The 137,994-nt window shown below is 41.1% G+C and overlaps 15 protein-coding genes across 28 annotated transcripts in view; 9 read left to right on the forward strand and 6 right to left on the reverse strand.

The window, feature by feature from the left end:
• Window positions 1-2,107: 2,107 nt before the first annotated feature.
• On the reverse strand, window positions 2,108-9,880 carry mvk (mevalonate kinase). Its single transcript, XM_069523816.1, has 10 exons — window positions 9,487-9,880; window positions 9,013-9,160; window positions 8,139-8,283; window positions 6,404-6,559; window positions 5,661-5,764; window positions 5,540-5,585; window positions 5,269-5,359; window positions 4,709-4,828; window positions 4,006-4,159; window positions 2,108-3,086 (listed from the first exon to the last, which is right to left on the reverse strand). Exons 1-10 carry the CDS (start codon window positions 9,562-9,564, stop codon window positions 2,935-2,937), a joined length of 1,194 nt encoding a protein of 397 aa, XP_069379917.1. The 5' UTR covers window positions 9,565-9,880; the 3' UTR covers window positions 2,108-2,934.
• A 130-nt stretch (window positions 9,881-10,010) lies between these two features.
• On the forward strand, window positions 10,011-12,062 carry mmab (metabolism of cobalamin associated B). Its single transcript, XM_020101102.2, has 9 exons — window positions 10,011-10,186; window positions 10,689-10,747; window positions 10,852-10,945; window positions 11,041-11,098; window positions 11,187-11,259; window positions 11,364-11,461; window positions 11,553-11,617; window positions 11,726-11,785; window positions 11,871-12,062. Exons 1-9 carry the CDS (start codon window positions 10,083-10,085, stop codon window positions 11,953-11,955), a joined length of 696 nt encoding a protein of 231 aa, XP_019956661.1. The 5' UTR covers window positions 10,011-10,082; the 3' UTR covers window positions 11,956-12,062.
• On the reverse strand, window positions 12,058-16,620 carry aldh3b4 (aldehyde dehydrogenase 3 family, member B4). 2 transcript variants are annotated; one of them, XM_020101100.2, is made up of 10 exons: window positions 16,218-16,620; window positions 15,061-15,256; window positions 14,866-14,976; window positions 14,460-14,580; window positions 14,287-14,372; window positions 13,589-13,670; window positions 13,128-13,517; window positions 12,871-13,037; window positions 12,691-12,790; window positions 12,058-12,609 (listed from the first exon to the last, which is right to left on the reverse strand). In XM_020101100.2, exons 1-10 carry the CDS (start codon window positions 16,268-16,270, stop codon window positions 12,410-12,412), a joined length of 1,506 nt encoding a protein of 501 aa, XP_019956659.2. In that variant the 5' UTR covers window positions 16,271-16,620; the 3' UTR covers window positions 12,058-12,409. The 2 variants fall into 2 exon arrangements, with proteins under 2 accessions (XP_019956659.2, XP_069379916.1); XM_069523815.1 differs by lacking the exon at window positions 16,218-16,620 and adding an exon at window positions 15,335-15,479.
• A 402-nt stretch (window positions 16,621-17,022) lies between these two features.
• ube3b (ubiquitin protein ligase E3B) lies at window positions 17,023-25,986 on the reverse strand. 2 transcript variants are annotated; one of them, XM_020100938.2, is made up of 28 exons: window positions 25,840-25,986; window positions 25,339-25,659; window positions 25,022-25,190; window positions 24,750-24,867; window positions 24,523-24,582; window positions 24,329-24,433; window positions 24,148-24,244; window positions 23,958-24,043; window positions 23,782-23,864; window positions 23,542-23,647; window positions 23,342-23,462; window positions 23,072-23,249; window positions 22,652-22,818; window positions 22,369-22,536; window positions 22,090-22,261; window positions 21,890-22,008; window positions 21,699-21,813; window positions 21,476-21,575; window positions 21,276-21,395; window positions 21,002-21,178; window positions 20,805-20,915; window positions 20,559-20,696; window positions 20,395-20,460; window positions 20,249-20,307; window positions 19,941-20,123; window positions 19,692-19,803; window positions 19,511-19,603; window positions 17,023-19,428 (listed from the first exon to the last, which is right to left on the reverse strand). In XM_020100938.2, exons 3-28 carry the CDS (start codon window positions 25,180-25,182, stop codon window positions 19,237-19,239), a joined length of 3,207 nt encoding a protein of 1,068 aa, XP_019956497.1. In that variant the 5' UTR covers window positions 25,183-25,190; window positions 25,339-25,659; window positions 25,840-25,986; the 3' UTR covers window positions 17,023-19,236. The 2 variants fall into 2 exon arrangements, with proteins under 2 accessions (XP_019956497.1, XP_019956499.1); XM_020100940.2 differs by lacking the exon at window positions 25,840-25,986 and having other exon boundaries at window positions 25,339-25,765.
• A 139-nt stretch (window positions 25,987-26,125) lies between these two features.
• Window positions 26,126-29,848, forward strand: kctd10 (potassium channel tetramerization domain containing 10). Its single transcript, XM_020100941.2, has 7 exons — window positions 26,126-26,253; window positions 27,149-27,362; window positions 27,467-27,636; window positions 27,991-28,077; window positions 28,184-28,236; window positions 28,350-28,545; window positions 28,634-29,848. Exons 1-7 carry the CDS (start codon window positions 26,251-26,253, stop codon window positions 28,850-28,852), a joined length of 942 nt encoding a protein of 313 aa, XP_019956500.1. The 5' UTR covers window positions 26,126-26,250; the 3' UTR covers window positions 28,853-29,848.
• On the reverse strand, window positions 29,476-42,392 carry myo1ha (myosin IHa). The gene is made up of 32 exons (XM_020100942.2): window positions 42,100-42,392; window positions 38,435-38,569; window positions 38,250-38,365; window positions 37,960-38,158; window positions 37,773-37,853; window positions 37,146-37,325; window positions 36,956-37,054; window positions 36,771-36,884; window positions 36,616-36,687; window positions 36,378-36,497; window positions 36,232-36,299; window positions 36,010-36,115; window positions 35,839-35,919; window positions 35,643-35,734; window positions 35,292-35,386; window positions 35,125-35,171; window positions 34,877-34,957; window positions 33,248-33,353; window positions 33,042-33,159; window positions 32,840-32,953; window positions 32,679-32,755; window positions 32,531-32,599; window positions 32,365-32,449; window positions 32,121-32,283; window positions 31,948-32,031; window positions 31,767-31,860; window positions 31,284-31,339; window positions 31,063-31,198; window positions 30,908-30,978; window positions 30,571-30,668; window positions 30,387-30,486; window positions 29,476-30,281 (listed from the first exon to the last, which is right to left on the reverse strand). The coding sequence occupies exons 1-32, from the start codon at window positions 42,103-42,105 to the stop codon at window positions 30,255-30,257; spliced, it is 3,090 nt and encodes a 1,029-aa protein (XP_019956501.2). The 5' UTR covers window positions 42,106-42,392; the 3' UTR covers window positions 29,476-30,254.
• Window positions 42,393-49,733: 7,341 nt separating this feature from the next.
• On the forward strand, window positions 49,734-55,794 carry foxn4 (forkhead box N4). The gene is made up of 10 exons (XM_069523824.1): window positions 49,734-49,868; window positions 50,423-50,523; window positions 52,801-52,967; window positions 53,779-53,891; window positions 53,985-54,095; window positions 54,182-54,309; window positions 54,415-54,511; window positions 54,606-54,813; window positions 54,925-55,317; window positions 55,401-55,794. Exons 2-10 carry the CDS (start codon window positions 50,444-50,446, stop codon window positions 55,649-55,651), a joined length of 1,548 nt encoding a protein of 515 aa, XP_069379925.1. The 5' UTR covers window positions 49,734-49,868; window positions 50,423-50,443; the 3' UTR covers window positions 55,652-55,794.
• Window positions 55,795-56,375: 581 nt separating this feature from the next.
• On the reverse strand, window positions 56,376-79,912 carry acacb (acetyl-CoA carboxylase beta). 9 transcript variants are annotated; one of them, XM_020100894.2, is made up of 54 exons: window positions 79,715-79,912; window positions 77,319-77,877; window positions 73,862-73,994; window positions 73,124-73,262; window positions 72,885-72,994; window positions 72,703-72,784; window positions 72,500-72,598; window positions 72,243-72,352; window positions 72,044-72,154; window positions 71,744-71,953; window positions 71,482-71,652; window positions 71,195-71,356; window positions 70,930-71,093; window positions 70,500-70,650; window positions 70,318-70,421; window positions 70,145-70,226; window positions 69,372-69,517; window positions 69,122-69,272; window positions 68,895-69,029; window positions 68,416-68,562; window positions 68,141-68,329; window positions 67,940-68,040; window positions 67,766-67,854; window positions 67,443-67,567; window positions 67,233-67,346; window positions 66,711-66,824; window positions 66,537-66,626; window positions 66,327-66,445; window positions 65,174-65,197; window positions 64,510-64,650; window positions 63,982-64,081; window positions 63,781-63,888; window positions 63,631-63,687; window positions 63,285-63,326; window positions 62,975-63,190; window positions 62,699-62,854; window positions 62,271-62,474; window positions 62,007-62,162; window positions 61,801-61,923; window positions 61,440-61,709; window positions 61,251-61,348; window positions 61,041-61,161; window positions 60,846-60,956; window positions 60,042-60,185; window positions 59,842-59,962; window positions 59,656-59,752; window positions 59,448-59,544; window positions 59,206-59,341; window positions 58,948-59,125; window positions 58,735-58,847; window positions 58,487-58,641; window positions 58,212-58,382; window positions 57,655-57,794; window positions 56,376-57,423 (listed from the first exon to the last, which is right to left on the reverse strand). In XM_020100894.2, the coding sequence occupies exons 2-54, from the start codon at window positions 77,855-77,857 to the stop codon at window positions 57,297-57,299; spliced, it is 7,293 nt and encodes a 2,430-aa protein (XP_019956453.2). In that variant the 5' UTR covers window positions 77,858-77,877; window positions 79,715-79,912; the 3' UTR covers window positions 56,376-57,296. The 9 variants fall into 9 exon arrangements, with proteins under 9 accessions (XP_019956453.2, XP_019956455.2, XP_019956451.2 ...); XM_020100896.2 differs by having other exon boundaries at window positions 79,378-79,737; XM_020100892.2 differs by lacking the exon at window positions 79,715-79,912 and adding an exon at window positions 79,470-79,654.
• Window positions 79,913-80,555: 643 nt separating this feature from the next.
• Window positions 80,556-96,517, forward strand: pole (polymerase (DNA directed), epsilon). Its single transcript, XM_020100898.2, has 48 exons — window positions 80,556-80,804; window positions 80,914-81,043; window positions 81,158-81,238; window positions 81,361-81,405; window positions 81,488-81,580; window positions 81,706-81,860; window positions 82,043-82,187; window positions 82,276-82,356; window positions 82,459-82,566; window positions 82,657-82,767; window positions 82,904-82,989; window positions 83,082-83,201; window positions 83,517-83,649; window positions 83,733-83,846; window positions 83,948-84,160; window positions 84,242-84,349; window positions 84,453-84,581; window positions 84,664-84,766; window positions 85,376-85,522; window positions 85,651-85,796; window positions 86,219-86,367; window positions 86,499-86,591; window positions 86,870-87,172; window positions 87,336-87,531; window positions 87,706-87,920; window positions 88,351-88,453; window positions 88,554-88,634; window positions 88,718-88,840; window positions 89,301-89,510; window positions 89,700-89,912; window positions 90,025-90,168; window positions 90,251-90,391; window positions 90,539-90,692; window positions 91,067-91,173; window positions 91,277-91,453; window positions 91,559-91,782; window positions 91,901-92,121; window positions 92,229-92,433; window positions 92,575-92,748; window positions 93,215-93,340; window positions 93,963-94,095; window positions 94,197-94,395; window positions 94,480-94,611; window positions 94,780-94,973; window positions 95,143-95,343; window positions 95,645-95,770; window positions 96,007-96,096; window positions 96,187-96,517. The coding sequence occupies exons 1-48, from the start codon at window positions 80,737-80,739 to the stop codon at window positions 96,307-96,309; spliced, it is 6,873 nt and encodes a 2,290-aa protein (XP_019956457.2). The 5' UTR covers window positions 80,556-80,736; the 3' UTR covers window positions 96,310-96,517.
• A 1,626-nt stretch (window positions 96,518-98,143) lies between these two features.
• Window positions 98,144-103,269, reverse strand: p2rx2 (purinergic receptor P2X, ligand-gated ion channel, 2). The gene is made up of 12 exons (XM_020101072.2): window positions 103,007-103,269; window positions 102,278-102,413; window positions 102,074-102,145; window positions 101,906-101,981; window positions 101,718-101,814; window positions 100,471-100,551; window positions 100,213-100,366; window positions 99,941-100,071; window positions 99,733-99,823; window positions 99,598-99,663; window positions 99,429-99,506; window positions 98,144-98,705 (listed from the first exon to the last, which is right to left on the reverse strand). Exons 1-12 carry the CDS (start codon window positions 103,171-103,173, stop codon window positions 98,607-98,609), a joined length of 1,248 nt encoding a protein of 415 aa, XP_019956631.1. The 5' UTR covers window positions 103,174-103,269; the 3' UTR covers window positions 98,144-98,606.
• An 847-nt stretch (window positions 103,270-104,116) lies between these two features.
• Window positions 104,117-111,068, forward strand: pes (pescadillo). Its single transcript, XM_020101071.2, has 15 exons — window positions 104,117-104,293; window positions 104,525-104,604; window positions 104,993-105,146; window positions 105,272-105,381; window positions 105,586-105,757; window positions 105,853-105,942; window positions 106,131-106,247; window positions 106,590-106,667; window positions 106,885-106,974; window positions 108,727-108,857; window positions 108,976-109,101; window positions 109,465-109,649; window positions 109,974-110,140; window positions 110,233-110,400; window positions 110,662-111,068. Exons 1-15 carry the CDS (start codon window positions 104,270-104,272, stop codon window positions 110,731-110,733), a joined length of 1,764 nt encoding a protein of 587 aa, XP_019956630.2. The 5' UTR covers window positions 104,117-104,269; the 3' UTR covers window positions 110,734-111,068.
• Window positions 111,069-112,350: 1,282 nt separating this feature from the next.
• gal3st1a (galactose-3-O-sulfotransferase 1a) lies at window positions 112,351-117,423 on the forward strand. The gene is made up of 3 exons (XM_020101070.2): window positions 112,351-112,665; window positions 114,792-114,942; window positions 115,311-117,423. The coding sequence occupies exons 2-3, from the start codon at window positions 114,815-114,817 to the stop codon at window positions 116,458-116,460; spliced, it is 1,278 nt and encodes a 425-aa protein (XP_019956629.2). The 5' UTR covers window positions 112,351-112,665; window positions 114,792-114,814; the 3' UTR covers window positions 116,461-117,423.
• Window positions 117,424-118,182: 759 nt separating this feature from the next.
• Window positions 118,183-125,864, forward strand: lztr1 (leucine zipper like post translational regulator 1). 2 transcript variants are annotated; one of them, XM_020101103.2, is made up of 19 exons: window positions 118,183-118,819; window positions 118,938-119,000; window positions 119,085-119,141; window positions 119,235-119,314; window positions 119,408-119,516; window positions 119,682-119,765; window positions 119,860-119,917; window positions 120,031-120,170; window positions 120,262-120,463; window positions 120,919-121,029; window positions 121,203-121,295; window positions 121,415-121,510; window positions 122,172-122,361; window positions 122,478-122,647; window positions 122,790-123,073; window positions 123,322-123,471; window positions 124,385-124,490; window positions 124,591-124,671; window positions 125,074-125,864. In XM_020101103.2, the coding sequence occupies exons 1-19, from the start codon at window positions 118,668-118,670 to the stop codon at window positions 125,188-125,190; spliced, it is 2,343 nt and encodes a 780-aa protein (XP_019956662.1). In that variant the 5' UTR covers window positions 118,183-118,667; the 3' UTR covers window positions 125,191-125,864. The 2 variants fall into 2 exon arrangements, with proteins under 2 accessions (XP_019956662.1, XP_019956663.1); XM_020101104.2 differs by having other exon boundaries at window positions 118,197-118,819; window positions 122,175-122,361.
• Window positions 125,865-126,723: 859 nt separating this feature from the next.
• cldn26 (claudin 26) lies at window positions 126,724-127,935 on the forward strand. The gene has a single exon (XM_020100888.2). It carries the CDS (start codon window positions 127,123-127,125, stop codon window positions 127,777-127,779), a length of 657 nt encoding a protein of 218 aa, XP_019956447.1. The 5' UTR covers window positions 126,724-127,122; the 3' UTR covers window positions 127,780-127,935.
• Window positions 127,936-129,493: 1,558 nt separating this feature from the next.
• The window catches only part of LOC109638043 (apoptosis inducing factor mitochondria associated 3), a 15,902-nt gene continuing 7,401 nt past the window's right edge, over window positions 129,494-137,994 (forward strand). Inside the window, exons 1-7 of one of the 3 annotated variants that reach the window (XM_020100820.2) lie at window positions 129,494-129,990; window positions 133,222-133,430; window positions 136,510-136,723; window positions 137,414-137,523; window positions 137,603-137,712; window positions 137,819-137,863; window positions 137,954-137,994. The exon at window positions 137,954-137,994 is cut by the window's right edge and continues 56 nt beyond it. In XM_020100820.2, the coding sequence (XP_019956379.1) occupies window positions 133,400-133,430; window positions 136,510-136,723; window positions 137,414-137,523; window positions 137,603-137,712; window positions 137,819-137,863; window positions 137,954-137,994 (551 nt within the window). In that variant the 5' untranslated portion in view covers window positions 129,494-129,990; window positions 133,222-133,399. The remainder of the gene's footprint in view (window positions 129,991-133,221; window positions 133,431-136,509; window positions 136,724-137,413; window positions 137,524-137,602; window positions 137,713-137,818; window positions 137,864-137,953) is intronic. The other 2 variants (XM_069523825.1, XM_020100821.2) reach the window with 2 other exon arrangements.

Below are 137,994 nucleotides of genomic sequence, written 5' to 3' on the forward strand. Positions count from 1 at the left end.
TATTAGACATGTACTTTTAGATTTGTCAATGTACCATCCACTAACATGGAGGAGAAAGGATTTATGATCAATACTGCATCCAGCCACTGGGGATGGTAAAGACACTTTAACTTCACTTTTGGGGAGCTGCATGTCATCCAAACACTTCCGTGTTAGTAAAGGCTCATAAAACCAATAGCATTAGTATTCTTTGTTTAGAACATTTCACCTTGTCAGCTCACAAAAATAATTCCAATCAAACAAAGAAAAGAAAACATTTCTTTTTAACTGTCAGACGTGGGCAACCAGTGACTAGACCCTGTTTTGTTTTGAGGATTCACAAGCTATTGATTTAGCTCATTAAATCCGTGCAAAAAAAGGTTGAAATTCTACGTATAGTATATAACAAGACAATGTTACTTTTACTGAAAGGCATATGGCCACAAATCATTTACTAGCATCACAGGTTGCTAGTAAATGCTAAAATGTAGAATAGCTCAAGCAGAGAAAGGTTAGCATACATTGAACAAAAAGGCATTAAAAGGAGCCTAAGGAACAATACAACATTTCAGCCTGAAACTAAATCCTCTGAGTTCTTTGACAGGACCCTTGTACCCCGTCGGATGAATCGGACCCCTGCTACTAACACCAGCCCCACTTATCGAAAGGCCAAACACCCCCAGGAGGATCATCCAGCCCATCATGACAGAGAGGAGCTTGTGATGTTGATGTTGCCTCTGTCAGTGTGTCTATACGAATGCTGGGAGAGGACGGTCGCACAATTCCTCCCCGCTGAGACCAATTCCACATCCCCCTCTGACACAGATATCACGACATAAAACACAATAAACACATAAGTAATTTTCCATAATAACGACCATGCAGCACACTGTGATCCAGAGATCCCATCTATGTAAATGAAAACGCTCGCTGCAGGAAGTCGTACGTGCACTGAACCTGTTAGTAAAACCAGTGGCCATGAGCAACATGATATCTCGTCAGTCAGGTCTAATTCTGTATTCAAACTTAATGGATCCTGACAAGCATTTCAAAAGTTGAGTGACGGACCACAGGGAATGTGCCACAGTGGGCATGACCACTCAGCAAATTCACATTTAACATTTCCTTCCTCCTGCTTGGCCAAAATGAATTATACATCCCTGATTCTCTCGCATTGATCCATCCGGACAAAACTCCCTAAATGTTAAATGTTAAAGGATTTGTTCGTCTCCCTCTGGACTCCTGGGACGGTGCACTGTTTCCACTGTATCTCTCTAATTCTGACATTCTCCCTCTATCCTTGACCCCCTTTCCTCACTCCCTCTGTTATCTGAAATAATCTCAGGGCCTCCTTAGATTCTATTCATCAGAGCAGAAAGAAGCAGGCGCTGACACTGAAAAAAAAAAAATACCATCTGTGCCTTGCAGGGGTAAAAGGAGTGAGAGAGAATAAGACAGAAAAGAAAGAGAGGGGCTTCAAATAAAACAGGCTCTGTTGTCTCCCTCTTGTCCCCCCTCGTCAATGCCATTTCAATTGAAAAGCGTAGTGGTAATTAAATTCCAGCAGGGGTTAGGGGCAACTGTGTGGTGCGCTGACGGGGGGCTGCCCTGACATAAAGATGACACAATTCAAGGGGACAGAGGGGGCGCCAGGCGGACAAGGAGGGAGGGTGACGAATGTCATTTATTCCCGTACACTGCCAGATTTGTACTACTCAATCTTCATGACATTTAAAAAATATAAAATGAAATGGATATTCAGACTCGACTGAATGCCACAATGACCTTTTCCCCAAATCAGGGATATTCTAAACAGATCTTTCTCCTGTATCTGCGGCATTTGCAGAATATTTTGTAATGCTTAGGAGGATGAGTGATTAGGTGGAGGAGAATTAGGGAAAGCTTGTGTGTGTGTGTGTGTGTGTGTGTGTGTCAGCACAAACGTGTGACTCAGAGAAGGATGCTGGATGTTGTTGATTCACATTATGGTGGTGCTAATCCAGAGGCCCCAGAGAGGCCACACACTCCTGCTGTCCCCCTCTCCTCATCCTCTATTAGCACAACAACACAGCCACTTACTCTTCAACTGCAGAAGCGAACAGCACAAAAAACCAAAGAATGTTGCAGGTACTAGATACTCGCATCATTTTAATATTTCAACATTTATGTTAAATGTAGAGCATAAATTAAGAGCAACGGATGATTATACAGCAGTATGTAAAAGTCATGTTTGAAGTAGTGTTATTAATGATCATTCATTACATGTATATGAATAATACACGAAATCTACTGGTGGCTTTACCATTTCTTCTGTAGAACTGTGAAGATTTAAGTACTAAACAGTTGTCACTGGTTTTGTTCAAATAAAAAAAATATGCATCAAACTTTTCTCCAGTTTTATTTTTTGTCAAATAAATCCAAAATAATTATAAATGATTACTTTAATTGATAATGGCTGTTACCCGGCAACACTGTGTTATAATGTCAGAAGTAAGTAATTAATGGATGACGGTCATCAAATCCATTAAAATAAGTTGGCCCTGCTGCATTAACATTTGGATGAAAATACAAATGAATCCTGCCAGAGCTTCACTTCACATATTAATTAAATTCATCACAACCTCTTACCAGAATCATTTCATCAAAAGCATTTGTGCAACTCTGATGCCATCTAGTGGCCAAAGAGCTCAGTACACAAACGTGTACCCCTGAGCACATTTGACAAGCGAACGCTCCATTAAGATGCTTCACCCCAAAACACCACACACAGTTCATTTGTGGTTAGTTTAAAAACTTAAGGTAACATTAAAAAAAATCTATATTCGAATGTAATTAACAGCCTTGTCCAGCTCTGCTCAGAGTGAAATGTCTCTCGAATGATTAGTTCTCCTCCAGGTCCTGAGGTAAAGACAACAGACATGTTTCCTCTTGTTCATCCACGACCACAGCTGGGTGTCAGTATTGGTTTAACAACTCCAGAACTTCATCCTTAACAGACAAAGGAGAGTGCTGCTGGACACCGGGCCCGCCAATACTTGTTTCCCAGCAGTCAAAGCCGCAGTCTCTTAAGTCCTGCACTGTGCCCTGGACCACAGCAGAGTCCGTCTCTACAAAGCAAACAGGAATCATGAAAATGGGCTCCAGTTACACATCAAAACATCTTTGACATAGGGGAGGGAGCTGCGGAATGTTAAAGACTAAAGGACACAAGGATGTGAGGAGTCAACCTGTAACCTCTCCATCAATGATCTATTTTATCATAAAGTCCATTAATGTTAAATAATGAGGGTTCTAGAGCTCAACAGGGAGGATACAGCTGCACAGCAACACTAATGCTAACCACATGTGCGACTGAAAATTTAGAAATTCAGATGCCAGAGCAGAGTTTAACGCAACAATAAAATAAAATAACTTAGTGTTTTCTTCTTTAACTCAAAGAGTCTTATTATAGAGACTGAAAACATCACAAAAGACAGATACTAGATGATCTATTTGAAAATAGCAGCAATTCACATGCAGGGAAAACACCTGCTAAGAAAACAAATAAAGAGCTTTTGGAAATCTATTTGAAGGATTTCAAACGTGTTAAAATTCAGTATTTTACGCGCTGCAGGCATAAACAAAGGTTCATCTCGCAATTTCTTGGGTTGTTTGTTTTGTCAAAGGGGGATGATACAAAGTTTTCTCATAACTGCACAGTAGTTTCCACACAGCCAAAGACCTGTCTCATCATTTCCTGCCACTCAAATAGTTTGTGTCAGAAAGAAAGAGTGAGGGAGCATTTGATGAAAACAGATCATCTGTTGCCAACAGGAATCTGAATCAAACTTCCCTCAGAACATTTAAATCACTTGAGGCCAAATGCAAAGTAGTAGGGCCTTGACTAAATAAGGGATAGATTTCAATTGTGTGTATCATTTGAACAGATAATTGACAAAGATAAAAGACAGACACCAACCACTGACTTTATTCTTCTACATTTTAAAAAGCTGTGTTGTGACACACACAGCAGTTGTGCCACAGTACCTGGTCTCAGCAGTGTGATGCCGCAGCCTCCTCCCCCTGCACCGGTCAACTTGCTGTGGAGCCCTCTGGTCAGCGTGACCCGACACAGTGTGTCCAGGGCAGGATGTCCCACCCCCATCACATTCAGATGGTGCTGGTTAATGTCGATTAATTCCTATAAATGATATAAATTATTATTATTATTATCTCCGTTATCTTGTGTTTTCACCCCTCTTTGTTCGTGGGTCAGCAAAGATTACACAAAAACAACTCAGTGGATAGAGCATTTCTCATTTCATTTCAATGTGGTGTAGCTTGGCTGAATTTAAGGGGACTGTTGGGCCTTAGCGGAGGTGTGTGCTCAACTGAGTGTCATAGTTCTTATTATTATGTTTCGATATAAGAATGGGACGTGGGCCAAGAATGAACCCATTCAATTTAGTCAGATCCAGAATTTTGAATGTCTTTAATCAGGTAAAATATTTTTAACAATTTACCAGAAAATAATTCATGGATCTTGATGAAAAAAGAAATTTCAGGCATAATTGGGTTACTGTTATTTAAGGGTGTGTGTTATTTGGATCCAGATGTGAATTTACACAGGAGGATATTATCGTACAGATATGAATATGTGCTCTATAGACAACAATTACATTTCACCATCTCCATATATTTAAAATGGAATGTGCTTTACATAATGTACTGAAAACATAATATTGTGTACCTCTAGAATATTGTAGTGCTCGCCTGTGATTGGCTCAGACGTCATCTCTGAGAGGACTTTCTCACAAGTGCAGGAAATGGCATCAACCGAGTCGAGCACAGGGGTGATGACAGAGGGAAACTACAGGAGGGAAACCAAAAAGAGAAGGAATCAATATCTTCAACACCACAGCAGGTTTCCTTGAAGCCATTACTGCAGGTCACAAGCAAAACAACCGCCTATTTGCGGTGGCTTATAAAACCTGAACAGTTTTGTGATAGACACTCTTTACAAACACAGATTGTTAAAAGTCAGGTTTGACTTTCAGTTGTGCTCTTGCCTGATCACAACACTGCCACAACACCATCCAGGCCCATCACTGACTGAGGCAGAGAACTGCACACCTGCTGGTGTCACCAAGGCAACAGCACACAGGGGTGCTGGCTAAGAGTTTAATTTCAATATTTTATGAAGGCACTCAACACCAGACTCTGGAGTATCTGCCATGCAAAAGCACCGCCTATTATATTAATTACAGCGCTGGCATGTAACACACGGGGGAGGAAGAAACCATTTAGTACCTTGTTAATTTTGTCCTTCACCCCGGCAACAAGTACCTTGGTGCTACGTGGTACTTTTGTGTTAGTGAGGAGGATTCTTAATAACGGCACCCTGGAAAATAAGCAGACAGATCACAGAGTTCACACATTATTCACCTGCACTTATTTTACCATGACTTTGTATTTGAATTTGTTTTCTGTGAGGGAAAAAAAAAACATTATAATTTTATGAATTCACTCATTACTCACTTTAAATGGAATACAATTTTAAAAAGTTAATAAATGTCAGTACCTGCTCAGTGGTATAATCTTTCCAGCCAAGAATCTCAGCATGCCTCCTACGTAAAAGGGAAATCAAAATCATTAAACAGATAAGGATCAGGTGCTAATAAAGCAAAGATTTCAGGCCTCACCCCATGTTCCTACAGCGTTGTCCACTCCTGAAGGATTACCATGGATGATCGTTTCCCCTTGGAAAGCCCAGCTGTTGATCAGCTCCAGATCCTCCTGGCACCACCTGTACACATTTTAAAGTGAATAGAAGAATGTTAAAGTCCAACAGACTCTCTGACCCAAACTCTAATATCACTTTATCTCCACACCAAACACTGGTATAAGAGCAGGACATACAGATGAATGTTCAGTTAATGGTTATACAGATGTTTTTGATGAAGCAGTTTGATTCTGCACAAGATCAGAGGATTTTCAGCATGACCGGCAAAACTTCTGAACCTTTATATATATTTATTTGATTTTAAAGAGAAGACAGTTTTCTTCCTAAAATGATGATGTTTTTATGCCATTAAATATTCGATATTTGACCCAAGATAAACATAGATGGTAACAATAACAAGAAATGATCTAAAATGTTACAAATTGCATGGTACAAATGCCATCAACATGTGTAATTTCATTTAAAAAGAAAATTACAGTACAAAAAGGTGGAATCTTTTAATAAAAATCTAATATTCGATTTACTGGTGTTCCTGTAAACTTCATTTCTCTTTGTTCCTTTAAGATTCTGTGTTGGTTTGTTATATAATTATGCTTTTTAAAAGAAAAAAAAAAACAACTGTTCCTGCTGACTGTATACACAGCTTCAAAGCTGGAGATCTTATTGCAATGTGGGGTTTTTTGTATTATTATTATTTTTTACCTGGCAGTGTGATCCAACTCTTTGAGTGGACTGGGAATGTCTCCACTTGCACAGAGCAGAGCTGCAGCTAAACACACTGTGAAGGCAGCACTCGATCCCAGGCCAGCTCCAGTCGGCAGCTCCGACCACACAGACACCGTCAGGCTGGGCAGCTCGCTGGGAAAATAAACATGAAAATTGAGCTTCTATGACTTAAATACTGCATATGACTAATAACCATTATTTACATTATTAAGAGATGATAACAGATGATTTTTACAGTGACAAAATAAAAACATTTACTGCACAGGCCATAGAAACTTTCCTTGGAAAAACAAAACACAATTGAGAATTTCTCTTTAGAATTTAAACTAGTTATTACTATCACTTATCATGCCTTTTTACACACAAAATATTAAGTTAAATAAATAAATAACTTGTCGTATCAACTTCTTAACAATCACAAACTATTACAATAACCCCTATATACCACCCTTACATAACTGTAAAGTAAAGCAATCCATACACTACATATATGCAACAGAAGCTTGCTTAAGACTGCTGTCGATGTCTGTCAGGCCAGCTGCTTTTGGGCAGACAGGAGAATACTCTAAACTAATTGTCTGGCTCTTCTCTCAAGGGAAAAACACATCCAGACTTGTTAAAGGCTGCAGTGTGGCCCAGTGCCAGACTCTCATTAGTGGTCATACTGTCAGAACCCATCACCTCTCTCAGACACGCCAGCATCGTGTCAGTTCCGATTAAACCTCCCAACAACCTGCAGCTCTAATGTTCCAGAGCCTCTCCCCTGTTTGCAGCTGCCGCAGCCGCTAGAACTAACATCCGGTCTTCCTGTCTGTCTCTCTTTACTAACTTCATTTCAAAGTAGAGGGATTTTTTTCACAGCTTCTTTCTTGAATATGTTTTCACCAAGAAGAAGCACATTACTGCAGATAGAGCATTTTAAACAGACTTGTAAAGAGCTAAGAGATGAAAACTACACTGGAACAGTGACTGCATGAGAGCAGTGAGGCAGAAACAGCACTGTAATAAAACTTCAAGACGTGACCTTATTTGTGTTGTGCTAATGTTGTTTACATTTTTTATTATGTTGTTTGCATCATTTAGCTGACACAAAAGCTAGATAATATACAGTTGTTTTATTTCACAGTGCAGAGCACAAAATGTTATAGGCAAATAAACCAGCTATGATACACTCAAGTTCACATCACAGTACACCATCTCTACACATAAGAAGTATAGCATAATTAGACTTGAACTGGCTTGCAGCACAAATGTAAACTCACAAATTCAGGTCCAGACTGCAGAGTTGTCCAAAAGGTAGAGTAACTGTTACTGTCACTTTTGGAAGACTTGTTATACCTGCACCACCAACAGCCAAACAAAGTATAACCTGCTGCAGTTTTAACAGTTCCAACAGCTTTAATATATATTATATATCGATGTGACAAAAATGTAATCATTGACACCTCAAATTCTCTGACACACAATGATTAAAAAGCATTGCTATTCCTTTCCGTTGCCTGTAAGTGGAGCACATTAACATGTCTCTATATCTGCTCTTTTGAAACTGCTGGCACCACATCTGCATTGAGATATTTGCTGGGTTTTGTCTCTGGTTCTCATTTTGTACCAAAAGTTTGTAATGTGTAATTGTGATTTTTGGAGCCATTGTATGAACAAGCTGTAAAACTAAACTAAACAAATGCTTAGAAGAACGGTACTACTGTCTCACCCTGATCCAAACACTGAGAGGTAGATGTAGAGGAAGGCTATGGTGGCCATGTTGCAAGTATCCAGTTTGCCATTAGTAACACCAACAAATTCACGTAGTCGCCTCACAAGCTCAGGATTCATACATTTCAGCTCCTCCCTCTTAGCTGTTATCAATGACAAGACACAGCAAACATCAGAGTTGTACAATATCACAGCACTACACACTTTGATATGTAGATTTGTTGAATATTTGTTAATGTTACAGTTGCATCTTTTTGAGCTCTCATCACTTTATTAATGTAAAAAAATCCACTAAACACTATAACCCAAGTAACTCACTAAATGTTTACTCTGCAGTTAGGGAAAGCTGTATCAGTCATACATATTACACAAGACACTCATTTCATTGTCTACCAACTGCATGTGTCTCATTCAGTTCAATAATATTTGTATAACACCAAATCATCATATACATTATCTCGAGCCACTTCACATAGAAGGTTCAAAATTATAGAGAAACCCAAGAGTTCCCACAATGAGCAGCAGTTAGGAGACTGCATCGACAGGTTGGGGTGAGCAGAGAGGAGAGATGGGTGGAAAAGAGGGGAGAGAAGAGAGAGAGAAGAGAGAGAGGAGAGAGAGAGGAGAGAGAGACTCTTCATGATTAAGCGCACGTCTGCAGTAAAGGTTAAGAAAGTCTAGTTTAATTAGCTCAGGATGGATAATAAATGGTTCATAAATCAACCTGGGCGCTCTCACACACAGCCCCTTCAACTGCACTGAGCAACTAGGTGATAGCACAGTTTTGTAGATAAGTGTTCAGATGAACAAATACAACATAGTATGTAGTTACGTTATGTGTTAGATTATGTGTGTGCAGCATCCCTTCTTACCGCAGGAATACGGTATAAGCTGCTTCAGCTCAGAGACGTCCCAGCAGAGGAATGTGTCAATATTTGGGAGGTTGATGCAAACTTTGCCAGTAGCGGTGGCCTTCAGCTGTAAATATGTTCTCAGGTTCAAACTAACAGCGAGAGCCACCTGTGGAGGAGCAAACACACAGATCAGAGGGTTCAGCGTTCACTTAAAGAATCACTCCATTAAAAACAACCCGTTTTCTCCAGGGCATATACCAGGATTTAGTGATTAGTGAAATGTAATGTTTTGTAAACAGTGTCAGATGCGGAACAAAATATAAGGCACATCAGTTTAGGGGTGATCAGATTTTCAGGACCGCTCAGTTCAACAATTCGAGTAGTATGATTGTTTCTGTTGACATAAAGACTGACATAGCTTCAGTCTCCACAAAAAAACCTCATGAACTCACAACCATCACAGTCAGCTCCACTCTCATCCTCACGTGTTACCTTTCCGTGCACCACTGCGTGCTCTCCGTGCAGGATCGCCTTCCCGGGAGCAGACACGAAGCAGTCCCTGACCTGCATCTCTGTGGCAAGACACGTGAAGAAGAAACAAGAAATCCCAAAACGTGCCCGGAGCTCAATGTCTCACTGGCACTGGTGTTATTATTAGCTAGCTTAGCCACCCTTAGCTACTGCTAATCCTCTAAAGCAGCGACAGGCAGCTGACAGCTCGGCCCCTCAGCTCTGAGCTTTACTTCAATGAATATAAAGAGTTCCGAGAAGCATTTCTACAACCTGACAACACGGAGAAGCTGTGGGAAGAGGCTGATCCAGGGCGACATGATAAAACCACGTTAAAACACATCTGACACACCAGGGGAAACATCGACTGAGGTTTGATCTGTAGCATCCAATCAGCAACCGCTACTACTCGAACCGATGAATTTCTACCCAATCAGCGTCCAGTGCTCTCCCACCACCCGGTAGGTTGACCAATCGTGCGATGAAAAGGAAACGCCCACAAGCTACGGGCTTCACGGAGGGACAAAAACCATCACCCAGGATCATTCACCTTTAGCTGTTAGCAGTTAGCTTGAACTATGGCTTCGTTCATCATCAAACCTGCTCACCTCCGCTGTGTTGTCCGGACAGGAAGGCTCCTGACTGAGCACCGGACAAGGATTACACTGTGTTCACACAGGAGGTAGTTTTACATCCCGACTCTTTGTCGAAATGCTCGTGCGAAGTGTTGAAGCCCCTGATGTAACTGTGTGATGTAGCAGAGTGCTGGCTAACTGCTGCACAAGGAGACGTATGTAAACATCAGATCCTCGTGTAGAAGTCTAAGTGGCGGACGACACTATTTCAATGTACTCATCATCATCATCAAATGATATAACCAGCAGATGATATAACCGACACAGTTTATATATATACTATTATTCAGATTATTTATATATACTACTATACAGATTGTTTAGAGTATATCATGAAGATTTGCACCATTCTAGCACAAATAGCATGATTCTATATAATGAGGTGGGGTACAGTGTGAAACTGAAACTAATAGACCCAATGAAACATAAATATACATTCTCATGATACTGTGCAGCTGTTAAATTGTTGGATATACATCAAATACATGTGAAATATTATTTTATCTTGGCCGCTCTATTTAATCTTCATACCTGCCTTTTCCCTCACAGTTATTCCACTGAAGGAGACAAGAAGATACCCAAAATATACACCAAAACTGGAGACAAAGGTTTGTTGTCAAATTTATTATGAAAAATAATGCAGATTATTGTTCTTTCATGGCAAATTCTTTTTTTAAAGAGTTGACCTGTTCTTGATTTATCCCCCTTAAAGGTTTCTCAAGCACATTTACAGGAGAGCGGAGGCCAAAGGAAGATCATATTTTTCAAGCTTTAGGAAATACAGATGAGCTGTCATCAGCTATAGGGTAAATATTCAACTTTTCAAATGTCACATGTTGTTTTAAAACCTGTTCTTTTATTTGCCTCACTTGAGTTGACTGAATTTAATTGTACATTACAGCCTGGCCAGAGAGTTCTGCCTCGACAAAGGTCACACCTTCACATATCAACTGGACAAGGTTTGATTTTCATGTTACATCTCTTCAGTGCTGAAATTTGACATTTTGAGAATTATATTTCTGACATTTTTTTCCCCTTTGATTGCAGATACAGTGCATTTTACAAGATTTGGGCTCCAATATTGCCACCCCACGATCATCTGCAAGAGAAAGTCACACGAGTATGCACTTGTAGACTAATCTAATCCAAGAGAAACTATAATTTTATTGGATCTTCTGTCCTTATAATTTGCAATTTCTTTTTTTTCTGTTGTGCTTTCGAAAGAGAAAACACAATTTACTGCTCAGCCAATTACAGACCTGGAAACGTGGATTGATAACTTTACAAAAGATCTCCCTCCACTGACCAACTTCATTTTACCTGTAAGACCATTCAAGTATCTTTTTATATTTTACAATTATTTTGAATCCAGATTTAACTGTTGTGCCAACACTCTTGCTTTCCATTTCACAGTCTGGAGGCAAGAGCAGCGCAGCTTTGCACTTGGCTCGGACGGTCTGTCGGAGAGCGGAGCGAAGGTCAGTTCCAGTTTTAATGTCATCGTGAATGACTTGAATTGTTGTTTTTTAAATTGTATCTTGTGTCACTGGCATTGTGGCCTCTAACAGCTCTGTGTATTGTTGTAGCGTTGCTCCAATCGTGCGCTCAGGAGAGGCAGATCCAGATGTAGCAAAGTTTTTGAACAGGTCAGTCAACTTGTGCTTTAAAATAGTTGAGGGACATGGTTCCTCCACCACTCTAATAATAAAATGTCCCAACTTTTTCACTCAGATTGAGCGACTACCTGTTCACTGTGGCCAGATATGCAGCCATGAAAGAAGGCAATGAGGAGACAATCTACAAAAGACCTGAATGACCAGTGTCGCATGAGTGTAAAGGGAAAGTTTGTTTTTGGTGTGGTTGATGCAAAAACTTTGTATTTACTTTTGTAAATATGTCAATAAATATGAACAAGGTCTCAAATTGTTTATCTTATTTTAATGCAAATTATTTTAACTTGACATAAGAATGTAGGTCATAATAAACTAAACAGTGGGAAAATATTAACCATTCAGCTAATACAAACATACTGGTTTTCTGTTATTTAATTTCCCAGTTAATAGTCCTCAAATATGTGCTTGTAGTTGATGTACAGTTATTGTTGTTCTCCAGAGAATAATTAAATAATTTAGCCAATTTTTCTTGTCAGTTCCAATTCCACACCGACATTAAACTACAATGCAGATTTTTCTCATTCATTTTAATACAATAACCTAGAGGGCACTAGCTTGTCTTTCAACATGGTTGTGTCACCGCCCTCCCACATAAAGTCACAGGATCTGGCACCAGCCCTGGCTCTTCTGGGACAAGGTGCTGGCCCATGTCATTAGAGACAGATTGCGGTCCTCATAGGGTGGATAACGCAGATAGGTGACACACTCAAACTGTATGCTTCGTAGCAGGCATGATTTCCTGTGGGAGAAGGTATCGAAGCTGTAGCGGCCATGGCAGGAGCCCGTTCCACTGGCACCTGTCAAAAAAGTGTTATTAGAGTGGATAGATAGCAGAGCAACGTTATCCAACAATTCAATGTGTGATACAACAGACTTACCTACTCCACCAAAAGGCAGAGCCACCATCAGACTCTGCAGGACACAGTCATTGGAGCAAAAGCTTCCACTGGAAGTCTCAGTCATTAGTCTCGAAATAACCTGCATTGCCAGGAAGGTGCGCACATGGTCAGAATGCATGTTGGCCATTCAGTGCAGTGCTTTAACTTTAATTGTTGTACCTTAGTGTTGGTGGAAAATGCATACACACAGAGGGGTTTCGCTTGCTTATTAATGAAGGTTATTGCCTCATCCACATCGTTTACAGTCAGAACAGGGAGAACTGGACCAAAAACATCCTGTTGCATGATGGAGTCTGATTCTGCCACCTCTGTCAAAATTGTCGGGGCTTCAGGTGGAACAAAAGAAATGGTGATCAGGAACAGGTTCAGACATTGCATGTATTTATTTTGAGGAATTAAAGTTAGGGGATTCCTACCAATATATTTCTCTGCTTCTATCACCTGCCCACCCACAGCCACCTTGCCAGATCTCCACAGCATGTCTCTTGTACGGTTAAAGATCTCCAGATTGACCATTCGGCCAAAGCTGCGGGACTCTTGGGGATCAGTACCGTAGAATTTCATCAGGCAGCACTTCAGGGCCTGCACCAGCCGCGCTTTGACATCTGCGTGGCACAGGATGTAGTCCGGAGCCACAAGGCTCTGTCCAGCATTGTGAAAACGTGCCCAAGCAACACGCTGTGCCGTGGTGGTGATGTCACAGTGTTGGTCCACATAACATGGATTCTTGCCTCCCAAAATCAGGGTGAAAGGGGTGAGAGTGCGAGCTGCAGCCTGAGCTATTCTGCTTCCCTCCTCTTTGCTTCCTATAGGGATTAAAAACCATTATTTACACTTTGAGAAGAATTCATACATTTGTAGGTCATTTCATCTTTACCTGTGAAGAAGACATGATCAAATTTAAGTTCCACAACTTCAGGCAAGTCGTTTGTGCCTGCAAGAATCACATGGAAGCATTCCTTGAGGAAACAAGAATTTTACATCAGATCATTCATCTTTAACTGGAGTATTGTAGCACATCTGCAAAATGATAATGTGTGAGTCAGCAGTTCAGTCAGTTATGGATAGAGGAGAATAATAAATAACAATAAAATCTATTTTATTAAAATAGGACTTGTCAAGCTCAAGCATAAAGTGAAAAATACTTTTTAAGTGAAAAAAATAAGAGTGGAACAAAACAGCACTGAGCCCATAAATAAATAAATAGATGTAGCCTATATAGAAATAAATACTTCACATCCAACTTCTATAAATCTTAATTGAATCATTCTTTCTAAATCACACAGTCAAATCTTGAGATTTATTTAAATGTGTCATAAATCCACATTGTTGTGGGCCACGGTGAGAGAGAAGGGTTTTATTTTGACTGCATCCACCAAAGTTAGTAATTCTCACATCTGACATCATTATCTGTGATGCGTGGAATAACAATACATGACAACATAATCCATCAGATTATACTTACTCAAGACTCAAAATTAGATTAAAAAACACAAAACATTGAGACATAAAACCTTTACTGTAACTTGAGAAAATTTGGCAACCCATCCTCACAGCTCACTTGAAATTACTCACATTGTCTAGGTAAAAAGGGACAAGACGATGGAGGAGCTCTGATGTGTGAGCGGTGCACTCATGTGGACTGATGACTGCACAGTTTCCTGCACAAATGAATGGAGATGATTAGTCTCTGTCAGACCTTCAGCTTGTGTGAAGAAAAACTGACTTAAAGAAGGTGTTTGCTGCACCTGCTGCGATGGCCCCGACCAGCGGCACCAGACACATCTGGACAGGACTGCACCAGGTTCCCAAGATGAACACCACGCCCAGCGGCTCACTGACCACCAGACACTCGTCCAGCGTGGTGGACTAAACCAATCACAAACTCAACATGAGGTGGAAACAGAAGCTGGCAGAGTATCAAGGCACGGAGAGGAAAAGTCGTCAGCCCACTTTATTCTTATAAAAAGGTCAAGGCAACTTAGTTTTTAATCTGCTTTGGCGAGCTCAGCACAGTACAGTTCTTTGTTGGCGGGAGACGGAATGTTCTCTCCAAAAAGGTTTTGCAAGTTGTGACTAATCCCAATAATATAATGAAAATGGTTTTGAAAAGAAAATGCTTTTTTTTTTTTTAACCAAACAGATAAGTCTCACCAGGTTTCTCTCCACATGCTGCGGCTGCATCCACTTCTTCAGGTTGTTGATGGCGTGAAGTGCCTCATTCTTGACGAGCATCAGTTCTGACACGACCGTCTCAAACCGTGGCTGGTTAAAAATGCCAACGTATTACTTTTGGATCATATCAACTTTCTTAACACTTAACAGGGGACTGCTTCCTCCCCCTCTCACCTTATGAAGGTCCCTTCCAAGAGCATCTACAAAGTCACACTCGTGCTCCTCCAGCATCTGCACCACTGCCTCCAGCTGTGCCAGTCTGAAGCTCTCCTTGAGGGTGCGTCCAGCTTGAAAAGCAACTCTGGCCCGTCTCAGCAGAGCCGCACACTCCAGAGGGTACGTCTTTAAACACGGCTCCCCGAGCCTGGTCCTGAAACAGCGGCCAAATCACTAGTTTTAATACTACAAAGCAATTAAACACTTTGGATAATCCATGTCATCACAGTACCTTCTGCATGTTAACCGTCCATTCCTCTGACAAGCATTACACGCCCTCGCTTTCCTACTCATGCTTATTCCTGTCAATATTTCTCTACTGCTGGTCTTTGTGAATGTGTTTACTGTGCGTTTAAGCCTCCCACTGGCAGGGAGGATAGTGGAAATCCTGACTTGAGCCAATCAGCTGATCCACATAACCTTGTATGACTGAACCCAAGAAAGTTGGAGTCTGATCTTAGCCCAACCACTTATTGAATAGGATAATAGAGTTGTGTAAGATGCAATGTGCAGAGGACATTATTAGAGCTTTGACTATGACTATGACTAATTCATGCCTAATCCTAATCTTCACATAACCACAATTTATATCTTAAACGTAACCTGCAGGGCTTTTGTCCCCCACAAAGGAACATTTTTTCTCCTCGTTTCATGAGAAACACACCTTCTTCTTACTTGAAGATGATTAATTCTCATATCTGTCAAGATAAATACAAGACAAATTGTCCACTAGGAGTTCTTCTCAGAGTTTTCTCTAAAGTTGAATTTGATCACTGAGACAAACTGCAGATATTGTGTGTATGGGCTTCATTTTTAAGGCAAGCAAGTTTTCTTTTGGATCTTAATTTGATCTCAAAATCTCATTATTGAAGACAGATAAATTAGTGGATGGAGACAGATATAGGACAATTTTAAAATCTTGAATAAGGATCAGACAAGAGGATGATTCTTTCATTTCAAAGATTAAAAATGGTCTAAACTCAAATTATTCTTATATTGAGCTCAGTTAAAAACGAACACACAGAAAGAGAGACACACACACACAAACCTGAAAAATTATAAATCGTGTTTGTTTTTGAAGTTGACACGATCCCATCACAAATGACTGGTCCTACCTGCGCAGCGCCTTGAACCACCTGGCAGGAGAAGGGCTTGGCGGGTTGTTCATGGTGCTTTATTCCGCAGGTCCAGGTTGACACAGCTCAGACTGTTGTTGTGAACACGTTGCTGTAGAAATCCTCACGATGCCGCTCACCTCGCGCGAGGACTCTCGAACGGTGCAAGGACTGAGCACAATGGAGAATAAGACTCAGGCGTGCGCATTTACGCATGATTCCCCATGCGTATTATCCAGTAGAACAAGAGGACGTGGTCGTTGTGAGACATTCTCAGCCTCCTGATGATGTTTTACATGACTTTGATTCTTATCAGAGCAACAAAACTTCAGTGTTCACGTGTAGCTCCACAGTAGACTTTAGACCATCCTCCCCAGTGGCTGGTCTGGGCTATGAAGGGGCCACATCTCCACAGAGGGGCCAATTATAGGTCCAACACCCATGAATAATCCCTGATTCAGAAAGGTGCATACTAAAATCCTCTCTTGTTCAATATCAGCTCTACAGCTTTGAAAAAAGCCACAGCATTTAATATATTCAGTATAAGTTATTCCTTGTTCAAGCACATGGTGTACTTCAAAAAGGTTAGACATTTTTATTTATTGTAAGTATTGTTGGTGAGTGACAGGACAGGGGCTCTTTAGAGGCCAATCAGATTTCAGCTGGGGCAAGTACCTCCTGTCTTCACCCCTGGATCCGCCCTTGACCCTCCCACACTCAGCAAGTTTTAATTGAGACTAATTTTTAAATTGCGATAAGGAATGTCAGAGTGTTCGGAGAAAGGAAAAAACACCCATTATCTGTAAATGATTAAAGAAATGATTTATATAATGCTGTTGTACATGATTTAACATTACAAGGAAAAAAAGTATTTTACACATGGAGATCTCTTACAGCAACACACTTCCTGTAGTGCAGCCAGATTCAAAGACACTGAAAAAGAGATAAAACTTTCACAGGCAGGGTGTGGACATTACCAGGATCATTTATTTTTTTGTACTAAAAATGTTGCATTAACAAAAATCTGCTTCAGCAGTCCACACTAGTACAATTTAAGTATACCCTACTCTTGACATCGTTTAAAACAGATGAGCCATCTCATCAGACAAGACACACAAGCTTGTGAGGTATCGTTCATCTGTTCTACAGCACATCACACTCAGCATGGTGTGCTGTGAATCCATTCAGTTTCCACTTTTTTTGCTTGAAGAGATTCGAATGAGGAGCTGAAGCAAGGTCCTCCTGACGCAAGTCAGATTTGAAAAATAGAGTAGACTGAAAGTAGACTGAAGGAAAATTTCAATACAACCAATTTTCATATATGTAATGGTTGTAATTATAATCTTTTTTATAATATTGTTTTGTTAGTGGCCTTAATCTTACTTGTTAGAAACATGGCAACAATGACAGAGTATGTTTTATAGCTTGTTACATATTGACAAAAAGTATTTATGCTCATTAATGACAGAAAACATTATTTGCATAATAAAGAACTTTTGATGTTTTCTTAATTTTTTTTTTAAGTTGCCGTAGTCTTTCTGGTTAAATGACTAAAAAGTCTCTTCCTTGACTTTGTGTTGGAACTGAACCCTGTGTTAAGTGATTTTTAGGCTTATAAGGTAACATTCACTCTCATGTCCCTTTTCCTCACGGCTACAAATAACAGACATGTGTGCAAGATTTCCATCTAAAGGGAGCATCACATCAAGCAGTCACATTTGGTTGATGAACAGTCCATGACATCATGTTGAGGTTTTTTTTTTTTTTTTTTTACACCTCAAATTCTTTCAGCATGGCTTAAAAAGTCCACAGAGATAGGAGAGCATTGTGTTGAACCCTCCTCGGTTGATGTTGTCGTGGTTGCAGTGGTAGTACAGTGGTTGGGTTTCTGCGTGTTAGTAGGAGCAGAGAAGAAGTCCAGGTACATAGCCCCCGTTTCTATGGCTTGTTTCCAATATACGTGGTTACTGGTTACAGCTGAAATACAGTCAGACTTGACAGCGAGAGACGGGGGGGGGGCAAAACATGAGGCACTCAGCATTTTTGAAAGGTGTAGTGATAAATCCTCCTCTTTACATTACGTACAAAGACTAGCATCATCGATTGACTTAACTCTTCTTTTTTTAGGTCAAGAACACAAGTGACATTTATGGGCTGCGTTCTGCTCAACTGAACAGAGACAAAAAGACAAAATATTTCCAGTTCCGGAGCATCTTATCTAAATCAAGCATCAGCTGATCAGATTTTTTTTTCTGAGAAGAGATCCTTTTTCTGCTTCACCACAACTGAGGCAGATGTTTGGTTTTCAAAGGTACTGAGGACAAACAAACCAGTGGGTCAACATTTCTCTCAGGTGACTACAGTGTCTTTTGGTGGGGGAGAAATGGAATGAAGGGATTTTCTTGGAAAAGGGACTTAATGTAATTGACACAGGATCACACACAGTGGCTGTGAGCCATTCCTCCTTCCTGGAGGTTGATTTGTCTTCCATTTATAAAAGATGCATTATGTTCAGCAAAACATTTTAAGACTCGTCCTAAATTAACTTAAAGTTGCTTGGATAATGGAGTCCAAACATGTAAGTATATTAACAATACATCGCTTGGTTTTACTCGAGGGAGTTGACCATGTGTCTAATGGCTTGCATTGCATCTGTATTGCTTTCCAGTTCACTTCAAACGGGAGTGTTAGTTCCGAGAAGGATTCTGTTAAGCCTGAGAAACAGAGATCTAGCCACTATATATCCTAATTTCATCAGGTTAAATACACAACATATTGAATTTCTGGAGTGGCAGGGGAGATGCTCAAAATTGGATTGTGCTGCAGAAACACCATCCCCTTAGGTGTGAGCTGTAGTAGAGCTGAGCTCCTCCAGTTTTAAAGAGACAAAAGGAGACTTTGTGGGTCCTTCATGAGTCCCCTTGACGTGACAGGCTCTAGTCCAGGTAAGCCGAGCCTCTTGCATGGTTCACACTGTTGAACCCAAGCCTCCTGTGCAGATTGTCCCGATGCAGCTGAGTTAGGACAGCTCAAAGCCTGTATTCATACTGATAGCATAGCGCAGCTTGTCCCGCAAGATGCTCTTCTTGCTGTAGTTAGGCAGCTTGAGCAGGTTGAAGCATGTTGACGAAGTGGGAAGTCGACCACCGGGTTCCTTCTTGCGGATAGTGAAAAAACCCCTCAGAACACTGCCAAGCGTGTCTCCAGTGTCCTGGTCACAGGAAATGTTCTGTTAGTACAAACGTAGCACACGGATGACAGCTTCAACACAAACAGTTTGTAAGCAGAGTCACCTGATCATCTGAAACTTCCACACAACGGATGGAAAAAGGTGGTTTGAGGTAGGCAAAACCTAGAAGAGGAGGCCTTGAACAGCTGGTAACAAACTGTAAGAACACAAAGAATAAGAGAAAACACTTAAACCAAGTTGAGTTAGAAATGAAATGCTTTTGAATGTGACAAAGGACGGCTCACTTTAAGGAACATAGCCCTCTCTTCAGCATTGAAGTCACTGGACAGGATGTCCCACAGCCAGATGATGACACGATGGCTGCTGTGGAATCCTCCATAATAGACTGTGTGTTTCCTGTGAGAAGAAAGAGAAGAAAACAACAGAGATGAGCTTTTCCAGCTGTTTCTACATACAGACATCACAGGCCTAACTCAATTAAATGGCCATGTTAGAGACATGATGAAAAAAGACAATGATGAAATGTTATATACTTGAGGTCATCAAGATCAATCTCTGCATTGTCTCCCGAGACAAGGCGCTGAACCTCAGGCGTGGAGAACATGTGCAGCCACTCAGGGTTAATGATGCTGCGGAAGCCCCGAATGAAAGCTGCAGTTTGCTCTTTAATCTGTGTGTGCATCCGGAAGTGAGCCATTAGGTGGATGTAGCTGATCCTGCAGGATATGGTAGAGTTGAGGTCAGAATTAGACGATGATTACACGGCGGCAAAAGGTCACTTTTAAACTTAGCATGGGTCAGTGTCCAACTAAATAATACAACTAAATCCGCATGTACATACTTGTTTTCATTGGTGACGAGCATCGTTTTCCCCCCAGGCATCAGCTCATGACAAACAAGCTGTAGGAGAAAACGAAAAGTAACTTTGCACACTTAAATTAATTTATTCATTTATTTATGTATATTTTCTCTGTTTTCCATCTTTACCTGCCCCATGACATCCTCATCATAGGATAACGTCAGGCCTAGATCCCCTACATCTCCATCATAGCGCTGACAAATCAGATACGAAATGTTCACTTGATATTAGCAAACAAAAATACGACAGCGTGAGGTTGACAAGAAAACTTCAAGTGTAATTTTTCTCTGACCTTGATGGAAGTGAGGTTCTTGTAAAACTCTGAGTCCAGAGAAGGAAGCTCATCAATGGAGCTATAGAAAGTGCTGTGGTGGTGACCCAAGACTTGACTGAGGAAGAAGGAGGCAAACGGGACGTCCACCACAATGCCCTGAATACACAGAGGTAATCAAGATACAATCGTTTAAAAATCACCTACAACACTACCTTCAGAGAGAGAACAAGAAAAGAGTTTGTTTTTTTAAGAAATTCAATGTACCTCATAGACAGCTTTCCCGAGCATCTTTCCCACAAACTCAAACAGTTGCAAATGGTTCTCGTGGATGTAAGATGTGGGAGAAGGATAAAGCCTTTCATTTCCACTGGTGGTCTATGGAAAAATAAATATCATATCATATGAAACAGTGTAATCAGAGTCAGCAGCAGATATGTGGCGGTTTGAAAACAGCCCATTACCTTGAACAGGTTGAGAGCAGGATTGAACACTTTCTTAATGATCTCCTCTAGAAATTCTTTGAAGACACCATCCTGGTCTATACCAGCCTCATCCACTCCCAAGTCATTCACAAACTTCACACGAATAACGCCTTTTATAGAATTCGCCGGTAACCGACGGAGCTGATCATATCCATCCTAAGAAGTAGGAAATAAGCATTGTTTTGGTAAGATATATATATTTAAACTCTTTCAAAGTTTGCTCTCAAAATCTATTTTCGATTTTGTTTGTTACCTCCAACATCCGCGAGCGACGGATGGTAATATGGGTGACGTGTGGAGAAGCAGAACTTGTTTCTACCAATCCTAAACTTTCCTTTTCCTTTGTTACGATGTTCCTGAACAGCAGCACCCTCTAAAATGCAGAAGAAAATAATTTACACAACTGAAAAAGAAAATGACACATCCTTAAATCAAAGAATCCTGTTCACTCACGTTTTTATGTGGAATAACGTGTGGGATGTACTGCAGTAACAGCTGGGCTCTTTTCTTTCCCTTTTCCAGCTCTTGGAACAACAGGCTGGGCTTTAGGTCCCTAAACAACAAAAGATGTAAAGCATGTTAGCAATTGATCCCAAAGCTGCCTGTCCTGAAACAGAAGGCTGGTGTGTTCAGTAAATCTGTCAACAGCGGTGTAGTGGTTAGATTTTGTATTTACTTGCGTAGCCAGTGGTCATCGGGGGTGAACTTTCGCCTGCAGTCTCGTTCATAGAGCACCATCAGCCAGCCATGAACACTGTGGAACAACTCCAGTTTCTCTCCCTTTGCATTTTCTATCATAAATAAAACAGCGTTTCAGTAAAACAAAAAATACTCCGCTACCAAGTTTTAGTGAGGTCTCACACTTACCTAAGATCCCATCCCATACCATCTTGAACACAAATGTGTTCAGAAATGAGGAGATCGTGATGAGTTCCTCGATCTTGAAAGATGTTTGCTCTTCATAGACTTCAATGTCATCCAGAATTCTGTAACATGTTGACACATATGTCACAGAATGACACAGCATAACAGGGCTTGTTATGCACAGTAGAAAACAGTGAAATTACGTGATGAGGTGCCGCGAACAGTCACAGAACAGCATGAGCATAGATAAGAGCTGCTTGGACTCTTCAGTGTCATTGTTCAGACATTCCATGAAGAGTTTGAGGCCTCCCTGAGGACCCAGCTCACAGATGAAGGCCCACAGTTTGGGCAAAAGGTCATCAAGATGTGTCAGACCTGCAGAAAAAAACAATCTGCCTTGAAATACTTCATCATGAACTTTCCAGGGACTTTCAAAATACTGTGTTTGCATATATAAAAGAAAGCAAGCTTCTGATACTGACCAGTGAGTATCTGGAGGCGTATTTGTGTCAGTGTAGACAGAGCAGTCTGGTAGAGCATACAGATGCTGCACACTTTCTGAACTTCAGCCGAGTCGACTCGCTTCCCTCCGACTGGTTTAAGGATGTTTCTCACAGAGGCAGACTTCTGAAACGCTCGCTTGAAGAGGTCTGTCAACACGGGAAACACACCAGGGATGAAGAACTTTTAAGAATCTTTAAACCTTTTTTATATTAACTTATACGATTGTACTTATTTTCCAATAGCTTTGGGTTTATAACTCACTTTTAACTGGTAGATTGTTTTGTGATGTACTAGGCTGCGGAGGCGGAGGGGTGGGCTCTTGACTCTCTAGCTTTTTAGAGAGGACGTCACTAAAGAGCGTTCGAATGACAGCAACACCCCACAGGTACTGAAGCTGTTTAGTAACTAGCGGCATTGACTCGTTCAGGCTATGGAGAAGACAGAAGAGATAGCGAGGAGACAACATCAGGTATACTTGACATTATTCTTTTAACAGAAAGAAGAAAAAAAAAATTCTTCCTTAGGAACCACCAGGTAGCTGTCTACTAAATCATATTTTCCATCAGGAATTTGAAGTTTTTTTATTTGTGCAATATCTGAGAAGTCAAAAGGGGTCCAGCTTATTATTTTCTGGTAAATTTACTTAATTTTCTAAGTCTGTTTAAATAAAATTTCACTGACCCGTAATCTACAGTTTGTGAGAACCAGCCCAGGACGGGGTGCCAGTGGGTGAGGTTGGACTTCTTTTGGGACACATATCTCTGGCAGTAGGACAACATGTCAGTCAGGTCCTTCACAAAATGACTGGCCTCCTCTTCAAGAACTTTTTCATTGAGGTAACCCAAGTGAATTAGGTTTCCTGCCAAACAGATACAGTCAGAAGGGTAAAATTAGAAGACCAGAGATGAGATCAATGAAAGAGCATGTCCATATTTATCCAAAACACTATACCAAGTAAGCAGAGCGTGTGGCTCCCCTCCAGACACACACAGATGTCTGAACACTGCTCTTCTCGGCTGAGAAACAAAATGAACTTCCGCAGGAGGTCATTCGTCTGGATGGATGCCATACACTGTAGAAAAAGAGCAGATTTTAAAACGCCCTGTCATACTTCATATTATTCTAAATGTTATATACAACAGGGCTTTTACCTCTGGAGTGAGCACGTTGAGGTGGGTCACGACAGCGGGAACTGACATGATGTGGATGAGGAATGATCTCAGCAGGTTATCTGAGAAGTGAGCCGCAACAACTGGCCTAAAAGTATTCAATGTATGTAAAAAAAAAAGCATGGATATAGTATATATTACATATCTGTTGCAATCTATGCATTAAGCCTGGAATAGACAGTTTTTGTAACAGTATTTACAGCCATGAAATCACCAGCTTACCTTAATGATAAAGTGAAGATAGCTGTTAGAGTGCCTTTGGACAGAGACGGTCTCGAGCGAGCTAAGCCATTGGTTAGCAAGATCTAAACAAGAAAGATGAAATATGGCATTCAATGTGTATAATTATAAAATGACAGCAGAAGAGGAAAATGTTTCTTTCTTGATCATACTGTTACCTGCAGTACTGAATAAAATCCCTTTTGATTCAGATGCCCCATGATATTTTCACAGATCTTCATCAAAGCAGGTCTGAGAGCTTCTCCTAAAATAATGAGGGAAATATTGTGTTTTTCTCTGCAGAAACCATGTCCCACAATAACTAAATATATGTTTTGAACATAAACCTCATCTGGACTTGAGACATACCCTTTCCTCGGACTATCCGCCAGGTGGAAGTGTCCGTGAAAGTCACCAGCATGGTGAGGTATAGAGTTACCAGTTTATTGTCCTGAAGAATGTCAGGCTGCAAAACAGAAAATACAGAGTAATATCATGTGCGCACTTTAAGTAGCATAACACATTTTTTCTGTTTGAAGTCAAGACTGACCTTCAAATTTTTCAGTAGCTGACAGCCGGTCCACAGCACATCTTTTATCTGCTTGATCCAGAGGATGGTGAGGTCTTTGGAAAGAGCCAAGGACACATACCAGACCTGAGAGACAAATGGGAAAACAGTCTCTGAGAAACTCATTACATATAAGAGGGGTTACAATGTGGAGGGTGAAACGTGCACACACTCACTTTCGATTCATTTTCAACCTCCATGCTGGCAAGAATAGCACGACAAAGCTTCTCGAACCTCTGTGTGAGAGTGAATAAAGTCAAACAGGAAAAGAATACAATTCATGCCTGTTCCTACATTAGATGAGGATTAACAGGCAATAAAATATTATTATAAATGTGAACTAACTTGATCTTGTTATGCACTAAGCATTGTTCATGCCGAATCAGCACAGCTGGTAACTCACCACCTTATCCTCCTGGCGATATATAAAAAGTAGTTTCCGGGCAATTTTGAAAATTGAAAGTGCATTTCGTTTTGATGTCCCGGTTTCAGAAGCTTGAAAATAGTCATCAACCTCTTTCCTGGGGAGTCACAGAAACACAGATCCAACGATCATGCAAAGAGAATAAGAACAGTTCCACTTGAACATGATATTCTCAACAAACACACCACACTCAAAGCTCTTCAAACCACCAGTGACTGGGGAATCAGCAATAAAAACAGAAAACAAACTACCTCATTTGCTTCTGGAGTCTGCAGCGACAGAGAAACCTCCTGACCAGAGCCTGGATGTTGGTGGCCGCTCTCTCCTTGTCCTTATGCCCCTTCCTCTCCTCCCTGGCCTGCCTGGCTTTGTCCAGGAACTCGGACTTGGAGATTTGAGGTACACTGAACATTGTGCACCCTAGAAAATAAGAATCGAACCACTTAGCTGCTGTACAACGAAACTATAAACTGATAATCCACCTGCTTGTACTGATAACATTTGGACAGATACTCCAGCCGGTGGTAAAACAGCATCCTCACACTGAGTGAACATTATGGTGAATTACCTGCGATGATCCTCTGGTGAAGACTCTGCCTCAGTCTATGGCCTCTGCCCGGCCTCTAGCCTCACCTGCAGCTACACCCCCTCATACGTCTGCTTGTCCTTGAGAACCGGGCGGGGTGGAAAGCGGCTGAATCGTGGAGACTAACTTATCATCTCCCTGGAAGCAGCGACGTAGTAAAGATGGAGCTGGGTCAGTTAGCTCACGGGGCTAGCTCCACTTCGCTGCTCGGCTCGGTGCTTCCTCCAGGAGAATCTTTACGAACTCATTTCATGACATGTATCATCCCCGCGGGGTTAGAGTCGGTCCTGTATCAGTGACAGCCTGGAAAACAGAGGGAACACACCGTTTCGAAATGTAAACAATGAGAGGGGATCCGTACATTGACTGCAGCCATTAATCCCATGTGTCGCATTAAATGATTCCGGGTACTGTTTTTTCTTTATGTAGAAACCTTTAAATTAGAATATAAATCTTAAAACGCTACATTAACCAACAAACCACCTTTATATGTGTCGTCTCTGCAGCAAATCTGCATTTCAGATGTTGCGTTAAGCTCACAATGTGTGTGTTTTCAGAGAGGGACTGTTTTCACTGTTGCTCCCTTGGCAGCGGAAACGTGCAGGCTAAGGCTAAAAACAACTCAAGCTAATGTTTAAACGCGTGAATTAAAACTGCAGTTACAGAAAGTGAACTGAGGTAAAAGGCTGTGTCGTTACTTTAGTCTCGTTTAACTCATCTCGATCATTGGCAAACTCTCTGGAACCTTTAACACAATTCAGTGAAATGTCCCTTTAAACGGCGCACAGGAAAGGTGACGTCATGTTCATAACTGCGCAGTGGCGAACCGGAAGGAAGTGGGTGTTAGCTGACTGACGTTAGCGAGACATATTTACGAAGTCTGCTGCGGCTTCTATGGTAAATATATTTGTGTTTTTATCAAACAACTAGCGACAAAACACTAGCAACGACACACACAGACAAATACCGGTACAGCCGGCGATGTAATATATATATTTACTGCCAGATTTGTAATAATACAGCTAACTTTAGTCAATGCTAACTAGTTAGCTCGCTAATTAGCCGAGCTAGGTACAATTGAATTATTATTGACTGGGTATAGATAGACTGGTAAAGTTTACACAGATAAATAAAAGCCTTAAAATACATTTCATAACGATCATTATTAGCGCTTTGAAAACGATCGCAACCTTATAGTTAAAGTGTGTAGCGGTGTTTTTGAATGGTCTCCGTCCAGCCAGTCTTTCTGAAGCTTTATCACGAGCAGCTGAGCAGGAATAACATCGTCAGGAGACAAAACAGCACTGAAGTGAAAATCCCCCAAAACACATCCAACTGTTTTACCTCGTTGATTTGTGTCAGAAGTAGCCTCCGCTCTCATATCAGTCAGAGTTGGAAAGTCTCGCTAATGAAATGCACGAGTCACTTCATGTTTTCATTTTTCCTCTTTATTTTTTAACAACCTTGATTTGATCTTACTAATTGTAACTGTTGAGTAACACTGGACAACATGTTCCTTCATCAGAACATGGACACACACTTTCTTAAAAATAAAACTGTATTTGTTAGCTTACTTTCAAAACTTAGTTGAACCACAAATTGGCCCCTGGCTGACATTCAGAGACAGTTCTGGAAAGTCACAAAATGCTGAGCTAACATTGGATCAGCATTTTTTTTAGTTACTTAAAATAAACGTTACACTCATCTAAGTTTATTTTTTAACCAGCTAATCCAGTGAGAAACCCACTCAGAGCCAGGTGTAGGTTCATCCTCTCCATTTTTTCTGTTACAGGAAGAGATGTCAGGAGAGAGCGTGGTGAGCTCGGCAATGCCGGCAGCTACAACCCGGACTACATCCTTTAAGGGCTCCAGCCCCAGCTCTAAGTATGTGAAATTAAATGTGGGTGGGGCGCTGTACTACACTACAATGCAGACACTGACCAAACAGGACACAATGCTCAAAGCCATGTTCAGTGGCAGGATGGAGGTCCTCACAGACAGTGAAGGTGAGCTGTTGGTGAAAATGATGTATTCACAAGCAGGGTTCATGTCATCCCTTCTCTCGCTGTGATCTATGACTAAGTGTTACTCCACCGTTTTGTATTCATAGGTTGGATCTTGATTGATCGCTGTGGGAAACATTTTGGAACAATCCTTAACTATCTTAGAGACGGGGCAGTGCCGCTCCCAGACAGTCGGCGGGAAACTGAGGAACTGCTCGCTGAGGCCAAGTATTACCTTGTCCAAGGCTTAGCTGATGAATGCACTGCTGCCTTGCAGGTACCAACACTTCAGTTAGGCAGAGAAAAATATTAATAATTTGTATAATGGCTTGTTTGGTTTTTTAAACCCAATTTTGAAGTCACTAGTTTACTTTGAATATACAAAATTGGAATGAACCAATAAGAAGATCATATTGATGATGGGCAAAAAATAAGTGAAAATATTGTTTTAAGCTAGTCTATGTAACATTTCGTGGTGACAGTTGATAAATTAAACAATGATGAGAGTTGCATATCCTTCATTACCTATGTTACTTTCTGCCACCAGGTGGCTCCCTTTCTCTTATTACATACTGTATGCTGCATTTTTGCAGGTGGAAACTTTTTTGAATTGTGATTTTTTTTTCACCAGAACAAAGAAAGTTATGAACCTCTTTGTAAAGTGCCTCTGATGACATCGTCCAAGGAAGAGCAGAAGCTTATTGCAACATCAAATAAGGTATATTTTGCTTTTTTACATTTTGTTTTTCATTTCTAGTGTTTCAATTTCAAGGAAATAATCATTTGATTTCTATTTAAAAGCTCAAAATTCTTTGTCTTCACAGCCTACTGTCAAACTTCTGTATAACAGAAGCAACAACAAATATTCATATACCAGGTGAGTTTTCTTCCACTGATATCAGGAACTAAATATCTGAAGGAACATCATGAAATACTTGTTGTCTTAATTGTCTTAATAAACATCTGTCCTCTTTCTCCCCACCCTTCCAGCAATTCTGATGACAACATGCTGAAAAATATTGAGCTGTTTGACAAGCTGTCCTTACGTTTCAACGGGCGAGTCCTTTTCATCAAAGATGTGATTGGAGATGAGATCTGTTGTTGGTCATTTTATGGGCAGGGGCGTAAGATTGCTGAAGTTTGCTGCACGTCCATTGTTTATGCCACAGAAAAGAAGCAGACAAAGGTGAGTGTATATACCTCAATTTGTTAAGATGTCCACTCTTTTAGGTTGTTTTCCTCTAATCTCTCATGTAACACTATTTCTCTCTTAGGTTGAGTTCCCTGAGGCGCGCATCTATGAGGAGACCCTCAACATCCTTCTCTATGAGTCCCATGATGGGAGGGGTCCAGACAATGCCCTGCTGGAGGCCACAGGAGGTGCTGCAGGACGATCTAATCATCTGGATGAGGACGAGGAGCGAGAACGAATTGAACGAGTTCGTAGGATTCATATCAAACGACCTGATGACCGCACACACCACCACCAGTGACCTGCCTCTTTTGACCCGTCAGCCCGTGTCTCTGACCCTGGACATTCTTTGCACCACGCTTGTGCCTTACAACACCCAGCGCCTCTCGCTCGCTCACTCTCACTCTTATTTTATCAGCTTTCTCTAGGAGACTACTATGAGATGAGAGTCCTACAACAGCGTGCAGTGGTGAAGTGATTTTGTGTGTGTTTGTGTGTCCACTTGTCCTCTTTGTTGAGTGGTCTGACAGGCTGTTGTGATCGTTAGTCATGATTACTCCTATCATTGTTTTCTGCTCATGTGCAATGAAAACAAAAAATATATTGTCAGTATACATTTGTTAATTGAGGTGTGAACTAGATTACATCTAGGAGAACAATAATTATATCGAGTAAGCAGCTAAAAATTAGTGTATATAATTTTTTTTCCTTGTGGTCCTGACGGGTCCACTGTAACAGCAGTGGATGAAGATGTTGAACACAATGAGGCCACATGGTGGCACTGTTTTACTCTTAGAAGATGTTATCAAGGCTATTTTGTAGCCTGCAGATACTAGCAATTAAACCTTTTTTTAAATATAATTTTTTTGATATATGTAAGATATCACTGGTGGATGCAACATTTTACTGTAGTGCTTCTGCCACATTTACTTTTAACAATATGCATTTCCCCTTCACTAAATGATCATTATTCTCGGTGGAGGAAACTTGAGCTGTGTCCTGAGGTGTTAAATGTACTGGGTTGATTGAATGATGGATGCTGAGGTTGAAGTGAATGACTGTTACCAGAGATCTACTTGGCAGGAAGGGAATCCTGTCTACAAGCTTTTAACAGGGTGAGAAATTAGACCTGTCCTTCGTCGCTGCATTCATCAGAGAATGTCCTGTTTGCACACAATAGGTTTAAGTCGAAATATGTCTAACAATCACCGTACTTGTAGTTCTGTTGCACAGAAGTGACCATATATGTATGTTTTATATTTATACCTACTTTATCACAAATAAATTTTTACAATCATTCTGTTTTTAATTCTCAAATTACAAAGTTTCAGCACCAGAATGAGACAATCTTCTCAAGCTGTTTATAAGTTAAGCTAAGTGTCTTGTGAGAGTTTTGCATTGTGTTGATTTACACTCCAGTGTCAACTTTTGTTTTGAACTTTGGTAAAAAACAACAAAGATAAAATGATGATGAAACTAACCTTTCATTGCAATTTAATGTTCTTTGGTGAAAAATTACTTTGATTTGTTTACTACTGTGAGTGGATGAAAACAAAGATGTAATTGTCCAACAAACAGGTTTATCCAGGGTTTGTAAAGAGCAGCTCTTTCTGCTCAGGCACAGACATGTTGATCTTCCCTTTAGGGGTCTCTTGATGAAATATGCAGAGGCTTCTTGTGTGTCTCCTCCTCCTCCTCACACGTTACCGTATGCGAGCCCGAGTGGTAACCTGCAGAGGAACACAGTTTGTTTCAAAGTGATGTCTCCTCATCTGCAGATTCAGATCAAAGCGCATCAGTACATAAATCCTTCATCATCACCAGACTCAACTCACCACCATGAGGTGTCCGTTCTTGGCCTTGTATACCATGGGCTCCGGTCCAGTGCTGAAGTCCACCGCACTCTCTTTCCCTGGCTGGGTTTCAATCTTGATACTAAGAATCAAGGCAAACAAGTGTAGGTGCACATATCAAATTTAATTTAATTATGATTCCTGTCTGATTTCTATACACACTCACCTGCCCTGAACCACTTTGATCACGTTTTGTTTGTTAGCAATGACCCCAAGTTTGGTCAAAAACTCAAACAAGTGGTCACACTGCATCACCAGGTCCCCCTGAGACAACCACAGGACAAAAGACAAGAGGACATTAAATAGAATTTTTTTGTAAAAACTGAAAATCTATGAGGAAGATTTCTTTACGTATCTCTCTGTTAATTCATTAATAAGTTTGATTTGATCCACACAGATCATATCACTCACATTTGCAATATGAATACTTTTCACAGAAATCCGTTTTTGAGAACAAGACTTATTTCTGGAAAGCCTGAATATCTGCAGCATATTACACATACCTTCTGTTTAGGGTCCTCACATGTTATGTGGAAAACAACTGTACCATCAGTCAAGTTGCTGACTGAAATACCTGCAGAGAGTGAGGACAATGTTAAAACACATCTAAAAACCTCCCTGATGGTGAGTAAAGTGTTGACCATCGTATTCATGTGACCTTTGAGGAAGGTGAAGAGGACTCTCTGTGTGATCTTGGCCTCATCCACCACGTACGCAGCCGTCTGGGTGAGGATGAGCTGTCGAGGCCTCGGTTTGAAGCCGTTCCTGTGGTACTTAACTACCGGGACAGCGTACTGCACAAACACAGGATAGAACACAGTGAGGCGTGTTTGACGTGATGCTGTTTTTCCCACTGGGTGCATGATGACAGTTTATTACCTTGATGCGCTCATTGCGAATCATCTGCAGGACCCTCGGGTTTATGTCTTGTTCACCTGGAGACATTAAATGGTGCGAAAACAGTCTCTTTGAAGTAACAAACAGCCTCGCTCCTTTCTGTATCAGGGACTAATAAACCCTTTATGTGCCGGGGCGTTCATTAGGGGTGACCAGGCCTTTGCCCCAAACCTGAGCAGCAGTTTACTGAGTGGGATCAGACAGGCAACATCATTTGGGTCTCAAAGCATTGAAGCAAGCTTTTATGAATGTTTGCCACATTATTTTGTGTTTAATTTCATTTTATTCTCTTCTGTTTTACAAACTGATAATGTTTCTCTTGGATTGATTGCTGTTCTTTTAATCTCCATTTTTACTCTGGATGTGTTTGCAATGGAAAAGTGCTATATAAATAAAGGTAATGATTATATTAATATTATTTATAGAGTAAAATAGTATTTTGAATACAGAATATGTGATACTTACTGATTCTGGTGTCTAAGAAAGGTACAGCAACACTCTGTGGATAACTGTCCTTTTTCCCCTTGAAGAGGGAGCTGGTGACAAGTTTCAGCTGAAGCTGAGGGGATGAAACAAAATTAAATCTCTCTAGAAACAGAACATGTGATGATCCAGTTTTATGCAGCACGTTCAACATGGGAGATACCTGTGCTTTCTTCTGGGGTGTAATTCCCTTCACATACTTCCGCACCATGAGACGGTAGTGAAGCGTACGCAGGGTCTCTGATGCCTGACAAGAACAGAAACGTGCACTCAGTCACAATAAAATGTCAGCATGTCTTTCATCTGTTTTGCTATGAAAGTGATGAACTAGTTTACCTCTTTGACTACAGATGGTGGCGTTAACCAGGTGGTTTTATCCAAAACGGTCTTTGGCAGATTCTGTTTGAGTCGGTTCAAGTAACTCTGTCTCACAAAGGCCAGGTACTCTGAGTTATCCGTGTTCTTAGCCTGTCCTCTGGTCATGTAGCCTTTAATGAATCTGAATCAGGTTGTTAAATATCAAATGATCAAAAAAAAGGAGGGGTGGAGCTGTGTGATGATGATCTTTCGTCTTTCTTACTTCTTGATGACTTTCACAGCCCAGGCTCTCTTCTCTCTCTCCTTCCGAGCCTGCACTCCTCTCCAACAAGTTTCAATCTTAGTGGCTGAGGACGTAAAGACGATAACAGAGGGTGTGTGATTGCAGAATGGTAGTCCCCATCTGAATCATGTGTTGCAAGACTTACCAGCTTCTTTTTGTTTCCTGAATTCTCCTTTCGCCTTGTACCCTTTGTATTTGGCCTGGAGTCTTGTCGCTGCAGATTCAGAGCATTAAGCTGGATCATTGTGCAGGTACAGTGATGACCTATGGTGAAAGACTTTTAGAGCACTCACCTAGTTCATGTTTACATTTCTCATAAGCATCCTCTGTGGCATAAAGTGTCCTCGGGTGGCGGATGAATATTTTTGTTCTATAACAAATGAGGGTAGAAAAGCTTGTGGTTACTCCTGGTTTAAAGTGCATTTGCTCTGTTGTATTTAGGAAGTGTCCTCACCGCCCCATTTTGTATTCATTTGGCAGGTAGCCCAGATGTTGAATCAGCACTTCCACTCCATCAGCGGGAACACCTCTCCAGTGAGGCCAGGTGGCCGGGCACAGCGGTTTGTATCTGTGAGATTCAGCAAACCACCCACACAGAATGTTGTAAATGAAGCAGAAAGGAAGAACTCAATTCAACAGGTTCTTGAATTTATTACCTCTTTAAGAAGACCTCATATTTGCGTCTGTAAGCGAAACCAGCTCGTCTGACCCTGAGGTGCTCCATCAGGCCCAGGTACTTCACCTGGTGTCTGATTAGTGCTTCGTCAAACTGACCTGTGAGTTTGTGAGACAAGGATCAAATTCACACGACTCCGTCCTATTAACAAAACAGCTGAAAGTGCCTCTCTATCAATTCAAGTACCTGGCTGTTTGGACTCATTGGATTTAAGACAGCGTATGTACCAGGCCTCTTTAGCCATGAGGATCTCTGTCAGCTTCAGCAGGCTGCTCTTAAACTGGGTCGCCACCTACAGACACAACACCAGAGACGTAATCCCCAACAGTTCATCTGTCAGATCCATATGGCTTTATGATGACACAGGCACTCTGCCATTGACATGAAAATGAAAGAATGACTTGTCTTTGTCTCAGGGGTCACTCCAGATAATCCAGACCACTAATTTGTTTCTTCTCATTTGTAATCTCTGCAGTAGATAGATAGATAGATAGATAGATAGAGTACTTTATTCATCCCCGGAGGGAAATTAAGGTGTCATAGCAGCTTGTGTATCGGAACACAACAAAACACAATGCAATAGAACAAAACAAAACAAAACATTTAGGTAAAAAGAACAGAAACAGAAACACAAGATGAATAGGCAGACAAGTAGTGCAGTGGCAATATGATGATAATAGTAATAATGATATGATGGTAATGTTATTGTTAGACAGTATATAAGAATATTAGTACAGTATATATTTATATATATATATATAGTATACAATATAACATAATATATATTTATATAGACAGTAATTATACCAATATAATAGCAGTATATAGTAATAATGGCAGCAATAGTATATATAATAATAATAATAGTAGTAGTAGTAGTGATAATAATAATATAATAATAGCATGTACACATGTATAAATATGTGTATATAGACTTGTAAATCCGAAGAATATACAGAGAATATGCAGAGTATGCAGAGTATGATATAATATGATATGATATATAATATATAGTAGGGTATAATTATAAGTACTTGACTATACAATATACTGGCAGTGTAAGAATACGTGGACTGGATGTGCAAAAGACAATATTATTGTATAAAAAGGTCTGTAATATTAAAGTGGTTTAAATTAACACACGTAGTGTAGTGCAGGGTACATGGTGCAAAGGTGACAGGTATATTAGTGCAGTTCTGTGATGGTGGCTCTGACACCAGAGCTCGACCAGTATAGATTTTCGGGGGGCCTATGTCAGAACTGATTTTAGTGGGTAAACATTTCTGATACCGATGTATTGGCTGACACATTTTGAAAAATTGGAAATGATTCCTAAAATTCAGCTTGATATTTTACAGTTTAAAGATAAACTATATCATGAACTATAAATAAAAGGAAAACACATCCTAATATGTATAGCTTGAATTAAGAATTTAAAAAAAATGTAAAGTGTAAACATAAACACATCTTTGTGCACTGTTTATTCTAACATAGAATAAATATAGAATTTTTTGCTTCTATGCAAATCAGGAAACATAAATGTGAATACTACGCTGTGAAGGGCGTATATCAGCCAAATGTTAAATCAGCCACATATATTACACATCTCTTCTCTGAATACATTGCAGTGTGTAGCACATATGTCCGGAGTTGGCTACAAGAGAAAAAAGTTTATAAGCTTGCAAATTTCAGTGTGAAATTATAATGACTGGGATAATTCACATTTCAGATTTTTATATAGCACATAAATCTGAGCTATGGCAAAGTGTTGCTAATAACATATTACACTGAGGGGCAAATATAATCAGCACTCACTGTTTCTGGTCTCCGTCTGCTGTCTGGAGCCATGGTGGAGAAGCACTCTCTGACTATGGCATTTTTAGACTGACACATCAGCTATGAGATGGTGTATAACACACACACACACACACACACACACACATACACATACAAATTTTAAGTTCATTTGCAATTTCCCTCTTGCTCTATTTTCACTTCAGGAACTAAGTCTCAGCTTATTTTCTGTTTTACATGTTATAAAGTATAAAAAACTGTTGACTCACATCTTTTATGTTTCTGTATAACAGGTCGTTATTTTTGTCCAGGAAACCTACAACATCACCGTGAAATAAAAAGAAATATATCAGGAGTCATAGATGGGACTGTGTCTGTTGCTCAAACTAAAAAAATATTTAGTTGTTTGAGGCCTGAGATTGTGATTCCTTTTTACCCACAACACAGTAGGTGACCTCCCCAGCATAATGCAGGAGACGGAAATCTCCCCTCTCCAGAGTCTTACGTGTCACTTTGTCGGCCAGTTTGTGCCTGAAAAGAGGTGGAGAGGGACGGAGGGATGAAGAGTGAGAGGCGAATCCTAATCCTCCATCTCTATCGGCTCACTGTCGGCTCACTCACCAGTCACACAGTCAGCAGAAACATGATACTCACTCAGTATCATTTAGATGTATTTAATAAAACAACTGGTTCATTTTCAAATGTGACGTGACACATGATATTCCAATGCAGGACAGATTTGTTTATCTAGATGTCAATACTCTCTTGTAAATTGAAGCCGACTCACGAGACAAAGTGTGGGTGATTTCCCATCTTTTCCTCCAGTCTTTCCAGGAAAGTGAGATCTGTGGCTTCTCCCGGCCTCAGACACTCCTCATCCTGCAGGAGATTTATTTTACACAGTTTCACAATATATTTTATGGTAACAGTTTATTTAAAAAGAGGCTGGTGAGGCTTTGAGATCTGTTTCATCAAGTACGTACCAGTATGGATATGATTCCTCTGTGTTTCTCCTCAACCAGATCACAGATGATTTTATTATTGAAGAACTGTACGGGCTCCCACTGGGGAAAAGTTACAGAAAGTGAATGAAAATCTATATGATGCAAATGAATGTGAACACCCTTTTTTTATTTCCTGGTCATCAGGATTACCTCGATATCCTCTGCTTCATATTCTTCCTGCTCAGACTTGAGCGTCAATTGGATAAAAAGTTGCTGCAGCTTCTCGTTGCAATAGTTTATACAGAACTGCTCAAAACTGCGAAACAAAAAACAGCTCAGTTTGAATATCCAGAGGTGAAACCATTTTTCTTGAAGAATTCTCATAACCGAAATATTAAATTGTGCAGAAATGAATAAAAATGGTTAAAATACCTGTTAACATAGAACACCTCAAACCCATAAATGTCCAGAAGCCCTATTACAGTCTTTCTTGAAGAGTCCTGGTAGAAAAACAGTTAGAATTCAAAGTCATCTTCACTGCCTTCAGTTTGCCGTCTGTCGCCCGCTCTTCTTCTCACCTTGTTCTCCATGGACTCGTTGATCCTGTTGACCAGCCAGGTGAAGGTCTGTCCGTAGATGGCTTTAGCCAGGGCATCTCTGGCGTAGATGGCGTGATCGATGGTGAAAGGGCTGAGGACCTTTCCAAAATATACAAAATCATAGTTTCTTTTAAACAGAACTTTAAGTTTAAGAATTTTAAATATAAAAACTGTCTTCTGATGAATTAAACTAAAAGACACGTTGTCCTGCATGCACCTGATCTTTATTGGCCTCGATCTTCCTGTATGTCAGTCCCTCTTGCAGAGTTTGAGCATCAACCCCGAGTAGCTGCAAGAGCAAAAAACACAAGATGAGTTTCATCGTTGACTTTTTGTGCTAAATCTGAAAAATGACTTGTGAAATTTTCTTACATTTGAGACCCAGCGCAGCTCTCCATTGTTGTTCAGCAGGGCACGGCCTTTACTGTCAGAGTCAAACTGAATGTTCCCCAAATGGAGGACACTCGAAACTATTCCAAACAAGTGCTGCACAGAAAGAAAGTTTTTAATGTGATGGAAAACTGCAAGGTCAAAGTGAGCAACAGCATCCAACTCACATTAGTGTTAATCTCATCGATGTTGATGACCTGCAGTGCATTTTTGACCGTTTTCCATTCGTTTTTGTCATTGATGGAGGACACAAGGGCACACTCTCCCTGTCAAAGAGAGTAAACACAGTGACATGATGACAAAGTGTACGAGTGTCTAATCTAATTCACCACACCATGATCACAGTCACATAAATACCTGGGTAAGATAATTGTAATGCTGGCAGTCTCCCTTCAGGCCCAGCTGGTGGAGCAGGTCGTCCTCTCCTCCCTGCACCAACTGGTAGAAGATGTGAAAGTTTCTCTCCCCGTGATTCTGGTGCACCACCCTCGACTTCTCCAACAGGTAGTTCAGGATGTGGCCTCCGACTGCTTCCCCCTAGAGGCATCATGATCCTAAAGACAGCAGCTCTACAACTTGCAAAAAAACACACAGCCTATGGTACAGTGGCCAGATTGAAAATAGTTTTCGAGGATAAAGTATGATTTTTTTTTAAAACTACTTTTCCAGTACTATGAAAGAAAAGTTGTTACTCGTATTTTGATGAATTTCTATTGGATTAACAAATTAATCCTTTGAGTTTTACAATTTAATCTTAAAGTCATTTTAAGCTTTTAATTTGAAGTTAAACAAAATGTTTTTGATAAACTTAGATTCTCATTTTTGTTTCACACATTTCAACCATCCACATGTTCGCAAAAGTACTCATAGTATTATTTCTCCTTTTTTTTCTATTACTTTAATATCATTATTTCTAATTTCTTATTTATAGTTTACTGAAATAAATCTTGGAGGCACTCTGTGAATCTGCCACCTGACGTTTACCTCACTGTCAAACTGAATGTCCATATACTTCCCAAACCGACTTGAGTTGTCGTTTTTCAGTGTTTTGGCGTTCCCAAAAGCCTGCAGAAAAACACACACACACAACCATATCACATGGAATAATTAATGTCAGCATGTCCAGCCTTTTGGATTGTCATCGCAATGATGTAACAGGAAGTGGTCAGACCTCGAGGACAGGGTTGGACATGAGCATTTTGTCCCGTACTGTGTTGAGCAGAGCGGTGCTCGGACAGCTGACGGCGTAATACTGCAGAATCTTTTTGGATGCCTCAGTCTTTCCTGCCCCGCTCTCACCAGAGATGAGGATGAAGTGATTGGTGAACTCTGTTAACATTGTGTGGTAAGCATTGTCTGCCAAGGCGTAGCTGCAGGGAGGCAAAAAAATCATATTTCTTATATCAACCCTGGTTCACTGCACATTCACCCTCATAGTGACATTATATATAATATACTCACATGTGTGGTGGAAGCTCAAAAAAGTTGACACCCATGTAGAGATCCATCTGTTTGTTATTGTACATGTCCAGCTCTTTATAAGGATTAACAGACACTAACAAAGTGCCGATGTACGTCTAAAAGAAAGAGTTAAAAGTTATATATTTACTGTGAAAGTGCACATCAGGGTTTTACTAAAGACTCACATATATGAGATCCTTGCTGAAGCGTTTCTTGAGGTTGCTTAGGAAGGCTGCCTCTGTGGTTTCATCCAGGAGGACAAAATCCTGGATTCCCACCCGATCTCTGGCAGTCAGGGCACCCTCCATGTCCAGCTGACCCTGAGCAACAGGTCATATCAACCATAAAAACCTAGATCCACAGCCTCAGCACAGCAGGAGTGAGTTTTAAAAGAAAAATTCCTGCAGCTTTTTTATATTTCTAACACATATACACATTCAATGCCTCATATTTATAAGTTTTGTCACAGTTAAAAACTTTGAGTGTGTATTTTTTACTGAGAGTAATCCAGAAGAGGAAGCAGCCTCTGCCAAAGTTACTATAACAAGTGCAACACATGTTTGCATGCATAACAATGATGTCCACATTTTGGCAAATGCAGCTGGATGAATGAATGCTTGAATAAATGTCTCCGTGGGGGAGGACCGCACTGAAAAAAGCTCCAGAAAAAGCACAAACATGGTCCCTGTTAGTTCAATTGAAACGAGGGGTCCAGAGGTCCTATGCGTCTTTGAAGCAAAGCTCTGTGATTGTGCAGACGAACAGACAGAAGCTAATGATCACTACACAGCAAACAGAGACCTTGGCCGGCAGCCCACGGTTCACCAGAGCTGACGCCTACATAACACACTGTGCAAATGGACTCAGGGAGCCCAAAACAGCGGCACATTTAAAAAGCATAGTGGGAAAAATTCCACCAATCTGTTTTGCATTCTCAGCACCAACACTTAGACCAAAGGTTTTCACAGCTTTTGTTGGTTTTGTATTTTTCTCTCTCTCTCTCTCCCTCCTTTGGAAGCAGAAGTCCTTTGATTCTCAACTCTCTCTGTAAAAACATTAAAAAAGATAATCCATTGGATCTAATTGACACAAAGCCCTCCGTTCCCCCTCCTCCCCTGCTTCTATCCTCCGCCTATGGCCCTCGTTTCTTCTGAGAAAGGCTGAGTGTTTTTGTCCTGTAAATACCACGGAGCAGAGACAAAAAAGACGTCTTTAAAATGCAGTCTACAATCCATTACACATATTCCCCCTGCATATCCATTCAGTAATTATTCATTAGAAAACATTTAACGTCACAGTGAATTTCACACTAGGCAGTCGAAACACAATGGAGGAGATTTGGCCTATTTTGGGGTGAGGAGTTGGGGAGGGGTTGGCTGTACAGAGGAAGGGTGAAGGCGAAGGAGGGGGGCAGGAGGGGAGCAGCATTTGTCTGATCTGAGAACCTCTGAAACGGGGCCATCTTGAGACAACGGGGCAGACTAAATGGTGCAGTAACGGTCTGTGCCCCGCTGCTTGCTGTGACACTCATTTAGTTTGCCCCGGGGGCGAACAATAGAGGCTTGTTCTTAGCAATCCTGTGCTGTAATTTGGACTTCATTACTCTGCTCACACGGGGCCCCATGGAAGGAGAGAGGAGGCTAGTCAGATGAGAGTTTTTTCCACCTGTCAGCCCCACATCCCCAGTGCTCACCCCTCTACCCAACAATACCCCTCACCCCGTGTCCCCACCAATAACCCTTACCCGACCCCCTTCCCAGAGCCGCCCCCCCTCCACCCACCCACTTTAAGCCAATGAGACAGGTGAACAATATCATTGAAGGAACTCTTTTTTGCACGTCAGAATCAATCTGGCGATGTAATGGTAGTGGTGCTGGTGTGGGCTATCCGTGACACCCCCTTTTCTTCATGGGAACAAACTTCTCTCGAGGCAGCACAGGCAGACAATATGCTGGGACAGCGTGACTTAGGGATCTGCCATACAGTATTACAAGTAATAACATGAACAGATAAGCCCCTGTCAAGAGGAGGAATAATGAATTCAGTGGTGATAATAACGCCAAAGTTTTTAGGTTTTCATTCGGCGCCCTGCCAAAGTCTGAAGATGTCCATTCAGGTTTCCTCTGGTATCCTGCAGGTATTTCTTTTAAACAGATCTGTCCGCAGCACGCACAAGTGTTTCCAATGACACTGTGCTAGAAAGGCTGAACACTGAGTGGGCGTTTAGGATTTCTTGTCCAGAGAGGACAGATAGAATAAGTTTTCCTCATGCATGTGTTATTTGAAGCTTTGTATTAACACGAACCAAGCAGACTGGATTGTAATACTAGTTATAATTAACAATCAACGGCCCAATATGATGCACAGCGGAAAGAATGATTATGTAATGTATCCATGGAGCCATTGTCGGATCAGGTGAATTGCTTCACTACCTCAGAGCACAACCAATTGTATTTTAATTAAGAGATGGTCCCTCAACTTGGTCTAGAGTGTCAGTGTTGCCTGAGACAGAGTGATCTCATCTGTGTGAGGAGTCAAGGGAGGGAGGGAAGGAGGGAGGGAGTGGGGGAGCTAGGACTCAGCAATTTGCCAACTAACACGAAGGTTTATCTCCCTCTTAACAAGGATTCTGCATGATTATCTAGTTTGTAGGTAAAACCTCAACTCAAGCCTAAAGGTCATCTTATATCAGTACAACTAAAAGCTACTTCCTTACCTCTTGGTTCTACATAGTTTCTATGGATCAGGCTGCAGTTAACCACAAATTTTGAAATATTGGCAAATACAGCAGCGAGTCAGCTTAGCTTATTACAAATACTGCAAACATACAGACTGTATGAAATGAAGCAAAACTAACTTGGCTATATATATAAAACACCTACATCTTGTACAATTGGAGCCAGAGTCAGTGCAGTTCTGATCCGGGCGTGGATCCAGAGAGGTCCCCTCAATACAAACGCTCAACTAATCACAATTAAGTCTGTCAATCATGTCAACCTGTTTTTATAGCAATACCAAACCTACTGCAAACCTGAACATTTCAGCATACATCAGTAAGATAATTACCTAAAATGACTCAGACCATGTTTATATGTATTTGATATTTACTTTGACATTTTGATTCATTCCATGACCCAACCACTAAAATGGATGAGGCAGGATTTTCTTTTTACCTATTCTGCAGCCAGCCACCAAGTTGCTATCCAGAGCCTTTGGCTTCATTTTAAGGCCTGCCATGTTGTCCAACTTTATATGGAGCTGGAGGGTAACAGCTGGCCTGGTTCAGTCCGAAGGTAATAAAATCTGCAAACCAGCACCTCTGAAGTTCACTAATAAAACTTATATAAACAATATCTGATGGTGTGATTTTTATATAAGCAAGAGTGAGAATAGCCAGGAAATAGTTCAGTACATGAACCTCTTCAGAATAGTGCAGATTGTCATTTTCAAACTTTGGACTTTGTAGGGATCAATCAAACAAGTTATTAGTTATTAAATTAGATGATTAAATGATAGAGGATTTTGTTGACTTTGGAAAGAGCCCTGTTATCTGTTCCCCCCGTTTCTGGTCTTTTATTCCAAACTAAGCAAACTGGCTGCTGTTTGTAGCTTTCCACTAAACAGAGAGAGGGAGGAGAACACTTCTAGACTATATAATTACCTTTGATTAGTGTCCTTCGCCAATAGGTGTACAATGGGACTAAGCAGGTTTCAGCCAGAAGATGCTAGAGTTGTAGCTGTCAAGTTTTATCCACTCCGAGCCTATAGTCTGATGTCTGAACTGCCCCAGGCTGCATTTCGTTTGGTGGTTAAAAAAAACACACACAATAAGACAAAAGAAAACCCAAACCTGCATCTCTGAAGCTATTGTCCCGCCAGGTGCAGAATCTCAGAGAGGGTCCACAGATCTCCTTTGGACCAGAGAAGTTAGACAAGTAGAGCGTGTCCCCTTCTGTCTGTTTGCATGGAGACAATCAGTGAACCTGTAAATGCTAGATTATTCACTGTCATCCAGATTAATTAAAAACACATTTATTGTCCTCTCTGTTCTGTCTTGTGGCTCATTCATCCAGAATGAAGTAGTAGTACAACGTTGGTGATGTTGCGTTGAGGCCTCTGAGCACATATGCTTCTCCACACCATTCTGACCCAGGCTCAGGCCACTGTGGGCCGAATGCTTAATCATTCATGCTGTAGGAGGAGGAGAGACAGAGATCTTATTCAGTGCTTACCTGGGTATCTACTGCTCTACTGAGTGTAACATAATGATACAGAAACAAGATCCAAACCACACCAATCCAACCATCCTCCTTTCCCTCTCTCCTTCTTTCTCTGTCTCTCCTTCTCTTTACCTCTGAGCTCCATTGCATCACTACTAACAGAATAAAAAGCCCAGAGTCTCTTTCTCCCTGCTTTCCTAGTCTAGGTCTGGTTACTGATCTTTGATTGGATGGATACATTACCAACTAATCATCAGCTGCTTTTATTACTCCGTATAACAATGCTTGTCAGGAGAGTGCCATTGTTTAGAGCTGCCAATGCGATGTGGCTTCTGTGAAATGGCACTGGGTTGATGCCCAAATGCAATTACCTAATTTTTTGCTTGGGTGACAGCAATTACCAGATAACAGCTCCTCTAATTAAAGTTTCAGTGACAGCATTCAAATGTCAGGGACATTTCAAGTATATATATATATATATTGAGATATATAAAGTGTAGACGTTGCAGGAAATTTGTGAATGAGGCAAAAGATTGTTGGACTGACCAGACCTGGGAACATGTTGATTTGTGGACTTTGGATAGCCCTTATGTCCTTCAACTCCAACTGAACTGTGCTCATGGGAAAATTTGTCTCGACTGACTGACATTTTATTTGTTGAGAAACATACAGAGTAAAACACACAGACTTATATATAAAAATATGCAAATATGGAGTATATACATATAAAAATGAAATATTAATATAAAAACATAAGCTTGCTTGGCTGAAATTGGCAGTATTGTAGCATAATTACAAATTTAAAGAATTAAATTAAACTAAACTAAAATATTCAATTCATTATTTTGTTAATTGTTTTTATTGTTTTGTGAAGCACTTTGTAACTTGTTTTCAAAAAGTTTTATTTATAGCACGTATATTAAGGGCTTGTGTCATTGACTCAGTTGACTGACTTGCTGAAATGAATGAGCCACTTAGTTTTAATGCTCCCAATAAGAAAACATTAATTGATACATCACTATTAAATCAGAGGTTGATTTGATACAGGTACTTTAATTTTGTGTGAATATTAAGCACCAATAGTCACTTTTCTTCTGCGTACAAAAACAAATGCCTTTAAGTAGCTACACCTTGCCATGAGAAACTGGGTGGGAGTAATACTATGTTTACCTGTGTAACCTAGTAACCACCATCAGAAAACACACACACCCACACACATACACAATGCCAGGTAACACAGGTGTCTGTTTTCTCTGCTCTGGTGACTTAAATGTGAGAAAAGCTCAGGTTTCAACAAAATTTTTGGATTAGTTAATATTTGGAAAGCTCTCAGTCAATTAGGCCATAGTGGGCGACCACTTGAGCTTTCAACATATTTGAATTATTCACTCGCTGCTCCAGAAAAGTTGTCAAGGTTACCTCTGCTGTCGACCCACCTCTCCCCCGGCCCAGCGGCCCGGCAATGCTTGTCCAATCTTAACAAGCTTTGTGCTACCCACTGGGCTCTGATTCAGCACGAGACCCGGCAAATCCAATTACACAGGAGTCAGAGAGGTTGATTTTCCCATTATAGATTCCATGCTGAGAATGAGAGCTGATGATAACACTCACATCACACCACTACTGGCCCACCCCTCCTTCTTCTCTCCTCATTATTTTGTCTCCATTTCACTGTGTCCCTCCTTTTATTTCTGCACCTCTTCCTATCTAATTCCTCTTTTCCCAAAGAGCTTCTTTCTTCCCCCTGTCCCTTTCTTTGGATCTCTCCCTCTTTCATAGTCCATTATTCTAATTTTTCAGAGCAGCGTAACGAAGGCCGGGCCCTGTCATCATTTTAGTCCCAAAATGCTGGGTCAGTAAGGTTAGTTCATACCCCACATTGAATATATTTTTACCCCAAAACACAAATCATTTTCATAAATATAACAACATTAACAATGATTTCTTATTCGGACCCATTTTTATGACTGTAGCTTTAAATATAATAGGTTTACACGTAATTTGACATCTTTCTTAACACAGTACCCACTAATAATAAAAAAAATTGTCAGCCTGAATAACCTTTAAAAAGGTCACTGCAAAAACTAAATGCAAAATTATTTAGACAACTTGACTTCGGGGTGTGTGACTGCCATCCTTAGGGGACACCATAAGCCTGCTGTGCCACATGAAAAGCAAATAGGAGCTCTTTTGGAAGTGAGGTTCTTTTACACTCAATCGGTTCTGGAGAAAGAAAAGGACTTTTGGTCCATCTTTAGCCTTTAGGGCACTAAAAAGGACTGACCTTGCCTCAGACCAGAGGCTTTGGTGTTGACACAGGCCACTGAGAGGTCAGTACCATTGACCCCTCTAAACCCTAAGACAGGGTCCTCTGTGATCCTCAGGGACAATAAGATTGGAGAGTCTGTCCAGAGAAGTTGTCTGTCATGACACTGAGAAGACGATGTGATGGGACCTGTAGTGACATCTGTTGTTAACCATTGACCAATACTTCAGTGCATAAAAAATCCAGTGCGGCTCAACCTTTCCATTCTTCAGCACAAACAGACTTATAGTGAAAAAGTACTCAGATCCTTTACTTAAGTAAAACTATAGCATTAAACTGTATAACAGGTCAAAATGAGCATTGAGAATGTTTAATGACTTTAATATATTAAAGTACTATTAGCAAAGCATATTCAAAGTAGGGGTCAGTGGCTTTGTATATTTTGTATGTCATATGTATATTTTGTGTTTATTTGAATAAAAATGTGATTAAAAAAATATTACAAATATCAAAAGTAAAGTTTCTATAATGTAGAGGATTTTACTCTGCAACTGTCATTCTCACACACTTTATGTCCATGGCCTTTTATATTTATAGGCTAAATGTTTTATTCATTTTCATTCAGTTTATTTAAATATATCATACATTCTACAGTTCTTGAATAAATGTACTTGAATGTAAATGTGGATGAAAACTGGTGATTCAAAATGTTTCATTCTTGTGAAAGGGTCAATTCTCCAGAGTGAGTAACATTGCAGTGACATGAATTGTATCTTCATAGTGGCAGATATCTCAACAGTTTAAAACATCTTACCAGATAAAAGTGAAACTCAAAATGAAATACAACAATGGTTTAAGTGGTCTTTTTTTGGTGATTTGGTTGAACTGACCTTTGACCCTGCTCGAGACACAGTCAGTTTACTCAATAATAACTAAAGCTGTGTTTAACTGCACCTTGAGTTTCAATCTTCAGTCTCAGGTTAAAAAAAAAGAATTCCTCCGACACAAGAAACTTTAAAAGAAACCATAAACTGGCAACATACACACAATTTGATAATGGTGTAGCCATTTCATCTAAAGCGGTTTTCAGACATGAACTACAGAAAATGTCTAGACCCAAATTTCTGGAGCAGCAAGAGATTCTACAGGTCGGACACAACAGGAACATTTCCAGAACACTCTTATGAGGGGTGGTGTAGAGCCTGAAGGAGGTAGGACATAATGCATTAAGTGTTTTTGTTACATCAACACTGGCGTCTTCCCTTTCCGCCAAAAGCTCTTGAATCTCGTTTTCTTTCCAAACTTGATATCTTCCTCAGCATCTTTATGGCACCTCTTTTTAATCCTAGAGGATAAATCACTCCCACTTGCAATTTCCCGAGCATTTCCCCCCTATATTCTCACACGCGAGCACAATCAGACCTTCTCCTGACATTTTACTTTGGGATCTGGCAGGAAATCTTCCTGAGAAGGTCAAGCACAACAGACATTTATGTTCTCACTAACAGCCCCTGTCAGGAAAACATCCAGACTTCTGCTTATGTCTGAAATGTCTGTAGGTGCAACGTTACTGAAACCTGTCGTAAGTCGTCTCTGGCTGTCTGACCTCTGACAGGAGAACCCAAAGCCTGACTGTCTGGACACTCTGCTCCCTTCAGGTTGAAGCTGCAGTGAGCAAACACCATTTTTGGCAACACTGGTGCTGGTGCTGCTCCTGGGCTAAGCATGGCTGACAGCAGCTTCCTCTGTGTGGCCAGGGGGTCACTTTGGGTGACATGCTGTTCATGGGGGACACTGTGTCTCTGCCTGCAGAGGAGATTAGAGGGGTGAGCTGACCCCGTTCTCAGAGGGGCTGGTGTGTTTTGAGTAAACACTTGGTGCAAGACAAAAACACAGGCTACAAACACAGGCCGATCCTCAGGCGGTGATCCCATTGTTTCCCCATTACTACCGAACAGGCATGAGAGAGGAGAGCAGTCAGTCTGAGCCGCAGGGAGTCCTCGTGTCTCTCCTGAATGCAGCACGGATGTTAATACCAGGTCTGATCAGGGCCTGTCACACGCAGCCAGGTCAAGCTGAAGAGCTGCCCACAGGCCATTGCCATTACCTTCACAGTCCTGCATGTCACCACCTTCATCAATCAACATCTTACTGATATCATTAATCATTTTTAGGCTAATAACAGTAGCCACTGCAGATATGTTACAGAGGGACTGAGTTTTCAGAAGTTTATGATGTTGCTTTCCACTGCATAAACACAACTACACAGATTCTCATTAACATTAACTGAGAGATCATTATCTGATAATTCACTCACCAACATTTGAAACTGCAGCCACTGAAATATTATATATATATATATATATATATATATATATATATATATATATATATATTATATTCTGGAATTATTTTCTCATTCATTCAAATTAAGGTGATTATTTTATCTAAATACTCTGTGCAGGTCTGTAGTAAATGCTGCTGACATAAGCATGATGCATGGCTGTGATATTATCAAGATACTTATACCAGTTCAAGAAATTTTAGGGTGACCTGTCACAACCCAGCACATGACTGGACTAGGGGGGGAGACCTCATGAGATGTAAACACTGTACAACTTTCTGATGCTGCAGTGTTTAGTATCTTGCATTTCTATTTATAATGTTTTTCTTTATTAGTCCAGTTTCCATCCATCTTTTATGTGTACACTGTTTCTTAATGTGTTGCAGAATCCCAGCTGATGAGAGGCAGGGTAAACCCTGGACAGGTTGCCTTGCAGGGCTGACATACAGAAAGACATTTTAGAGAGTCTGACATAGTTCTCCAATTCTTTAACTAACCTAACCCCAATCTGCACGTTATCATGCACGAGGATCACATGCAAATAAAAATGAAATACTGCAGAATTTAACATGGCCTTAAGACTAATCCAACAAAACTGCATTCACTCAAATGATCACTGATATTGTGATCCAGCACTGCAAGCTGAGCTGAGCTGGTGATCTCCTGGAAATCTCACCAACAACAGTGAATATACAGCTACATCTTTTTATTTACTACACTTAAACCTATAATAAGATGAAGTGCAGCAACTAACTATTATTTGGGTGTTAGCTGGGGGAAAATATTGAAGTAATGAAATACTGAAATGAAATGATGAATCTAATAAGTTCAGCTCTATAGTGAGGTGTCCACCTGCTGTCACTGATCATCATCATCATCATCATCATCATCATCATCATCATCAGTATCTGACCCAGTATGAACACTGCCCCTCCCCACAGTGTCCCCCTTGTTTCCAGATCACAACCCTGCGGGCTTTAGGACCTGCAGGCCGGGCTCTGAGTGAGGATGGTCTTGTTTTTGTCCGTTACGTTCATGCATGTAATCATTGATTGTGCCCATTGTGACAGACCGATTTACCATCTGTATGCTCCCATGGGCCTGATGCTGCTGTCACTGCAGTCTCCCTGCAGACTTTTTAGGGAATTCCTCTTTAATTTCCGGTTTAAATTTCATTTCTTACCACATACTAAGCCTGCAGGATTAAAAGACCACAGTCATCACACCTAACTTCTGCAAGCTCCACTCTTCTTTCGATGCACTTCCACTCATATCCCCTCTGGAGCTCCAGATTCTCATTCTCAGTGCCCTGTCAAGTAGTAAAAAGAGTTTAAAGTGAGACAAATAATGTGGAAGACCAGCCATTTTAAATAGATAACGCTGTAATGGAACTTCCCCTTGTTGGAGACCCCCTGGAGCTCACTTAAATGCCAGAGATTAGAGCTATTCAGATACTTTTTTTTAATCAGAAACTGTGAAAGAATAATAAATAAACCAAATTCAAAGGTGAATTCATCCTCTTATACAGAGAAAAGACCAGCTCCACTTCCCAAACAGTCACTATGGGTCTATATATCTTCCTAAACACAGGCAAATGGACAGGCTTATCATTTATTTCCTTTTGCCTACAATAACTTTTGCAACATTGTGCACAAAAGTCTGAGACCTGCCTCACAGCCCTGTGGCATGAGCAGTTGGAATGGAGACTTTATATTTTGAGTGAGGATATGATGACATTATACTTTCTTATTTTCTGGACTGGACACCAAACTCCTTCATGCCACATTTCTTTCTTCCTCCTCTGAAGTGTCAGGCTCTTCTCTTCCAGACCATAGAGTGTGTTTGCCGCCTCCTGCTGCAGCCCACCCGGCGCTCTGCCCTCCTCCCTGTACGCGCCTCCCCGGCTCTTTTTCCCACTGCTGAGAGGAGCAGGACGCGGCCACAGCGGCGGGAAGCAAATTATCTACAAGCACTTCCCTGAAAAAAAAAAAGTTCACACTCACATACACACATGCCACCACAAGTAGAGACTCACATCGTCTTAGAGCTGCCCGAGGGAACTCACTGGGAATAACCTGGCAGGAGGGTGTAGTGGAGCAGAGTGGATATTTAATGATTTCTTCCTCTTTTTTTTATTGCTTAATTCGGGTGAGCTTTTTTTCTGTTGCTTTCATTGAGCACAGTTTGGTTCATTTATTTTAAAAGTACTGAAGATTTTTGTCGCATTAGTTTTGTGTGTGAAGAGGAACCTGGCCTGAGCTCGTGTTTTCTGTGTTTGGTTAATGCACAGTGCGCACCTGTTGTGCCACTGGTGGAACAAACGCGCAGGACAGTGTCAGAACTTCCTTTCGATATTTTCCCAACAGCTCAACTCTTCATTGATTCCTGTAAGAGGACTTCAACGTGTGGATGGAGTATGACCTGACTTTTAATGCAACTGAAGTTTGTCTGGCTGCTTTTGGACGCATGGAACGGTGAACGGTGAAGAAACCAAAATCTCCTCCTCGCCTCTTCTGCACTTTGCTGTGAGGAGTGTGGATGTCATCGGGACTGTTGAGTTAAGAGCCACCGTGTTAACAGCAGCTGTCAAACTCATGGGACCGTCCTGCCCCTGCCCCCCGGGCCACTGGGAGCTGTGCTGAGGTCTCCACTGCGCATGTCACAGCGCTGGACAGCTCCAGAGAGGGAAATTTAAAAACGGTTTTTTGGAGAATCAAGTGCAACACAGAGTAAATACAGTACAGGGGATCGCGACCGGCTCTCACCACCTCCAGTATCATCCAAAACAGGTGACTCCTCTTTATTCATCTCTTTCTGCATCATAGCCTTTTATCAGTCTGTTGTTTTTATCATGTTTGAATGATTTTTAGATTTGAAACATAATTTCTCTCTAAGCAGGCGGAATGATAAACCCTGTTTGTGTTGGTTCAGTTGATGTGACAGAACTGTTGTGTAAACATTTGAACTGAACTCTTATTGAATTCAAGCTGTATTACTTTTTAAATTCTATGTGTTTTAAATGAAATCTCAAATAGTGAGAGATAAGAGGAACAAATTTAATATAAAGTATTGAAATGGGATTCAGCTACAACAAAGGCATAGTGATGACAGAAGGACATGATATTTTGCTGCTGTTATGGATTCACAATTTGCTTATTATTGTGTTTAATTTTTATTGAAGCTTACTTTTTCAGAAATTGCACTTTCAGCTCCTATATTAATATCCATATCATATTATTTGAATATCATATATACTGTAATACATACCTCTACATAGCATGTTTGTCTAAGCTTGAATAATCACACAGGGAATAAATAATGTGAATTTTTTATGACTTTACAGAGGCTCCACATAACCCAGGAAATGATAGAAGGCGGAATTACATCCAGGATGTCAGGAATAATTGAGAATTCTGGGCATCATCCATCTCCACAGGACTACAGGTAAAGACTAATGACTGAAAACATGCTCCATTATACCAGGAAACCTGGTCCTAATATTTGAAGATCTAAACATCGCGTATATGTTTTGTTGCATTCTGTCAAAAACACCCAGGATCAACGCGGAGATGCCTCAATAGATAAAAGCCATATCTGTATACATCGAATCCCTTAAGGTGTTTTGCAAGCAGTCATGGAACAAATTGTCTGACCCTACTACGTTTAATCTCAAGGTAGATGGACAGCTCTTTTTGTGGGGTTGCATGAAAAAGGCGAGAGGAAAAAAAAATCCTGAAGAATAAATCATTTTCAGTCTGAATGGATCTGTCAGAAACCATCAGCTCTGTTTACACTCCCGCTGTCGGCACACGGAGAGCCTGAGCCTCTTGGCCTGCCGACTCAGGGGGAGACAGGGCGCTCTGGGTCACCACTGTGCACAAGTGGCTCCCAATTAGAAAAGGAGGGAGGGAGGGAGAGAAAGAGGAGGAGGTGCAATATTTAGTGTTGTTGAACCTCTGGGAAGGCTCGGATGATACATGGAGACACCAGCTCAACATGTTTTGCATCAGTGAGCAATTTTCATGCTGCTGGTAGAGGGAGAGAGAGAGGGGAGGGGAGGTGGGGATGAATCCAATGTGTCGTCTATTCTGTGGTGCTCTATCAATATGTATTATTCTTTTATCACAAGTAGATCAATAGATTAGAGTAGCAGCAAATGTGTAAAACACCAGCTATTGCATTAATTGTATAGTTTTTATACTCATACTTCATCCAGAAGTCCACCAGTTGAAGTTTCTCTGTTGCTATGCTTGAACATCAACTCTTCATTTTGTCAGAAGTAAAAGAAAACACCCAGAAAAAGAAAAAGAAAGAGCGTCAGACTCACAAAGGCACAAGCTGTGATAACGTGATACTTCACAGGGTGTAGAATTCACATCCCCACCTGCCTCAACAGGACGACCCCTCAAAATCATATACCGGCGCATGCAAGGTGTTTGAGGACGTGTGCTGCTGATTCCTGGCTGCAATCATGTCACTTATTCAGACGGCAGACACACAGAGCCCTGACCTCGAACTACATTTGCAACCCCCCCCCCCTCTGGCGCTCTGCTGATTTCCCCGTTGAGGGAAGATTGGGGTGGGGGGTGGTGTTGGTGTTGGTGGGTTACAGAGGGGTGATGGAGGGGGGATAGAGGCTGGAAAGGGACAGGGAAGCAGATGGCATCCTATTTGTCCCTCTTATGTGAGGGCTGTCATTCCAACAGATTAATGCGAAGGCCGGGCGGAGAAAAGAAACGACAGAGACAATCAAGGAAGGGTCTGGGGGGAGACAATAGGGCCACGTGCCACTGGGCAGATTTGTCGTTTGGGACACAATAGGTGATCATTTTTCAATGGGCAAGGCCAACTGTTGCAGGCAACATGTGCTGCCGTCCCATGTTTCAAACCATCTCATGCGTTGTTTACTTATGATTCAGCCAATGGTGACAGCGAGACCATGGTCACCTGACACAGGGTTGATTTTTTTTTATTAGGAGATTTTGTGTGTGTGTGTGCGTACGGGGGGATTTGGGGGGGGGGCCGATGTCCTCCTACACTGTCCACAGACCCACAAAGTAACTGAATAGTATGTGTTGTCATAGCGACCCCAATTACTAAACCCTTTACCCAGTGAGTGTGTGTGTGCTGAGGAGACTGGAGAGGATTCAAGAGGAGTCCTCCCTTTTCTTTCTCTCTGCCGAGGCTCTCCTCATAAAGTGACAGAAAGCTGATTGGTACTGGTTAAACAGAAATCCAGTCAGTAGATGAAAATATATTTTAAATGTATTTAATCTACTGTGTAAAATAAACTAGCTATTAATAACATTTTTTTTTTTAATTTTTCATTAATTTGTATTTATAAGTTACAAACAAGTCAGACAATTAAATAAAACTATGGGAGAAACAAAGATCAGTGTGTGGCACTCCTGGAAAACAAAAACAACCATCTCAGCAGATGATTTGCTCTGAATGGAAGATTGTTTAACCCCCTAATTGTAGATTAAAACTGTCACTGCTAAATAACACTTGTAGTTAATCTTCTTATGGTAAATCCTGGATGCAGCAGCTAATACACTGCTTCGCGGGGCCGCTTTCATCTCTGTTTGCCCACATTAACACTTTAGTACACTGGTTTTGACTTTACAGGACAAAATGTTCTGTCAAGTGTTTAGATTTAAATTCAATTTATACGCACTCCCCACCACCACCAACCTCTCCCCTCCCCCTCCTCTCTTCAAGGCTTCTGACCACAGACCCCTCCCAGCTGAGGGAGGAGGACCTCCCTGGGGACCTGCAGTCTCTGTCATGGCTCACCTCTGTGGATGTGCCCCGACTACAGCAGATGGCTGATAGCCGGGGCCACAGCAACGGGCCCTCCCAGGGCAGCCTGCTGGAGCAACAGACAGGTGAGGCGACAGGGAGGGGACAGTGCAACATTCAAAATCCGCAGCATCTCTCTGATTGGATAAACTGATGGATTCTTCTGGGTATCTGGCCGCTGTAGATAGGAAGACAGTTTGAAAGAATACCATGACAGATAAATGTGGATGTGATGTTCTAGCCACTAGGACAGTTTCTACACTTACAACTTACAACAAGCTGATCGGCCACTTTATCTACCAACCTCACATCAAACACTGGAAAAATATAAATTCTCTGATATAATTGAAATTAGTATTTGTTACAGTACAGTGACTGAATAAAGATCAACTTAAAAATACTTCTTTTGAATTACAACATCCAGATCATTAACAGGGCATGCACCAAATCCCTTCTGTTAATAGACAAAAGCACGCTATATGGAGTTATCTGCATTATATCTTGAGAAATTCAAAAATCCTGCAATGTTAAAGAAAGATCTTGCATCCTCCCCTTAAAAAAGTCAAACAGCAGTGAAAACATGATCTCCTTAGCAGAAGTAACAATATCCACTGTTCCCAAGTAAGAGATATTAAACTGTTTAGTTGAGAACCAAACAAGAACTAAACAATTAAGTCCATAAATGTCCTAGGCATCCACTTCATTCGGTTTTGAAGAGAGGTTCTGTTTCAAAGTTTCTTAAAAGTAGGTTTTTGGTTCTATAAGCAACACCAACCATCATCCACTGTCATAAGCTACAGCAAATACCTTCAAACCCAAACAATAACATCAAATATCTGAATATGAAAATATATAGTTTTGTTTGAATGTGACTAAGATTATTGTGTCCGCTCACAGCTCAGCTGAGTAGCCTGGCGATGACGGCTGGACAGGGCTCCATGCTCCAGCTCCAGAGCAACATGCAGCACAGCCCTCTGGGAATCAGCATCATCAACACCCACAGTGGAAGTGTGAGTGTCTGCAGCAGTGTTAGAAAGAAGTATTTTTATGCTCTATATGGTGTAAACACTTAAACATGTGACACTCTTGCATTTGTTTCACAGATGTCTCCATTCTCCATGAATGGGATGCCATCCCCAGGATACCAGTGCCCTACCTCAGTCTACCAGCCTACACCCCAGCACGTGTACTCTCTAACCCAAACTGGTCAACAGGTAACACATTTCAACCTCAAACCAATGATTTTATCAACAGAGAAAATGTAATAGATACAGTCCTCATTGTTCTCTCTTGTTTCTAGTGTTCAACAACTGGGCTTTATAGCAATGTCTCTTTCAATGACCAAAGTCTATTCACACAACCTCGTCTGGCTCCGCAAGACCAGGAGCTGCAGCCCAAGTCTTTCCCCAAGCCCATCTACTCCTACAGGTCGGTACACAGATGTTTGGATTTCTGAATATCTTCTTCTATTTTCATTTCCTCTAATATTCTTTGATCTGAAATCTAATGATTTAATCCTGTTTTCTTTCTCAGCTGTTTGATTGCCATGGCTCTGAAAAACAGCAAAACAGGAAGCCTCCCAGTCAGTGAGATCTATAGCTTTATGAAGGAACACTTTCCTTACTTTAAGGTATGAAACCCTATTATTATTATTACACAGAGGACTAATGTGTGAAGTTTCATGTAAATAAGAAATAAATAAAACACTACCTCATTTCCTGCAGACTGCACCTGACGGATGGAAGAACTCAGTCAGACACAACCTGTCCTTAAACAAATGCTTTGAGAAAGTGGAGAACAAGACGAGCAGCTCGTCTCGTAAGGGCTGTCTATGGGCACTGAACCCTGCCAAAATTGATAAGATGGAGGAGGAGATGCAGAAGTGGAAACGCAAGGACCTGCCAGCCATCCGCCGCAGCATGGCTAACCCAGGTCAGAAACGTCTTTACTTATAATTCAAACATCAATGCTCCTCTCGTGGGCATGAGCCACTGATGAACGACAATTTTCAATAAGTCTTATAACCTGTTTTGTTCCCTGCAGATGAGCTGGACAAACTGATCACAGACCGCCCAGAGAACTGCAGGCGCAAGGTGTTAGAGGCCGGCATGACCCGGCTGCCCGGCTGTCAGACGGGCCTCCCGCTGCCTGTCTCTGCCCAGATGCAGCCTCAGCCTATAGTCACGCTGTCCCTCCCGTGTTTACCCATGCACCAGCACCACCAGTTTCAGGCCCAGCTCCAGGCTCAGGCCCGACTGGCCCCCATGTCCCCCGCCCCGGCCCAGACACCTCCCCTCCACACAGTCCCCGACCTTTCCCACAGTCCTCTCACTCAGCAGCCCACTAAGCCCCCTGATGATTTCTACAGCGTGCACGGTGACACACACACAGAGGTGGACGCACTGGACCCCAGCATCATGGACTTTGCCTTTCAAGGTAAATACACATTGTTAGTGTCAGGCCTGTTTTTATTTAAGTATGCATCATCAGAACACTAACCTCTCCTTTTACCTGCTCAGGTAATCTGTGGGAAGAAATGAAGGACGACAGCTTTAACCTGGATGCTTTGGGCACCTTCAGTAACTCGCCCCTCCGACTATCAGACTGTGACTTGGGAACAGCCAGCCTCCCTCCCGCCTCCACCGGAGTGAACCTGCCGCTGTCAGATGTGCAGGTGACGGGCCTCTACACCACCTACACCTCCCAGGACCACCTGTCGTCCCAGTACATGGGCGCACCGGCCAACAGCAAGCCCATCATCCTCCTTTGAAGCAACTCTAACAGAGTCAATATGATTTTATCTCATCTGTGGATATCTAAGAACACCGTCTGAGGAAGTCTCTGGTTTCTTCTGTGCTACTAAACATACAAATCACACTGCTTTCCTACAGTCGCCTAAGGAACTACCTGGAGAAGGATGTTTGAAAACTATTTCACATACAGTCCACAAGAAATCTGCTCATTAAGAGATGAATGTTGTAAGAAAGACGTACGTAAGACTGAAAACATCTTACCTTGCCAAGCAAAGCCTCCCAGCCTGTATGAGTATGAGGACTCTGCCTGGAGAAGTATGTGTAAGTTAGCATCTACCGGTTTTTCTACTGTTCACTCTGCGTTTTAAAGTCCTTCCATACTGTAGCGCTCCATCTCTTGTCTGTTGTATTGTGCTAGACATTATTACTGTGACGTTTTATTTATATTTATAAAAAAGGCAGCTGGAGAAGGTGATGACTCTGTCAGTCTTTTGCTGTATATATTTGAATGTTTGCTAATTGCTATTGCCCCAGAAAAGCTTTGTTTTTGACTGTATTTACACATTTAAGTTCCCAAATGAAAACGTGTGCCAACGCTTTTTGAGTAATCCAGATGTTACATGTTATTCTTCTATATACTGTGATTAACATGTCTGAAAGTTAGGTGTATATTATGTTCAGTAACGTGACCATAATAAAAATCAAATGGGTGAATAAATATACGTTTGTTTTTGCCAAAAATATATCAATGATATTTATTAACAACAGTCCTTTGGTGGAAAACATGACACCGAAAAGAGTTTATGTACATTCAAAGGAAATGTCACGGATGATATTTCTGATCGGAGGCTCGGCAAATCAATACATCAGCTGGCGAGACCACTTCAGTCATTAATGTCCATCTTTGATCAAACCTGAGTCTGAAGAAATGTGTCTCAGATACAGTGTCACACCATGTCCTGTCATTGATACCATTGTCTTTAGCAAATAAACAGCATAGACTGAAAGAAACATTGAAAAGAATGGACCACTGAGTCCAGTGTCAACAGTGAAATGACAAACACTAATGAACTCAGGACACATGCAGTACAAGACAAAATTTTACCTGCTTCTTAATTTGCATCTCTGAATCACAATACCCATAAAATAATGATTTTATTTCAGTCTATACAGAAATTAATCTGAAACTTCAATTCACTATTTTACCGCATCAGGAATTTGGCTTAATTTCTTCTTTATTCTATTTGAGATTCACTATTCGCTTTTTTACTGCATCAGGAATTTGGCTAATATTTCTTTTTTGTTCTGTTTGAAGTTCAAATATTCATTGAAAACCTTTAAATGTGAGAACCAGCACCTCTGCATGATGATTGTATAACCCTGACCTCAATAGACCAAATAGAGCCTATTGAGATTAATTTGTAACACTGATACACCATTACTCGACAAATGTAAAAGACAATCATTGGAACAGATTACATAAGAGCTTTGTAGTGATTTTGTAATAACTGAGGACTAGGTCACTTTGTGCATGTGTGCAGTGCAAACAATTGCCCCAGCTATAATCCTGTACAATCTTTTTTTAGCTTTAAATTTCCCCCCTCTTTACAATCAAGTGGATCAGACCCTTTGTTTTCTTAGAGCCTGGTAAAGCCCCTCAGCTTAACTGGCACTGGTGTTGTCCATACTTGAGACCAGATGCAAGAGCTTGACCCTCTGGGACGGAGTGATGCTCTGGCTCAGGTGGATGATGCAGTCCATGGCGATATCAGGGTTAGCCTGCACCAGGCTGGAACACAGTTGGAAGATCTCTATCACAAACATTGCAATGAAAATGTATAGACACTTTTTTCTGCTTTTGCTTGAAAATAATGATTTTCATTGGCCTGTCTTTTGATCAGAAACCATGGTATCTCTAGAAATATTAATAACTTTAAAAACCAAACCTAGAATGCATCCCGGTGAAGTTGCAGTTATTAATGGTGTGTGTGTGTGTATGTGTGTGTGTGATTCTACAAACCTGCGGATTTGTTTCAAAGTATTTTCTCGTTTCAAGTACTTGATGTTCTCTCTGATAGCTGACTGAGTGCCGCTGTCCTCCATGGACAAATGCTTCTCAAGCCACTCAACTACAGCTTGGTTATTGTCCCAGAGGTAAGCCTGACAATGCAAACAGACACACCTTTACATTTCGAATTAACAATGAAATGCTCATAAGTAAAGGCCAGATCCTGTTGATTTGTCCCAGTGACAGATTTAGGCTGGGTATTGAGAAGACGTGAAACAAATAGAAATTGTCTTTTAAGTATTTCAGTATGTTGCAATTGCAGGTCCTATTCTCAGTCACATACAAGGGTTAAAATAAAATGAGATGACTTCAAAAGTGTCAATGTACATAAACAAACAGTACCAGACAGAAAAACTACAAGAAAAATGAAATTAAAAAAAGATCCCGCACTTTGACAAAAATTGACCAAGTGCTGTCTGAGTTGAACTGCTTTATAGACATGTATTCAAAATGTTTAACTTGCATGTTGTGCATCAGCAGAGAGAATATCTCTTTGTGGTGTCACGTACCTTGACGGTTCCCTCTGTTTCAACAAACCAGCGTCGCAGCATGGACTGCATGTGTCCGTCACTGACGTCCTTGTTGGCCTGCAGAATCTCACATTTCACCACCTGCTCCAGCAACAGGCGACGGAGACGCCAGTAAAAGAAAGTTCGCACGTTCTTCCAATCCAGAACATCCTGTCAACAGAGTGTTGTAAAACATGTTACAGCAGCGTGCGACTCAACCGAGCACAGTTTCATTACACACATTACATCAGCGTGATTGTGAAGTGCACACTCACAGTGATGGCACCCTTCTCCTGCATCCTCCCTGGGGTGTCGTGGAGGTCTACAAACTGCACTGCCACCTGGTGGTAGATGGGAAGCAGGAATTCTTCTCTGGCTTTGAGCTTTGACTCCAGCTCTCTGCACTGTTTGTTAGACAGCTCTGGGGAAGCTGGTGAAAACAGAAGAGCTCTGAATCACGGCAAGGTTACAAGAAAATAAGAAAATACGTGTGGTTGTATGAGTTGAGATAAAGAGCTTTTACCAAGCTGTTCAACCAGACTGGCATAGACTGAATCTAGTCTTCTCATGGTCTTCAGCAGGTCCTTCCTCCTGAATTTGATCTCCACTGTGCCCTCAGCCTCCAGCACACCCCCTCTGCACAGAGAGAAAACAACAGGGAGACAAAAAAAACATGTAATCATACACGCATCAGTTGTTTTACTAAATAAAAAATGAATTCACTGCACTTATGTACCTGCTCTCCTTGTCAGCATAGAGCTCCATATACAGCGGGTTGATGGTGGGGTCTATCACCACCCAGGACCCTCCCCTCAGCTCAGCATGTGGTGGGATGTACACCAGCACCGGCTGGTGGAAACCATGCAGGGCCTCCACAATGTAGGCTCCAAACTTCAATATCTGGTCATACATATCTGAGAGAGAACAGAAGTTATTTTACAATTACGACAAAGCAGCGTATGATATGCAGAAATGTTCATTATTCATCGTGTACCCTTCATTCCGCCAGAGAAGCCCCTCCAGTTGGCGAACACCATGAGAGGCACACGTTCATGGTTGAAGTCACAAATGGCCTGAGCTGTTTTAAAGGCTGAGTCTGGGAACCACACCTGACCAGCCTGCTGCAAAACCTGACATCAACAAACAAAAACATGAGGGCAGAGGTGAAATACCCCTCTAATTATTGTCACAGTCTATTGTGTGACTTTAACAAAGTGTGTGTACAGATTTACTCACTTTAGATTCTGAGTCCAGGTTGGCTGGATCAGCTGGGACGGTTAACTCTACTGTGCGTGTTTCAACAGCGATGACACCAAGAGGAATTCCTCCTAACCTGTGGCCATTTAACAGTGTAAATAATCAGTTTAAGAGTGAGGCTTATAACTGTACATACCATTCATATGAAGTATTCTGTGAGTGTGTACTTTCTTAGAAACATATTTACCGTGCTCTTCCTACCACCACCGTCTGAGCCCAGGACCCCATGATCTCCATGAAAGAGCCATGGTCGAAGAATCCGCTCTGCCAGGCGCCTCTCACCGCTGATGACACCCATGAAGAATGTTCAAATCATTGAAATGTATTTGCTTTACCAGTGAAAGAGACGTTTTTTTTTTTTAAATCAACTCACTGGGGTGAGGTCGACCAGCCAGCATCCAGCGGGGGTCATACGGAGTTTTAGTAGGAGTGAACTCTATCTCTCTGTCCACTGGATCTTTAGCTGCTATAATAGGCACAGGAGAGTGTTTGTTCTGTGAGGAGAGAAAAGCTTGAGTTAGTGATCTGGTTCTGTTACTGTGTGTAGATCTCACTTCACACATTCATCCGAACCTTTGGCATGTAGGAGAGCCACTGCAGGATGGTGAAGACGCCCTCAAAGTCATCTGGCACAGTGGTGTGAGTCACTCCATTGTTGTGCATGATCTGGATTCCTCCCAGCTGGTTGTTGGAAGTGTAGACCTCTCTGCCCAGAACCTGTACACAAGCAGGGATTCAAGCTTCCAACTTTTTATTTTAAGTATTTGAGTATAACAACTACAACATGAAGCAGTCATTTATATTGACCACTTACTGATATGTACTCATCTCCAACTGCTTTGCCACTAACCGTCACCAACCTGGAAACTACACATTTTAGCCAAAGTATATAGAGCTAATGGAAGGAATTTCAGTAGGATATATAGTATAGAATATAATTTAAATATTTAAAAAATAAATAATATTTCACTGCTGTGATCACTATTTATACTGCAGCACTACTGCTGCCAGCCCCATCTTTAGTCAACATGACTTTTTTTGATTTGTTACCTTGTTCAGAAAAAAGATAGAGAGAAAGAGAACCCCCAGAGTGAGAGAGAGAGAGAGAGAGAGAGAGAGAGAGAGAGAGAGAGAGAAAGACACACAAAGAGAGAAGTGCACCAGAAAAAAAAGTCATTCAACTGATGTTTTCACATTGTTGAAATATTCTATAGAAAGGCACTGCAAATCTTGTGAAATGTGGAAAAGACACAGAATCTCTGGGGGGAGTTAAATTACTGCAAATCTGCAACCCTCTACTGGTGACACACACAGAGGCTGTGATGTGCACAGCAAAAGAGAGGAAAGAGAGGAGAAGACAAGAGAAGACCAACAAACCTTGTTCAGAGCACCTGCTCCAGTCAAGATGATGTGAGAGTTCTCCACCTGAATCACTCGCTGTCCCAAACGGACCAGGTAGGCTCCGATCCCAATAGTACGACATGTCACCTGCAAGAGCAAAAAGGCTCTCAAATAAAAACTAAAAGCCCCAGAGGGAATGACTGCTGGCGGAAGTCAGTTCCACATTCTCACCATGCTGATTGTAATAATCTCCTCATAGGCCTGAGAAGATTCTCCAGCGATGGTTCCAGATCCTCGTAGGTTCTCGACACCAAGACCTTCATCCTTCCCAATGATGTCCGTGATGATGTACCTGACAAATCAAAACATCTCTATCATCCCACAGAGAAAAGTAGAGGGTGCCATGATTTCCATGAGGTGACATTGTTTACTTCATTATACCTGGACTCTCCTCCTTCCTCTACGTGGTGACAGTGAACAGCATTGGTGGAGCTGATGCGTGTGTAGTCCTGAGGTGTCAGGTAAAGGTACTTGAAACCCTGAGGAGAGATATTGATACAACTTATAATAAGACTTGTACAACTACACATATGAAATGCTATTACCTGTGCTCATTTCCTCAGAAGTCACCTTGTAGGGGTCAGCAGGGTCGATCCAGGCCACCTGGAACATGTGTTTGATTTCTTCAGCGAGGCCGATGCGTGCTCCGCTGTTGGCCGAGATGTAAATGCGGGGGATGCCCTCTGCCCGAGCCAGCTCAGACGCCCTGAGGAACAGCTCGTCCTCCTGAGGACCGAACGAGCCGATCATGTGAGTGATGTCGTTGCAGATGACAATGATGTCTCTGCCCTCGGGGTACTCTGGAGTCTTCATCTTCATCCTGAAGGCGACCATCCCCACCTAGTGGAGAGTGGTGAACAGAATCATCACACTGGGAATGAATACATGAAAAGTGTAATAGTTCATGTAAATGTCTTAAAATCAATCGTACGTCATTGTCACCAGGTAGGCGGTTCATCTGCACCAGTCGTCCTTGTGGGTCCAGAACCAGCTCAGAGCAAATCAGCACATCTTTAGGATATTTGTCCCCTGGACCCCAGAGCTTGAACAGAGCCTAAAAGAAGATTTCCATTCGAGTCACATACTTTGAGAACATCAGAGAAAGAAAATGAGTCTAATTCAGTGAGTAAGCGTTACCTGTCTGAACATCTCAGGGAAGTCGTAGACGTATGTGGTGCCAAGAGTTTGAGCCTGGAAGCGTTTGGCCTGCAGCAGATCCTTGGTCACATAAGGAGTGTTGATCAGCATGCCGTGCATAGGACCCTGCTTGTCTCCATATGACTGGAACATGATCTGCAAAGATGACGAGTTGAGCGAAGTGATTTATGTGACCGTAAAATAGCACAGACACTACATAAAAACAGTTGGTTCAAGGAGGCGACCTCAGTCCACTGCCCTCACCTGTCCAGAACTTAGGTCAGTGACCTCCTTGTACAAGCTGATGTCCAAATAATAGCCGGATTCATTAGTTAGAAACAGACGGATAGGAACAGCATTCCCTGTTGGCGTCAGGCGGATGTTGATCTTCAGTTCTGCCTGAAGGACCCGCAGCTTCCACAGACGGCTGCCATAGCGCATCACCATGGAGCGGACAGACTCCTCTATCTGATGGTCCGAGAGAAAAGAACAAAGATGTCAAAGAGACTGAATGTTTAATAGGTTTAGTTTATAAAAAATATATAAATATCTACTGTTAACATCAGTAAAAATCAATGGTATGGATAAAAAATTTAAATTATTTTTTATCCATACCATTGATAGAAATGAATAACACTTAATTAACACAAACACCACTGTGGTAGTGTTTACTGTATGTTCTGGACACTGACTTTTGAGGGGTCCATGATAACAGTTGGGACAAAGTTGAGGAAGATGTGGTTGCAGTCTGTGCGGACGCTGGTGTTACTGAAGGCCACCTCCAACTCATCCATGGCCTCCAGGAGAAGACGTTCTCCCTCATTTTGAAGGTATTCAAAGGAGGCTTCCTGGTTGTGTGTACGGAAAGATTTAATTACTGCTAGAAACAGTACTTTCTAATAGAGTTAAACCAATGCGCTTATCCCCTTGAAAAAGCCATTTTTTCAGTATCCAGTTTCCCCTTGTACCTTTGTAATGAGATCTGAGTGGCGGATGATGGCTCGGATGAAGAAGCGGTGGTCTGTGACCTCAGCACCCTCCTGAACACGAGCAGCACCCAGGTAGAGGTGCATCTTGTGGTTCGAACAGGGAACCGCTTTCAGGCCAAAGTTCCTCATACGGTTGAGCTCCAGCTGAAACGCTAACGCTGGCTCCAGATTCCTGTAAATACGATCCTCCTGGAACTGAGGAGAAGTACAGGCAGAGGAGGAGGGTCATCTCACAGGAGCATATTGGATTATAATTCAGGTTAATGCATTCAAATTATTAAAAACTTACCCCGTCTCTAGCTCTGAAAGTGAAGAACTTGGGAAATTCTCTCTGTCGGAATGACAATTTTTAAAGAATGAGAGGCATAATAAATGCAATGGAGTAAAGATATATGTGAAAAAAATGAAAGTGTGATATCACACATTCTCTACAATTTAGCACAAATTGTGTTTTTTCCATATGAAGATAATTATTAAAAACACAAGTTGGACCTTTGTCATAAATACTGAAAAGAAAAGAGCCATTATTGGCTCCCTCAAGCTATTTTTAAAATAATATACACAGATACATGTGAAAGATAAAAGTGGGTCTAATGAAAATATTTCACTGTCTGGGAGTATTGTTGCAGAATTACCTTCTGCGCAATCAAAAACGTGATTCTCCTGATTCCGTACTCAAAGAGGATTGCTCTCTGTTAAAGAAGATACACCATTTTCATTTCAACAATAAAACAACCTTCATTGATATGAATCAGTCGTGTGTTATCTAAGATTCAGAAACTGACCTTTGACTGGGTGAAGGAAGTCAACGCTGTGACCAAGACATTGTCGTCCTCTGTGTCTGCTGTTTTTATGGACACATTGATGATGTGGATTGGATTCTCCCTCGTATTCTATACAGGGTCGTGGAGAAACAGATGCTGGGACACTCATGAAAACAGACGTTTTTTTAAATTAAAAGCCAGCAGCCCTTTCACAGGCCTCACCTTAATATTCTCCTCCTCATACAGACTAGAGCAGGACTCAGAGAACGGAGAACTCTCCAGGACTTGTTCTGCAAAGCTGGAAAGAACTTCATCGAAATTCCTGCAAAGAGAAACATGCAACTAGAATGTTTACTGTGGCCTTTCACCTTTCACCACTGGAATCTAATAATTTCATCTTTCAGTCCAAGTGACAGCTTGTCAATATTTTAAGACATTTCCTAAAGGCAGACTTGAAATATCACGTTCAAGGGACCAAAAACATGTGATTGTGCCCTTTAACCTCCCAAATCTAATCAGTTAATCTGTGAGTCTAAGTGAACATTTGTGCTAAATTAAAAAGGATTATCTCGAGGATTTAAGATAAAGTGTTCGCAAGGCAAAAAGGATTTTTTGACCTTAGAATAACACATTCCAACCAATAGATATTTGAGTCTAAGGGAAAAATTGTTCATAAAATAAAAAAAGTGGTTTGTGAGGTCACAGCAACCTTAACCTTACGAAACCATTAACGCATAAAAAGTAATCCACCTTCTGAAGTCGTCGAAACACTGGAAAGCCACCATGGCCCCCATGCGCTGGCAGGGTGGAGACCAGGCTCCCTCCAGGAAGAGCTCACTGCTCTGACGCCTCATGTTAAACTGTCCTGATCCATGCATCGGTACAGGAAGTCTGAAAAAGAGACACGCACACACACAGGCAGTGATAACAACATAGGACCGCTGAATGATCACAGTCAGCTTAGAGAAATTAAAGAAAGTGTGGATATTCTCATCTATTCATACAACAATTACATTCAGTCTGTAGGTTAATTTCATGTAATTACATTGACAGGGGTTATGAATTAATCATATAATAGATAATTGTCACTATGTCTGATTGAGAGTTTGCAAATTAAGAATCAAATCTCTAGTAATCAATAACATCTCAGGCTTGAATTTTTTAAGAGGGAGACAAAATAAATAAAGGGTGCACCTCTGAAAAAGTCCAGAATTGTTTAACAGGTTGAAAGAAGCAACACAAATATTGAGTAGCTCAGCTCAACAGTGAATTAGGAAGGACTTGTTAGAGGAGTCCTTTTATCAAATGTTTCCTCTTTCACAGAAAGAAAGGGGGGGAAGCAGCACGGTGCATCCAGCATGCAACTGTACACACCGTCAGGAGGTTTGTCTGGCTGGGAGGAGCTTTACTCTACCTGTTCAGAGTAGGGCTGCTCTCTCTGAAATAAGATGATTGACAGGTCACATTAGCGGTGGAGGGTCACACTGCACCACTACCTCCAGGCATTATGATTAGATGTAAAGCACATTCACATTCAGGCATGGAGGGAGAGAACTGTCTGCATTCAGAGTCAGCTGTAAGTAGTCACAGCAGCAGCAGCAGCAGCAAGTAAGTAAGTTGATCTGCACATATGTGGCTACGTGTTAAAAGCTAAATCAGGGGCCAGAATTTGTAGCATTTGTGTATATTTGTCAGTGGAGAGTTGTGTAGCTGTATCTCAATTTGAGTGTGTGTAATCAGATTTGTAATTGCCTAAATGCGTGCTGAGGTTTCTGAATGTGTACATGAATCTGCAAACACACATTCGGAATGTGTGTAAGTAATCAGCTTTGTAAACTTGTATATAAATATGTGTAGTTACAAATCTGTCACTGTGTGCATAGATCTGTAAAAATGCATTAAATGCAACAATGTGACAGGTATTAATGGCTGAAAAGGTTTAGTCATCAGTTCCAACTCAGATGGGCTTTGCAATTTAGTGTCGTTTCACACATGATCGTTATTGCACGAATAAATGTTACTTCTCCATGGAGCTTGTCTCACTGACAGCAGCCATCATGCCAGGTTTGGTGATGCAGTTTCAGCAGCATCTTTTTGTTGTTATTGTTTTTTTTAACAAAAACACTTGACCAAAGGGACTAAATTGGCCGCGTCTCTTGCCATGCTTTAGCTCAGGGTAAAAAAACAACAGACTATTTGCACCCACTTACAAGTGCAGTAAAAATGACCTAAATGTAACTGATGTCTTCTATGTATGTCCAGCTCTTGGCACAAAATGCTTTCACTTACTAATATGTATGTACACATTTAAAGATTAACAGATCTATGCATGTGATTATAGATTTGTCTATACATGTACAGATCTCAAAACAATCTCATGATACATCTACAGATCATTTTACAAATCTGAAAAAAAATACATATTAACTATACACATTTACAGATTCCTGCACATATTTGCAAATCTGTGTGTGTGTGTGTTTGTGATTCACAACATCAATAGAAAAAAATAAATAGTAGTGTGTAGTAGTAGGCTGTGGCTGAAGTTTAGTGAGTAAATATGTTACCTGTTGGGATGTGATGACGGCAACATAAACTGGAAGTCCACAGCACATGTTCCGTCCTGCAGCTGGTGATGCTGGATGCTGTTTAGCTCATAGGCAATATAAGCTCTGCGCACATACACCTGGAAGTCAACACAGTCGTAAGTACGAGGCAATTCAGACATTGTCACTGATGTAAGAAAAATAAAAAACGCCTGTTTCCACTAACCGTACCTCCAGTGCAGCCATGCACACAACTTGATTGGTGTGATAGAAGAAATTGGGTAAAACATCAAATATGGAGGTTTCAGAGAGGATGAGTTTCTGTGAGAAATGAAAGCAAAAATCAGTCTTTGACTTTCAAGATGGTAAAAATAAAAAAATGAAATGTCTCCGCACGAGGCTAACCTTCAGGTTCTCTGGACAGAACTGGTGTCCGTACATGTCAATGGCCGACAGGAAGATTGACTCCACCTGGTTGTGTCTCAGCTCATATGATGGTAGATTTGAGGCAATCAACACCTATGAGACAAATATGATATCAAAGAATCTGTTAATTTTCGTAATGTTAATAATCTAAAATCGGAAAAGTTATATTTTTTGATAGTTTAGATTCAGCCCTCCAAGACGAACCTGGGGGTGTTGGTGAATTGAAGCTGATGAACCGAAACATGGCTGCATACAGCGTAAATAAGACTTAATAACTTCCTTTCCGTACCAGTTTATTGTCATGAGACAATAAAAAGGAGGGAAAACTTTTCTTGTGTTTTATGTGTGCTGTAATCTGCAATCGGAAGTCATGTTTGATTATGTAAGTTTGTGTAAATGACCAAGTCTGGAATTATTTTAAATCAGTTCAGATTTGAAAATATCATTTCAATCCAACTTGAGGTGGATCATTGTGCTGCAGTGAGATGCAGGTTGTCTGACCTGTCTGGCTCTCAGTGCCACCTTTGAGTTCTCCATCTTACTGAGCTGTGTGAGCTCATTTAGAATAGCCATCAGCTCATCTGCCAGCGTGGAATCCCGTCCACACAGTTGGTCCTACACAAAGTCAAGGAGGCACATCGCGTAATGTCACATCATACAGATATCTTGTAGGAAGAATTCTTCACGTGTCAGAGTGTGTGAAAGTCTTACGATGAGCATTGTGACCAGGACGTTCTTCTTGGGGACCTGAGCATGAGAGAAGATGTACTCCAGCACAGGACTCATGTCAGGTTTGTGCTGTTCTCTCAAGTTGATGACACACTTGTCATAGTGAGCTGTTTGAGAGAAAAAGGACGATGCCTGTCTGTCTGTTCCACAGCAGAATACACAATACACAAAAACTACTGCACGGATTACCATGAAAGATAGTGGATGGATGAGGCTGTTAAATCTTGGCAGATCCACTTTATTTTTATTTAGATCCACACAAAAAAGTGGAAATAAAGTTTATTATGATACTACTGTAATGTCACCTTGCTGAAACTGCATCTCGACTTGCAGGTAGCGCTTCAGCAGATCTAGAACCACAGACTTCATATAACCCCGGATTCCACTGCGGTACCTGAATAGAACATGATCAAACGTGTCAAACAACGAGAAACACCAACATCACTTATCTGCATTTGATAAATGTGAAATAAATCCACCTTTGTACCAGCTGTACGATACTCTGGGTGTTCATGAAGAAAACCTCTCGGTCAACTTTCCTCTGCAGGGTCGCTGCATGGCTGTCTAGAATATTTGCAATCTGAAATAATTGAAAGGAAATGTCATTATAGTGTGGTCGCTTGTACTCAAAGAACTTGCTCTGTGACGCAGATGCAGTTTCACAGCACTTTGTCTTTTACCCTTTGACTGGGGAACTGGCAGAGGACGGACGTGATGTTGCTGGCGTACTGAGCTATGACTTTCCGGATGCTTTTCTCAACGCCAGGTGGAACACGACCCGCCACACTGGTCATGATTTCCTGGAGCTCCAACAGCGGCAGGGAGGGGTCTCTTAGAGTCTTCATCAGGGTGTCCACCCACTTTTTCAGCTGCAGACATGAGTATGAAACAAAAACTAAACAAATGTATTCAAACTGCCTCAGGAATCTGACAGGGCAGAGGGACTGAAGTGTACCTTGGTGCTGAAGTAGGGCTCTTCAAGGCAGAACCCATCCATGACTTTAATCAGGTTTTCGAGGACACTGTGAAACACCTGGTGAAGCTTTTCCCCGACCATGGGCAGCGGCTGCTGGGGCGGCAACATGGCTGTGTTGAGCTCCACCTATGAGGACAACATGGAAAAGTGCAGTGTCCATTATTATCTGCAGTTACAGTTACAACATCTAAATTGTTTAACATTTGAATAAGATCTGTACATCAAAATATTATTAGAAAGTGCTTAAAATGTATAATATGTCTTCAGTTGTCTTCACGTCCTGTTACCTTGAATAAAACAGAGGATTTCTCTGGGTTGATGGAAACATTTTGTAAAATGTAAGTACAATATTTGATTCTATTGTAATGAGGAATTGTTATATATTATATTTTTAAATTACAAGGTTCGATTTAGAGATTCAGATTATGTGCTGTCCACAGTAATGTGGAATAATCTACCCGATGTATACTGCTGGGGTCGTCTAGGTCGATATGTGCCACCACACAGCCAGGCACCAGCACTGCTCCAGGTCTCTTCACAAAGTGGATACAACCATTCTGCTGCACAGTCAGAGTCATCACCATCTTCATCACCTGAATCCACAGCACAAATACAGCCAGTGAAAATACAAAAAGAAATGCCTCATTAAATCACAGGCATTCTACATTTCACGAAAATCTGTCACCTCAATCTCAGCGTAGACGTCCCCTGCATTAACATGACCTCCATCCTCCACCATGTACTGCAGCAGTTTGCCAGCGGACGGTGACCTCAGCACTGTGGGATCCTTCTCTTTCTCAAACACACAGGTCTTGTTGCCAACAGTGATGCGGTAACTGTGTGGTCAAATAATGATAATGATATTAGAAAACAGATCAAACCAAAAGGAAAACGAGCACCAGTGATTCATCCAGATTGAACAGTGACAGTCTTACCTGTCTACTTCCTCCTTCATGTAGGTGGTGTGGCTGCTGCCATCGTAGGACAGCAGGAGGCCTCCGTCACTTAGCCTGTGGACGTCTATTTCAATGTTGGAGCTGTTCATCGAGATGACGTATGTTGTTGGGGACTGGCGCGCCACCTGCAGGTGGCAACGGCGATTTTGTTGATTAAACTAGAAATACCTCACTGCAGTTGTATGCCTCCTCCAACCAGTGCAGTTTCACAATGACCTTTAACCTTTGAAATCTTATCAGTGGCAACTAGTCAAAATTTGAAGAATTTATTTTGGGCAGACATGGGATATCTTGTTCAAGAGGCCAAAAGCATGTTTTGTGAGTCCACAATGACTGTCTAAATTCTAATCAGTTAATCCATGAGTGTAAGTGAATATTTGTGCCATATTTAAAAGGATTATCTCAAGGCGTTCTTAAGATTACTTATTCACAAGGCAAAAAAGGTACAGGACATTGACCTCTGACCTCCAGATTCGAATCAGTTTATCCTTGAGTCCAAGTGAATGTCTGTATCAGATGGTCATGTGATATTGACCTCTGCCCGTCTAACAGCAAAGTTGAATCCTTTCGTCTTTGAGTCCAAGTGAAAAAAATCTATCAAATTTGGAAAATAATCCTCTCAATGCTTTCTTGAGATATTGACTCATAAACACAATGCCTCCGGCCACTGGCTGTCGCAGCACAGAGCCATAAGAAAGTAAGAGGATAAGTAAAACAAGGAACATGTAAAGGGAATAAAACAGATGAATTACCTTGAGACAGAACTTGACTCCTTCATATATAAGGTCGACACTGACAGAGTTGAGGAGACTGGCTGCAGGCAGCACCTGTCCTCTGAGGACGCAGCAGATCATGTTTTTAAAAGTCAGTTATATGAGTAAGAACTATAGTGAGACATTGATATGAAGAGACTGAGTCTACTGACCTTTCCAGGGAATGCAGGTAATCAGACATGCTCTTTCTGAAACTCGTATCAGCAACGTGCAAAGCCCCACAGACAACACCCAGCATTGTGTCTGGTCTCTCTGCCTGCAGACAGAACACATAGATGAAATGACTCAACAAAAAAGAGACGACTCAAAGGTCTGACATCAGGTCTTCAGTTACCTGCACTTTCTCTGCAATGAGGTGATCCAGCCAGCCAGTGTCAATGTCATTGTTTCTGAAGCTTTCTGTCTCCAGTAACTTAATGAGGTACTCAACTGTCGTCCTGAAGTCACCTCTGATGGACAGCTCCTTCAGCGCCACCACCATGTTCCTGAAGCAAATGATAAATATCACACCTGATGAAAACACATGTAACCTGCAAGATTTATCATATAGAGAATATAGCCTACTTTATAAATAATAATGGTATATCCTGAATAACACTGTCAAATCAATTGCAAAAGTATATTGGATTATTGTCTTCTAATCTTTTGTTGGATTATTGGCAGGTCATTTTCATCGTATTACTGACTGTTGCCTCAGAGATAAAACCGCTAAAGCTGTGATTGCTAAACATCGGATATCGAGGATCATCAAAAAAAAGACTTACGAAATGGCTTCTTCGCGGTTCTCGCCCCAGGAGAAACAATGTCCGAACTGCGAATCCGCAAATTCATGCAGGCCACCGGTCGCTCCCACGCTGAAGTAACCCCAAACATTTTTACTGCTGCGGAAGTTCAGTTCCTGCACGGTGCCAGAACTGGGCTTGAAACCCTGTGGGTGAAGGCACATGGATGACGAGTGAGTGATGCAGTTAAAAATATGACACAGAACCTTTCAACTGCATTTTGATTATTGATAAATTGATAAATGACCTCATCAGGGTTCTCGCTGGTGATGCGAGCAGCTATGACGTGGCCTCTTGGATTTGGCATGGAGTCTGGATTCTCAAAGTTAATGATGGTGTCGCCCCACGGAGTTTCTCCATAAAGCAAGCGAATGTCTTTGATTCTATGGAGGGGGATTCCCATGGCAATCTATCACAGATGAAGCTCAGTGTTATAATGGCAGGATTTAATCTGTAGATACATTCTTCTGCTGTGTATACACAGACAATCTTGTTCATGTGTTATAATGAGTCTGTCCACTGACGGACGTTTACCTGAAGCTGGGCAGCAGGCAGGTTTACATCTCCAATCATCTCTGTACACGGATGTTCCACCTGCAGACGTGGATTCAGCTCCAGGAAGTGGAAACTTCCATCTTCAGAGAAGAGATACTCCACAGTACCTGCACTCACATAACCCACCATCTTGGCAAGTCGCACAGCAAACTGGTCCAGAGAGAGAGGGGAGACAAATTGCAAAAGTCTCAACAAGATTGGTTTAGAGCTGGAAAATAGAAACACAGACACGGAAACTAACCTGTTCCATTTGCTCGAACGTGGAGGGAGCAGCTATGGTGGGAGGAGCCTCCTCGATAATCTTCTGGTGCCTCCTCTGGATGGAGCAGTCTCGTCCAAACAGAGAGATGGCGTTTCCGTATTCATCGGCCAGTATCTGCACCTCGAGGTGTCTCGCATGCTGAGCCAGCTGCATGACGAAGATGGGTGAGCCAGGTACCTCTGTCTGAACCTGAAATAAAAAACAAATTCAATTGTATAAAGTCTGGATGTAATTGCAAAGAAATCAGGCATTAGGCTGTAAAACGTATTTTTCACAGACCTGTCTAAATGAACTGTGAAAGTCCTCAGAACTTTCTACTTTACGGATTCCCTTTCCACCTCCACCCTCAGAGGCCTTGATAACAACCGGATAACCAATCCTCTCAGCTCCCTGCAAAGAAACAGAACATAAAAATAGCTAAGCAGATTACAAATCCTTGAAGGGTTGATGAATTGTTTGATATGTTTCTTATGCTTACTGCCAGGCCATCATCTACATCAAGGACGCAGCCCTTTGTGTAAATCTCTGGAGGAACACTGATCACATTTCCTCCTACTTGGTCCTCCTCTGTCCAGTCCACTCTCAGACCTAGAGCAGGACAACACACAGGTGAGAACATGAAGACACTTTGCACTCACAGTACAACCCATCAGAGAATCTGTACCCTGTGAGGAAAACACAACATGTCCTTCACCACTTTAACCTGAGACAGTGTGTGTGGAGGTAATACATCACCTGATCCGCTCCATGGTAGAGTGGGAATGTCAGCACTCTGGGCCACAATGGATGAAGCCACTTTATCCCCTAGAGCCCACATGGCTTTACTGGACGGCCCTGACAGAAATCATCATTAAACAATGAGATGTGAGAGATAGGTCCACATTAAAATATATTGTGTTTTTAAACTTATTTTATACATATACTAAATATGTATATACCTAAAAATGATATCGCTGCTTTGTTCAGGAGCTCGGGCAGTTTGGGATTTTCTGACGCATGTCCCCAACCGGCCCACACAGCCTGTGATGAGTAATACACATGTCATTTATATTTATTTAGAAGAAAAGTTTAAACTCAGAGGCAAGAGAACACAGCTTGACAGATGAACACTGAAATGTACCTGCACTGGGATTCTTTTTGCAATGTCCACTATCAGCTCTACGTTGGCATAGTTGTTGTTGTTGGGCCCGCCAGGTACAGGCACATAATGATCAGCCATTTTAATGTATTCTACAGGCGGAAAAAGAATAACACATATCGTAAATTTTTAAAACAGGGAATCATTTGCTTTGGCAGCTTGGACAAACAGGTGATGTCTGCTGCATAATAAAATATAATGAGTATCAAGTTCACAATAACCTGCGTTAGCTTTCAAGTCTTCAGGGGTCACCATGACAACAAAGCGGATGGTCCTCTCGTTGCGAAACATTTCGTAGGACCAGCGACGGATTGACCGCATACATTTGACGGCAGCGATGCCATTGTTGGCGATCAGCACCTGCAACAGAAACACAGACCTCCTGAGAAGAAACACATGACTCTGCATTTGCCGTGAAAAGTAGAGATTTTATTTTACTTATATCACCCCCACCAAGAAATTAAGTTTTCACCCCTGTCTCTTTGTTGGTTGGGTTAAGCAAGATTGCACAAAAATGACTGGACGGAATACCACGAAAATTGGTGGAGCTACATGGTAGGGGTCAGGATCTAATCTGCTAAATTGGTGCGGGTCCAGGAATTTCTTTTAACAGTGTTAGAACAGTGTTGGTCCTTATGGTTCCATTGTTTTTGCTTGCCCTTTGTCGAGTTTCTATTCTTCTATTGTTTGTGTTTTACTCTCTTATTTCCTGTTTTGTACAGCATCTTGTAACCTTGGTGTTTTATAATCAACATTTACTTACTTGCTTATTACATTTTCATTGCTGTCTCTATAAAGGTGAAAGTAAAATGTTAAGGGGACTGAGATTGATGCATATGTGGAATTTGGTGCAGATCCAAATATAAATTGGATCTAGTGAATTTAAATGTGGTTTCATGAGGGAACTGTTGGATCTTGGCGGAGATATGCGTTCTACTGAGTAACATTCAAGTCCTTACTTTTTCGATGACATGGTTGCCACCAAATCGGGTGACAAACTCAGCCGGGGAGGCCACAGTGAAGTCCCTCTGTAGATCCATCTTTCTGTGTTCACGTCCTTTTTTCACCAGATGAAGACCGGACATGCTAGGCCTGGAGTGGAAAGCACATTGTTAGTTGTCTTGCTCAGTAACAAAGCAAAACCCAGTCACCTGGGTGTATTTTAGTTTTGTATATTGGCTACAACATTTATTTAAAAAATCCAGAAAACCACAGTGATCACGGTCCTCCATTATATCAGACCCAAGCAGCTGAAAACAGAAACGGAGCACTATGCTTAACAACAACCATGGTGGGAACAGGACCTGCTCACACACCACATGACAGCAACAAGTCAACAACAGCACTGAAAACCAAAAACTCCAGTCAAAGTTCAGCCTGTCTCAAACAACCCATTAATTTCTGGCCTTATCTTCACAATCACACACTGTTCTGCACAGAAACATGTAATCTCTAAAAAGGATTTGTTTCAGGAAATTGACCCGCACTATCAGTCTCGCTGTACCTTTTTTATCAGTTGTTCACCAGAAAAGAGACAATAAAAGTAAAAGTATCATCAGCATATATTCAAACATACATTCAGAGTCACATTTCAAATGCACCAGCCAGGCTACAACTGGGGATAGTTTGGTATTTTAGTAAGTTTGCTGACAGGGAACAGCTTCACTTCACTTTAGTATCCACACACTTAGTTACTTTCGTTAAGTAAAGCGAAGTATCTTCATTATCAGATTTAAAGTTGGGATCATTTTAAATCAAGTTGATTAATGAATCATGAGATTTTGCAGAACAGCTTTTGATGATTACTGTGACATTAACATATACCTATATTCATAAATTATTTTTAAGTTATTTCTACATAGTCAGTGATAATAATGATCGATTATTATTTGGTTTATTAGAGAATTCTAGCCTCACCATGCTCTAACAATCAATAGTTTAAGTCTATGAACAATGAAATGTGCCACTTTGCTATACTCAGTGTTACAATAATAGTAATAATAATAATAATAATACTAAATTTATTTCTAGAGCACCTTTCAAAAGCAGGGTTACAAGGTGATTCAAAGAATAAAATACAAGTGCAAAGAAAAACATTAAAACAATTGTAAAAAAAAAACCCTATAAAAATGAGCAGTCTCTACAGGTGAGTTTTTGACTGATTTTTAAACTGATGCACTGATTCTGCTGAACTTGAGGGCGAGTACTTTGATCTGCAGTGTAGAAGCTAAAACCATAAAAACATGATCTCCTTTGTGTTAAGCCTGGATCGTGGGACTTTTAAAAGCATTTGATTCTCTGATCTCAGTGGTCTCGGCACAGAGGAAGAGGTTAGAAGTTCTGAAATATAAAGCAGAGCCAGACTATGTAGTGAAAAGTGATCGATAGAAGCTTGAACGGAAATTTGTAGCAGATGGGGAGCCGGTTCTACTGCTCAAGTAAGTACTAAAGTTTCGCTTAAGGATCAAAAGCAACATTTTAATGCTACAAAAGTGAATCATCTCACTTGGTTTAATATTTGACGATGAGAGATTAAAAAAGAAGCGATGTCATTAAATACGAAAGTAGTAAAACTGATCTTACTGACGTGGTTATTTAACTGCTTGAAATCCTTAATCAATATTAATATAATCAGTAAAACAACACGCTGAATAAGATACAACACAAATTTACATGAAGACAACATACGCAAAGATTTTCCATTAGTTTATAATGTGATAAAGCCATTAGTTTGTTTTACATACCATGATTATCTGTTGGCTCATGTCGTTCTCATTCCAAAGTCTCACTGCAATTGCACCACAAGGCAGAGTGTATCTCCACACAAATTCTGTCTCATGTTGAGATATCACTGAGAAACTGAGTCGCATCAGCTATACTGTGAAGTTGGAGTGCAATTCTGTCTGGGGTTGACATGAACTTTAAACTGAACTCAAGCTTTGTACTGTTCACCGAGGGAAAATACTGATTGTACTTGGTTATTGAGCTTGTTTTTGATAACCGTTTACAGCTCCTGAGTCTCTATGCACGGCTCATCCACTTTCTGACCTTTTTCCAGCACATGATATACGACAGGGTTGCAGAACACACCGGGTTAAAAACATCACTTAAACGAAAACATGTCCGCCTGTTACTATACTGCTGCAAGATGAAACAGGTCTGTTTCACACTTCCCTCCTCTTGAGAGAACCAATTGTTGGAGTGTTCTTTTTTATTTCCTCAAACTTACATGTACCAGTACAGCCTATGTGCAAGTTACATAACAACTGTACGGCTGCACAAGAGCTTCTTCCTGTTAAGAAAAACATTTCTGCAGAAGTTGCAGTGCTATCTGCTAAACTTTAGGACAAAGTAGCTTTGCTTTTATTATTTCTGCTGCCCCAACATAAACCATGTGATGACTGTCTAAAAGCAAACACTGCAGCTTTAAGTATCAGATTACTACACAACAGCTTCAAACCTCTGGACGGTACTTTCCTTCTGAGATACGGAAACAAGTTGAGACTCTAGCCGTTTCCCTCCATCACGCAGCGTAATCACTTAGTCGCAGAAATTCATTTTAAAAATGTGACCAATACAAAGAGACAACTTCCTCTCAAGCATTCCCTCCCCTCTCCACTCCCACATGTGCAGCAAAATATCTGCAGATCTCCCCGAGACACATCACAGGCTGCTCATTACAAACATAAACACAGCCGATGCCAACAACACGACACTAAAGGCTTGATTCTGCTTAGAACTGGAGCCAGTGTTGCGGACATGAAAAGACTGAAACCTCCATGCAGCCACACACAAACAGATTTGAACAGATTAGGTCTATACTCTGTAAACTGTAGGAAACTTCTTACCTTTTTCCCTTTCATGATGATTTCCCACTATAACACATAACTTAATTTATGAGTCTATCCAAATGTGCATGTCAAGTCCCACACATAGCTGTGTGCATTACAGCTCCTTTGACCATCCATCATATCATCACAGAATAAAAAAGATATATATATATATAAAAATTTGTAAAGGATAAAAAAAGTAGTTTTTGTTTGCTTACAAAAGTGTGTTTGCTGTTTGCTGTGTTTGCTGTTTGCTGTGTTAGCTGTTTGCTGTGTTTGCTGTGCTGTGACCTCGAGTCACAGCACAGGTTTCAAAGTCACTGGCTGAGGCTCTTGTTCCAATAATAGAGTCGAGGTGTTTGGCATGCGACAATAACACAGGTCGGCTCGATGCAGTCAGGTGGTGAAGCACAGTTTGTGGAGGCAGGACGAGCAGATGCATTGCTGCACGTCACAAACGTGACACACTTTTACATAGGAATACATCCTCTGTCAGACACAGCCATTCACCATGTATGGTCACATGATGGAGGCCTGACCCTGGACAGTTGACACTTTATTTTCTTAAGAAAAATAAAATTCCTACTTGATGCCTGAGTAGCTGGGCTGGCTGACGGCACAGGGTGCCTGCTGAGGGGCAGATTTCCTGGTGGAGGTCGAAGGCTGGGCTGCACCACTCGGAGGTTTGGTGACCAGGGGCTCGTCGTCTGAGGAGTTATCCTCTGATGCTCCAAGAATGAATTTGAGGCGTTCCCTTGCCTCGGGCCCTGAGCTGAGCATTGGCACGTTGTTTTTGTGAGGTTTCTGAGAGGTCGGAGGCAACGATGGCGGCTTTGAATTTAACTCAGAGGACAACTGTTGAGGCTCACAGTCCAATGTATTGACATCAAGGCCTGAGGAGGCACCGTCGGACAGAGATCTGTTATTCTCTTTGTATGCTGAGGTAGTGGGAACTGTTGAGAGCGAATGCTCTCCTGGATGAGGGGTGTGTGGAGCGGACATGTCCTCCTCAGCTGTTGACAGAGATTCCTCTCCTTTCACGGGCATTGCTACTGTCTTGGTATTAATCCTCCACAGTAGCAACAATATCCATAGGATTAATCCCAAAGTGGCTAACAAGAGCATTGGCAGACATCCTCCTGCACCTGTAACAAAAATATATGAGAAAAGTTAAAGGTGCAGGTCAAATCATTTCACTGAATGTTCACATATTCTGCTGCGTATGTGATAACTGTTAAATAAAGACGATTGTAGCTCCAGAGCAAAATGTGCAAACCCTTAGAAATTGTCTCGAAACCCTTAAGCTGGAGATGAATGAGATCTCTGCAGCTTTCTCCTCATCTCTACCTGATAGAACTATATATAAATAACACACTCAAAACTTTTGAAGTTTTGATGAGGACAAAGAACATATAAAATAAAAAAGATGATATCTTTGGTTCTTCTTTATCATTTTAGATTTTTCTTTTTGTATAAATTGTCCATAATGAGTTGTCCACAAGTTATCAATTTAATAATATTTTTTCATGGTGCCTCTCTAGACACCATTTAAGTCAGATTAGTTAGCTGTTGTTTTTTTTATTGTTACTGGCCGATATCAGTCGAACTGTAATCAAGAGGCTCAGTAGGTTTCTGTTCTAGGTCCTTGCCATTTGATCTCATGTGAACTGAGAAAACATTATACTATAGCATTGCTCTGCGTGTACTATTCTAGTGCACGGACATTTCTTTAGATTGTGCCATAGGTCAGAGGCCCTTCAAGGACAGGTACACCCGTGGTAATTTGAGATAAGGTTGGTGGCTTTGGTTCAACTTCAAAACAGAGTAAATCAACAGACATTCCTACTCTGATGCCAGCCTTCATACCAACCCTAACACAACAGCAACTACACTAATTCAACAATAATTATAAGTTGTTATATCAGGTAAATTAATAAAAATCATATAATAAGCAATTATTAGAATTGTGCACACTCTTCTTGACTCTGTCTTATAAATCAATAAACTAGCTGTTGACCATTTCCGAGCCAGTGTCCCACAAACTGCTCGGGTCTCAAACAGCTGACATGAGAGCTAAGTGTGGCTGCCCCATGTGGGGGAAAGGTCAGCACTGAGGGAGTTAAGGCTCAGGCAGGCAATACATCCACACACATACACATCATTAATGAGCATAAATAACAAAGATATAAAAAGATATGGGATATTTGGATGCGTGAGCCATGTGAAGCAAACAGAGCTTAAAAATAATGTGATTCTCGTGAAAGAGGCAGACAAGGAGGGATTTGTGCTCTGCAGACACTTTGCCTTTGAGGCTTGACAGAAACAAAGGAGAGGCTGAACCATCCCTTTACAAATGAAGCTTGCTGTGTTTATGTGTCACATGGTGTTTATAATGTCATATCATCAAAACTATTGCAAATTGTATTACAATGCATATTCAAATTAAAGGTTATGCACTGATGAATGAATGAAAACTATCATTTAAGTTATCTTTGTCTCTATGCTGCTGTCAGCTGCACAGGAAATGTCTGCAGGCTTTATCACTTGCAAACTGAACTCAATACTTCAATCCATGTACATGCATGACTAATGAAAGAGATTTGAAAGAGATGGAGCAAAGCAGGAGGAATACAAAAAAGTCAAACCTGAGTTCAGTCCATTTTGCCCTCAACAGGAAGACTCAGCTAAGATTAGTAGATCCATCTGTATCTATGAGAAACACCTGCAGAAGCATTACCTTGTAGAAACATGCAGTTTCTATGTAGTAGTGATCTGTCGGTGTTGTTGTTGCTGCTGCTGCTAACGTGCTAACGGAAACCAGAGGTCCTTTTCCATTCCTTCACTGTGATCTAGATGAATTCTTTAAATTAAGAACACTTCTTCCTGTTCTACTCGACTCCACCGAGAACTCGAAGTGTGTCCTCAGTTAACTGCAGCGGTTTGACTCATTTCAGCAACAGTGAATATCAAAGAGCCACCTACCACCATCAGTCCAGTGTGTCAGCAGCCCCTCCACCAGCGACACACACACACGCACGCACACACACACACACACACACACACACACACACACACACACACACACACACACACACACACACACACACACACACACACACACACACACACACACACACACACACACACACACACACACACACACACACACACACAGACTCCTCCTCCGGCTCCTCCTCCTCTGTGGATGTAAACACGTGCTGCAGGACTCTTGCTCCTCCCAGGAAGAAGGAAACCTGCCCGAAGATCGTGTATGAATGAAATAGGATGTTTCAGTTTGTGTTAAATACATGATTTCAAAAAAAGCAGGAACTCTGTTTAGACGTTTAAGCTGAACTGAACTGTCTTTGAATAAGTTTTATTTTTCACAGTTATGTTTTTATTTGTTTGTTTATTAATGAATTTCTTTATTTGTTTGTGAACTCATATTAAGCCTTTGATGGCTTTTACTATTCTTTGAGTTTGTTTGTTATCTCCTTTTCATTTGATTCTGATATTAACTCTCACAATTTGTATTTTCCCATGAAAGCGCCTGTTAATTTGAAAACGACAAACAGACAAAGAAGCTTGTTGTTAGCATTAGTCCATAAGGGAGTAAGTATGTAAGTTGAGTTGTCTCATGATATTATAATGTGGAAAAGTGCAGAAACATGGACAACGAAGCTGAACCGTGAAAATAATAAATATATATTAGTAATAATATTATTATCGTTAGAATAATGCGGAAGTCTGTATAATAAAATGTGCGGCAGGATTTTCAGTTGGAGTGATTCTCTCGTTCAGCAAACGATCTTTGTTGTTCCTCCTCTCGGCGCTGCGCTCGCGGGAACTGCAGGAACGCGCCAAAATAGGAAAACAAGCCGTGTCAGTGACAGACAGAAGATAAACAACTTTTACTTATCTTACCGATGCGGCTCCATTCACAGACCAACTGAGCGGGTGTGTAATAAGTCTGACCGTCAAACATCGTCATCGCACGATAGAAGATGGTTTTTTTACAAAACAGTGGAAGATACAGAGCGGATCGAGGACAAGGTGGAGGAGACCAGGACCAGTAAGTGAACGATATTACACATGTTCAGTCATTAGTCCTGACTGCTGCAGTAAACTGTAGATAACACTCACTGAGAGGCTGACACGAGAAAACCATGTGTTTGAACCAGGGACGATGGATCCTCGGCTCTCAAGCGGCTGGAGCGCAGCCAGTTCACCGACGAGATGGACGCCCGCTTCGGCTTCGACAGGATGAAGGAGCCCGGGGAGAAAACAGGCTGGCTGATCAACATGCACCCCGTAGGTTGAAGCCTAGTTTATGCTTCTGCGTCAGTGACGTGTCTGACATGTTGAGGGTCGTCAGAAGATGAAGTGACTCTGATTATAACACAGTTTTTATGTTTGTATCACTAGGCAGAGATCCTGGATGAAGACAAGAGGATGATCAGTGCTGTGGATTTTTATTTCATTCAGGACGATGGAAGCAGGTTTAAGGTGCAATTCGATTCACCAGCTTTTATATTTTAAAAAAACCAGTTATTGTCCTGTAAAAATATTAATGGCTAATGTGCCTTTTCCCTTGTGCTAACATATTCCTCCTGATTCTCTACCTGTAGGTGGCTCTACCCTTCAAGCCATATTTCTATGTAGCTACAAAAAAGGTGAGTCAGCATCTGTCAGTTTTTACATGTCACTTATACATGGTCAAATAAACTCCTTATTTAAAGACGGCTGTATTTGTAGAACTGCGAGAGAGAGGTCATCTCATACTTGTCGAAGAAGTTCCAGGGAAAAGTGGCGAAGCTTGAAATTCTCCCAAAGGAGGATCTAGACCTGGTGAGAGTTTTCTTTTAATGTCGTGTTCATGTCATTAAAGTCCTTTAATGTGTTTAATATAATATTTATGAATATACCAACATTTGGCCATCAGGGTTGTTTATGTGATATCATGTTCCCTTCAGCCGAACCATTTAGTTGGCCTGAAGAGAAGCTACATCAGACTGTCGTTCAACACCGTGGACGACCTCATCAAGGTGAAGCGTGAGATCTCTCCAGCAGTGCGCAAGAACAGAGAGAAGGAGCAGTCCAATGATGCCTACACTTCCATGTTATCCAGGTACCACCAAACTAAAACTAAATTATATCAAATAAGTTTGTGGGGGACAAAAGGAAATCGCGCCGGGGTGGAGGGTTCGTGAGGAATATTCTCATTTTCATATTGATATAGATTAGATAACTTTAGCTCCACTTCCTTATATTGGCCTACATATTGATCTGTGGACACCTGTGTTTTTTCAGTGCCTTGTCAGGAGGCAATGTGACCTCCACAGATGAAGACAGGATGTCAAAGAGTATCTCAGACCAGTTGGACAACATCGTGGACATGAGGGAGTACGACGTTCCCTATCATGTGCGAGTGTCAATCAACCTCAAGATCCACGTGGTAAAAGCAGATTTCTGTTAGAAATATACATAAATACGTGAAAATGCATGTGTTTGCTGCTCTGATCTTCACTGTTTGTGTTTCTCAGGCTCACTGGTACAATGTTCGATACAGAGGCAGCACTTACCCACCAGAGATTGTACGGAGAGACGATCTTGTGGAGCGACCAGTATGAGGATTTTGTTATTGATTTTTTATTTAGAACAAAGTTATCTTGAAATCTTCATCTATGTCTGTGTTTTCCATAAATCTTTGCCTCGCGCTCCTGTAGGATCCTGTTGTTATGGCTTTTGACATTGAAACGACCAAACTTCCACTGAAGTTTCCGGACGCTGAGTCAGACCAGATTATGATGATCTCCTACATGATAGACGGACAGGTGAGTTTTATTTACACGTTTATATCACACATTTCTGTTGATATTCTCCTGTAAGTGTCAAACTAAGTTCTCTCACCTTCCTTTTGAAAGGGGTTTCTAATAACAAACAGAGAGATCGTCTCTGAGAACATTGAGGATTTTGAGTTCACTCCCAAACCTGAGTATGAAGGGCCGTTCACTGTTTTCAATGAGGATGATGAGGTGCGTAGCTGCATCACACTTAATATTCTACAGTGGAAATAAATATAAAAGCACTTGAAAGTTTGTTTATTCTTCTGAATGTGCTGCACGGTTTTTGCATCTGTGTAATAACGTGGTAAATTGACTTTGGCTGTAGGCGGCTCTGATTCAGAGGTGGTTTGATCACGTTCAAGAAACGAAGCCAAACATCTTTGTAACATACAACGGAGACTTCTTCGATTGGTGAGCTCTGGATTTAGTTGTTTCTGTAGAGTGATAACATGTATTACTGATATTTACCTTTCACCTCTCTGAATTTGTTTACTTTCTTTAAGGCCTTTTATTGAGACCCGGGCCGGCCTCCATGGGCTGAGCATGCACAGGGAGATCGGTTTCCAGAAGGACAATCAGGGAGAGTACAAGTCCAGTCAGGCCATCCACATGGACTGCTTAAGGTTTGCACTCCTTTAACACATTCACCATGACAAAAATGTGGTTTTTGTAAACTAGACCCAGATCAATTTATCGGTTGGCAGATAATATCGGTATTACTGTTAATTTTGCCATGCTTCATTGTGTGATGACATTGAAGGTATTCTATTACCATTTTTTAGATATCGGTATCAGATAGTTTTTACTCCCTAATATTGACATCAGACTCCAAAAGTCCAAATCGGTCATACTCTAATGTAAACATACTCTTGGGGTTTAGAGCTGGATCTAGATTAATACATATCTAACATCCCTCCCACCCGTCTCTCCTGCGTCAGGTGGGTAAAAAGAGACAGCTACCTTCCAGTGGGAAGTCACAATCTGAAGGCAGCAGCGAAGGCTAAACTGAGCTACGACCCGGTAGAGCTGGATCCAGAGGAGATGTGCCGCATGGCGACAGAGGAGCCGCAGGTACAGGGATGGACTTTAGTTTTTACAGCTCAGAAAATAAAGAGTTTTCAATCTCATTGACGGTTTCTCTGTCTTTCTGTCAGACTTTGGCGACGTACTCTGTGTCTGATGCTGTGGCCACATATTACCTGTACATGAAATATGTTCATCCCTTCATCTTCGCTCTGTGCACCATCATCCCCATGGAGCCTGATGAGGTTTGTCTGTGTGTTGTTGTGTTGTAAATGACCCCCCCCCCCCCCCAAGAAATAGCATACATTTTGTCAGTTATTCATTTCCTTTCTTTTATTGTTACCAGGTGCTGCGTAAAGGTTCTGGGACTCTGTGTGAGGCCTTGCTCATGGTCCAGGCCTTTCACGCCAACATCGTCTTCCCCAACAAGCAGGAGCAGGTCTTTAACAAACTGACAGACGACGGCCACGTCATGGACTCTGAGACGTACGTGGGCGGCCACGTGGAGGCGCTGGAGTCCGGAGTGTTTCGTAGTGACATCCCCTGCCGTTTCAAAATGGTCAGTCAGTTGATCACAGTTCTTCTTGATGCTGACTCCTTGCTTTCATTTTTTTAATGTGACGGTTTTGTCTGTTGACAGAACCCGGCTGCATTCGACTTCCTGCTTCAAAGAGTTGAGAGAACGATGCGTCACGCTATGGAGGAAGAGGAGAAAATCCCTCTGGAGCAAATCACAAACTTTAACGAGGTGTGATTTGTCATTGTTGTGTCTCAGATTTGTCTTTTTATTTTGAAAAGTCAACTATTGTTTCTCAGTTTGAAGTTTTAAAACGTCACTGATATTTTCCCAGGTCTGCGATGAGATAAAGAAGAAGCTGATTTCACTGAAGGAGGTTCCAAACAGGATCGAATGCCCCCTCATCTACCATCTGGATGTTGGGGCTATGTACCCCAACATCATTCTCACCAACCGACTGCAGGTAAGAAAAATAGAAATACGTGAAAGTGGGCAAAAGTTATAGAAAATCCTGAAACTCAATTCTTTATTTTCTGCTTTTGCAGCCATCTGCTATGGTTGACGAGGCCACGTGTGCTGCCTGTGACTTTAACAAACCTGGAGCCTCCTGTCAGAGGAGGATGGCCTGGCAGTGGAGAGGAGAAATCAGTGAGTTCATGTGTCTATTATTTTGTGTAAAGCTGTCACAATGATCAATAGCAATCAGAAAGTGGTTGTTTTGGTTGGCCAAATGAAATAAAATTTAAATTTTAAGTTTCAATAATGAGATTAATTGAATATATTTATGGGAAAATTGGTCTTTCTATGATTCTGAACATCACTGAGATAAACCAGCTGCATATCCTAGTCATATGTTGTATTTTGAGCATAATTGATTTGCCAAAAATGTGTTATCGTTATTATTATCAGTAGTAGTTGTAGTAGTACTGCTACTATTTTTATTGCTGTAATTTATCTATTTTTTCAAGCATTCTGTAGACACTGTGATTACATCATTTTGTATATTCTTTTGACCATAACGGTATTGTGACAACCGTTATTCCTATGGTTATTATAAAGAAATGGCATCCAAGAAGAATCTGTCTCTTTGATAGTAGCAGTGGTTTAGTTTGTGGGAATATGCTACAAAACTGTCGGGTTTACTTCTTTGGAACAGGAGTGTTTTTGTCCTTGAGATAAAAATGTCAACGTCATGTTATTCTTTTCTTGCCTGTTAAGCATTATAACATGTAAGTGAGCGGCTGCCTCTGTTTGCAGTGCCTGCCAGTCGCAGTGAGTTTCACCGTATCCAGCAGCAACTGGAGTCAGAGAAGTTCCCGTCGCTGTTTCCCAATGGTCCACCTCGCGCTTTCCACAATCTGAACAGAGAGGAGCAAGCCAAGCATGAGAAGAAACGTTTGGCAGGTACTTTGTTTTTTACAGCCTTTATTTAGTAATTTCACTAAGCCAGTCCTGCTCATTTTGCTTTCAATTTTGATCATAAGTGTTCAAATGTACTGGTAACCAAAAGGTGACGTATATCCTTGTCTCAGACTACTGTAAGAGAGCCTATAAGAAGACACACGTCACCAAGCGGGAGGAGCGCGTCACCACCATCTGTCAGAGAGAAAACTCTTTCTATGTGGATACTGTGAGAGCTTTCAGAGATCGACGCTACGAATTCAAAGGACTCCACAAGGTACATTTTGGTATTGATAACAATGAAAGCTGGAATAGCTCTCAGTAGATTGCATATCTCCGACCAAGGCCCAACAGTCAGCATCAAGCTGCACCAGATTTCACACACAGACATTAGTTCCCTAAACAGGCCTGATTGTGAAAATCTTGGAAGACATTTTGCATTGTTAAAGAAAGTGATTAAAACATTCCTGGGTCAACACTAAAATTGAATGGGTTCTTCCCTGAGCCGTACTGCATCCCTCCACCATGTTTTGTGGTAATCCATCCAGTTGTTGTGTAATCTTGCTTTCAAACAAACCAATGAACAAATGGTCAGGGTGAACGTTTAGCCAATAAACGCACTAATTTCTAGTGAGACGCTTGAGATTGTTTTGTGTTGCTCCTTCAAATCTGTGTTATTTTCATGCTTCTTTGTTAAAGGTGTGGAAGAAGAAACTGTCCTCAGCTCAGGACATTGGAGACGCTGCAGAGGTGAAGCGCTGCAAGAACATGGAGATCCTGTACGAGTCTCTTCAGCTCGCTCACAAGTGTATTCTCAACTCCTTCTACGGCTACGTCATGAGGAAAGGGTGAGAGTCAGTTACTGCACAGTTTTCATCAGAAGATATTTTTTAGTAACACTCATGTCAAGGTGAACCATTGTTGTCTAATCGTTGCTGTGGACCTGACATTGTGAGTGTTGTCTCTGTGTTTCCACCAGGGCGCGCTGGTATTCCATGGAGATGGCCGGCATCGTGTGCTACACCGGAGCCAACATCATCACTCAAGCCAGAGAGCTGATCGAACAAATAGGGTGAGTGTCACATTGATAATGTGATGGTGATCAAGAAGAGTGCCGTCAGAGTGCAGGGTCAGGACCAAATGAACTGGAAGAGATCCACTGACTTGTTCCTTCAGCAGAATGATGTTGATGTGTCTGTTTGAATCAGGCACCTGCAGCATGGTTTATATTTCTGTGTGTTTTTCTTTTCATCAGACATAAATCATTTTTTCTTTTATTCTTGTTGACATGTTCTCGAGCAAATTCAAAATAAATTCAATACTCTTTTCACTTCTACTTCTGTGTCTCAGGAGGCCATTGGAGTTGGACACCGATGGTATCTGGTGTGTCCTCCCTAACACCTTTCCTGAGAATTTTGTAGTGAAGACGAGTAATGAAAAGAAGCCCAAGGTGACCATCTCCTACCCGGGGGCCATGCTGAACATCATGGTGAAGGAGGGATTCACCAACGACCAGTACCATGAGCTGGTCGACCCCGGGTCCCTCACCTACAACACACGGTCAGAGAACAGCATCTTCTTTGAGGTGGACGGACCGTACCTGGCAATGATCCTGCCCGCCTCAAAAGAGGAAGGAAAGAAGCTGAAGAAAAGGTACAGAGGCAGCAGAGTGCTATTGAATTGTGTTTTTGTATGATATAAGTTGTGTGGTCAATGGATTATTTGTACCAAACTTTTACGGAAAGTGCTGTCTGCTTAAGATCCTACTAAACTGAAGAGCGACCATGATGATCACAGGCTTCTCTCCTTGTTTTAGGTACGCTGTGTTTAATGAGGACGGCTCTCTTGCTGAGCTCAAGGGTTTTGAAGTGAAGAGAAGAGGAGAGCTCCAGCTCATCAAGATTTTTCAGTCCTCAGTGTTTGAGGCTTTCCTCAAAGGTACCACTTTGGAGGAAGTCTATGCATCGGTGGCCAAAGTGGCCGACTACTGGCTGGATGTTCTGTACAGCAAGGTGAACATAGTATTGTAATATCAAAAGATATATTCATCATACTGTCAGCTGTGTTTTGAGTAACTTAGACTAACTAGCCGTGTTTTGAATTAGTAACGTTCAGTATTCAGGAACAAAATGTTGAGTCCAGTTCTTACTATCCTCACACACATATTTGTTTCCCTGGTTTTCCAGGCTGCCAACATGCCAGATGCGGAGCTGTTTGAACTGATTTCCGAGAATCGTTCCATGTCCAGGAAGCTGGAGGACTACGGAGAGCAGAAGTCCACGTCGATCAGCACCGCTAAGAGACTCGCTGAGTTCCTGGGAGATCAGATGGTGAAAGACGCTGGTCTGAGCTGTCGCTACGTCATCTCCCGAAAACCAGAGGGTTCACCTGTCACAGAAAGGTGGGCCAACCACTCATAATAAACATTCACACTCTTGGATAGAATTGAAAAAAGTAGACATTTAATAGTCCTGTAATTATTATTATTATTAACAAAACCCATGTTCAGGAGAATTAAAGACACTATCATCATCTTGAATATACGGAAAGAATGGAAAAAAAATCCAAGTTAAATGTACTAAATACTAAAAAGTAAAAACTAGTGTACAGTACAGTTAATGAAAATACAATCCCTACATGTGCACTGTACAAAAGTCAATCAAGCTCTCTGAGGTTTTTGTTTCACACTGTTCCATCATGATACATCTTCTGTTGTCATCACCAACTTAAATTGCTTCACCAATATTTGTGGAGAACAGGCATTTCATGACATTAGCAGAGGTAAAAGCTTTTTGTTTCACAGTTGGGCCATTTGGGTTTGTCTCCATTAGAGCCATTCCTCTGGCCATCTTCCAGGCAGAGCCCAGTGTGAAAAAACATTTCCTCCGTAAGTGGTTGAAGATGCCGAGCCTGCATGACTTGGACATCCGCTCTGTGAGTTTTTAAAAATGCAATGCAAATCTTTTACAAGCCTTTGTGTTAATTTCCTCTGATCTCCCATTGACATGAACATTTTTCTTGTGGACCATTCCAGATCCTCGATTGGAGTTATTACATTGAGAGGTTGGGTAGTGCCATTCAGAAAATCATCACCATCCCTGCGGCTCTGCAACAGGTTAAAAAACATGCCTTTAATTTGTTTTTAGTAAATCAAACATTCTGTGCAGATTGGTTTTATTTGTTAAATTTCATCATCAGGTGAAGAACCCAGTGCCCCGAGTGAGACATCCAGACTGGCTTCACAAGAAACTCCTGGAGAAAAACGACATTTACAAGCAAAAGAAAATCAGTGAACTGTTCACCAGTGAGGGCAAGAGACAGGTGGGTTGACCTCCCAGCAAAATGACTCGCAAAAGTTTCCATTGTGCAGGTTAGAGATTCCCTGCTTTGGTTTTTTAGATAAATGTTTTCAATATCTACGTCTGATTTAAGCTGATCTAACTCACTCCCATGACCCATTATTCATTTAATTATCAGAGATTTCCACAAGGATGATGTAACAAACCAGTGACGGGAAAAGTTGGCAGCTAGCTAGTGGGCTCCAGGGGTATTCTACTCGTTTTTTATTTGATCGTGCGTTTTAAACGTGCTTATTCTCTTACATGCACAGTTTAATAAACATGCTTATTAAACTCCTTCACAGTCAAACATGGCCATGTATACAGATCAAATGTAGAATAACAATGAAACTCACAATAAAGTATCCTGCTAAACTTCAGTGAGTGGAAAGCAGTGAATTATATTTGATTATAATTAGCCGAATGTTGCTCGTCTCACTCAGGTGGCCCACCAGCCTCTTGAAGCAGGCCAAGCTGCAGACATTGAGGACTTCGGTGTGCCAGCCAGACCACTGCAACCGGCCATCCTCATCAGCACCAAGCGGAAGCGAGCTTCTCAGGGAGAGGACAGCCAGGTGGAGTCTCAGGACCTGGAGCTCACTCAGTCCTGGCGAGAGATCCTGGGACCACCCCCACCCGCGGGAAAAACACGGGTAGGAAGCAAGAACCACTAAGTCCTACCTTTTGTGTCAGTTTACAGATGCCTACTTCTTTCAGGCCATTTCTAATGCTTTCTAAATGCATTTGAAATTACAGGTACTTTGAGACAAGTTTCTTCTAGCAATCCCTGAGTTGCATAGATTTACAGTGGCTCTGTTTATAATGCCTGCGTCTGTGCACAGGAGGAGCTTTTAGTATGGCTGCGCTACCACAAGAAGAAGTGGGAGCTGCAGCTGAGGCAGAGGAAGGAGAGAAAGAAGAGGAGGAGGCTGCTGGATGGTGAAGCTCAGCCTGTAGGTGGAGGAGTGATCAGAGACGGCCCTACCACCGGCCTTGGCAGCTTCCTGCGCAGAACAGCACGCAGCATTCTGGACATGCCCTGGCAGATTGTGCAGGTGGAGTAAATTCACCCGAAGTCACCCCTATCTACTCCAATAAAATCCATAGAAAATAGTTTCATATCATTGAATCAGTCTTATGTAATATGATCTGTTACCTTCCACACAGATCGCAGAGACCAGTCACCCTGGTCTGTACAAGTTGTGGGCTGTGATTGGTAATGACCTCCACTGCATGAAGCTCAACATCCCCCGTGTCTTCTACGTCAATCAGAAAGTCCCAAAACAAGAGGAGGGAGCCACGTACAAGAAGGCAAGTGAAATGAAAGACGCTGTGTATGTTTGTTTTTTTTAATTTTTGCCCTGTAAGTTCTGACATGAACTCGTTGCTGCAGGTGAACCGCATGCTGCCTCGCTCCAACATTGTGTACTACCTTTATGAGTACTGTGTGCCAGAGGACATGTACCAGGAGCACATCAATGAGATCAATGCAGACCTGTCTGCACCAGACATCGAAGGAGTCTACGAAACACAGGTAAACATATATTTATACACCTCATAAGCTGTAATAACATATTCGACTCTACATTATTGATATAGAGTTGGTTCTATTTTTCCACATGTGTCTTTATAAAAAGATAAAGCACTGTTAGTGTGATGTCCATATTTTTCTCTCTCTCAGGTCCCCTTGCTGTTTCGGGCTCTGGTGCAGCTTGGATGTGTGTGTATGGTCAATAAACACGTCGTGAGGGATCTGGCCGGCAGGGAGGCGGATACTTTTGACCTGGAGAATCTGGAGATGAGGTCTCTGGCCCAGTTCAGTTACCTAGAGCCAGGTAAGACCCATCTCACACACCGGTCAACTGGAATTAATGTCAAAATGGATCTTACAGGGTTTATTGTTTTGTTTTGTTATGCTTCTTGTCGTGGTTACAGTTATATCTATGTAGCTTAACCATTTTGTACATGTTGGGCAGTGGGTTATTCTGAGTTCGTGGTCTTGGGATACCACAGCTTTACATAGAGGTTGTTTGAAGCCTATTAAATGAAACGTCTGTTATTGAAGTTGTTTATAATGTAGATTTTACCAATAAACTGAAGATTTAGATAACGTTTTCCTGGTGGAGCAGACGACTGTTACATGGCAAGTTTTATGTATTATGAGGTTTCACAGGTTTACATTACTGTGTTATGTTTTCTGTCTTTTCAGGGAGCGTTCGCCACATGTACTTCTATCATCACAGCCAGGGACACAAAGCTCTGTTTGGACTTTTCATCCCCTCCCAGCGCAAAGCCAGCATCTTCGTCTTGGACACAGTAAGAATAATACAAATCTTCGACTGCCTCCCTCTCAACACAGATGCTTTTTCCCTCTAGCTATAGAGAATTGTGCTCAATTGCTTTTTTTTTTTTCTTTTAGGTGCGAAGCAACCAGATGCCAAACCTGAGTAACCTTTACACAGCAGAGCGCACCGCCCTCCTGGAGAAGACGACAGAGGATCTCCTTCCTCCAGAGAAACACAACTTCGAGGTTCGAGCTGAAAATGACCCAAAGGCTATTTACCGTGCACTGCAGCGCATTCTGCTCAACTACAAGGTAAAATACACTCTTCGTGTCTCACACTTTACATACAGAAATATCACTAGTTATGTGCATGTGGCTTAACTGATAATCTTCTGCTTCGTCTGTCGCTGTTTACAGGAGGAACGTCGTGGGCCCACCCTCATCGCTGTGCAATCAAACTGGGAGCTGCGTCGATTGGCAGCGGGGATGCCGGTGCTTGAGGAGTTTCCTGTGGTTCCAGTGCATGTGGTCGACGAGATCAGTTATAATGTTCTGGATTGGCAACGCCACGGTGCCCGGCGCATGATCCGTCACTACCTCAACCTGGACAGCTGCCTGTCGCAAGCTTTCGACATGGCCAGGTACAAACTGCACACTGTAAACTCTGTGAATCATCTTTTATTTGTTGTTTTGCTCAACGGTTTTTGTCACAGGTTTGTCTTAAGTACTCTCTTTGTAACTTGCACATATGGCTTCCAGGTATTACCATTTGCCTGTGGGAAACTTGCCTCAGGATGTGTCCATCTTCGGTTCAGACTTGTTCCTCGCGAGACATCTACGGAAACACAACCACCTGCTGTGGCTGTCACCTACAGCCAGACCTGACCTTGGGGGAAAAGAGGCTGATGACAGCCGTCTGGTCATGGAAAGCGACGACAGAGGTTCTGTGGAGATCAACGCTCAAGGATGCTATTCCACCGGTACATAAACACCAGGGAAAATGAATGAGAAAAAGAATAAGTATAAAGCAAACAAAATCAAAACACAGAAACATTTCCCTGCTTTTATGTGTTAATACTTTTTCTAGTTTGTGTGGAGATGGACCTGCAGAGCCTGGCAGTGAACACCATCCTCCAGTCGCAGCATGTCAACGACATGGAGGGTGGAGCCAGTCTGGGCGTCAGTTTCGATGTGATCCAGCAGGCCTCGTTGGAGGACATGATGTCAGGAAATCAGGGGGCGAGCACTCACGCTAGCTATGATGAGACTGCTCTCTGCTCCAACACCTTCAGGTGTGTCAATATGAATCAACATTTAAACCTACATATAAACAGTATGGTCTCATCGGATGTGGAATTGTTCCTCGTTGATAGTGGAAGCAGGTCGTGTTTAGTGTTTTGCTTATCCCACTGTTTCCTCTATTCTATGAGCAGGATCTTGAAGAGCATGGTGGTGGGATGGGTCAGGGAGATCACTCAGTACCACAACGTGTACGCCGACAACCAGGTGATGCACTTCTACCGCTGGCTGCGCTCCCCGAGCTCTCTGCTGTATGACCCTGCTCTGCATCGCACCCTGCACAACATGATGAAGAAGGTGTTTCTACAGTGAGTGCCAGCGCCACATAACCAGCTTACTTTGATTTATTCATGTTTAGTCTTTATTTTGAAAACATAGTTACGTTTTCCACGTGGTTCTTAGTGACTTTTTTTCACCACTAGAGGCAGTGCTGATATTTGTTGAATGAGTTAAAAGCTTTTTGAAATCCGTGCAGTGATATTAAATATGAGTAATTTTTTTTCCATCTTTCTGTGCTCAGTGTATCTGGACGCAGTTGATGTGAAATGTAATGTTTTTTATTATTATTTTTAATGTTGGGGCTCTAATGAGGGTAAAATATTGAGGCAGAGTTATTTGAGTTTTTTGATTTGCGTCACTCAAAACATTAGCTCTGCCAGGTCTGCACTGTCTGGTTTGCTCTCGTCTTTTTTCTCACTCTGATTAATCCCAACCCTCTCTTAAATGCTGGAGTGTCCTGTTCTTTTCTTAATCATTGTCTCATTCTGCTCTCAGGTTGGTTGCAGAGTTTAAACGTCTTGGCTCAACTGTGGTGTACGGAAACTTCAACAGGATCATCCTGTGTACTAAGAAACGGAGGACAGACGATGCAATTGGCTACGTGGAGTATATCACTAACAGGTCAGATATTTCTTACGTCTCGATAAATCTTGCATTGTAAAGTGAGATTATCCCTTTTTCTGCATATATCCATTCTCCAACCCCTACATTATTATTTGACATAAATACATGCATATAGTAAATAACTTTTGGTAAATACATACATACCTGCATTAAATGTTTAAAAAACTAGGCTAAAACAGGCTGCTCACGAAGAAACTGAGCTCATTAAAATGGTTTGTATTAAGTTGCCTGAAGTCATAACACTAACATCAGAAAAAACACAATAACCATTTAGACCACTAAAATGTTTTCTACATATGGTGTTGTGGTCTCCATCACAGGAAGTGTCATCTATCTATAGTAAATGTATAACTGAGTTGCCCATTAAACTAATGGGAGAAAAACTAAATGGGAAAGTTAAGTCAGTGTTTAGAAACTTTAATGAAATAAAAATATGTCGGGCACTGCAATATAAGTGTTTTTTTCTGATGCTTAAAGCAGCATCAGAGCAGCAGAATTGACATTTAACAGTTCAGCTGTTGCTCACTTACTCAACATTTCCTTTCAGTTTCTTTTCTTTCTTCCCCTAAATATCATTAATATCAGGGTATTTGACACATCACCTCTTCTCCTCTTCCAGCATCCACTCCAGAGAAATCTTCCACTCTTTGTCCTTGTCCTTCTCTCGCTGCTGGGAGTTCCTGATGTGGATGGACCCAGCCAACTATGGCGGCGTGAAGGGGAAACTGCCTTCCAACCTCTTGTTTGGGGAGGTTCGTTGAACTGAAACTTCTCCATAGCAGTTTATACAATTTAATTAAAGTTATCTGAGCTGAATACAGAGGTAATTCCCCCTCCCTTGTTGGTTCTTTAGGAAGGAGCCAAACAGAAGAAAAATAAACGAGGGGAGGGTGAAGAGGAGGGCAGTGAGGATGAAGATGAGGAGGAAGCAGAAGTTGAGGAAGATGAAGAGACGGATGATGTAGAGGAGTTGATCGAGAGCAACTGGAACATCATGCAGTACCTGCCTCAAACAGCCTCCTGTCAGAAATACTTCCTCATGATCGTCTCAGGTAAAAAAAAAAAGAATCTGCACACAACAGACATTTGTTCTTTGCTTTTCTCTGTACTAACAAACACACACATGTTCCACCCAGCCTACATTGCAGCTGTGTACCACAGTATGAAAGAGGAGCTGAGACGTAATGCTCCTGGAGCAACACCAGTTAAGAGACGTGGAGGCAGCCAGGCTTCCCAGCAGGCAGTGGGAGACCTGAGTGCTCTTCCTGGTAAGAAGCTGCTTTACCTGCTTTAACACACTAACTATCTTTAAAGGACTTCACATTACACTCATTAGTTACCACTGAATAGATTATGTAACACCTCAACCCTTAATGGGAGCTTTTAATCACATTCAGGCTGATTTCCTCACAGATGTGATGATTTTTCTCCTGTAGGAATGATCTCCTTCTCCCAGGAATACGTGTCCAGTGAGCTGACACAGAACTTTTTCACCATCACTCAAAAAATCCAGAAGAAGGTGACAGGCACTAGGAGTGTGGCGCAGCCCTCAGAGATGTTCCCTGTCCTGCCTGGATCCCACCTGCCACTCAACAACCCAGCACTGGAGTTCATCAAATATGTCTGCCAGGTATGCACCTAGATATTCGTATATTTGGTAATTGACAGAAGCTTAACAGAACACAAGAAACATCTTACTACGCTGTTTTTTGTGTTGCATGCTGCCATAATTATTTCTGCTGCAATACTGAATGGTGTTGGTGGATTTGTAATTGATGCAACATCTTTTCTCCCTGTAGGTCCTCTCACTGGACGCCAACATAGTGAACCAGATGAACAAGCTAAAGAGGGACCTCCTGCGTCTTGTGGACGTCGGAGAGTTTTCAGAGGACGCTCAGTTCCATGATCCCTGCAACTCCTACATCCTACCAGAGGTCATCTGCCACCACTGTAATTTCTGTCGTGACCTCGACCTCTGCAAAGACCCATCCGTGGCACAGGTGAGAGCTTAGACAAAAGCAAAATGATAATTTGCTACATGTAATTGTAATACAATTCCAGCAACATTGTCACTTGATTTGCCAATAGTGCATAATTCGGCAGCTGTGGCCCAGGAGGTAGTGCAACTTGTCAAAATACTAAAACCCAAATTGTCCCTGTGATTTAGAAAGTGCAGCATGTAAGAGCAATGTGTGAATGCGACTTGCGAGTAGTCGATAAGACAAGAAAAGCAAAATACAAATACAGTCCATTCATATTCAGACATCTAAACGAAATGAACCCTTGTTTTCTTCTCCTCAGGACGGGTCTGTCTTACCTCAGTGGTTCTGCTCCAACTGCCAGGCCCAGTACGAGACTGAGTCTGTAGAGATGGCTCTGGTGGAAGCTCTGCAGAAGAAGCTGATGAGCTACACACTGCAGGACCTGGTGAGTTACAAATTCTGATTTTCATAAACATTAGATGAAACTACCTCATCCTAATAGTTAATGTAAATATCATAAAAATGTTTCTAGATAATTTAAGCAGTCTCAAACAAAGCAAAATATCTCTTCTGTGAGGCCTTTAGGGTCCCAAAAATAACAAATAATGTTCATACTGAAGAATGTCCATGGTGTGAAACAGCAGCAATGTGATCATGAAAAAACCTCCTGTGTGATTTCAGGTGTGTAACAAATGTAAAGGCGTGAAGGACGCAAACATGTCCCTCTACTGCAGATGTGCTGGAGACTTTGACCTCACTTTCTCAGTCAAGGTTTCTGCTCCCTGATACATTACATCATTCGTTTTAGTGATGGAAGCATGCATCTTACAGCTGTTTTTGTTTCCTCTCTTCCATTTAAAGAGCTTCTCCGAGCAGATCACAGTGTTTCAGAACATAGCCACCCACTACAACATGAGCTTCCTGGGGGAGACCATTGACTGGCTGGTCATGATGAATCCACAGGTCGGACAGAGCTCTCGCTGAATGTGACGTCTCTCTCAGCTATCAGTGTGGAAAACACTCAGAGCTGAAATCTTTGCCAGATGATGCACTTGACATCTGTTTCCATCCTGTTTGACTGTGTGTAATGCAGGTTGGAAGAGAAATGGACTGTAAATATGTTTGAACTCCTGATTATGTTATTAAATGTATTAATTTCTGCTTTTCATTGTTAATAAATGTTTTCCAAGTATTTGTATCTATTTGTTTTTACTGCTCAGTTTTTTAAATTGAGCTGTAGCTTCGACTGCTGTTCTGCCACAGTGGAAAAAACATAAATCTCTTTCTCTGATTGCTACCCTCTTTGGAGACCTTCATCGATCAGCAGTCATTTAATTGTGTGAGCTTTCTCCCCGTGAGGCTGATCCTGAATCTGTAGTGGGAAGTAAAAAAGTACATTAACTTTATGCACTTAAGTTCATGTATCTACTTGACTTAAATAGATTTATTTTCAGGTACTTAACACTTTTACTCCAATACAAATTTCAGTAAATCTGTGCTTTCTACTCCACTACATTTTTACAAGGCATTGCATTACATGTTCACATTTTTATTATTATGATTTTACATTAGACTCCGCCTCCTGCAGCAGCACTGCTGAAGAAACAAAAAATGGACCAAGGCAGACACTCAGTTATACATTAATATGACAATTCCTGTTTGTAGTAGCATCATCTGCAACATTTTTTACTTAAATGGGAGTAGAAGACGCAGTGAATAGGCTGAACTTGGCCAGAACTTTAAGTATATTCAAAAGCAAGTACTGACTTTAACAAGTGGAAAAGTTAATTAGGTAGTTACTTTTACTTGACAACATTTTTGTCTATTTAGCAGTACTTTTACTAAATGAAAAGAAAAGGTTTTCCTGCCTTTTGAATGTGTACAGTATTTATGCCAAGAAAACATTTCATGGTTGGAGATGAATACAAGCGTCTGGAGTACAATGATCTTCACTGGTGCACCTCCATCTCTTTAACCTCATTGCTCCACAGCTGCTCCCTTGCCTGTAGATGGGCTTATCCCAGACAAGTAATCACATTTCAGAGGCACAATTAGATTGACTCTTTGGAGCTTCTCAGTGGCACAAACTGTACAGGTCGGTTTACAAATGAAGTCATGAGAACAATATTAGAGACACAGTGACTATTTTCTTTACATTTTCAGTTTTTGTCCTGTAAATAAATCTTCAAACTAAAGGTAAAAGAACCTGTGGTAGCCTTTAATTGTCAGAAAAACTCAAAAGGTGTTTAGTTTGTCCAGTCTGGACTAATGTAAAAAACATGGCGGCCTCCGTAGAGAGGGTCCCCTCGATGTAAATATAAAGTATTTGAATACAAAGGGTCTTTTCTGGGGTAAAGAAAACTACAATTCATACAATAAGGATAAAATGAACTAGTGAAAAGATGAGAATTATTCTACATTAAATTTCTGCCAATAGATCCCTTTCACCTAAATCTTACACACTGGACCTTTAAATCATATCTCTTTATGGATTTAGATCTTTACGTGTCATGAGCATGTTATCTAACTGGTATGTTGCTGTACCTTGTGCTCCTCCATCCATCATGGATTGATCCATTACAATACAACTGACATTTTGCTCTCAGCCGTTCAGATGGATTCACACTTCACCCAAATCTTGTTAAAGAAACCCTTTTATGGGAAATGCTGGTGTTATTTGATTACTGCTCTTCACTCTCCCTGACCATTTCCTCCTCATGTATCTTCTCATTATGACAAACTCGTCAGGGTTGGAAGATGAAGGGAATGAATAAGTGTTTCACATTATAGTGTATTCGTTAATAAGATGATATCATTATGATGATGATTGTCTGTAACAAGTAAGCAGACAGACTTTTATTGTTGGGTTGAGTGTTTGAAATACATGAACATACAATTTGCATGGTTGGTGAGTCTGTCTTTCATATTTCTCAAATATTTTTCTGCTCTGAAATATTTTGAGAAAATAAACATCCAGGTGGTTTTACAGTGGTCTAAGAAACAGGTTTAAGGACACTGTCCAACAGTGGAGGTGCATCGTGGATTGAGATGATAGATGAACCTGCTGCACAGGCAAAGACTTTGACTTTCTTTCACCAGGTTTCCTCCACCTGTGTGTTTCTCTGTCAGTTTATCCACACTGTCAGCAGCCAACAGAAGTCACTGAGCTGTCGCAAGACTCCTGAGGAACCACTCAGAAGTTCTGTCATTGCCACAGTCAGCTGGTTTTAGAAGAGTATACACATGTGGCCACGGCGAGGACTTAGGGAACTGTGATGACATCACAGCGGTACACCGTCTGACAGGTCTGAGTGGATGGAGCCGAAACTATTGATGTAGCTGAGCTCTGTGGGAATGGGCACTGTGGGCTCATTGATAACCTGTGCAGGACATTTAGAGAGGAGGATGTTATTAAAATAGTTGTAAATACTTTTCACTCTATGCCCTGCTTAGGTTTACACCATGGCTTATTTCAACTTCAAATGTACAATGCTGCAGAAGCAATGGTTTTGTTTTTTTACTATAAAAACTATAAAACTATAAATTGAACCCTCTATGGAGGGTTTGAAGGCACAATGCAGCAAAATACACTGTGCATTAAACATGAATACAGTATTAGTATACATACAGTACGCAACATATTGAGCATATTTCGGAGAACTGTGCCATCGATTGTTTGTTATTAATGAAGTAGGGAATTAAAACTTGGGTTTACCATTTTTAAATAAAACATTTCAAAAAATGAATGGGACAATCACAGTGAAATGATGGAACTACTCAGTGATGATTGTATGAAAAGCTTGAATGAGAGTTAATATATTGCAACATTCAGGCAATATATTATAAATCACAATGTGACAGTTTAGATTAGCTCACCTAGCTTATTAATTTTACATTAACCAACTACAAATCATTTTGTGAACCATACTGTAAGCAAACTGTAAACTAACATAGATCTGTATGTATTATTTAGAACAGCCAGGCTAAAATTTTACTTTAATATCTCTTCTGACATACAAAACCCACTAATGATCAGTAAACTGCCACAACCACAGATGGATTGAGGATTCAGTGATTAATGAATATTTGATGCCGCTGCTCACTTCATCAAACTTTCTCTCACTGTAGATTTCGTTCTTGTCGATAAACGTCAGCATGATCCAGTCACAGATTATGGTACACTAGAGGGGTGAAATGAAAAGAAGAAACATTTTGTGTTGCAAACACAATCACTTTAAAATCTGAAGATTAGAAAGAAGAGAAGTCGCTCACAATCCCAACTGAAGTCAAGGCAGTCACTGTGCTGATCATGGTTGGGATGGGACTGAATTTACCAGCCTGCAAAGAAATGACATGTAAATGATACGACAGTGAGCAGAGAATATACTGCAGAGATGATCCACCCACTTGACCGTGAACAATGACGTCCAGACGGATGCCGTAGGCCTTGATCAGTGTCCGAGAGCTGACCCCATTCTTATTGTAATATTTGGCAAATCTGGACAAATGCACATGAAGGACAAAGACAGGAAGATTTAAGTCAAGCCAAAGTAAAGACCACAGTTTTATATATAACACCTACTTAATATTGTCAGTGTTTGGGGTTGGCGCTCACCTGTAATAGTATCCAGAGCTGGCCTGATCCTTTCGGAGATCAAGACGACGGAAGGAATACGTAGGTTTACAGTGTGAAGGATCCAGGTCCAGGTTACACTTCCAGTTAATGAAAACCCCTATCACTCCTCCCTGAGCAAAAACAGCAGTGACCCTTCACATCATCACATCTCCGGGTCATTGTAAACACATCTGTGTGCCAATTAAAATACATGCTTCAACCATTTATATATCCTTAATATCAGAAATCTACAACGCAGATGTCAAACTCACTGTCTTGCAGAGCTCACTGAAATTTTCCCTCGCTTTATTTGCGATGTATCCCAGACGGAAGTTTGGACAGTACGGCTCATTCTCCTCATCATACTGACACTTACTGAGGTATTTCTGCATTTTGCGCTTGTTTGGCATATCTTTGATGTTTCCCCTTCCAAACAAAAGAAGAGGTCTGATTATCTTTTACAGTGTGTGTGTGTGTGTGTGTGTGTGTGTGTGTGTGTGTGTGTGTGTGTGTGTGTGCAGGTACTTTACCTCAGTACTTTAAATTTAGGGAAGTGAATGGAGTTCCTGATGAACACTGTGAAGTTGATCGCCTCCACTAACGGTGGTTCACTGTTGAAGACATCAAATAATCATGATATCATAGTCTTATAAAATGGAATCTTATCTCTTACCACACTGGTTTATTGACGTTGTTACATCCACCATTTTGTCAGATCAGTGACTGAGCGATACTTACAAACGTCTTTTATCTTCTTCCCAAACTACTCTTTATTTTTACTCCTATGTGTTTGTGATTGGTTGCTGCACAGTTCTATCTATGTGGACTAAATATTGAGCTTTACCGTTGATACTTGGTATTGCTACTATTTTGAAAGCTACTCCCCACTTTTATTAATCCAGTTTCATTGTTAATGTGCAACTTTTCACAGATTTCAACAACAAATTAGGATGTATAACTGAACAAGCTGATTGGGCACGCCATTAATTTTGAACATGTTCCAGTCTATATCAGAAATGATTAGGATTCGTCTTTGAAATGAGTGACAGTAAGTAACTCTGGGGTTTTCACTTGAAGCATGTTTTTATCACACATCTAAACAGGTTTTATGTGGGATGATTATTGGTGCTTTGATCCTAGGTTTTGAATTGACACCAGGCAATATGAGCCCTGAAAGTCATAAAAAGTCATTGTGCGATGACCTGAATACTGAAGGTGGTGGTGATGTTAGGGTTTGGCACAGTTAACACTGGTTTAACTGTTGTCTGTGCTCTGGGAGGACAATTCAACCAAGGAGTAGTTTTTCCTTCTCAAAGCAAAGACTAGGACATTTTGTGAAGTAGAAGTGTAACTCTTCTTATTTCTTATCCTATTCAACCCCTCAGATTTATCTTATGACCCTATGAGCAGGACAGGTCCAGAGAAACACACGGGTCTACATTGCATCATTTTTTTTGTGATTTGTAATCACTATCATTGAATTTGGTGCATGTTGCTTCAGATAAACAAATAAATAGCTGAAACTTTACTAAGTTAATTTGACCAATTCATGTTAATTAACTGTGACTTTTTTTCATGTATCTTATAATTTATCCAAGATATAGGGATCTGTCTTAGCTGCCTCTAGGTTTTTCTTATTTGGTTTATGCATCAACATATTTGGTTTCTTTGTCTTCCAGGTCCACTGACACATTGTATTGACTATTAAATGGTCTAAATAAATCTGAATGAAACTTGCCTCATCAACCTGGTGGTGATTATGCATCACCTGTCTTACCGTACTACAGCGTACTCCTCAATAGGACACCAAGTTTGGATCTCGCAGGTTTTGAAAGCGTGGTTATAGTATCGAATACATCTGCCCGTCCTCCTGCCTGTGAGAAATCGTTTAAAACAAAGGAAAACTGAGGCAAATACAAACCAACGGGTCACGAGGAAAGATATCTTGAGTAATAAAATCAGTACCATGGCCTTCAAAGTCAATCTCCCCTTGGACACAGTCAGAATCAGTTGTACAGTTGGCTGAAGGAACTTTGAAATGCTAATATGAAATGAATAGGAAAATAAAGGTGTCTGTTTAACTCTTACACTAAATTGTATTTTCCTGCACACTAGCTTCAGTTGACCTCTCACCTCTGCGCAGGTCCCGTGCTTCTGATCATATGTGACCTCTCGTCTCAATATTGTACTAATCACATCACCTCCCTACAAAGAAAATACCCAAAAAATTACTCAGAGGTATTCACACTAACATGATAGTGATAATGATGATGATGCAGATGGATTAGAATTGGTGGAAATGTGTTGACTGTGCTGCAGTATTTACTGTGGCCTCACCTCTGAGGGTTGAACGTACTCCACAGTATCCAGAATATAATCTCCATGAACCGCTGTGCCTTTCATGAGAGTGTAAACAGAGCTCTCTGGATGGGTTTCACTCTCTTGGTACGCTTTCTCACTTATAAACACATACCTTCAGGGCAATGAACAGACAGAGGCAAGATCACATTTTCTGTTTTTCAATTTTCACAAGATGTGTCATGTTACCATGGATCTGTTAAAACCCTCTTTACTGAAGCCAAAGGAAGATGACGCACTTCAACAATACAACTGAAGACATCTCATGTAAGAGAACATTTAAGATCTGAAATAATAAGATGAGTAATTTAATTATCACAAACTCTTTATTTATTAAAGCTGATCTGCTCATAGCAGATAACATGTCTTTCAATGGAAAGAGTTGATGCTGTTATTTGTTTTCCTGCAAATATTTTACAAGTATTACCTCTGCACAAAACTGCATTTTATGGGTTCAAAAATTAAAAGTCACATATTTTTTATTCTTCTTTGCTCTATTTACAAACAAAAGAATATTGTTGGCAATTATTTTGTCGTATTTATACTAATACGAGTTCATATTTTACTGCAATTCCTAAAAGATGGATTACAACTAAAAAAAATATGACGACAAATCTATAAATTGAAGTTACCAAAGCTTTTGAATTTCATAGATTGTCCCTTTTAACACATTTAGAGAACATGCAAATACACAAATATGATGCTTACCAGATAAAATAGGTGATCACGAGAAACTGAACGCTCCTGTAAATGAATCCAAGAGTTCTGTTTTTAACCACCATCATCTTTGGTGTCTCATAGTCCCAGAAACCAGTAAAATAGTCCTTAATAAACACAGTGAATCCCACGATGAACGTATGAAATACTTCACCCATCTTCGGAATTGTTGTCAAGGTCTAGTTTCTTTATTTTTCAGTCTGAATCCGGCTTGTTATTTCTCCCACTGTTTCTTTTTGTCACCCTCTGATCTTGTCTGCATCTCTCCTGTATCCCTGGTGCCGGTGAGGGAGGGAGCAGAGGAGAACGGGTGGGGTTTCAGTTGTGGTTGAATCATCCATTTTCTTTCCTGTCGGTCTATACTGATGAGTAATAATTGATGCTCCTGGGCATAAAATCTGAATAACTTGCTTATAGTTCTGCATTGGAAAAAATTTTGTAGGCAATTTAAACATTTTCCTGTCACAAAATTACATAATACACTAACATATAATGAGTTTGTCATTATATTTGACATGGTGTAGATACAGATGGTGTGTCAAATTCACATTTTACATTAATTCATTCATTCTGCTTATTCCAGTCCACGTATTCAACCTCCACAATAAATAGAAGTATAGCAATCGGTATAAGACAAAATAACAACGTGGTGCTTCACAACTTGTAACAAATATTTTTCCTTTGTTAGTAAAATAGTTGTCAGTACTTCATTTGATTTGAAGCTCAGGTTAATGAAGAAAAGTGCAAACAGAGACAAGACAAACAAAAAAATAGGCTATAATTTTTCAAAATAAATACATTATAGTTTTGTATATGTTTATCATCTTTTTTTTTATTGGAACAATTTTGAACTTGCAAAGTGGACAACGTGCATTTTACTTCCTCCTAATATTTATTCCACAAACGTTCTCCTTTAACAGATCGCATCTATTTTGAATATTTCTCCCCCTTTGTTTAGCCATACTTGCCTGTGTAATCACCCTAAAACTTATATGGGTGTGTATTGGTGAATATTAAATGTTAAAAAAAGAAATCAATAAGACACACTGTGAAGTTTTTTTCTTATTTAATTTCTGTTTTTTAAACAGGCGGACAAACGGCCCACCTCGGGGTCCTGCTTACTGCTCGCACGTCAAAGCACACGTGCATCGACTACGTGTGGCTGCAGCTAACGTTGTGTACACATGAGAATTGTGTGTTCCGTTAAGAATTGTATTTTCTGAACGTGTGTAGAGATTCAGATACTGTTCAGAAATGGGAGGTCTTCAGAAGAAAAAGGTAAGAGTCGCTGTCGGGCTAATGTCATTAGATTACACACGTTACATCAAATATCAGGATAGCAGCCTGGTTAGCTAGTTAGCTAACGGAGCTAGCTGACGTTTGTTGTTCTAAAACTGTGTTGGTGCAGTTGAGCGTTTGAAGAAGTAGATGTATGTTGTTAACTCGACTATTTAATGATTTAAGATGATTTGTGGGACTTTGATGTGATCGCCTGTTCTTGTTGTGCAGTATGAGAGGGGATCTGTCACCAACTACATCACCAGAAACAAAGCTCGGAAGAAGTTGCAGCTGAGCCTCCCGGATTTCAGGTAACATTACAATGCTCAAGAGTTATTTAAGTGATCTTTAGATCGACGTGATCTCAGCTGATAATCTATGAGAAACATACACGTGACATTATTACACTCTGATAAAAATGGCCTTGCAATAAATGCTACCTCAATAAAAGTTATTGTTATGTAATATAGAGAACTATTGAGTGATTTTGGGGATAATTCGGGGGATTATAGTTCAGTGCTGATGGATTGTGTTGCATTAAACTTGCAGATGTTATATATATTTCGATCCTATTTGCATATTGTAGATAATTGTAACAGCAGAGCATTAGAGATTTTGCTTCAGGATGTCTGGCTGGAAAGATGCACTCAGTAAACAGCTATGTCACATAGTGAAATGACTCTTGATTACGATTTTCAGGCGACTGTGCATCCTCAAAGGAATCTACCCTCATGAGCCCAAGCACAAGAAGAAGGTGAACAAGGGCTCCACTGCCCCGAGGACCTTCTACCTGCTCAAAGACATCCGCTTCCTGCTGCATGAGCCCATCGTGGGCAAGTTCAGAGACTACAAGGTATTACAGACATATTTTTCACTGTTTAATTTAAAATATCAACACCAATGCATGAACAGTTTTTAAAGTAAGAGTTGATTTGTCTTGAACATTTATTCTATTGTCAAAATATGTTTTCTTAACAGGTATTTGTACGCAAACTTAAGAGGGCTTATGGAAAAACAGAGTGGTCTGCAGTGGAAAGACTGAAAGAGAACAAGCCCACCTATAAACTGGACCACATCATCAAAGAAAGGTGAGGGCTATTCTCTGCAGTCAACATAGGATTTTCTCTGGACAATCAAATTGAGAGCTGCTCATTGGGCGGAATTCTTTTTTTGTTAAAGCATGTCAGCAGTTTTAAAAGTTAAATTAAAACACGCCTTTTGTAATCAAAGAGATAATAAAAATAATTCTGTATCAAGCTGCATTGCCTCACAGGTGCTCTTCTATCTGACAGGTATCCCACCTTCATCGACGCCCTCCGTGATATTGACGACTCCCTCTGCATGTGCTTCCTCTTCTCCACCTTCGCCCGAACAGGAAAATGCCATGTGCAGACAATCCAGCTGTGTCGACGCCTCACTGTGGAGTGGATGAACTATGTGGTTGCAGCTCGTGCTCTCAGAAAGGTGCTAATGCATAATGATTTAGGGGTATATTGATATGAACTGAGTTCATTGACCTCTGGTTGGCAATGCATTTAACACTGTCCTCCTCAAATTAGGTCTTCATCTCCATCAAGGGAATATATTATCAGGCTGAGGTGATGGGACAGCTCACTACATGGCTGGTGCCATACCAGTTCTCCCATGATGTAAGTGCAGAATGATGAAATGTAGTCCATAGTAATTATACTATTAATACTCTCTCAAATTGCTATTATTATTATTGCTGCTGTTTGTGGGCTTTGTGGATTATAAATTACTAAAAATATTTGCTTGGATTTTTAGTAATTTTACCATTGAGACATTGAAATTTTTTTTATTTTTTTTTCCTTTTTAGCACCCAACAGATGTTGACTACAGAGTAATGGCAACATTCACAGAGTTGTACACCACTCTCCTGGGATTCATCAACTTCAGACTGTACCATTCCCTCAACCTGCTCTACCCACCTAAGGTATCTTGGATTCTAAAAACGAGGACTTATGTCGATCTTGGGGAGTGAAAGCTCTGCAGATATTAAGCCAACACGTCGTTCCTTGTAAAATGTTTGGTATAATCAGTAATACCAGTTTTGTCACACAGTTGGAAAATATCCACATCATTCCTGCTATACAAAAAATTGTCACATTAAAACAAGTTTGTAGATTTAGTCCACTGTGCTCATCTCTCCCGCATCAACAAATTGTATCAACAAAATAACCTTGTATTGAATTGCTTTAAAGTCTACACATGAATGTAAACTGCAACTTGACTGGTTGGCATCTGTGCTCTGTTAATGTCGTCCCTCCTTTTGCAGCTGGACAGTAAAGCAGAGTCGGAGCTGAAGGATGAGAATGAGGATGACTATGCCATGAATTCAGAATGCTACTTAGAGGTGAGGCTCTTTATCTTGAATGTTTTAAAGGAGTAAACACATTTTGTTTTGTTAGCAGCTGTGTAAAAATACATTAATTAACTAAGAACAATGGTACACACTTCTTTCATTTTGAGATCATAATAACAAGATACTAGTATGTAGGTTATTATGTAGTGCACATTTAATAATTATATTTAGGACTGTTGCTCTAATTCTGTTGTTTTTGTCTGTACAGAAACTGTCAGCTCTAAGCGCCAGTCTGGCGCGGGTAGTTTCTTCTGCAGAGGAGGAAGAGGCTGAACTCGACCAGTTTCCTGTTGAAGAGGTAAGAAAACCAGTTCACAACATATGATTCTCTTTATTTAATGTTTTTAAATATAATATAATGAAACATTGATATCAAAGCTATGACACTGAGATGTGTCATCAGAACATGCAGAAAAACAAAGAGTTAATGCTGAACATGCCCCAGAGGTAACATGTTAGGAGTGAGTATTAGTAGAGCAAACTTGGTTCTAAAGTTTACTTTGTCGACTGAGCGCCTCAGTGAGTGTTGACTGTCGGGACGAAGGCTCTGCATCTCGAGGTGCACTTTGTTTCCCCAGCTGGGAACACTGGGTCGGGTGGTTATGCTTTAGGTGGGCAGTTTGTTGTGTTGCCTTTTTTCGTTGCCACCACTTATGAAGTGGCTCGTCCGTGTTGATGGGCTAACCTTGCTCATTCGGTTTGAAGCCGAAATATTCCCACACCGGGGCTGTGGCATTTGGCTTTGCAATCATCTTTTTTCCTCGCGTTGCTCTGTGTGTGTGGCTGGAGCTAATGCTAGCGGCCCCGCCTCCCTCCACAGAGACAAAGAGACTGGATGACTGACAAGAGGGTTCACTCCGTTCATTCCGCAACATAAGCCCCCAGGTGCTGAGACCGAGCACAGAGTGAACCCTCTTGTCATCCAGCCTGCTTGGAGGCGAGAGACAAGGAAAACAAACACGCATGGCGATATATCGAGGCCGGAAATATTATCGAGTTCATTTTAATTTATCGTGCGATTAATTGATTTATTGATTATCGGCCCAGGCCTAGTTAAACTTGATCAGTAGAGCAGTGTTTCTCCAAAGCTGTTCGACGAATCGAGCAGATGCTAATACTTGCTCAATTTCGTTCTCTGATAACTTCTTGCAGATTTAAAATAATTAGCCTCTGGGGGCAGAGGTGAGAGGTTACAGGTTCTTTTCAGAGGAGTTAAAACGTTTAGAGGTGTGAGACTAGGGATTACAGCCTCATGTTTGGTTGTTAAGGACAAGGTATCCACCACCCTGGGAGCTCAACTAGTTTGAGCTCCACTTCAGGGACTGATCAGGAACCCAGAATTCTTTTAGGGACTTGCATTACCTGCATCTCAACAACATGAGCTTAGGTCCAGTTTGGGTTCTCAGATTGAAAAAAAATGAGCCATTCTGCACTTCAAAACTTTTACACAGAAACCTGTGTTGGAGGCGTCAGTGCTGATCCTCCCTAATGGATCAAACACAAGCAAAATTTGAGCTTCAAGGGCGACGTAGTTCTTGGGTTTGGATGAATGGCCACACCATTATTGGGTTTCATTGTTATTAAAGGAATTTCTTTCATTAACATAATTTAGCTGTTATTGTAGATCAGATTCATATTGTAGATATTGCGAAATATAACAAAATTGTAGTAATTATGTCATAATATTTATAATTAGCAACTCGCACACATTGAATTTGTTAATTTGAGACCTGATTTAATTTTTATAGACGTCCAAATGTTCCTGAACTGTTGTTGGACAGATTTTTTTTAAACCTCAAACCAGATGAGATATTTACCATCAAGAATCAGGGTCTTATTTTTCCTCATAATTATCATCACATAAAATCTACCTGTGCTGTTCAGATATGTAAATCCTTTACCTTGTACCATAATTTATCTACAAGTGGGAAATGATTTACAGTAGCTTTTGGCACAGATTGGAAAGTGAAATACTTTTATCTTCTTGGCTTCTTGTGGCACTGCATCCACTAACCCAAATCAATAACTCTCTTTTTCTGCTGTTCTGCAGGAAGATGTGGAAAATATGGAGGCAAGAGAAAAGGAACAGAAACAGCAGGAGGCCCAGAAAAAGCTCTTTGAGGGCCTCAAGTTCTTCCTCAACAGAGAAGTTCCTAGAGAGTCTTTGGCTTTCGTCATCAGGTGAGTGAAATCTGCTGCAGTGAAGACGTTTATAAGCAGAAATAATTGATCCTCATAAACCTCATAACTGATGCAATGCCTATTCTTAAATGATCTGTTTACTGCTGCCGCTTTCCAGGTGTTTTGGTGGCGAGGTGTCGTGGGACAAGTCTGTTTGCATTGGTAGCACATATGATGTGTCAGAAGAAACCATCACTCATCAAATTGTTGACAGACCCAACGTCGACAAGCAATATATCAACAGGTAAAGGATTGTTGTGGTTGTCTTAACTTTAGCATTTTCTTTTCAGGCATGTACAACTTCACATTTTTATAAAACAAATGGGATTTACAGTATTTCTGACTGTACAGGAAGTCTGTGCTGAGTCATTACCATCACCACATCCTTTTCAATGCCTCCTTTCACAGTAGCTCTCTTGCCTCAAACACATTCATGATTTTGGACAGACCCTGTCCTTGTTCTTTGCCAACTCCCTTATAAGTATATTTCTTTCGTAAATAGTAAAAGTCCTCACCAAACAATGATATGTATTCTAATTTTTTCTCTCTGGGAAATGTCCAATTATTGGCTTTGTAAGAGGCTAATATCATAACCTTGTTGCTTCAGGTACTACATCCAGCCTCAGTGGGTGTATGATTGCATCAACGCTAAGATCCTCCTGCCTGTGGAGGACTACTTCCTCGGAGTGACTCTGCCTCCTCATCTCTCACCGTTTGTGGAGGAGAAGGAGGGCGACTACGTGCCCCCTGAAAAAGTGAAGATCATGGCCTTACAACGTGGAGAAAAACCTGGTATGAACCGAGACATTTCACTGATATCTCAGCTTTCATTTTCCATAAAAACTGTTTATACACCTGCTCATGTTTTGTAGTTTCACAGCATTGAATCACACTGATTTTAATTAGGATTTAGATTTATTTAGGCTGAAATCAATGGAAACACAGATGAAGACTATTCAGTTCAGGCAACTTCTGAAAGCAATTGACTGCAGCAGTAATGAATGAGAAGACACATGAGAAACCAATTATGTTACTCTTCATATTTTTGTTCAATCGGTTTTAGTTGTCGGATTTGATACTAATGAATGATTTTTCTGTACATTTCTTCTTTCATAGCCCATGAACAGGAGGAGGATGAGGAGGATGAGGGTGAGGATGAAGAAGAAGAAGAAGAAGAAGAGGAGGAGGAGGGTGACGACGGCGAAGAAGAAGAAGAAGATGATGAGCAAGAGGCAGAAGAGAAGAAGCTTAAGAAGATGGAAGAACAAAGATCTCAGGGCAAGGTAAAAGATATCCGATCCCTTTTCTTATCACTTGTTTGTTTGTTTTTTTATAAACGTGTGCAGCCTTCATTGACTGGTCTTCTTCCTTCTAGTCTCTGCAAGTCAAAGTGACGCCTGGGAAAATGAAGGTAGAAAACCCAGTACGTTTGGAGGAGGAGGAGAAAGCAGAGGAGAAACGTCTCGCCATTATGATGATGAAGAAAAAGGAGAAGTACCTCTACGACAAGATCATGTTTGGAAAGAAAAGAAAAATCCGAGAGGTTCGATAAATTTTTCCTATTGATTATGGTTTCACACGTAGATAAGACTGTTTGTGCGGCATTGTGAAAAGATAACATTCTTACATTCCTTTTATTCAGTTTCGGGCATCTTATCTCGGTTGACAATGTTTGACAGTATTGTGTGGTTGTAAAGAGAGCATGTGAACCCAGGGATGAACCCTCTGAGGTCACTTGCCGCTGAGGCTTGTGTGACTGGTGTTAAGCATCTGTTCATTGACTGCATTCATTCTCTTCCTACAGGCTAACAAGCTTGCTGCCAAGAGGAAGGCTCATGATGATGAAGAGAAAGCAAAGAAGAAGACACGTAAATAACTCGTCTGACTGCATCCTCTTCAGACTGACCATGTATTTATGTTCATGAGGTAGCGTGCATTAGAGGTTGACATGTCATAAAACCTGCAAGTGCATTCGACATGTCTGAGTGAGTTAGTGCTCATGACGTGTGTGCGAAAACTGCTGCATAATTTCGATCTGAAATGCAGGAAATGGTTTATTCTAATAGTGTAATAATTCATGTAAATGTTTTGAATTCATTTTGTTTGTATGAACACTTCTCTGCTATTCTACATTACACAAGATATTCCACTTTCTTTTAAAATCTGTACTTGAATGAGTCTGTATTTTAAATTAAAAACACGTGTATTAAACCTGTCTCCTGTGATCTTGCACCAATAAGATAAAAGTTTTGTAACTGTTGTTTAGCCGCTGTGTTTTTCTCCACAATGAACTACTGGATGGTGAATTCAAAGATTGTTTTACCTCAGAGGACAGAGACTGGGGACATTGTGCTGTTGTTGGTGGGTTGTCCTGACTTGACTGGTCCACATGAGTGGTGGGTGGGTGTTGATGACGAAGGAGCGTAAGCCCTTTTACCCCCTGAGATGCTGCTTTGATCTTGGTGGGCTAAAGGCCAGGCCAGTCATGTCCCGCACTTCTCAATCTCCCTCCCTCACACCCTGATCTGCATTCCACGCATGCCCACTCCGTCCAGATCTCAGCCTGGCACTCTGGGTGCCTGCAGCCAATGGCACATCCTGCTCAACAAAGGCAGCAGTATCGTGTCTGGGCATGGCGGCTGTGGGATGATGAGCAGCACAGCTCTAGTGTTCCTTCCAGGGATCAGGGGCCACATCATGTAGATATAGAGCTCCAGGTTACTGTAATGGGAGAGGCCTTATGACCACATACTGCTACATCCTGGAATACAGAGCCAAATGGACTTATCATCCCTTAATTGAATGTTCATTTCATTCTCTATTCAAGTCTGAGCTGTTTTGCATAAGATAATTTATTGAAAATGGTGCTCACACAAGCATAAAATACTTGATCATTATTTACACATCTGAGTTAAAAACAGTTGATGCACAAACTGCAAAAAAAATACTTTAGAAATGACAAAAAAAAGTATTTAAAGAATGTGCACAATGCTGTTGCATAACAGTGTAGGCTGTGTAGTACCCTTCGTTTGTTTTGATAATTGTGATACCATTGTTATTATAATTGTTTAATCCCATGCTGCAAAACGTGATGGCTGTGTTGTGTACATTTGTCTTCGGCACATATAGACATAGCTTCCTATATAAGCCTTTCAAACAATACAGACAGAGAACAGTCTTGATCAAGTGGTACAATAAGAGCCTTTGTGCTTTGGCTTTCTGCATTTGTTCTTTTTATGCTGTTTTGCACCCCTCCTATCAGCTTGCAGTTCAGACTTCAGTGTCTGCGCTCAATAGCCCTCTGTATGTCCACACAGACGAGGGACTATACAGCTTCTCTCCCTCCTCTCTCACTCCATCCATCCATCCATCCATCCACCCCTTTCTTTTTTGCACTCACTGGCAAGTGAACATCCCCTGACACGGTGGCTGACGTCACAGGTGGCTAGATGAGCCTCCCTGAAGTGCTTTATTCAGCAAGATTGGTTTCGGAATCGAAAGTTGAGGTGGTGAGTGGGGGTGGATGAGCGCCAGGTATAGCCTGAGGCATCAGGTGTTCATGCAGAGAAGCAGCGCGAAAGACGAGAAGAGGAGCAGCAACCAGATGAATGAGATAGGAAGCAGCGGACATGTGATAAGGGGAGTGTAGGACAGTGCTGGTTCTATAACAGCATGTGTATTCTGAGATTAGACATAAGGACGACTGGAGGGAGATCAACTTGTGTCTGGAAGTGGATGGAAAGAAAGAAGAAAATGTATCTGGAGAAGAGATGCTCACATTAGTTTTTCTTTGGATGTATGTAAGAGGGTAAGTACTCATTCAGTATTTTGAAAGTTTACTCTGTAATATTGATGATTTTTATGATCATTTTATGTTAAAAACAAGACTTTAAACAATGCTACATGAAGTTCAGGGAAGTAAATCAGTAATACATAATCTTAAATCCAGTTGTCTTTTCTCTTAATATTTAATCTTAAAACAATATTGCTTTGTTCCTGTTCTAACTAAATAGCAAATAAATCTGTATCTGGGGTTGGTGTGCAGCCAAACAAAGCTCAGGGTAAATATGTTCTGACTAAATCATATTAATGTACTATTTGTTCTGCAAGGACACATAGTACATGGAGGTTACATGGCACCTCGGGGGGAAAATGAACAAATATACTGATATCAGCAAGTCTCAAATATATAACACTTTTATTTGACCCAGAGGATCTCAGGTTTGAGGTTATTTATGGAATATAATATCTTATAATAAACTGTTCTGCTTAAATTAGCATTGTCCACAAATGTCTCCCTTTAGAGTCTAGCCAGAGAACAGAAATAGCCCTTTTAGCTGTGTTTGAAGAGTAATGTTTGTATAATGCTCTGATAAGACTGAACATGAAATGCATCTCTATTGATCAGAGGAACCAAGGCACACATACTAACTCCAGCCAGCACAAGGGCTTGACGTAATCTCGAGCCAAAACTCCAAAACTGCACTAACACCAAAAATGAATAATAAATGACATGTGACCCTAAAGGCTGGGATTAAGTCTGTGTCTTTCAAAGAGTAAAGCGATTATATTATAAACAACTGGTATGTGGTGAGTTTTACAAACTTGATCACAGCCAAAGTATGTAACTTAAGATATCTCAGAAAAGGAGGGAAATGTCCCAAACACCATATCAGATGATGGACAACACACTGGCTGTTCCAGATAACAACAAGCCCTCGAACAAATAAGTATAAAAGACTATTCTCCTCTAAAATGTCAACTGATATTAACACATCATTTTGTTTCCCTGCTGCAAAACACTTATCATCACAGTTTATAGTAACCAAGATCCTCTGATAATGATGTAAGCTTAGAATAGGATTGGGCAGACAGATAGATCACAAAGACGAAGAGATAATTCAGTGGATTTGCTGATTATGTTGCTGATCAGTCACTGCTAAAGCTAGATTATGTGAAATTGGATTTTTACATAATTGATTAAAAATACATTTTGATAAATTCAGTTTTTTTCCAATGAGAAAAGGCTGAAATGAATGTACACTATATGTGTATATATCGCCTCACCCTCCACTCTGTATCTGGGGTCAGTGTGGGTCACATCATGCTAAAAATTCCAGGTGGTGAGTGCCAGCAAGTTGTTTGTATAGCTAAGTCAGCATGGCTCATCTTTCCGCGGTCTGCAGGTGGGAGGCGTGCAATATCACCTGCCACAGTAATGCATTATTTATTTCTTGGGCCAGCTGAGGAACACAGGGTTGGTCATTTCACGTTGCCAGTATGTCATTTTGTGGAACATCATACAATTTCAACTACACTCCCCTGTCATCACACTGAGAACACACGTACCTGCAGGTAAATGTTCCTGAGCAAAGGTTAAATTATGCTCCAACTGATGATTACTGTACTTGTACATGTAAACCTCACAGTATTTGGAGGTTTAAGTTGTTTTACCAATATAGCTGTTCAAATTAAAGAAATGTGACATTAACATGTTGTTTGTGTTTGGTATCGAGCATCTCGGCCACCAGAGCTACAGGTGCTGGACACAATTACATGAATACTAAAAATAAAACACTATCCAATACAAAACGTCTGCACGGAAAACTACCTTTGGTGAATTATAGTGAAATAAACAAATATAGGGATGCAATAAAGCTGGGTAAAACAAATCTGTCTTATACTATTAGATGTTTATAATTTGAAAATAATGAAAACTAAGAATACATTAATGGAGTCCATTTACACTTAATTTATCAGTAACTATCTAAATAAATTATTCACCGTGTTGTTATTGTGTCTGTGAAGCAGAGAACAATCTAGAAATAGTAACCCCCCTCTTAACCCTATCTATCTATCTATCTCTGTAGATGATAAAAGAAAAGTAAAAAATGCTTAACATGATGATGATGATGATGATGATGTCTTTTTAAGGTGATCCTTGACACTGCTGGACCATGACTGGCAAGCAGGGAAGGCAGTGGAGATCCATGTGCAAAGGCCTGGTGCTGGGCACCCTGCTGACCAGCTTCATGATCCTGCTCTACTGCCTATCCACTCCACAGATCCACTTCAGTCTGCCCGAGTAAGACTCATCACACTGGTTTACATTTGCTCAGTAGAAAACAGCATGAATCAAGTCATCAGGTTTCTTCAGCAATAACTGGATTTTAAAGGTGAAACGATACAAAATGATAGTAATAATCATTTTAGTCCTTTTAAAGAATGATTTAAAAACATATTTCTGGTTACAGCTTTTCAAATATGTTGGTTTGCATCATTTTCTTCATTTTTTGGGACTAAAATAAAAAACATCTTGCTGATATTGGATGATATCTATGATAATGTGTTATGTAGTGCAGTTTGAATGGATATAAGGGGACTATGGCACCTTGGCAGAGGTATGTACTCTACTGAGTGCCTAGTTCAATCTTTCTTCTTTTCTCTCTGTAGGGTTCCAGTGCCCTACTCCTGCGCCCACCGTCCGTCCCAGCTCCACACCAAACCAACCACAAACAGCTCACACCAAACCCATGGCCAGGCCTGCGCTCCTAAAGTGGATATCATGTTCATGAAGACCCACAAAACAGCCAGCAGCACCTTCCTCAACATCCTGTTCCGCTTTGGGGAGAAACACAGGCTCAAATTTGCCTTCCCTAACAGCAGGAATGACTTCTTCTATCCATCTCTCTTTGAGCGCTCCCAGGTAAAAGACTACAGACCAGGAATGTGTTTCAATGTTATCTGTAATCATTTGCGCTTCAATGCAGCTGAGGTGGCCAAGTTGCTGCCCATGGACACTTCGTACATCACTATCCTGCGAGACCCCGCAGAGCTGTTTGAGTCGTCCTTCCACTACTTTGGACGGCTGGTGCCTTTTACCTGGAGGATACCAGGTGATGACAAGCTGACTGAGTTCCTACGTGACCCGCACTACTACTTCGATCCAGAGGGCTTCAACTCTTTCTACCTCAAGAACCTGCTGTTCTTTGACTTTGGCCAGGACAACACTCTGGAGCCGGATGATCCGCGGGTAGAAGAAGGAATCAAATTCATCACCGACCGTTTTCAGCTGGTCATGTTGGTGGAACACTTTGAGGAATCACTCATCCTCCTCAAGGAAACCCTCTGCTGGGAGATGGATGATTTGCTCTTCTTCAAGCTCAACGCCCGCAAGGGATCCACGGTGTCGAAACTTACCCCTGAGCTGAGGGCCAGGGCCCTTGGGTGGAACGCTATTGACTGGAAGCTGTACCAGCATTTCAACCAGACTTTTTGGAAGAAAGTAGATGCATATGGATGGCAGAGGATGACTGAGGAGGTGGCAGAGCTCAGGAGGAGGAACGCAGAGATGACATCTATCTGTATTGAGGGGGGTCGTGCTGTGGAAGCTGGCAGCATCCAGGAGTCAGCCATGCAGCCCTGGCAACCCATCGGAGAGAAGTCCATCATGGGCTATAACCTGAAGAAGAATGTGGATAAGGCTCATCAGAAACTGTGTCGTAAGATGTTGATGCCAGAGCTTCAATACTTAACAGAGCTTGGGGTGAACCTGTGGATCACCAGGCTGTGGGGCCATGTACGAGATATCATTAACTGGTGAGTGGACGAGAGCAAGAGGGGCCAACTGAACTCTGACAGACCGGATAGTAGAAGAAGAGAGATATGACTGTGTGGCTGATAGAGTGAGAGGTTAAACATTTCTGCCACGCTCTCTGTCTCACTGCATTTTAAATGAATTTGCATTTCACATGATTGTGCACTGTAATAGTATCTGATTGGTGCTTGAGAACAAAATACTGTTGACCACACAATCTATAAATGCAGAGCCAGTTTATTTCTTGTATTGTCCGCTGTGCCGACTCAGACATAAAATGTTCTTCTTCTCACGTGAGCTTGTTCTAATGTTTTATTTGAGTGAACTGTGATGTTCGGGACTAATTTCAAAAGCCTTTGGATGTAATGAAGACCCATTGTTGCCATTTAAGTTTATAAAGTTATTGAAGATATGGACAAGACTAAGGGCTGAAATACAGATGTGAAAATAGTGAATGTAAGTATTATATCCCATTTTACTGCCTATGGAGGACAAAATCAGCAGTTATTTAAATTTTACATGAGCAAACACATACATTTCTAATAGCACTTGTCACTTGTCGTAACAGGGAAATCAGAGGTGCAGTGTTATGTTCCAGGACCCCAGAACTACATCAACTAAATCAAATGTAGCCATAATTATTGTCATTAATTATGCTTTCTCTGCAGTGAGAGACCCTGAAAATGTAAAAGGTTGGATGAATAATATGCAAAATCAATAAATTACAACACTAAAACTACTGAAAAAAAAGACAAATCAGTAAATATTCCCTTTTTTTTACTTTCCTTGTAAGTTTTAATATAATATAACATAATATACTATAATAAGCCAAGAAAGGTAAATCTTATTTAGAAAACCACTGTGATGATGACTCATGGTGTTAAACACCATGTACATGTTTTTACACAGCCTCCTAATCAGTGTCTGTGAAAATAAAGGAATTCAATTGAGATAAAGTGCTGCATTGGTCAAGTATCTCTTTATTTGTGTCCAATCGCCTACACCACTACCTAGTTTTTTATTCATATAATATTTTGTCTATACAGTTTATTTATTAATTAATTGAATTGTTTGTTTGATTTATCTGTATTTTACTGATTTTGTCCTCCATTGCTCCTGGTAATACAGTATATGATAATCTTTGTATCCTCTAAATAAAGTGAATACTACATGTAATACTGTATGATTTGTATGACTGGTTTATTGGGAATGAATGTAAATGACATCCCCAAATCTTTTGGGACTGTTTGAATGAAGGATGCATCATAATTTAATGAGCAGTATATCAACAAGACACATTTTTGTAATTTGAATTTTTGAAAGTTTCAATTCTATAAAATTCCACAAACTTGCTATTCAGGATATTTTTAAAATACTATTATTAGAGGTACTAAAACATTTATATGAAATCCCTTTTTTAAATTCCAATGTATCTATGTAAATATCTGTGTCAACTCTCAAGGATTAAAGAAATATATAATATATAATATGAGCAGGCTCATAATGGAAAGTAGCCAAATGTGCCTCTAACTTTTCTCAGAGATTCTTCAGTGAGATCTTCTGAGAGGTGACAGACAGACAGTGGGAGTCACCATGAGCAGTGAGGTGAAGTATCTGGGATCACTCGTAACTGTCACTAAAGTTGGACCTGTGCCGTAAGACCACAAATAGACACGCATCACTTTTCAAAGTGCTCCTGGTGTGACCGGGTTTCTTTCACAATCGACGGACCACATGACCGCAGTGTTTCGGGGGCGTGGCTGAGCGACTGAGCATTTTACTGTTAGCACTGATGTCTGTTTTGCTTATTTAGCTCTTAGGCTAACACATCACTGCGAACTCTTCAAATATTCAATTATAGCGCAAACAAACGGGACATTGAACCAGCTCAGGTTTCACCGTGAACTAACAGCCGTAACTTTTCACTCGCTGCGGTTGTTTCTTGTTTTGTCGCTTAGCAGTAACACAAGCTAGCCAGAGCTAGCCATGATAGTTTTTAGCATCGCTAGTTGGCTTTAATAGCGCAGTCGTTTAACGAGGAAAAGGACAGCTCGTGGTTACAGCTGAACAAGTAGCTCGGACCCCAGACTGTAACTAGAGGTGGCAGAAACAGTAGCTCTCACTGTGGAGGACCGACATCGACGATGGCATCACCCGTGGTCCTTGCAGATGAGTGGCCCTGAGAAGTGAGTTAGCCCGATGAGTTAGCAACAATGTCCTGCAGATCAACGAAAGTCGCCCCGAGTGTTGATTTCGACCACAGTTGCTCCGACAGTGTGGAATATTTGACCCTCAACTTTGGCCCCTTTGAGACCGTCCATCGCTGGAGGAGACTCCCTCCGTGTGATGAGTTTGTCGGTGCAAGGTAACATGTTGACAGATGACTGACGGAAGCCTTCCCCTGGATATTTACTGTCCTTTATCATTGTCATGTTATATTTTTTTGATCACACTCATCCAGAACTTCATGCGGTTTTACACAGGCGCAGCAAACACACTGTGGTGGCATACAGAGATGCCATATACGTGTTTGGGGGAGACAATGGGTGAGTATCACTGGACAGTGACGAGCATCTCTGCCTTTTCCTCTTTATCCACCGCACACTGTGTAATTCTGTCTCATCCAACAGGAAGAACATGCTGAATGATCTGCTCCGCTTCGATGTGAAGGACTGCTCATGGTGCCGGTACAGAACCTCTGTCCCCTAGTAATCACTAGAAATATACATGTTCACTGTAGAAGTATGATCTGATGCCTTTTTTTATAATGTGTTTTACAGAGCGTTCACCACTGGAACTCCACCTGCTCCTAGATATCATCATTCAGCTGTGGTCTATGGCAGCAGCATGTTTGTTTTTGGTGAATTTTTAAGCTCATCATCGTCATCCATGCCCTGATTTTTAAACTCAATGAGATATTGATGCTGCAACGTTTGGCTTCAATGTGTTTCAGGGGGCTACACTGGAGACATCTACTCCAACTCAAACCTGAAAAACAAAAATGACCTTTTCGAGTATAAGTTTGCCACAGGGCAGTGGACTGAATGGAAAGTGGAGGGGAGGTAATGTGTGAATGTTTAAATTGTTGTTTCAAACCAAGAGTGTGGCCGCTTCATTCAAATGTTTCTTTTTCAACAACAAATATGGGAATTCAAGAACAAATAATAGGAATGATTTCTGTTGTTTTTAGTGTGTGAAAATATGTATGTGTCTTCTATCTGTATTAGTTTGCCAGTGGCAAGATCTGCACATGGAGCCACAGTCTACAATGATAAACTGTGGATATTTGCTGGTTATGATGGGAATGCCAGGTATGTTTAATTCTGCTTTATCATTTTTATCTTTTGATGCATCCACACTTAATTTTTTAACAAAATATTGAAAGATATTTTATCTCCTGTGCAGGCTGAATGACATGTGGACCATCAGTCTGCAGGATCGAGAACATGCATGTTGGGAAGAGGCTAGTATATTTCATTTACATTGTCAGTGACAAGCTCATTCAGAGTGAAATGCCCAGAATTTCTTTATGTATTTATTTTTTAATGTCTCCGTCTATGCCTCTGTGTTTATCAGATTGACCAGAGTGGTGAAATTCCTCCATCTTGCTGCAACTTTCCTGTCGCCGTATGCAGGGACAAGATGTTTGTGTTTTCTGGTCAGAGTGGGGCCAAGATCACTAATAACCTATTCCAGTTTGAGTTCAAGGGCCACATGTGAGCAGATTTAAAACACATCTCTGACCCTCATCCCTGCAGTAGCCAGTGTTATTTGGCACTAAACGTTCCCATTACGCTATCCCCTCAGGTGGACACGTATCCCGACCGAACATTTACTGCGGGGCTCCCCTCCGCCTCCTCAGAGACGCTATGGCCACACTATGGTTGCCTTTGACCGCCACCTGTATGTATTTGGTGGTGCAGCCGACAACACTTTGCCGAACGAGCTGCACTGCTACGATGTGGACTCTCAGACCTGGGAGGTCATCCAACCCAGCCTGGACAGTGAGGTATGAAACAAATACATTTTCTGAATTTAATACACTTTGTAAGAACTATGTCAATATATAATGAGTCTTGATTAATATCAAAAATGTTTTGTCAACAAGCTGAATTATAAATCAATCTTGTACTTCTGTACTTTCTGTCGTTGCTATACTATCCCTTTTGATGACTGCAGCTGTTTACTCAAAGAAAGTACTAAGCAATGTATAAAACTGTTTAAAATGTAAATAAAATGTTCTCTCTTTCATTTTGGAGCTCAGGTACTTTTCATTCAAAACGATAGGAAATATTTTATTTCTAAACCCTATTTAGAAACCCTAAGCTAAAGCACCTGGCAGCAGAATCAGTGCCATATTATTGATATTCCTAAATTAACATCCTCGATATTGAAGCAATGCTTTTCTCCTTACACTTGCTAATACATTCATAAATGCTGAATTTTCCCTGTATGTCGCCTCAGATGCCCAGTGGGAGACTGTTTCATGCTGCTGCTGTGATTCAAGATGCCATGTACATCTTTGGAGGGACAGTGGACAACAATGTTCGCAGTGGAGAGATGTACAGATTCCAGGTTAGTGTCTCATATGTTTTTATCGCTGAAATACAATAATGTTTGCTCTGCATATTTAGCATTATTTCAGCATTGTTGTCAAAGGCCTTTCCTTCTAAAATAAATTAATATAACTATTATGATATAATAGTTACTCCATTACCTCCTAAAGCAATTGTTTTCTCTTTGTGCAGTTCTCATGCTATCCTAAGTGCACTCTCCATGAGGACTATGGCAAACTGTGGGAGAACCGTCAGTTCTGTGATGTGGAGTTTATTCTGGGAGAGGTAGGTTGTTATAGCTGGTTCTGTACTTCTACACAGCTGAGGAAAATCACAAGACTTTCACATAACCCTGAGCATTTGTTTTTATCCACACGTGTGCCTCCTTTTTGTTTTGTTTACAGAGGGAGGAGAGAGTCTTGGGGCACATTGCCATAGTGACTGCAAGATGTCAGTGGTTGCGGAAGAAAATCCTGCAGGCCCGGGATAGGCAGCGACAGGTCAGAGCCTGAACACCTCAACTCCTCTGAGACGATGGAAGATAATCAGCGCTGTCAGATTATATTCATACTCATTTGATAGAAAAATGACAGATGCATTTGTAGTTTATTAATCAAATTTCCATATTTATCTCTACTCCAATATGAAAATACCGACAAGGCACTGATACAACTCCCACATCTTATGTCATCATTGAACTGTCAGACCGTTTTAAACCATTTTTAGAAAATTAACCTACACAAGACTGACACGAAGTACAAGTTGAAGTCACAAACACAATATGAAACAACAGTCCTGCTTCTTCTCCAGTGAGGTTTATCCAACAACTTTAGCACAATCAATTTTACTGCAAAATGCCAGAAATGTTTTTATTGACAGACAAAGTACTTGGACAAAACTTGGCACAGTGTTAAACTCAGCATTTTAAATAACAAGTAAATAGTAAAGAATAAATATTTTTTCCAGACAAGCTATAGCAACATCAGTTAGTGCATGGTTTTAATAAGATAACGAGGGTCATGGTTTTTGTAGGTGTGATGCAGAATCAGCAAAGCTACAACTAGAACATGAATATATTTTCATGTAAACAATTGTAACAGTAATGTCATGTAGCTGAGTTGAATCAGAAAGTTTTGCTTAATTTGCTGTCTCTCTGTGCAGAAGGCTAAACAGGAAAGCAGTGAGGAGAGTGATGATGGTGCAGGAGGAGGTCCGAGGGATATCCCAGCAGGCCACAGGCCATCAGGCGCGCAGCTGATGCTAGAGGTTTCCATCAGGGAGGCGGAGGCCCAGCCTTTTGAAGTCTTAATGCAGTTCCTCTACACAGACAAGATCCAGTATCCACGCAGAGGTTGCTCTCTCTTCATGTTTGTCATGTTTGGATGGTGCCTGTTGCAATCCTGAATAGACATATGAAATACAGGTTATTATGAATAATTTATTCTTGTCTTTAACATTTCTACATAGGTCACGTCCAGGATGTTCTCCTCATCATGGATGTTTACAAACTTGCTCTCAGTTTTAAGCTTTCCCGCCTGGAGCAGCTGTGTGTGCAGTACATTGAGGCATCTGTCGACCTGCAGAATGTTCTCAGTGTTTGTGAAAATGCCAACAAGTTGCAACTGGACCAGCTCAAGGTACAGTACATCCATGTTATCGGATTGCTACTAGCTCCAAAATTTCATCATTCACTGCCATCTAGTGGTGGTACTTCAGGGTTTGATATAGATATTGTCATTTATTTCATTATTCATTCAAACAGATTCTTTTGTTCCCCAGGAGCATTGCCTTAATTTTGTGGTGAAGGAGTCGCACTTCAACCAGGTGATCATGACTAAGGAGTTTGAACATCTGTCCACTCCACTGATAGTGGAGATAGTGCGGAGAAAGCAGCAGCCTCCTCCCAGGTTGTACTCCGACCAGCCTGTAGACATTGGGACCTCCCTGGTACAGGACATGAAGGCTTGTCTGGAGGGAAGTGGCCAGGAGTTCTGTGACATTATTCTGCTGTTAGATGGACATCCACGACCCGCACATAAAGCCATACTGGCAGCCAGATCCAGGTAGTGAGAGCAAAGGTTTTTATGATTTGCTTTTTGCATAGCAGCCAGGGCAAATGATCAGACTTGATTCACTTTTGTTTTGAGATCCAAGGGTTTATAAAACTCTATGATCTGTGATAGTTCAATTAAATTATTGTGTGCATGGCCTAGAATGAGGACCAGAGATCTCCAGAAAGTTGATAATTATCAATATAATCAACCACTGAACTTGTATGATTCTGACACTTTTTGTCCATTTTTTTAATCAGTTACTTTGAGGCGATGTTCCGCTCCTTCATGCCAGAGGATGGTCAGGTTAATATCTCCATTGGTGAGATGGTTCCAAGTAAGCAGGCCTTTGAGTCCATGTTGCGGTATATCTACTATGGCGATGTCAACATGCCTCCAGAGGATTCCCTGTATCCTTCTCGAATTCAGACACCTTTTAGTTTCATTCAAAATATCAAATGTCTTTGCAAAGTAGAGTCTGCATCCATCGTTTTTAAAATGCAAATCAATGAGAGAATTCAATGAGTACAGCTTCCTAGACACAGCTTCTATTCCTTGAGCAGGAAAATGCAAACCGTGGTGGCAGAGTAGAGCTTTGGCAGGATGGGATGATAGTGGAGTGTGATAAACTGACCTGTCAATTAAGGAAGATGCACCCAAAAAACACACAGTACTTAGGCTTAATGCCTTTTCTCCTGTTCGGATTTTTATTGTAGAATCAATGAATCAATTCCTACAGAGAGCTGTTTATATTACTTAAGTGCTGTCAATAGCCTGAACAGTCATTTATCCAACAAACCTGGGTTTAGGCATAATATCATAAACAAGCTATATTTAGTTATAAACCTTGAGATAAATGTGTCTTTGGTATAAATTTGGAAAAAGATATGTTTCAGATAAGATCAGAGGAGTTTGAGGTTAGTAACTGAAGTTTATTCTCACCACTGGCTGATTCTTAAAAGTGTTAACAGTCACCATCATGTGGCCATTATTAAACTGCAGCCAAATGCAGTTTTGCTTCAACTTCAGCCACTTTGGCTGCTGTTCATGCAGAAAGCAACACAGGGAACAAAGTAAAGTTTTCAGTCATTTTTATCATTATCACATCATTAAAGTGCACAAGTTCCATTTATTAAGAATGTACAGCACTGTCTTAATTCTAATAGACGTTCTGTAAAGGTAGAAGTTAAAAAATACTTCAAATTAAAAAACACACAGGTGGTCAAAATCTTGAATTTTAAGCTTAATGCAAATTAGTATTTAATTGGATAGTTGCATAAAGTGAAATATAGTTTGTTTTATTCCTTGACCTGTGATAACCAGCTACCTGTTTGCTGCACCATATTACTATGGATTTTCCAATAACAGGCTACAGGCTTACTGCAAGCAGAATCTGGAGATGAACGTCACTGTGGAGAATGTCTTGCAGGTACAAATGTTTTTTTAGTGACCTAAATGATCTTCAATGCAGTATGAATGAATAATGTCTTCACTCACTTCTCCCTTATATCCCCTCCCCCTTTTTTCAGATTCTGGAGGCGGCAGATAAGACCCAGGCCCTGGACATGAAGAAGCACTGCCTGCACATTATTGTCCACCAGTTCATCAAGGTGGGTGGCCTCGTATCCGGAGCACTGGGAGTTTGCTGCCCACTCACTGCAGCTGAGCTAACCCTGTAGCCCTGTCGTCTTAGCGGGAGACCGACACTTTTGGCCTCCTAGTGGATCATACTCAGCCCAGCCGGCTGTACAAGCACCTCATCACATACCGATGAGGGTCATAATACCGCTCCGATTATTGTTTGTTATTCTAAGAAACAACAAAGCATGGAGTTCTCATTCTACTTCACCTTAGCATCAGCCCTGTTAATGCTTTCTTTCAATCTTCTTTATGTTTTTCTTTTTTTTTGTAAACGAGCAATCAAGTGCTGCTTCTCCCTCTGTTTGAATCATTGTCTTCTTTTCTTAATTTATTGCTCATTATTTTCTTTTGTTTGCTCTCCCCTCCTAAAGGTTTCCAAGCTCCCCAACCTGCGGTCTCTCAGCCAGCTGCTGCTGTTGGACATCATTGAGTCTCTAGCTACACACATATCAGACAAACAGTGTGCTGAGATGGGCTCCGACATTTAAGGATGACGCAGAGAGCCGAGAGGCTCCTCTCACAGAAGCCATATTACTAATCTCCGCCTATTCCCAGTCACTCCCTCCTCCCCAGCACATGATTACTTAATATTGGACCTCAAACAAATCAACTCTCATACAGTCGATGTCTGCAATATCAAACTGCATCATTCTCGCTCTATTGCAAATATTAAATTATCCAAGAATCCCCCCTTATTTTTATTTGTAATTTATTTTCTACATGCAACAAAGCTTTTTCATTTTTTTATCTGCTCAGTATTGCCACTGCATTAGATTGTTTTTATATCTGCTCCGAGTTAAGTTGTATTTAGACTCATTCTCAGTCTAAATACAACTTAATGAAAGTATATCATTCAATGGATTATTTATCTAAACATCTATTCATCACTCGTATTATTCTCAACTCTGACACGCCTGTTGTCAGGATCAAGACCATTACATGAAAGTAATTAGAATGTATGATTGTCTCTCTTAAAGCTGTTTGTTTCATGTTCTTGTCATTGGCACATGTCTCCTTATCACTTCTCATTACTAACAGACAAGCTCTCTGTATCCATAAAGTATAGCAGTGTGTGTTTAGTGACACCAGTATGCTGTTGTTGCATATTTACCCATGAGTTTTATGTATTTAAAGTCTTAATAAATCTTCTCATATAAAATAAGTCGTGTTAAACTGAGTCTCTATTCCACCCCTGCCCTACTCTCACCGAGAACCAGTTGAGTTTAGCTGTTGATCTGAGTAAACTACATAATAAGGTAGGTACAGTTTTTATGCAAATCATTAATACACACTTTAAACCATACACTCACCCATTCCAACAACAAATACTCAGTGGCTCCACTGTTGCATCTGCTTCAATGCTGAGGTCAGCCACCCACTAACCTGAGCATGTTAAAAACATCCAAAAAGAACTGATTGTTTCTTTGTAATCACTGAACACTTCACAAATATTTTATATGGATTACCACAAGAAGTCTGAGATCCTTGTATAGACCCTTGGCATCAACTAAACCATTGTAACCAATACACTCATGTAAAAAAGATAAAGGTTATTTCTTGACCTTTCATCAAATTAGTCACGTCCCTGAAAGGTTTCAGTTTCCACAGATCAGTGGATAAGTTCAGACAATGCTCCATGGTACGGGAGAGTGAATTCCCTCACCCACTAGGTTTCTTTACTCAAGTGACATCAATTCAAATCTATTATATGAGCAATATGACCATATTATAAACTGCATTGCATATTGCAACTTTTTGAAATACTGTTTAGGCTTTTTTGATCCTTTGATTTTGAATTTATAGTAAAATTATGATCGTGGCACTATGAAAAAAGATGAGGCACTAGACTGGGTTTGCTAAGTAACATTGCAGTGAGCACAAAGTGCCATTCATAGAGTAGATACCTGAGACACTTGGCAAATCCAAAGCTCTGCCTTTGAGTATAAAGGTAAAAACACTTCCTGTCTCATCAGTGTCATTCATGTGATAATTAAAACTCTGAAAAGATGGAGTTTCACAGACACATTAAAGTCATGGCTGACATAATATTTTATTATTCTTTGTCTTAATTGTAACCTTCCATACTGAGCTTGCTCATGTTTCATTAATTTGAGTCCACTTTTTTCAACACACACACACGGCCCAGAATCCCATTGGACATATCCAGTTTCATTTAAAAACAGAGTTCATTGTTCGCTGATGACATTGAACACTGAAACAAAACAGTGCGTCTCTTGTCTTGCCGCAGTGTCCGATTATCTCCCACTTATCTGATGCATTTTATTAAAGAGGCTGAGTGAGTGGGCAGTCCAGGATGGTCCTGTGGGACGAGCCACCGAGCCACTCTGGATCTCTGGACCTGTAACGTAGACCTGAAGAGCTGAGTTGAAGCCCAGCGTGTGTATGTGCAGAGGCAGAAGATGGTTTTTCTAACGACTAAAATAATGCAAAGGACTGCACTGTTCGTGACGTTCGGGGGTTTGGTAACTTCTCTGATCACCACCTTCATGCCCCTGTGGAAGACAATGAACTCTGACCTGAACGAGGTGGAGAACTGGTTCTCTGGGCTGTGGCACACCTGCCTCTACACGGAGGAGGTGGGAATTCAATGCAAGGCCTACGAGTCCGTCCTGGGACTCCCAATGGACCTTCAGATCTCCAGGGTACTCATGTCAGTGTCCATAGGTACAGGAGGTTTGGCTATTCTGGCTGCTTTCCCAGGTCTGGAAGGGGTCGAGATGTGTGTTGGACATCCTCGCAGGAAGAGAGGGTTCCTTGTCCTCAGCGGGCTGCTGTCCTGGGTCTCAGGCCTCACTACCTTGGCTCCCATCTCTTTTGTTGCCTACACGACTGTGGTGGATTTCTGGGATGAGGGATTTCCTGACGTGATGCCACGCTGGGAGTACGGGGAGGCAATGTTCTCTGGATGGTTTGGAGGTTTGGCTCTAGTCATTGGAGGGACCCTGTTCTTTGTAGCTGTGTGCATGGGGGACCACGACCAGCAGCCTCCGAGTGTCACCAACAGCCCCCAGCTGATGCATAGGATGCAGCACTACCTGAAGACAGAGGTTTTGTAGTTTTATTATTGTAAAACATGTGTCATCTGCAGCATGTCCTGAAGCCTGTCAGCCTGTGCATTTGAGCGATGGCATAATGACATTAATTCCGAAACTTTTCTGTCAGAAGTAACAGAGAAAAGTAATGCATCTGTGATGAGAACTGAAACATTTTTCACAAACTATTAAAGTGAGATAATAAGCAACTGCAGTCGTTCTTATTCCCTTAAAGTCCACAGCGTCTGGATAATTACAGAATGGATTTTTGTTGAACATCATGAAATAGAAAAAGAACATTGAGTTGAATTAACTTGTAAAAACTTTTGTTTATTCATCGAGTAAAGGAAATAATACCAATATCAACATTTAATATTATGCATTTTAACATATAGAAGTCTTTGCATTGATTCACTGGTTGATTTTGATGGTATAATAACACATCAGCCAAATGAACAGCAGATACATTCCAGTGCTGCAGCTCTCCTGTGTTGAGTTTCATTTCAGGGAGGGACTTGGCACCATCAGCCTTGTCCTTAATGCACAGTTTATCTTCTGCACACTGCTGCTCATTGTGATGATCATATCTGTGTTTTAACATTTCTGTCATGGTGTTTAAATGAACTAGACCTGGATTCTTATTTGGATCGGTACCAAATTGCACACATTGATAAACCAGTCCCCAGGATCTGCACCAAAATGTCATGGGTGCTTCTGTGGCTCATGCCCCTCCCCTCCACAAAATTTCAACCCTGCTAACCAACAAACAAACGTTGATGAAAACATGACTCTAATGTAGTTTTCAGGCTGACGATTTTATATTCAAGCCTATTGTGACAATTATATCACCTTTCTTGCCTCTTTCAATAAAGGCTATTGGATGCTGAAGCTCTCCCTGGCCCCTGCGCAAGAGAGTCCCCCTGTAATTAAATCCAACTGAGTGATGTGTCAGTGATGCAAGGCGGCCGTCTGCACACTCCGAGAGTTGTCCCCCCCCACACCTACCCTGTGCTTGAGCACATGCAGAGAACAACATAAACACACTGACACTGGAGCACACGTGCACATGTCAGCTGTCAGTACACTGGAAACACAACCGCACCATGTGGGCTGTGGAAACCTCTTTCATCTGATGAATCTTAATTGTTTTTAATATCTTTTATTTCTCCCTATGAACTCATTAAAGGTTTTCCTAATCAACCTGTTTCAGTGGTGTCTTAGAAAAGAAATGAATCTGAGATTATCAGATGAATGTCCTGGTCTCAGCAGTTTCTCGCACAGTGGGAACATAAGAAATGGAAATATCTCGGGAGCTCATTTCTATAATACTCAATATACCTTTTTAATCCTGCACCACCCCACCCCCTGACTGAAAGTGGGATTTACTGCACAAACTGCACTTTCACTTGTTCTCCCTCTGGTGCACTTTGAGACACACACACACTCACAGAGTGAGTTGTTTTGGTGGTTCCACCTTGCACCAGTCCTGTGAGTAGTTTTTCTCTTCATGTCTCCAGGGGGTTAACACAATAAATGTCACACTGGTGAGTATTAACTGTGGCTGATACTCCTGCAGCAGCACAGGCATGCAGCACAATGCATGCACAGTAAGCAGGTATTGTGATAAGTGGGCAGTCAAACCAGCCAGTGCAGTTGGGGGGGGGGGCTGAAAGGAGCTGAACAGAAAAGCTTCGAGCAGAGAGAGAGAGAGAGAGAGAGAGAGTGAGGGAGGGGTGGGAGGACGAGAGCAGGGAACGGTTTTCATGCTGTGCTAGCATCCCCTCAGCAACTCCATCAATACTGCATACAGCTGAGAAACTGGCAGAGGTCCTCCGTGCTGCATTTGCAGGCTCGGCCAGTGAAAAGAGAACAACTCCCACGAGTGGTCTGCTCAGTCTGCTGCTGGAGGGGGGCTCTGTGAGGGCCAGTGCATGCACACACACACACACACACACACACGCAGACACACACACACACACAGACACACACACACACACACACAAACACACACACTCCAGAGCCTGTGCTGCATCAGGAGGAGGAAGAGGAGAGCGGAGGAGGGTACAGAGGGACACACAGACTGGGAATACTCCAGAGTGGACAGAGCCAGTCCCAGGAGGCAGAGGGACAGGATTGTGAGGAGACTCGTGTGCTAATATGCCACCGTGCTCCACAGGGGAAGCTGAGCACCAGGGAGTTTGACAGGGTCTCAGTGCATCTCCTCTTTGATAACTGGTAAGCTGATTTATTCCCTTATACAGTCAGAGACATGTGGATCTGACCCATTACTTTGTAATGTGATGTGTTTATGTGATGCTGACTTATGTCTTCAGTAAATGTTTACACTGGTGCACTGTGGTCAGTACAGAATTTTACCTGGACAGCAATGAACTGTGGTGCAGTGTATGAACTGCAATCCCAACATAAAACACATAACAGACTGTAATGTTGTGACCGACAGAGCTGACCAAGTTATACAGTAAATCTGTAACTCTTTAAAATACTGTGTGTGTGTGTGTGTGTGTGTGTGTGTGTGTATGTGTGTGTGTGTGTGTGTGTGTGGTAGCAGAAGTGTTGTGCAGGGGCACAGCTCCTCTGTAGGGGTGCACACCCCTCTGTAAATCACAATTCCCCTTTTCCATGACATCATGGAGAGGTTATCGCTCAAAGCAGCAGTGACCTGACACGAGTCGATGGTACCATTGTTACAGGAGTTTGGGTCAACTTGATGTATTTAAGCAACTTAGATATAAGCTGCTTGATCCATAGTGTAAATCAGTAAACAACAGTGTGATGGTATAATCTTTGCTTTGTACAGCCACACGGCATCGATAGTTTATATTATTCGGAACACTTTATTCATCTTAAAACATAACAACAATCTAATAACACATTTTTGAGGATTGTGTGATGATTGAAATATATAAAGTTTTGGCGCTGTCACTGTTTTGAAGTTGGCTACCAACAAACACATTTTAAAAAACGTCACCCAGTCCTGGTGAAGAATGATGTGAATGAACTTGCTCACAGTGAGTGATTGGGTCACACACGCTAGAGCTTCTTAATGGGGATTGTGACTGTAATCCACAATTTTTTTATAGTGCAACACACGTAGGCAACAGAGTAAATAGAAGTCAGTCAAAAGTTTGTTGGCAGTTTAGGGAACGTGCTGGTGATCAGTGTGACAACTTCAAACATCAAATATCAAGCCCCTTATGTCAACTATATAAAATGCTTTGACCAGCAAACAATAAGCAAAGTATTTAACCACTAATGGCCGGCACTTTGCTCAACAGTTGGTTTGCACAATCTTTGGAAGATTCCACGGCCTTATCTCATGTTTCACAAACCAGGAGAATGTGCAAAGTGTGAGCGAGGGAAAGAGGTGTGGTCAGTCGGTCCTAATCATTAACTTCAGGTTAACATACCGACCCGGCAAGTGTTTGAATGAAACAAGAGATTGCCTATTTGAATTGTAAAGAGGCGAATGAGCAGCTCTTCTTTAAATGCAGGTGCTGCAGCATGTCCAGCAGGGCACAGGCAGAGCTGTGAGGTGACCTGTAGATAACGGGGTGATTACATGTCCTGTGTTTTTTTTTACAGCATCTGTGTATCTGCTCCTCAGCTGCTGAAGTTTTGTGGCTGCAAATAATATGAAATATGAGTGATTTGCATTTCAGAACATGTGTCGATAAAGAAAATTAAATGTAAAGATATTTGTCTCTGTTTTGTGTGCGATTGATTTTTGTTTTAACAACATCAGTATTCACACTCAATAGAGAATAAGTTTAGTTGAAGGTTGGGTCCAGGTTTGAGTGCTGGATGTGAATGTCAGAGTCACTTTGCTGCTGTTTCTAGATCGGCCTCTTCACCTCAGAGGCTGCCTTTTGCTAATTCTCCCCTCCGACATTCCAGTAACAGGTATTACATTTGAAGGGCCGTGAGTGAAACTGACAGCTTGTTTGCAGGCAGGATTATCAGCATTGCTTGGGGACAGGCCCAACAGTGAGGGAGCGGAATCTGCGTCATATGTTGTGAGGACCAAATCTGCTTAACCTACTTTAGCTTTGCACAAAATATCTTGGACTTGCTGGACGGCAGCGCTCTGTGATCCAAGTTGTTATTCATCAAATTTTCAGTGCGGACAAATTATTAAAGGGTGTGAGAGGGAAGTGAAAAGCTTCATTATCTCAAGCGACTTCTCTAAGGAAGAAAAGGATCTGATTTGTCTCTGTATTTAGTGAAACACACAACATGTAGTCTGTGTTGTTTGCACAAACACTTAAAATAGTCCAAAAAGAGATTTTACCACTTCAGGATGATGCTCAGTTTTGTTTCTCTTTTAGTTTTATCATTTAATTTTACTTATATTTATCCTGTCCTTGTTTTACAGTAATACCCACATTTCCTTCATGATGATCAATGAAGAATAATTAGGGCGGATGAAGGATTTTTCTGAATCAGGGGCCACAATTTACACAAAGGGGCAAGTCACATATTCAACATCCACAATTCCTGATTCGCTGAGGTGCACATATCATTTCTTGTTTACTTTTGGCTCTATGGCTTTGAGCGAACAATATTTTTTATATTAATCTGCCTAATAACTATTTCTGTCAGGTGGAGTAGTACTGTACTTACCTCTGAAATGTAGTGGAGTAGAAGTATAAGGTGGCATGAAATGAGGATATTCACGTTAAATACATTTACTTTAAATTGTACTTACAGTACATGAACGTAGTTACAATCACCTGCTTGAAACAAATACAGAGTTTAGATTCAACAACTCAGCAGCAGTGGTTTGACCGGTCAGGAGGGATCTTTCCATCTCTCCTTTGTTTTCAGGAACTTTTTTCTAAGCAGCATTCTATTCAACTCTGCACTTTTTTCCCCCCCTGAAGTCCAAGGACATTAAGATGTGCTCAGAATATCAAGCAGTCCTCTTGGTTGTACCTCAAAAGGATAATTTGGTGATGGATTGCACCAAGTTAAGTGTTACACCTGCCACCCTGCGTCCGTTCAGATTCATAGCCAGCGCTCTGCGAGTAACTAGCTACTGTATGAGCTGGTGAAATACCAGAGCTGGCAGAAATGTGAGGGCAACATGGCAACAAAACCAGGGAGATTTTGAAACTCAAAGGGGCCCCTGCTACCCTTTAAAGCTCTGTGTGACGAGAAAGTTAATGGTGTCAGAGTGCTGTTAATATTTAACGGTTTCCCATGCAATATGCATGAACAAAGGTAACAATGTGTGTGAAAATGTTCCTAATTAACACAACTGCTTCCTTTTTACAAGCACTAACATGTTACTGAGACGCACAGCAAATTATTTGAGTGTCTCTCCTCAGGACTTGAATTCTGAGGCCACCGGACTCTTAAGTGCACAGAGTGTGTGTGTGTGGGTGTGTGTGTGTGTGTGTGTGTGTGTATTTATGTTGTTGACGATGTTGTTCCCTCCGTCCACAGATTATACGGAGGAGCTGACATGTGTCATGGCCAGTTTGGACCTGCAGGTTCTCATACACACAGTTCTGTGTTATCATTACCTTCCAACCAAGCAGCCTAGCCCAGGGATCTGACCGCGCCTCCCCTCCCTCTCCCCCCTCCCTCCCTCTCCCCTGGGTGTCCCTCAATCCTGCCCACCATGGGAGGATGCTTCTCCAAACCCAAACCAGGTAACCAAGACATTTATATCTCTCTCAGTCTGGTTAATTTAGTCAAACACCAAACAAGCACCCTTGCAGCCTGTGTGGAGAAAAAAATATACTATACTGTCTAACAGTTAACATGGAGTTTAAAAAGGTGCTGCCACACCTGTATGGCCAGTGTTGTTGTGGATTGTGTAGAAAATTCTGTGATCAGTAAGACATGTTTACGTCAGTGAACTGTATGAGTCTCTAATGCGTTACATGACACCTCTTCATATTCATAACTTCATAAACTCATCTTGTTCAAAATCATTCATTTGGACAACAGATGTTTGCAAGACAATAACATGACAACATCCTATCAACACAGTGTGAAAGTCTAGATTACCAAACCCTAATTTACAGGCATAGTTTGCAAACTATGAACCTCAGTTGTACCGTCCACTGTTGGATGAAAGTTTAAGTCTGGTGAATTGTACATATGGAGATTGCTGAGGTTTGAGTTATCTATATATATATATTGTGTTATATATCAGTTTTTATTGAAATGTCAGTAGCTGAAGTCCAGAGAAAAGCCTTAAATAGTGCAAAGGTTAGAAATAAACTGGCCAAAGAATAAAAGAAGTAGGTCATCACATATATATTTTGTTTTCTTGGTAACATTTGACAAATGTTTGAAAAAAACAAACATTTGGAGACAGTTTGTTCAGTTGACTCCTTTTCAAAGCTACCGGCTGCCTCCAAATCCTGTTAAACGTGTCCTCTCAGCCGCCTCTGTTTGCAGTATAGGACTTTATGTGGGAGGAATTTTTATGCTCTCTGGATCATCTTTGGTCAAGAGGATTACAAACTGAGACATGAATATCAAATTGTGAAGCTGTTTGTGTGGATCCATGTCAGCGTTTACATGAGAGATTAGCTATCAGGTCTTATTGCAGTCCTGCAGGTGATAGTGGGCACGAGGAGCTGCATGTTCATAGAGTCTGAGATCAAATCATCATCACGTGGAGGTGAAGAGAGAAAGATGAAGGACCTGGTGTCTGTGTACAGATGATAGGACAGAGGCTGCTGACTGTCAGGCCTACGATTCTGTATTAGTCTGTATTTATCACAGTGTGACCCTCAGCTACTGACTGTCTGTGGCTAATCAAACAGTTCAAATGGTCTTAAACACAGAGATTCTACAGATTGTCTTTATGTTTGATTGATTCACACAAGGAATCTCTGAATAGTCATAAATTGTTAAATGAGCCACTAACACCAACACAAAGTTCATTTTCTCTTGTTGTCCTGTTAAAACTCTGGTGAGAGAAACAGTGAAAGATGGTTTTTTCTGGAGAAGCTGCTGGTAAAACCTAACCTCATATAAAACTAAATCACTTAACATATTATTATTGACAGGAGCAGAACACAACAAATACATATCTGTATTTAAACACATCATGATCTGTTATTGTAGATAATATGCTCTGGTTAGGTTAAGATAGAAAGCGCATTCTCACAATTCATCATTTTCTTATTTTTCCTGGTGTAACTTGGACATGGAAGAACATTTCAATCACCAGACCAGGGCGGGCATCACTTATAAAGTGTCAAATCTTACTCTTAAAGCATTAGAGATAATTAAACTTTCTGTATGGTAAAAAATATCTAATCTAAGGCACGAAGTGTGAAGTATTAAGTCCCACTGAATATACAGTTCATATATAGTAACTGATCACATTTAAGTGTAAGTGGGAGTAAATTGGCACCGGGATAGAATCTACGAGGGCGTTATTGTAGACATTGCACATTACCCTCTTCATTTGCATTAAAATGTAAATTGAAAGCAAAATGTAAAAATTAAATGTCCGAACACTGACGCTATAAAAGTAAAAGCATCACAGAAGATAACTTTTTATTCTCAGTGATTTTAGCCACAGATGTTTCAGCAGCAGCATCAAGAGATTCTCTTCAGCTGTGGAAAGCTTTCTCTTTTTCTTTTCTCCTGCAATTGCTCGACCACGATGATTTTCCATTGATTTTAATTAAGACTCGCTCAGCAGGAGAAAATTCCAGCCAGATTACTGTGTAAGCACATTTTTCCAGCCCAACAGATAAAGCCTGCTGCAGTGAAAACTGAGTTACACAACCGGATCTTAATGTTTAGAAACATAAAAACCAAACAGCAGCACATCACGTCATCAAAGAAAACTGAATGTCTCTTACATTATAGATATTTGAAATATAAATGAAACAGAGTGGGTTAAAGAGATACTCTCATGAGTTCTGTGTTAATGTCACACTCTTTAATGGAAATCTCATTACTCATGGGAATTATAGCTGCGTTCAAATGGACCATTATACTGTAAATTATATTTTCTAGCATGAGATGAGAATTTAAGCAACAACAAAGTGTGGGGAACTAATAATAATATTATTCGTTTAAAATGGAGATGTAAAATATTGAGCTGCATCTGCCTCTTTGTGTTTTTATACTCAAACAAGTAAAATTTAATAAACATTTGATACTTACATTCTGATTCTTGTCTTGGAAATGAATTATCAATTTGTCATGAAAACATGGGGTCCTAGAAATGTGGTCCTGAAACTGCACCCTCTGGTATTGCTGGACATCCACACTCATAAAACCATAAAACTGGTGAATATGAATAGCAACAGAGATAAATCATGTCTGCCACTGCTTTGCATATGAATGATTTGCTGCTATAATATAATATAAAGAGTGTGTACTGTGGATTTATATTGAAGTTGAACAGTTGAATACTATGTGTGTTATCATAAAGCAGAGAGAAAAAAGGAAGCTAATCTTACTAACTGTGACACAGTTCTCCCTTCAGTCGTGGAGTTGTCAGACTCAATTTGTCCCTGAGCAGAAAATGCGTCTCTCGGCTGAGAGGCAAATTATTCCTCCCAGTCACTGAAGCAGGACTGTAATAAAATAACAAAACAGGCATACAAGAACAATATGACTTGATCTGCTGGTGATTGGTAGCAAATGGGTAGATTTTTATTTAAGAGCTTTACATCATCATTTTACAGCTGATGTTATTACGGGCGTGTGTATTCAGATGTGTTCTAAGTGAGATATGTCTGTGTTGTGCAGTTGAAGTTAAAGTGGAACTCTCTCTCCTGGAAAAAGAAAAAGAGGTGGACGGGCTGTCACCCAACGGGAAAGCGAGTCCCTTTGCTGACTGCAGACCGAACGGGGCCCTGGGACACGGCTCTGATGACGACTCCACCCCGCTCCCCCCCTACCACAAGCCACGCGACTATGTGGAGGCCTCAGTCTGTCATGTTAAGGATCTGGAAAATGGACAGTAAGAAAATGAAAAATATGCAACTTTTTCTCAGTACACACAGGTTACACAGTCCCCCACACACATGCATGCAGGGGTAAATAAACTGTTGTGCACAGCTAGGATGTCAATCACACAAACATCCAAAATTTCTCAAGAAAAGTGCTCATGTCTTTAAGGAACAGTTCATTCATATACAAAAAAAATATAATTAATAGGCTCATCAGAGATACTTCAGTAGGATGACAGTAGGATGAAATATTAAGAACATTGCATTTTTTTAATTACTTCAGAGATAGTGACAGGATTTCATTGTCTGTCCAGCAGAGAGTGCTGAAAAGCTCAGATTTAACTGTAAATTAAATCAAATCCTCTTGAAAGTAAGTAAACATTTTACATTTTGTGATAATGCTTGAAACTATAAACACTATAATTAGTGAAGTCTCTCAATTATGAAAAAAACCTTTCTAACATTAACTAACATCAGCCACCATAAGCTACAGTTCATATCAGAACCAATGAGGCAGAAATAACCCTGGGTTTGTTTTCAGGGTGTTTTCTGTCAGTACATTTAATTAGATAGATAGGTAGATGCACTTAACCTTTAATTGCATTAACTAACTGCAAGTACAGCAAAGTTTAACAGTGAAGGTTTCATCCAATCACAGCTCTGAACCCACAGACACCTCTTTGTCTTTGTGTGATTAACAGGATGCGAGAGGTCGACTTGGGAACTGGCCGAGCTTTGTTGATCAAAGAACATGGGGAGTTCTCCGCCATGGGACATAAGTGTCCACACTACGGAGCGCCCCTCGTCAAAGGTGAGTGATGTCTTCTGATTTTGACATTGTTAATATACTGTCATACATTTGATTGACTCGTCATTTCCTGTCCTGTAAGGAGTGTTGTCGAAGGGACACGTGCGCTGTCCCTGGCACGGTGCATGTTTCAACATTGCAACAGGGGACATCGAGGAGTTCCCTGGACTGGACAGCCTGCCCACCTTCCAGGTGACCTTTCCCCGCTGGTGTTGTAACTGAACACATACCCCACCTTTTTATGTCCCTAAGCACCGTGTGAAAAAGCGTACACATCGCTCATTGTTGTTTGCTCCAGGTCAGAGTTGAAAAGGACAAGGTGATCATTCGTGCAAACAAGCAGGTAACAAGACAAGGAATGTGGAGATTTTCTTTTGCCTGGAAATAAACGTAGCACCTGATTGACCTGAAATATTTCTCCAAACATTTCCAGGCTCTTCAGTCACAGAGGAGGTCGAAGCCCATGTCTCGATG

The sequence above is a fragment of the Paralichthys olivaceus genome, chromosome 4 (genome assembly GCF_024713975.1).
Source record: "Paralichthys olivaceus isolate ysfri-2021 chromosome 4, ASM2471397v2, whole genome shotgun sequence".
Taxonomy (NCBI): Eukaryota; Metazoa; Chordata; class Actinopteri; order Pleuronectiformes; family Paralichthyidae; genus Paralichthys; species Paralichthys olivaceus.

Bases quoted from the DNA above. Each gene is read 5' to 3' on its own strand.
- mvk (XM_069523816.1), bottom strand. From the start codon at position 9,564: ATGCAGGTCAGGGACTGCTTCGTGTCTGCTCCCGGGAAGGCGATCCTG. The intron at 9,161-9,486 runs GTAACACGTGAG...GCTCCTCCACAG, and splicing joins ACGCAGTGGTGCACGGAAAG to GTGGCTCTCGCTGTTAGTTT. The intron at 4,160-4,708 runs GTACACAATATT...TATCATTTATAG, and splicing joins AGCACTACAATATTCTAGAG to GAATTAATCGACATTAACCA.
- mmab (XM_020101102.2), top strand. From the start codon at position 10,083: ATGGCTTCGTTCATCATCAAACCTGCTCACCTCCGCTGTGTTGTCCGG. The intron at 11,462-11,552 runs GTAAGACCATTC...TCCATTTCACAG, and splicing joins TGACCAACTTCATTTTACCT to TCTGGAGGCAAGAGCAGCGC. The intron at 11,618-11,725 runs GTCAGTTCCAGT...GTATTGTTGTAG, and splicing joins TGTCGGAGAGCGGAGCGAAG to CGTTGCTCCAATCGTGCGCT.
- aldh3b4 (XM_069523815.1), bottom strand. From the start codon at position 15,396: ATGAGTAGGAAAGCGAGGGCGTGTAATGCTTGTCAGAGGAATGGACGG. The intron at 13,518-13,588 runs GTAAAGATGAAA...TAATCCCTATAG, and splicing joins TGATCATGTCTTCTTCACAG to GAAGCAAAGAGGAGGGAAGC. The intron at 12,610-12,690 runs GTAAGTCTGTTG...CTTTTTTGACAG, and splicing joins TCTGCCTTTTGGTGGAGTAG to GTGCCAGTGGAACGGGCTCC.
- ube3b (XM_020100938.2), bottom strand. From the start codon at position 25,182: ATGTTCAGTGTACCTCAAATCTCCAAGTCCGAGTTCCTGGACAAAGCC. The intron at 20,916-21,001 runs GTAATGGGCTGT...ATTTTTCCATAG, and splicing joins CTGCTCTCAACCTGTTCAAG to ACCACCAGTGGAAATGAAAG. The intron at 19,604-19,691 runs GTGAGCCGTCCT...GTGTTCTTACAG, and splicing joins AGAGGGCTATGTTCCTTAAA to TTTGTTACCAGCTGTTCAAG.
- kctd10 (XM_020100941.2), top strand. The intron at 28,078-28,183 runs GTATATTTTGCT...TTGTCTTCACAG, and splicing joins TTATTGCAACATCAAATAAG to CCTACTGTCAAACTTCTGTA. The intron at 28,237-28,349 runs GTGAGTTTTCTT...CCACCCTTCCAG, and splicing joins AACAAATATTCATATACCAG to CAATTCTGATGACAACATGC.
- myo1ha (XM_020100942.2), bottom strand. The intron at 38,366-38,434 runs GTGAGTCTTTAG...TCTTTCTTTTAG, and splicing joins TCAGCAAGGATCTCATATAT to ACGTACATCGGCACTTTGTT. The intron at 36,885-36,955 runs GTGAGTTGGATG...CTTTCTGTGCAG, and splicing joins TCGATGAGATTAACACTAAT to CACTTGTTTGGAATAGTTTC.
- foxn4 (XM_069523824.1), top strand. From the start codon at position 50,444: ATGATAGAAGGCGGAATTACATCCAGGATGTCAGGAATAATTGAGAAT. The intron at 54,310-54,414 runs GTCGGTACACAG...TTTCTTTCTCAG, and splicing joins AAGCCCATCTACTCCTACAG to CTGTTTGATTGCCATGGCTC. The intron at 55,318-55,400 runs GTAAATACACAT...TTACCTGCTCAG, and splicing joins CATGGACTTTGCCTTTCAAG to GTAATCTGTGGGAAGAAATG.
- acacb (XM_020100892.2), bottom strand. The intron at 72,599-72,702 runs GTATATACATAT...GATTTCTGTCAG, and splicing joins AGCAGCGATATCATTTTTAG to GGCCGTCCAGTAAAGCCATG. The intron at 63,889-63,981 runs GTGAGGCCTGTG...GACCCTGTATAG, and splicing joins ATGAGGAGGAGAATATTAAG to AATACGAGGGAGAATCCAAT.
- pole (XM_020100898.2), top strand. From the start codon at position 80,737: ATGGTTTTTTTACAAAACAGTGGAAGATACAGAGCGGATCGAGGACAA. The intron at 83,202-83,516 runs GTTTGCACTCCT...CTCCTGCGTCAG, and splicing joins ATCCACATGGACTGCTTAAG to GTGGGTAAAAAGAGACAGCT. The intron at 87,173-87,335 runs GTACAGAGGCAG...TCCTTGTTTTAG, and splicing joins GGAAAGAAGCTGAAGAAAAG to GTACGCTGTGTTTAATGAGG.
- p2rx2 (XM_020101072.2), bottom strand. From the start codon at position 103,173: ATGGGTGAAGTATTTCATACGTTCATCGTGGGATTCACTGTGTTTATT. The intron at 102,414-103,006 runs GTAAGCATCATA...ATTGCCCTGAAG, and splicing joins GTGATCACCTATTTTATCTG to GTATGTGTTTATAAGTGAGA. The intron at 101,982-102,073 runs GTGAGAGGTCAA...ATTTCATATTAG, and splicing joins AGCACGGGACCTGCGCAGAG to CATTTCAAAGTTCCTTCAGC.
- pes (XM_020101071.2), top strand. From the start codon at position 104,270: ATGGGAGGTCTTCAGAAGAAAAAG. The intron at 105,758-105,852 runs GTGCTAATGCAT...TCCTCAAATTAG, and splicing joins CAGCTCGTGCTCTCAGAAAG to GTCTTCATCTCCATCAAGGG. The intron at 109,102-109,464 runs GTAAAGGATTGT...TTGTTGCTTCAG, and splicing joins GACAAGCAATATATCAACAG to GTACTACATCCAGCCTCAGT.
- gal3st1a (XM_020101070.2), top strand. From the start codon at position 114,815: ATGACTGGCAAGCAGGGAAGGCAGTGGAGATCCATGTGCAAAGGCCTG. The intron at 114,943-115,310 runs GTAAGACTCATC...TTCTCTCTGTAG, and splicing joins ATCCACTTCAGTCTGCCCGA to GGTTCCAGTGCCCTACTCCT.
- lztr1 (XM_020101103.2), top strand. From the start codon at position 118,668: ATGTCCTGCAGATCAACGAAAGTCGCCCCGAGTGTTGATTTCGACCAC. The intron at 120,464-120,918 runs GTATGAAACAAA...ATGTCGCCTCAG, and splicing joins AACCCAGCCTGGACAGTGAG to ATGCCCAGTGGGAGACTGTT. The intron at 123,472-124,384 runs GTATCCTTCTCG...TGTGATAACCAG, and splicing joins ATGCCTCCAGAGGATTCCCT to CTACCTGTTTGCTGCACCAT.
- cldn26 (XM_020100888.2), top strand. From the start codon at position 127,123: ATGGTTTTTCTAACGACTAAAATAATGCAAAGGACTGCACTGTTCGTG.